The sequence below is a fragment of the Athene noctua genome, chromosome 8 (genome assembly GCF_965140245.1).
Source record: "Athene noctua chromosome 8, bAthNoc1.hap1.1, whole genome shotgun sequence".
NCBI classification, from domain to species: domain Eukaryota; kingdom Metazoa; phylum Chordata; class Aves; order Strigiformes; family Strigidae; genus Athene; species Athene noctua.
In genome coordinates, this window is record NC_134044.1 from 12,542,707 (window position 1) to 12,686,885 (window position 144,179).

The window sequence follows — 144,179 nt, forward strand, 5'->3', positions numbered from 1 at the left end:
TGGATTGTTCTGCTTTGTCAGTGTGGTTTGGGACACAAAGGCTATTGTTTAAAAAACCATGGATGTTAATTTCCATTCCATTGCTGGGTTATTACACAGGGTGTGGAAAGAAAAAGCAAAGTCTGATTAAAAAAAAAATACATTGTTTCCTTTTTCCTTTCTTCTTCCTTGTGTCTGGTTCTCCTTTATTTTAATGTTTCTTCTCCATACTATGCTCTTTGAGATGGTGAGTGTCCTCTAGCACTTTCAGGCAAATGTAGGTACATCCACAGCTGTGTCTGTAGAATAGAATAGGACAAAATAGAATAGAATATTTCAGTTGGAAGGCATCTACAGCAATCATCTAGTCCAGCTGCCTATAGATCATCTAGCAGAGCTATATAAACTAAAAAATGAACTTAACTTACAGAATCAATTCTATAATGATGTCTGTGGGCAGTGACACTTGCAATATACCTGCTCTGAAATTGGAAGGTAATTGCAGTATGAAAATCCATGTCTAAGCTATTACAGAAAATTCTGGGTGTAGTTTCAGAAGTAGCATAGACCCTGCTTAGACCACACTGCCACCACCTCTGCCATCCATTGATTCTCAAGCCCAAGCCTCCATAGCCCTGGTTCTAGTGGTCATACAGCAGTGTGGTTAGATGGCTGAGCTCACTAATATAACCAGAAATAACCTTACCAAAAGATGGTTAGTTTTCAGTTGAACTGATGAGCTGGTCTGACTCAATGTGCAGCCTCACATGCACAAAGGCTCGCATAAGGAGGGTGGGAGGAACTGGCCACAGGAAAGGGGAAAGAGTAGAACTGTCAGGGCCCTGAAGGCACTAATAAGCCTTTTTTGGCCCCACCTGGGGCCTCCTCCCACACTCCCGCCCATGGGCCCAGGGCCTCTATTTCAGTTTGGATGTACCTATTTCTACTACAGCCATGCCCGTGCCTGTCTGTAGGTCCTGTTGATCTGGGTTACTGTGGACTGTCCCAACCTCAGACCTGTAGACTGACTTCTCAGCCTGACCTTGGCTCTCTCCTGTTACTATGGTCCTGCCTGGTGAGGCTGGGTCTCATCCTGACCTGTAGACTGGCTTCTTGGATTCACCTCAGCCCTGCTCTGCTTCCATGGACCTGCTTGGCAATCACAGGGCTGTGTCTGCCCCTGACCTGCAGACTGACTTCTCAGCCTGAGCCTGGACCTGCCTCATTGCCATGAATGTGCCTGATGATCTGGTTTAACCCTGACTACTATCCCTAGCCTGCCCTGCTCCCTTATTTTAGGACAGTAGGACAGTGTCTGGTGATGCCTCTGCTTTACTTGCTGTGATACATCTTGCTGTCCCTTAGGGAGCTGCCAGCCCTCGCTGTTCCCTGGCAAGGACCAGGCACTGGTAGCAGTGTGGTCTCTGACTGGCTCCTACCAGTCTAGGTTAATTAAAAGACTGTGTTAAGAGGTGGCAGTAACAATGAAGATGTTATTACCTCTTCCAGGAGCTGCTTCCCAAAAGAAGCAGTCTTGCCTCTTCCTCAATGGCAGGTACTTGCTCCCATCCCTCTTCCTTGTGCCAGCACAAGCCTTTGTGCAGAAAGGCAGTGAACCAGAACAAATGTAATGAAGTTGGTTCTCGAAGAAAACAAGGTGTGGATTTACGTGGGGCAAGAACAAGCACCTAGTGTTGAGAAGAGTGGCTGACACAGCTTCAGCCTCAAGTGTTTGTGGAAGTCTGGCTGAAAGATCACCAGGGTTAGGGGTGTCGTGGTGATCACACCAGGTCTGTCTGGGATCCCGGGAAAGTGTGAGATTGGCCTAGGCTGAAGTGAGTGATGGCGTGGCTTCCTTTCTGTCACTACCCAAACTAGCTCAGGCATGAAGGTGCTGCTGCAGTTACATCCTGCAACTGGCAGTGTAGATATAGCTGTGGTTGTTTAGGCCTTTCTTGCATAAGTAAACAAAGCAGCAAACATATTCATCTAGACCCAGAGGTGCTGGGCACAGGGTTTACTTTCAGTTCATACTGTGTGAGGAGAAGGTCAAAAACTAAGTGTTCTGTGCTTAACTCTGCCAATGTATTTACGTGAGGATCAGCCCATTTAGTACTGATTGGCTGTTTTGGGTTTTTCTACTGCCTAGTATTTCTGTTCTTTTCAAATGTCATCTTCAGTCAGAATCAGCATGCAAGTAATGTGATGACTGGTATGTGTCTGAACCAGCTGTGTTCAGAAGATGTTAACTTCTAAAATCTTTAACCCACTAAGTGAGATCTCCAAGAAAAAGCTCTCACCATTGACCATAGTTGTAGGGAAGATAGTGATTAGTTGGAAATGGAGACTAAGCTATGCTCTTGATCAATAAGGTGTTCTCTCTGGATCTGGATTTAGGCATGCTGAGGAAGCTTGCACTGCAGTCGATCACTCCGGACCTGCACTATATCTTCGGTCTCCAGCTCTTGTGCTACACTAACTTAATTTTTAGTAAATGAGGAAGGAGGGAAAGTTTTCATAAGAATCGATAAAGCCAGAACTGCCCAGCAAATAAAATAAACTAATGGTTGGATATTCATAAGAGAACATTTGCTTTCTGCCATTAATATTGAGGAATCTAATTAAAATGATTTGCTTTGGGACTAACAAGATACATTTGCATAACGATTATTGTATTCTAGAAAATTCTGAAGTTCCAGAATTTATCAAATATTACAGACATATAAGGAATCATTGAAAAGACAGTCTAAAGGGTAGTAAAACCAATCAGGCATGTGAAACAAGCTGCCAGTATAAGTAAGGAGGAAATGATGAATCGTATCAAGGGTGGAAGAAACACTTAAAGATTATTTTTGTCTGGAATAGAGTCCCTGATGCTTGGTAAAGATTAAACGGTTGTACATCTTGTTGTGAGCTATATTAAATCAGCTTAAGGTTAACAAGTGCCAGATTAAATGTTTTCCAGGATATTCAGTAAGGAAAGGAATCCGAAACGCTGTTAATTTTTTTTTTCAAGAGCTGAAAGTGTTGAAGGAGATTGGAATGGTACTTCCAATGACTCTATGGAGAGTATATAATATATTAATTAATTATTATATTATTTATTAATTTTAATTAGATTATTAATTAATTATAATTCAATTATAATATTAATTAATTTAATTATATTATTAATTCATTAATTAATATATATAATAATATGACTCTATGGAGAGACATATTATTTTAACTGTTTTGCCCTTCTTTCTATATGCAGCTTGATGTTTTAAAGAAAAGTGGCTACAGTCATGCTGTCCTCTCCTTTGAAGTCATAAATAATGTGAATAACACAGATGATTGATTCATGCCTAATGGCCGTTACTAAAAATATCCTCCACTTTTAGATTTGCACCTGAGTAATCAACATAACCAGTAAAAAATTCTTGGTGCTTATGAATGATCCTGCAAAGGTCCAATGAAAATTACAAAATAAAAGGACAAATGAAAGAAATTTACCTGCTGTTAGTCCATAGCAACACTTTCCTTGTCTGGTGAGCACTTCCTCAGAGTAATTATATCATGGTTTTGGAAGCATTTTATAGTGTTCATCTCTGACATCCCACTTCCATTTGTCTGACAACAATTCTTCTTGGTTGGGATAACCCACTTGTGCACGTAGTCCTGGGTTCTGTTCCTGAGTGAATCACTTAACCTCTCTGTCTTTTTCTCTTTCCATCCATAAAATTAGCATAATAATGCTAATTTATTGCAGGCTATAGTTAGGCTCAATTAATGTTTGTAATGATTTCTGAGATTGTTGGATAAAACATGCTGTAAAAGTGTATTATTATTGTTAATAGAGCCTTTTGTACAACTGTGCTCTAACAAAGCACTACCATTGCTCTGTAGCTTTAGTCCTAAAATTTCACTGAAATTCCTAAGGACTTAATGGGATAAAACTTTCTGTTAGTGTTTCCATTTCTCTTCCTGACTCATTCATACCATCAGTAGAACAGTTTCAGTTCTGAAACATGGAAGAGCTGCAGAGTTTGTACGAAGAGAAATGATGTAATTTCATACGTGATTTAGGTCTGAAAGCTTTTCAAACAGGGCCTCGTTTACACAGACCTCGGTTCCAGCTGAACTAATTCAGACTTCAAAGAGCTGCGATGTGCAGAACAGCTTTCTTAAAATGAGGTACCTGTCTAGTTGGGAATATAAATAGTCCTTAACTGTGGAAATGATGGCAGTGTAAGGGAGTGGTAGTAGACAAAACTCAATCTGTACCACTGGAGGAAAAGATCAGTAGTCTGATCATAGTTAAAACCCTTGGGTTTTGCTTACATATACCAGGTTGGAAGACAAAGGCTTAGAACTCCTCTCCCATTTGTCAGGAGCAGATGAAAAACGAAGGAACAAGCCTCACAACTGAACTGGCTGGGAGAAATGGTTTGAGCAGCCCACACTTAGCAGCGTAAGGGATAGCTAAGCTTGAGCAAGGAAACTTGAAATGGAGTTTTTGTTGCTTTGGTTCTACATTTGTTAGACTGTTTGGAGTTGTGAGACAGTCATCTATACCCATGGGTTTTAGGAAGTGAGACTTCTCCATCCTATTATGTGACGTTTGATTTTATCAAATCATAAACAGGTTTTTTGGAACTTCCAAAACATTTTCTTTTCTTCTGACATACTTCAGCTTCCTACCCCTGCTTGTTCTTGTATTACTCAAAATTGATTTCTTACTCTTTTTAATAATGAGAAATGTGTGCTGTTTTCATCCTGTCTGTTCTTCAAAATAGATGAATATCCCTACTGAAACTTTACGGAAAAAACCCCTCCAACAATAATTGAGAAAGACCATGTCCACAAAACTGATCCTGCTTAAATTCATATGTTTCAGAAATAATTCTAATCAGGAGTTTATAAAAGGAAATTTTCTGCTGATTTGAAGATGTAAAATGGCTGAACTTTCTTTTACAAAGAATAGATTTTATGTTGACTGCTCTGATAAACTTCTTTTTTTTTTTTTTTTTTTTTAATCCTAATTCTTACTGCTCTCTTTGTCTACTGTCTGGTATTAATGATTTTGCTAAAATGTCTGTATCTCTCTCCAGGCTGTTATGTGACTAAGTGAAGCCGCTTTCCATATCAAATCTTCGAGTCCATTACTCTAAATGAAAGTCTCTGCCCCTTAAAACTGGAGGAAAAGAAGCAGGTGATGTGAAAATGGAAATGCTGATCAACACAAGGGAAGCACAAGAAAAGTATAGGTGTGGGTATCAAGCAAGTTGTGCCATTTAGTATGGAGAAAAATAAAATTGATAGGAACACATTAAAAATACAATACCTAAATCCACTAATCAGGTAAATTAGCCAGGAGTGGTAGGAGATAGAAATTTGAAACCTTTGGCATCGTGTCTGGCAGCAGTTTAGAAAGCAAATAGGGCCTTAGGAGGTATAATTAGAGGGAGAGACCATGCTCATCAGTAATTAAAGCACTCTTCAGGAAAAAAGCAAGACAAAGCCACTTTTTATTGCTATTTTGAGTGTCACATTACACAGAAAACACAGAAATACAACCTGTAAAGGTAAGTGCAAATATCTAAAAAGGCATTACTTTCTTCATATTCTATGGATGGATTTACAGTTTTAAAAGAAATTCTCTTAGCCATTTGTTTACAGTGAATCCAAGGGGTTCTAATCCTTAAAGATTTTATAGTTTATAGAGTACTAGACTGTAAGTGGCTGTTAGAAGTGTTTCACAAAAAAGCATACAGCACCTCAATATATCTTAATACATGACTTCTCTGTGATTCTTTAGTTTAGGCAGGCCCATGATTTTTCATCATGCAGATTCATAACACATTGATACAATGCAGTATATCAGAATACATTTCATAATATTCATGTATTTGCTATTTTTGTAGAATCTCAGTATTTGCCTTTTATAAGAGGAATTGCCTTTAAATGCTGCTCTGCTTTTAATTCGGTAGCGCTGAAAAACATCCCCATCTAACAGGAATAGCAGGAGTTTGAACTTGTGTCTTAGACCACTTAGATGTTAGTTTTAATGGCTTGTTCATGTGAGTGTGGCAATTAAGAATGAAGGTGTGTAAACCACCTATAGGAATAACTCAGAACAACTGTTTCCTGTCCCAACAAATAATGGAAGAATTTGCTTAGCCATACAGAGACACAGAAGGAATTGCAGGAAAGCCTGGGAAAACAGTCAGCACTCAGCTGATTTAGTCTGTGTCCTTGGGTCAACTTGAGCTAAAAGTGTGCACAAATGGAAGTCCAGGGCATGTTAGCTGGGTCAGGTATAAAAGTGCTTTACTTTGGCTCTAGAAAGCCAAACTCTTGAGGTTCTATCATCCATCCTTTCTTCTCCTTCCCCCCCTGCCTTGTTGTCCAACAACTAGTTGAGGTTTCAGTACTGAAGGAAGTAGTGAGCAGTAGGATTTGCGACAGAAGGCATTTGACCAGTGAGTTCATTGCTAGCCTGAACATCTGGGCATATGGATGCTTTGCTGAACGTGAGTGTTAGGTCAGAGAATTTAGTTCATGATCAAGGGTGTGTTTTGTCTTTTCCAAAATAATTCTAATTTCAAACTGAGTATTCATCAACAGTGTATTTTTTGCAATGGCACTAGTGGAATGAGACAAATATAATTGATGTAGCTAAATTCAGAGGCTGAAACTGTCATTCCCAGAGCAGGTTTGTTGAAAGGCTGTAGCCAGTTTTGGTATGTGCTTTTGGAAACACCCACCCTGGATTCCCAGCTGTCCTTCATGTCCCCTTGTCACTTGCTCTGTGAGGATGGTTTCACAGTACAGTTGACTACAGTTTCTTGAGAGCTGGGATTGAATCTATCCTTCGTTTTCTGTATGTTTCTTGTTTACTTGACAAACAGTTAAAAAAACCCCAAACATAAATACCAAGGTGAGAATGAACCCAAGCATATGTACGTCTGTTCATTCATTTATATATTATTAAGCATAACTTCCATGTCCAGGATGTCTTCTATAGCTAGAGGGACAATTTATTCTGTTGGTCCAGCTTGGGCCCATGTTGAATCAAGACAGAAGTGAGCTCATCCATACAAAATTGAAAGTGTTTGTCACTTTTTTCTCAAAGTCTGCTAGTCTTCTTCCAGATATTTACTGCTACAAGGTTGGTCCTTGGCAGAGTTCCCAGTCTATCAGACTGCCCTCATGTATTTCCTTCTAAGGATGACAAGATGTGGTAGTACTTTCAGACGAAAGAGTTTTAGGGACTTTAAGTGAGTCTTTCTTTCCACAGCCTATCTCCTTTTGCTTCAATTCTCCAAATGATCAACCTGGAGGACTAGGACTTTTCCCCTAAGCAGCCATATACCACAAGGTGGAGGTTGCAGTACAAAGTGACTTTGGGACTTCTCATTCCTCACCAATTTTGATAAGCTATAGTATGTGCGGAGAGATTAGATGTTGCCCTCGAGTGGTGATAAACAGAGGAAGAAGAAGCAGGTTTACAAGTAGGAAGCTTGAAAGTGGGAAAGATTACAGCACCAATGGCCTTTGAGATCCAGTGAGGATACTTGAAATGGCCTCACTTTAAGCTGATTGAATAAAGAACTGACACAAGCTAAAAGCATGGGCTGAGCTAGTCCTGACCCAGCAGAGGCAGGGAATTTTGAAGTCAAGAATCAAGAGAGCCAGTGCCTTGGGATTGTAGCAGTTTGGGCATAAATCAGGTTAGAGCTTAAGTCCCAAATTTCTAACTGAGGAATAACATACAATATTAATGTATCTCTACCTTGAAAATTTGGGCCTAATTTGTGCAACCTGCAAGTGCAATTTTTTGAATATATTTATTTACTGTGCCATGTATCATGCAGCTGTAGAAGGCCCTGGAATCTGATTTCTGAACTGAAATTATGTTGACGCTGAAGCAAAATCACTGCAAATCTAAGCCTGAAAAATTATTACTAAGCACTGAAAACGGTCCATTAAAGCAAGAGGTATGTATAAAGCTCACTCCCCTGTTCACTGAGAACATTCCTCTGCTGCGTTCACTGCCAGCAGGCTTTTAATATTTCCTAAATCACACAACCAAAAACACCTTGCTGTGTGTCTCCCAGATAAGTACTTCTCTGGGAGAATGAGAATGGTGACCTCAAGAATGCAGAATGGATGTATTTGTTGTGACACTCTGCTGAAATCTGTCTTTTGCTGAAAATCATTGTCTTTAAACAAATCTTTCACTTGATTCTGAAATTGTAGTATCATACTTTCTCATAAACCTGAAAGACTGCTGCATAAGGCCCAAATCTTCCCTTCTTGAAATCTATAGGAGCTTTGCCGTGGTTTTAAACAGGGCATGACTAGCTTGACAGTATACATTTGTAGTGCTAGGGCCTGAATAATAGGCCTTGAAACAAAGTTGACCTCTAGATGAACCTCACAACCAAACACTATCTATTATTAATATCTGTCGATTAGTGAAATCTGTATTACCATTAGTGTTTAATATTGGTATCTGATCATTAAAGAAATATGTATGCTCATTAGTGAAAGATGTAGCTTAGACAAAATATAATCAGTTGTAAGGATGAAATATCATGAGAATGTATCCAACGTGCCTTGTATGGCCTTGTTCAAGGCTGAGAAACCAGGTGTCTGCCCTTGTTGGAAACTCCCTTGGTTCTCCTGCCTGAGCCCTGGCCAGGCTTTGGGTAGAATCCAACAGGAGGATGAAACCAGATGTTTCCGCTCAAAGGAAGGTGCCAGTCACTTTGACTTGCTGATTTTTGACATATAAGGCTGGACTTGCTTGTCGCAACTTTGGAAGCCTCACCTATGGATGGACCCACTGTGTAGGATTTCCTACTTGCCGGGACAGGCTCTCCAAATCCTCACTGTAACTGGGGCTCCCCAGCGACTGCGGATCTGGACGATGGTGATGTATGCAAGTGGATGTATCTTTCTTAATCACTACTCTCCCCATCGTGTAGTAGTGATTAGGTGCATTACCTTGCTTATTCTTATTTTCTATAATTAACTGTATGTAGTAATAATTAAGTGTACTATTCTGTATTTTTCTTACTGCTTATTCTCTGTATTACTTGGTTATATCCTTTAATTATTAACAGTAAAATAAGCCTACTCTTTTCACTCTGATGTCTGAGTTTAATTGGCATCCTCAATCAGCAAAACAACAGTTGACTAAGCGATGAACATTAAAAAACCCTCAAAATTAAGCTATATTTAAATTTTTAATTTTAAGTTGATATATGGTGGCATGTGTATAATCAGACAGCTCTTAGTTTAAAAAGCTCAAAACAAACAAAAAAATCCAAATAAAGGGTTGCTAAAATCCTAAGTTATTTTGTAATCATGTATTGGAATAGCAGTTGTTTTTGCTGGTCTGGTCTGCCTTTCTGCTGGCTGGGTTCCCTTTCTGTGTGACAGATGTGCTATTTATGGAAGGGGATTCTGAATATTTTAAAGCACTGACTGCTACGATCATCTCATTCCCAGCCTTTAAAATGAAAGAGAACAAAATGCCAAATAAATTCCCAAAGAAAAACTTCCAAATTAAATAGATACCTATTTAATCATTAAAAAACAAAGAAGAGGAAAAAAGGCACAATTAGATTGTCTATTTTTCACAAGAAGTGAATACGTACATGCAGCCGTCTAGTTGTTGCTGTGCAACATTTTCTGATTTAACACACCACTTGGTGGTAGATTTCACCCTTAAAAACAGGTGCTTTTAGAAAAAAAAAAAAAAGATAGGGTAAATAGGCTCCTAGAGAAAGAATATGTGGCTGAAAATTTGGCTGCTTTCTGTCTCAGCTATATTGGCAGGTCAAATTAAAGATAGCGCTTCTCTGTACAAATCTGGCCTCACAAGGATCTATTTATTTCAGCACTTGCCCAGAAACCATTTATATTCACTTATAGATATGGTAAATAATATTTACCTAACGAAATCTTTCAGTGAAATATTTTCAGAGCTAACATGTTAATTTTCAGAATTCTGTTGATGTGTTGCGTATCAGCTTGCGGTATTTGCAGGTAGAGAGAAAGGAAGCTGGGAGAAGTCACTGAAATAGTGTGGGGGGGATTCTGCTCTCTAAACAGGTAGATCTTACGGTTTATTTTATCTCACCTGATGGTTTAGCCTTCTAGGAAAGTAATTCAGGTTATAGTAGACTGCGGCACGGTTCTCTTATTCTCCCTTTGGAGACACGGTGAAAATAAAATCAGTTTTGCTTAATAGGCATTTAAAAACCCCTCAGATTAGCAGTTTTTAATGCTTTTTTCTCTGTATGTTTTTCATTATATATGCAAAATATTATTGTATTTTGAAGTTTTCCAGAAAATAAGCCTTTTTTAACATTTATAAAAATCTACTTCCCACAATTACTCTTGCAGTCTCTGCAGAGGGTGATACCAATTTAACGTATGCGGCTGAACAATGTGCATGCTATTCATCTGGGAAGGTAACAAAAAGATGTTAAGTAGGTGATGTAAATTTTTTAATTATCATTATCATTTTTACTATTATTATTTTTGCAGCTGTGGTTTAATATTTCAAAATTTTTTTTTTCTTAAAGACGACAGCACTTTAGTATCTGCATTGACCTCCATGATGTCAGAATGTCATTGTGCAACCGTAGCTAAGAAAAGCCTCTGAGAAAAAAAAACAAAGGAGCTTTGCATCTTCCAATAACATGAGATGTGCATATACAGTACGTAGCATTTTGGAATTCATACTGTGGTAGTGAGTTGTTGCTTTCAGTTTGATTAGACAATCATTGTTTCGTTTTCCTTGCTTTGACAGTGAGTATGCTTGCACGCTGCTTAAGTCTTCTTAGTGCTATCTAGGTCAGTATACTTAGGACAGCTTTTACGTTCTGCAAGTCTGACAGATACCGTGCCTGATGGAGATCAGCACCAAATTTTCTTTTATTTATTGTATCTGAGGGTAGAAAAATATTTTATAATTAATCAGAATTGTATACCACATAGCACCTACTGTTTCTGCATTGCAGATATATTTAGCTCTAACACTGCTTGTGGTTAACAGGGTGTAGCGTAGACACAGACAGCTGATCATGCAGTCAGACCCTGTGTTCGTGTGGTTTGTCAATACTGCTCAGGATTTTGATGGACTGTAAAAGAGAGAAAACAGAAAGGAAAGAAAAAGAAATGGTTTATTTTTGTGAACATTAGACCTTAGTTATGCTATTTTTGCTATCATTGTCTTTTTATTTTATTTTTTAATTGTGAGACTTAAAAAATAGGAAAGCACAGCAAATGCATCCAGGATTTAATATGTGCGACGTGAAAGCCTTCTGCATCAAGAGGATGTTACTGTAGTCACTCCAGCGTTTCTCCAATAAGCAAGAAGATTGTTTTGTTTTCCCCGGCAGGCGGACTCAGCCATTGCACAGACAGATTTTGATAAGAGTTTGAAATGCCTACTACTGTATCATTGTAGAATTTGGAGTTTGCTAACAGTGTTAGTGACTGGAGCTCATCTTGCATCACCAGTTGATGACAATTTTCTTTGTTCCCTCCCACCCAGTTGAACCAAGACTCTGTAGCTGATACGCAATGTCACTTACAACATTAATCAGATACTGCATTTAAGGTGAGCTGTCCCTTGCCTCCTCCCTTACCAGAGCTGTGCTGCAGTATGTATCTTACTCCTGCAAGCCTAAAATGGCAGGCAGGATTAACGTTGCTTGTGCTGTGTGCATGCTGTGTATTGAATTCATTATACTGTGCCTAGTATCTCAAATGTGAGTATGTAAATGGTCTGTGTGCCATGTCATGCAGTAGTGAAGACTGGTTTGTGCTTCATTACAGGCTTAGATATTTGAGCATCACCTTAAGAATTCTTTTTTCATTTGCAATGTGGTGAGCTGTTAGCTTGTCATCACGTTCAAACTACATTATTAGCCCTTGGAAAGGGGGAAAAAAAAAAAAGCAAACTGTGCTTCCAGATGGTGTCACCCTTTTTCTTCTTGCGTTTACTGTAGTTTAAATAATGTATATTGTATTGTTAATTAATGTGAATATCGAATTAAAGCACTTGAAACTTACATATTTATTATGCAGGTAGGAGGCACGTCGAATCTATTTTTAACTCTTACGCAGTCCACGTTGTGCAATGGGCTTTGGTTGTCGAGTTTATATTTTCAGCTGTGATATCAATAGGCTGATTTTCAGTAAATGTGACAAGTGGCCTTTGCAGTGGTCAGCTTCAAGCTTTGAACCCTCTGAGGAGGAGAAAAAAAAAAAAACCAACCTTGTGTTGCAGTTTCGGAAAACCTTGGATGAGGACATTTTTTTTTCCCCCACTCCTGCTTTCCCTATTGATAAACTCGGTTCTCCTGATCACGGTCTATTCAAGCTGCTTCCCATCTGATTTTTGACAACTGCTTCTAAAAAATTATCAAGAAGACCAAGAATAGAACTTATCTCCATCGCTTTACATAAAAATGGCTGGGTGCATTGCCATGCTAACACTGCACTAAGTGGTACACGCAGGTAGGTTGAGATTTGCATGTTTTACTGATTTCTCGGTCAGTGTTGCAAGAACATGAAATGGGCTTTGGAATGTAGCTGTCAGTTTAAAAATGTATTAAACTGTTAATGAAAACAACATAATATTAAATTGTTGCCTTCACATACTGGCATGACAATTGCTCTTATCTGTTTTTAAAAAATCTATTGTGAAAGTAGAGCAATCATGTCTGTTAAAATAATCATATGTACTAAGGGCGTGGCAACGCTTATGCAACAAAAGAATTTTTGAAAACCCTATTGATTCAATTACATTTTAAATCTGACTATAAGCATTACTAAGCTTGCAGTTAAAATGCAAAAGTAAAAAAATGAGGTAGATAAGGAAAATGAAAAATATTTAAATTCTGTCGTAAGCGGTTTTGTGTTTTGTGCGAAATCTTAAATAAAGATTAATATGCTTTAATGCTTATATTTTCAGTATTAGCTACAAACATAAATCTGCAGCATTTCTTTTGATTTTAAGGTAGAAGGACTTTAAAGAGAGAGATTGATATAAATGGCCCTGTCAGCTTAAACTGAGTATCAGTTTACTGAAGTGTGTTTTACTTCACACAAAAAAAGGTTATGAAGTAAAAACTTAACAGCCCTAGGTACAAAAACCTGAATTTGAGCATTAAGAATAAAAAGAATTATGAGTATTGCATTACTTACACCAACTTTTGTAATATATTTGTTTCAGATTAATATTGGGCCAGAACCAGTTTCCTTGGCAACCAAATCCTTTTAAAAGGTGCAATAGTATAGATGTAGAAAGATGTGATTCTCTTTAATAGCAATATCACAATGCAAATGGAAATTTTGCAGTTGTTTCCTTTCAGTTCCAAATGAGAATCTGATCTCATTTTATGTTTCCATGCGGCTATCATTTCTTAAACGATGCCATGTTTATAAAGCTGTACACAGGAAAAAACTATTTTATTCCTGTTTTGCATTGGTTGTTTCCAGAAATGTACCCCAGTTTCTTTTTTTAATTTAGCCTAGTCTTGCATGTAGGTCAAGGTTTGCACTGTATGTATATAAAGTGGTAGTTTCATTATCACATGTATAAAAGTATCACTGAAATATTTAGCAGCTGAGAAGTGGAGAGGATCAGAAGTATGTTTAAATCTTCTTTCACTTTTGCTGAATTCAGCCACAGTAATGTTAATAAACCTTTCTTTAAATAGTGGACCCATTCTGAAGTTCTGGTAAAGAACTGTGTTTAAGCATAATGGAAAAGAACTTGCTGTCGGATCTTTAACAAGCCTTCAAAGAATAAGCTCTCTTGTGGTCTGCGGTAATTTGCAGACCTTATAGATTCTGCAAATTTTAAGTATTATAATTCCTTATTTTATTTCTAGCTAATATTTTTAACAGCATCAGTAAAGTTAAATCTTAGGTGTACCACAGGTAACTGCTTATACAGAATCAGATGTTACTAAACATCTGCACTGAGCTTATAACGTAGTGTATCTCCTTATGAATCTCCTTTGTACATGACTTGTGAAATTCTCACTACTGCAGTAAGACTTTTGCAGCAGGGTAGCCATTTTCCTTTCATGTCCTTGACTTTAAAATGACTAAGTATATTTTGTGTGGATGAGGACCCAGCACTCAACATTAATGCAGAAGAGGTATTTAGAAGCACAGCCAATTATCAGTAATAGCCTTGACACTGTCAGTAATATCAAACTATTTCTAATTTATTTCTAAATATATCAGTTCGGTGCATTCCAAATAAACAGAGTATAACTGTTCAGGAATATGACTTATCATCTGTCTCAATAGGCCAATGCTTCATAATGATAATAAAACCATTTGATTCATAATTATGAGATTATTATTGCACTTGACACAGTGCAATATTCCCCTGTTCCACCTAAAGAAGCAGAACTGAAAACGTAATAAACAGCATCTCTCAAGTAACATATTAGAGTTTACATTTCTTTGTAATTTGATTTATCTCCAGTAGCTTGCTTCTGCTGATTATTTTCCTGTCTGAAATGTTAATATGGAATGCGCCATTACATGTAGTTATCAAAATTGCATTTCTTTGTTTATTTCTTCTGTGGTTATTTTTAAAGGAAGTTGCTGAGCAAACGCTATGTAGAAGCAATCTATTTATTGCTGCTGATATTTATCTTTAGAAGAGATGGAGCACTTAGCGATAAACTGTTTTTATTACGTCTTTGTGTTCAAACATACCCACTTGAGACATTTTAAAAAAGTGTAGCTCCGTTACATGAGCATGCTTCGCTATGGTTGTTTTAAATCCAGTTGCAAATTTGCTCTTTTGTTAGGGGGTGCAAGTCCTCTTGTAATTAATATGACTGAACTCAAGTGCTTTCATGATTCTGGAAAAACTCATTGGCAGCCTGTGAAGGGTAATTTCTTCTAGCTAAAGAAACTGATTTATTTATGACAGAGGAGTCTAGTAATTAGCAAGATGTTTCCAGTTTGACTATTATACGTGGGTTGCTGTATGTATTTTAATGGTAGTTTCATCTAGCTAATGCAGACTGTCAGAATGTTATAGCCAGAGGTGCCATAAGAAATCTTGTGTAAACTTCATCCATTTTATTCTCCCTGGCCAAGGGGGCTAACGGGGGCACATAGGAGCAGGTGCAGTTTTTCACACCTCCAGCTCAGCCTGCAAATGTTATTGTTTGGGGGGCTTGTTTGTTTGTTGTTTTTTTTTTTTCCAATTTTATCATAGAAGTCTAATTGTTGATACTAAGTCCTTCCTTTTATAATTGAAATTTGTGTTCTTTGCAAATTCCATTTCTGTGTAACAGAGTTATCTCGCTTTTCAATTACCTTCTGATTAAGGTTACTTTTGCCTCTAAACTTCATTTTGATTTGAAACTGCATGTCTCTCAGTGTGAAACTATCTGTGTTCAGATAATATTTGTCAGACTATTAGGCAAACTCTGGTAGTAATGAACAGGTACCAATTAACCCTTTGGAGGCATCTAGTGTCTGTTGTACTTTATCATGTGAATTGCTTTATTACATCTTTAAAGGGCTTTATTATATATAATATTTGAATTCTAGTATTCTCAAATTTGGGAATTCTTTAGCTTTGATAAGATCTTTTACTGCAGATTCATTCAAATGTGATGCTTAAGCTTCCCATTCACTGTAATATTTCACAGTCATTTGTGAATATGACTTTATTGGTATTTGAAGTAATAATAACAGCTTAATGCAAATTTCCTTCATTCTAGCCTTTGTTACGGGTAAATGTGAGCTATGGAATACTTATTCAAATCAAGATAATAGTAAAAATGTACTCAGCTAAATCAACAAAAAAAAAAGCTCACCTTCTTATCTTTTAAAGCAAAAGTAATGGATCCTGTATTTCCTAATGTTATTTATAAAAGTATACACCATATCTGCAAATGGAAGATGGATCTATGCATTCTTAATTACTGCAATATAAATAAATGCCTATCAGCTGAGTCATAAGGCCTTATCCTTAAGGTTCTGCAGTTGCTTTATGGAACAATTTTATTTTGTTTAGTATTTTTGAACCAAAGCCCCGTTCTGAATAATTTTTACACTATTACATGATAACTTTATTAGGATGTTTGATACAGAACATAAAATCAGGATGTTTGACAACAATGAATAATCATTTAAGTGGAGAGATACAGGAAGTGTATTCCAGAGAACAAGAGTTGCCTAGAAATGTCATTATCACAGATACTGTGATGATATCTGTGACAAAAGAGACCAAAAGAAAAGTGGCAGAATGGAAAGAAGAGAAAGAAAGGGCCTTTTGAAAGACTAAAAAAAAAAAAAAAAAAAAGATTTTAAGATAAAGAATAACTTGTAATTGGTTTCAGCAGTTTATGTGGAGTGAAGGAAGTTGGCTAGTACTGATGACTGTTTCTCCCTGTACCATGATTTGTTTTCTAAACTGGGAAACTGTGAAGCTCATCTTAAAATACACTTGTTTTCCACTGACTTCTGCCTTGTGAAACTCAGGACCAGACTAACTGAGGAAGCTGTGAAGCCTCCATTATTTGATGTCTTACTAGGTAAATATGCGAGCAATAATTTGAATATAGTTGAGATGGGGGAAGGGAAGTAGAGCCAAGGATTAATTTTAGTCTAATTTTTCCATTGAGCACAATGAAAAATCATTTTAAACTTGAAAACATCCTTACATTTCTGTCTAGAACATATTATGAAACATTATGTCCAGTTTGCACTGCACAGATTAAACTGTAATAAAACAGTGCAGACAGAAGCAGTATTTGCAATAGTTTGGTTAACAGTACTGTTTCATTGCTGGTGTGTTGTAAGCCTCCCCGATGTAGATTTGGAGTCCTACAGCGCTCTGGGGAAAATATTGATGAATTCCACAACGTATCTGGAAATTAGTACTTGTCTAATAATTTAGTCATTACATTTGGATTTTCCCCTTTGCAGGCTGAATAACAGTAGCCACAGAATTCACAAAATTACTGAGATGGTTTTGCCGAAAATACCTGTCGATACCACTTTTAAAAGACTCTAACAGAAGAACTTCATTTTAGGTGGGTAAGTTTATGGGGTGATTATAGCAAGCTGAAATCTCTTTAAAACTCATATAGAAAGCGTGCTAAAGTATTTAACACTTTAAACCACTGCATTACATGATTATTTTTTTCAGTTAAAGTTCTACCTTTTTAAACCAATGATTTAAGAGTTGTTCTCACTATAGTACCACATTGCTCTATTCTCATGTCAGTACTGTTGGATTTTTCCAGCTCCCTCTGGATTTTCATTGCCATAGAGGTTGGACAAACAAAATCAGGCAGAACAGATCTTTGAAAAAGGTTGTTACAGCCTCCAGTGATCTGTACAAATCAAACATATTGGCAGGCAAGCAAACCTCCTAAGCTTGCCAGAATGTTAACCCTGGATCCCAGTCACTAGTGTTCATTACAAATCTGTGCCATACAGTAGAACTCCTTTAGTGCCAATGCCCACTTCTGATGTTGTTTTGGTTAAGCTGTATGTAGTTCATCTGATCTGTACCTTTATACGTGACTGTAATCATGGTAGTAAAAACCTCCTGAATCATGAGCTGCAAAGAGCACTTTGTAAATTCAAGTATAATATTGTGATATTTCAAAATAAGAGCTTCACATTTTGCATGGCTTCTTTAAGCATTAGCAATTTCCTTTCTTCTTACTGCGAATGTGTAATAATCATCTTGGTTAAAATAAATTGTCTGGTACCTGTGCTTTATATTTGAGATATGTATGTACCGAAAGAATCATTGAAATCCTGATTAATTCATTAGTTTTGAACATGGTTCTTTGCATCACAGGAGTATGATTTGCGTTAGAGAAAGGGAGTAGTTTCATTGATTTCAGTGGCACGATTTGCACAAATTTCTGCAGGAAATGGTTTGCTGCATCATAGTCATTAATGCTGTGATATCTCTAAGTAGGAATAAGTAATTAAGGCTACCAGGCAGGATGTAAGATAAGGAAGCAAATTTAAAACAAAACAAAAGTTTCTTCAATTCCTAAAGTATCTCAAAATGTTTTCTGTATTTAAGTTTACTTTTAGTACACAATGCTGTGTGATGTAGAAAATGGTAATGGATTTCCAGAGACAATAGGATGGCATTGGTGGTTTAAACTAATCAGAGAAACATTAAAATTAGATAAATTCAGGTTACCTGGACTTAGAGAGCAATGGGCTACAAAATCTAAGTTGTACCTATTTTAAGTAAATTATCATAGAACACTTGCTCAGTATATTTTAGGTAGAATACTGGGCCATAACCTGTTTCCTTGGCAACCACATACGAATAAAAGGTACATTAGCAAAGCTGCAGATGTGTGTCAGTGAATGCTTATTAAGCAGCCCAATGCATTTACATACCATGTGCTCACAATAATGCATGCATCTTGAAAATCACCATATAAAAAGATTTTGGGGCATGGCCCAATGTGGATTCTTAATACTCAGAGGTTTTAACCTAAAAACATCATGTTTTCAATCTCTTCTGATTTTTTCATTGTGCTTTAAATTGGACTTGAAATAACTGGACAAAATTGGCATGGTAGGCTTGGTCTGCAAATGGAAACCTTTCTCCAAGATTCGGAATACTTAGAGCTCTGCTTTAAGACAACAGAAACAAAGGTTTACGGTATCTTTCAGAAATGCTCAGGCATTCTAAATTCGAATCTTGTACCAGGATTCTAAAGTAAGTATAATTATACTGGTGTACACAGTGACAAACTAAAGCCACTTCATAAAAACAAAACTGGTGTTGCTTGTAGCACTCTCATTCTATCCAGCGCTTCCAGGCAGAGATATGACCAAGTGGTGTCTCCTAACACAGAAGGCGGGGTGGGGGTGGGGGTGTAGAAAAAGCTTAGAAAAAGTCAAAATGGCAGTTGTTCAAGGACTTTCAAAATAAGATTTGGATGTAGCATTTAGACAGTAGTCACGCTTTCCATGCAGGTGTTTGTATGGTACTATTTTGGTTTATATTCCTGGATTTAAAAGAAGCTCAGACATATAGGATCAGTTGTGACAAATATGTTTACTGACTTAAACAAATTTACGTACAGGGGTTTTTTGGCTTTTTGTATTCATTTGTACATAAAATGGAAAGCATATATAACCCTTCTGGTTCACTATGTTATCCCAAGATGATAGATCTTTAAGAAATAAGTCTAAAATGCTAATCATTAAAAAGACAGGAAAAATGGGAATCTGCAAATCGTGAGTTTATATTCAGTTGTGTGATCTGAGAAGTTGTTTATGTGACCAGTAGCCTAATTAAACCCCCCTTGAAATCAATGAAAAGATTCCCATTGACTTTTTTTGAAGTGTGCAGCAAGAGAGAAGGCGGCTTCATACATAACAATGAGCTTTAGCAAATAAGGATTATCGTGGCAGTGTTAAACATGTCCATAACTCTCAACGGTCAAGTGTACCAGAATCTAGTATTAATTCCAGATAGTTTGAACACTTTCACATGAATGTTTCATGATCCAGAACCATAAACAATGTTATAATATACCATCATGTGCTACGATACTATTAAGGTTCTTTAACAAATAAGAGTTTAGGAAATGATTAGGGAGATGCAAGTCAGCTGTTTTTTCCTTTTTATTATTTGTTGCTCCCCATCTGAGCTGAGCTCACTGTCAGGCCAGGATTTGTGCCTGGGGCAATTCACATTGGTGGCAGTGCAGGCAGCACAAACCAGAGCTGGAGCCATCAAGATTTTTTTCTTCCTGCCAGCTGCTACCTGCTTCTGCTACAGTCCTCCTCCACTGCACGAGCAGAGGCCCCAAGTACAGCTTTTAGTTTGGAAACATGCAGCAGGATGGAGGAGGAGTTGGAGGGCTTGGGCTGGGCCACTTAAGTCAGCACAAAATGAAGCATAAGAATATTTAAGAGCCAAAGTTCTTGTGTCCAGTAAGTAGTCATAATAAATGGCCATACTAAAGTGATAAATCAGAGTAACTGCTATCACTTGTGCCTTGGTTTTGGCATGCTGAAGTTTACCACTATAACAGCAAAAACATAAAAATATTTTGCAATATTTTAAGGAATATTGGAGATCAGTGGTGGCCAGTTAACAGCTTGAAGACCAGTTCTAGCTTTCAAAATGGCTGTGTCCAGCCATCTGGCAGACCAACTAAATGAGGTGTTTCCAGGGGAAAGGATTCAGCTCTGTTTGCAGTCTAGCATGATTTGCTGCATCAGCTGTAGTGAAGGGCACGAATGGCTGCGTTGGCCTGGCCCCCAGCACACCTGACTGAGAGCGACAGTGGCCCCTGAGCACGCAGCTTGGCTGCTGCTCTTGTGGATGTTGGTTCAGATAGTAAAAGGATGTTTCCTCTGAAAACTGGAAAATTAGAGGCTGGGTTCGACTACTTTTATTTTGTCTTTCTGATAACTGCATGAGCAACAGAATACCACACAGTAATTGTCCAAATTTGCTACTTTTGTTTCAAGCTATTCAAATATATAAATTACTACATTTGACAACAGTCAACAACAGAAAAATGTGTCTTGTTGTTACTCTGTCTGTAAACATAGCTTCATGATTGCAACTGATCTGTGCTAGCTAAGACTGTGATATGTCCCAGAAGTTTAGGAGGCTAGAAAGTGGCTTGTCAGCAGCACATAAAAAATGAAAGACTGTTGTGGTTCAGGCCTAGCCAGCAACTAAGCACCATGCAGCCCAGTGGGATGGGAGAGGAACCAAGAAAAAAAAGTAAGCTTACAGGTTGAGATAAGAATGGCTTAATAACTAAAATTTTAAAAATATTATAATAATAAAAATATAATAATAATTGTAATGAAAAGGGATGTAACAGAGAGAAATAAAACCAAAGGGGGAAAAGGAAAGAAAAAACAACCAACACAAAAACTGAAACCAAGTGATGCACAATGCAATTGCTCACCGCCCACTGACCGATGCCCAAGCAGTGATCTTCCCTCCTGGCCAACTCCCCCCATTTTCTACACTGAGCCTGACGTCCCATGGTGTGGAATAGCCCTTTGGCTACTTCAGGTCAGCAGTTCCAGCCGTGTTCCCTCCAGCTTCTTGTGCACCTGCTTGCTGGCAGAGCACAGGAAACTGAAAAATCCTTGACTTATGATAAGCACTACTGAGCAACTAAAACATCAGTGTGTTATCAGCATTATTCCCATGCTAAATCCAAAACACACTGTACCAGCGACTAAAAGAAAATTAACTCTATCCCAGCTGAAACCAGCACAAAGACTTAAATAGAAAACAATACTGAGATTGTTCAGAGAAAGCAAGATGTGAAGTCAGCTGATTCTTAGCAGCACTACAACATGAGTTTTTGTATTTTGTGCAAAAGAAGAATATGGATTAATGTCAGTTATTGCTGTTGCTTTTCTTTTTTAGACTGGTGGAGAGACAAAGGTATAGTTACACCTTTAAAAATTGCTTGCATGTATTCTGCTTAGTGTTAATGGGACTCAGATTAGGCCATGCCTAAATTTTAACAAGGCAACATACCTTGAAGAAAGGCTCACTTTGGTGCACATCAGAGCTCAGGCAGTTTGAGAGCCAAGCGAGTTCTGCCAGGCTCCTGTCCTCTCAACCAGACTTGGAGGAGCAGGCAGCTGCTGCAGGTCTCCATGACTGCGCTCCTTCTCCCTTCCTCTTCCTCCATTTGATGCTTCAGAAGGGTTACACAAAGCAACTCTTTCCCTTGCTCGTCTAAGAGAACAGGGAGTGAAGCCACTTTGGGCTGCTGGGTCCTTCTTGCACCCCAGTTCTGAGTGAAGTGTTGGCCTGCCCAAGGGGCGGAGAGGAGCTGTGTTCTCCTCCAAAACAGCATCACTGGCTGCTTTGACCTCAGCAGTGAGCAAAATGAAGAGTCCATCCAAGCGCTTTTCTCATGGATAGGCTGGCCTGCTCTGGGCACTGAGAAGGAAATCAGTCAAGCCCTGGCCAAAATCTTGTCACTCATGAGGAATCTGCAAGAGTTGGTATACTATTTATGTTGTTTCCTGCTGTTGTTTAAGAACTGAAACTGCTTGACTAGAGAGGCACATTGGAACATTTTTTTCCTAGGCAGTCTGAAATACTCTTAAGGAAAGAATACCATGTGCCATGAGTTGCAGAAGTGAGATTATCAGACTTCGGCAAAGGATCCAAACACCAGCAATTCAGCAACACTGGAACCGTTTTATACATTTTAGAGAAGTAAAAGTTTGCTGACAATTTTCTCTATACCTTGCAATTTTACCATGTAAGAAGAGCTGCTAAACTACTTGGACTTCTATTTAAAAAGAACATATTTGTGTGATGGTATGTGCAACCATTTATATGTTTAATGTGAATTAGTACACATTAATACACATACACTAGCAAGATAGCTATTTTTAAAGTGTATAATTTGTATTGTGTCTTACACCCTGAAATCAGGACGGCAGATGCAGATAAATCTTGTCTGACTTCTCACAGATATCAGTGTAGTCCATTCACATAGGTCTGACTGCAGCACCAGTTCCTCCATTTTCTCTACATGCAATTGATTTTACATGAAACATTACAATAAGAATGTAAAATCTTGGGTGCAGCCAAGATGATCTTATAATTTTTTTACTCTGAAGAATATTTTTAATACATAAGGAGATGCTGGGACTGTGAATTCCAGATAGCTCAAATTATACATATATGGAAAATAGTAGCTTCAAATACAGTACTAGTCACAGAAAAGGTGATTCTTTTTTTAGTGGATGTGCTGAAATTGCATGAAAAACCCACTCATATCAATTAAAAAAAAAGTTTTCTCCAAATCACACTGTCTATAGATATTAAGACTGTCAGAGCATCAAATAGTCAAGTACAAATAAATTAATCTCTCTAAATTGGGGGTACTTGCTATACAAATGATGGTTATGCATCTGATTTTCAAAAGAATTTAAAATAATTTTAATTAAGATTTAGGGGGAATGCATAACCTAATCTTCCTTAAATTTGTTTCATGTAATCTAAAAAAAATGCTTGTATTTATTGTTGCTCAGTAATGCATTTCTTTCTTTTAAAGGATTACAACAGGTTTAATTTAATCCATATTACTTTATTGTTATTGACAACGCATTTGTCACAAACACTTTTTATAGCACTTGTGTCAGAAATCTTCATTAATACACATTAATATGTATATGTGCACCTAAAATTATAATAAAGAAACAATAGTAAATAAGCAATAGACAAAGTCCAAGATTAAAAGCAACCTATATGTGAGTTATGAAACTTTGCTTCTCACTTATGTAGGTTGGAATAAAAAAAGAAGGTTGTGAAAACTTTGGGACGCACTTTCCTTTTGCAATCAATACTGCTGTGTTCTTCAACTATTTGTTCCATCTCCCATAGCTGTTGGTAAACAGCTACTGATATGAACAGTTCAGCTTGTCAGGAGAGGAAAGAAACCATTTTGTGCTAGCAGACTCCTAAGGTAAAAAGATACTAATTTCTTTAGCAGGTGAACTTACTTACAAAAATTCATTATCCAGAAGCAGTAATTAAGCTCTCCACTGAGATGTTCAGCATTTCTAAGGTGATCTTTTAATGTGGGTTGTGTCAAATAGTGAAAGAAGGGGATTGTATAGATCAGTCTGTGAAATTATGACAATTTCAGGACAAGAACAACTTTCCTTCTGTATCTTTTAAACAACCAGGAAAGCATATGATAACTCCAAGGCAGAATGCTGAGAAAAAGACCTCCCATCCTTACAGTAGATTGTGTATCTTATGTTGATATTAAATAGTTTTCTCAGATAAGCAGTGTTTATCATGAAGGGGCTTTGGGTAAGTTCTTAGGTCCAGGCTCATCAAGGGTGACAATGATAAAACAGTTTATGCTTTTGGATTTTGTTTAAGTGAATCAGTTCCTACTATTCAGTGCTTGTAATGCATAAGCTTAAAATCTTAAAACAAAGTAACTGTCCAGTAAACCTCATACAAAATAGCATGTAAAAATAAACACAGGTTAGTCTTAGGCAAAATTAGTATCTTCAAGCAATCTTTAAGACAGAAGCAAATTGTCCATTTTTCCAACGGTGTTTTCCACCTGTCTCAAATCCGTTTTTCTTTAAGCTTCATGATTCTTAGTACTGGGAAAACAAATTTTGCTGGCTATTTAAAGTGAGAGGCACAGAGAGAATATATAAGACTGCACCAAACATAACAGAGCATCTGGCTAAATAAAATCAAGCTAAGCGTTTGTTAGTGCTTATGATGCACTAAGAGTATTGTGCTTGTTTCCTGAGGCAGTAAATAATCAGAAAAAAACCCAAAATCAAAGAATAAGACTACTACTTTAAAATAAACATTCTCATGAGTTTCTATATACGCTTAAATGATACTATAATCACGTAAGGAAAATAAATGTGGTTGTACTTCAGTAACCAAATGTAATTCATTTCAGATATTTTTTCAAGAAGGATTTCATCTGTCCCTTTTAGTGGGAAGTTGCAGAAGTTATGTGCGAGGCTATGAATCTCTATAAATGCTTTCTCTTTCTCCCTGAGAAAGGCTTTGAAGGAGATAGAGTAAGGCCATCAAAATGCTTTGTGAGGTTTAAGAGGAATTCTAAATTACGTGGGCAAAACTGCATCGACGCCTAGGAAGCAAGGGGTTAGACACCGAAACACTGCATTTCCTCACCTTTCTAAATTCACAGTCCTTGCATATAAACATCTTGTCTGATACGCTCAGTATCCCAGCTGGCTGCGCTAATTACGCGCCGAGCGTTTGCTGTAAAACAGGCACGTGAAAAATAACGCAGCAGTTAGCAGAGGAGGAAGGGGAGCCGGGGCGCTGGAGGCAGCCCGTATTTCACAAGCCACAGGCAAATCTGATTACCGGGATTATCAGAGCAAAATGGCTGCTGCGCCCTGCTGCCGCCGCGCGCGGGCCGCGCGCCCCGGCGGGGCTGGCGGGCGCCGGGGGCCCCGCGCTGCCGCGAAGATGGCACCTGCCGCCGCGCCCCGCGCCCGCGCATCCGGCGCGCCCGCCCGCTGAGCTGCTGCCGCCGCCGCTGCTGCTGCCGCCGCCGCCGTCCTCCCGGCTAGAGAAAGCCCCAAAGACACGGTTTGTAATCGCCAGGTAGCTCAACAACAGTGAGTTCTCTACATTAGAGCGTGAGGTTGCGTAAGCGATTCTGGTGCTGTAGGAGAAACCTGGGTGGGCACTGCCTCCTCGGCTCGAGGCTGGGCCGGCCCGAGCGCAGCGACTGCCCGTAAACAGGAAGTGTCTGCCGGCGAGCGGCCGCTGACGGGCCGCCGAACGTCTGATGTCTCGGGAGGGCCCGCTCTGAGAGACAAACGTCCTGGCGTTACCGTGCCGCGCCGGCAGCTCGCGCGTCTCTGATTCGGGCAGGACTAAGAGGCAGTCGCGCTCGAGCTCCGCAGCGGCAGCAGCTCACGCCGGGTGTACCCGAAAACGCCTTTATTTCGTATCTGGCTGTAACGAGGCGGGGGGACGGGGGCTGGCGCGCGCGGCCGGCTCCCCCGTGTGGGCGAACGGCGCCAGGGAGCTCGCGCCAAGGGCGGCGCCGCCCCCGCCCGCGCGGCCCCGCGGGGGGAAGCTCGGGGGAAGCGCCGCGGCGGAAGGGCGAAGCCTCCCGGTAGCGGCGAGGGCCGGGCGCGCGCGGGGAGCCGCGGGGGGTGCGCAGGTACTTTTGTAGACAGGTCGGTGACGGAGAGGCCGCTTACAGAGACAGGCCGCGCTTGGTTTGCCGAAGTGAGAAACACCCCTAGTAAAAATCGCAAGCCTGCGCCGAGCGCTGGTAAGGTCCTCAGGGGTGTTTTCCATGCGGCCAGAAACGATCGTAGAAACTGTAAAGTAGGAAGTGAGAGATTGAGTTAGGGACGCTGATAATAGGGAAGAATTACAACTCTGAAAGAACGCTTCAGCTGGGGGCCTCAGAGATCTGCTAATACCAGTATCATATTCTTGTGATAAATACCGCCCACCCCCCAGCTGTCTGAATTAGAAGTTAGAGGTAACGGTGCAAGGCTGGAAAAACTTAAGTCTGTCATGCTTATAAGGCTATAACGTAGAAAAGGTATGTTAATAGGGCAAGATGCAAGCAGTGAGAGTCTAAAAGAGAAAATAAAAATGTAGAAATAATTTGTAGCTATGTAGACTGGAGCACTAAGCTATACACCACTGCAGCTATTAAACATAATTAAACATCATTAAAACTTCCCAGCGTGCCTGAGGCCGCAAGGAGACTGAAGGGACCCTGGTCGGGGCAACCCTGTGTAGCTGTACTGCCCAGACAGGACTGGGGAACCATTCCATAAAAAAACCTGAGCTACCATCATAAGAGTGATATTGGACTGTAGGTTTCCAGGGGGGCAATCAGGATAGTAGAGCTGGGGGGCATGTGGTGTGTATGTGCTTGGTTTTGTCTGCGTTTTGTTTTTTTTTTTTTGTGATGCCTAGCCCTATTTCTGCTTTAGAACAAAATGGTGCCCTTTAGGAGAGCTAGACACAGATGAATGTTTGTCTTAGCGGGGGAAACAGGCCGGAAGCAAAGCAGAGAGAGAGCCTTCAGAGTATGGTAATAGAGTGGAATGAAACTGAACATAAGAAAATTGTGGAGTGAACATGTTTCCATAGTGTCATGTTGGTAAGTACCAGAAAATATTAGCTCCTTTAAAATCCAAGTAAAAATGCATGGAATAAGAAAACAGAGGGACAACTGTTACTACACTTTACCAAGTGTTGTGCTGTTTTTATTTTGTCTGGATACTAGCAACTGGCCTTAATGGTTTTTTTGTTGATGACACTAGCTTGTCTTTCAAATTTAGGTGGCCAAAGTGAAATAAAAGACTCTTTTCTCTTACGTAATGGGGCACTCTTGCCTGGCAGTGGGCTGCAGAAGTTAAAAAAACACATTCCTAGATTGCAATAGGTAGTAAAAAATTTTATTTTTGTTATATTTGGTATTCATTGACCAGTAAAACTCATTGTGATATCTTTGTTTAATTCAGAGTACTATCAATGTAAGAATTAACAGTAGTTTCTTTCCTTTGCAACATCTGTGTACAGTTGGCTGCTCTAATATTTATAATTAGCAGGGTCACCTGTGAGGCATAAGTAATGAAATTTGTATTTGGATGCATCAATCTCTGATCTTTCCATTAACTTTTAGTATTATTTATTTTCACTTATGACTATTGTCATGGAGTGGTGTTTTGTTGATGTCGGCAAAGGTAACATTATCGTTTCATCAGCCTATTGACTGTTACACATAAGTTTCAGATGAATAATTAAATCTTGTTTCTCAAAGTGATTTAATAATTGTTAACGATAGGTTAAGTTTGTTACTGTCTTCACAGAAAATCTGCAAGTAGTAAGGTAACCCCCCATCAAAAATTCTGCTGTTCAGAAACTGAAATTACCTATAGGTGCACCAAAGACTATTATAAGGTTATACTACAGTGGTACTGTTTAGATTTCTAAGAAATTATTTATGTCTGAAGTGAGAGTAAAAAGTTTCAAAATAACACACATACTTGTGTTAAAAAAAGATGGCTTAGTAGTCTGATGAGTTTTTGACCTTTAATAGGTCAAATGGTATTTATATATGTTTTGGGCATCACTTACAAATAATAATTTCTTCTATAATAAAAATCATACAGAAGAATAGTAACATTCCAAATGGACTTTCTGTTGTTTTAATTGAAAATATTTAATAATAATAATACATCTGAAAAGTTTGATCTCAGTGTGTTCTTGGTCTCAGTAGACAGAGCTCCCTTGGAAACTGAAGAGTGGGTTTTCCTTTTGCAGTATGAACTGCAAATGGAATGTAAAATATTCCAAAAATATTCAATTTATGTGTGTGCTAGGTAGAGCATTCTGATTTTATAGCATTTCAGACACATTCTCACAAATGCAAGAAGCAAGACAGGTAAAATAAAAGGCAGTAGAGAATTATTACACACATGAATAAAGGAACTATTTGGGGAATGCTTAGGTTGAGACAGAGAGCAAAAAGTGTTGGCTCTGAAAATCAATTTGCTCTGCAGTTTTTCTGTATGACTTTCCAATGAAATACATAGCAGATGGTTTAGCACATAGCAAAAAAAAAAAATTAAACCTCCAAATAGCAAATGATAATTTCTACTGCCCTTACACAAGGAATCTAGTTTGATATTTTACAGAGCATACCAAAATATCCAGGACTACAGAAAATGGCAATCTGTGTACATGCAGGTTGAAGCTGAAAATACTCCCTTTTCTCCTTAGGAGTATAAATTTTGAAATAGCTACTTGAATAAGAAAACTTCTACTAAAGCCACTTGGGTTTGTAGGCCTCGTTTATAAATGCCTCTTAGTATATGTGGTGGTGTAGTCCCCATCCCCCCCCCTCTGCCCCGGGCTGCTTGGTGCTGTTCCCCCCTCCTGGCCACATACCAACCCAAGATGGATTGCGAAAGGCAGCAGACCGGAGCATTTAGGCACCGCCTTAATGTACCTGGCTCCTGCTTCCCCTATCACTTGGGAAGGATAATGGCAGTCAATCACCTCCTGACAGTCCAGTGCCTCTGTACGTGGGTCGTGGCCCAAAGGGGGTGATACCAGAACTTCAAAATCTAGCAAGTTCTAGGCCTGCACAGCTGGTGGGAAGTACCAGAGTATCTCCTCATCCGAGTTGAGCTGAAATGGAAAATTACCTGACAGGAGTCAGTTATCCAGGACCCTATAAATAGCGATTCTAAGTGATTCTAACTAATACCAATGCACTGTGAGTATTTGCTCCAGACTTGAGAAGAGGGGAATGTTAACTATAGGCTAGCCTCTTCCATCTACCTCTGAATCTATCCATGTGTTTAACTACGCACATCTGCCTTCACAGGTGTGGCTATTTATATATACTTCACTGGACAGACAAATATTTTTGTGCTGTTCGTGTGTGTGTATGTCTTCTGTTTTACATATGTATGTACACTTTGGTTCAGAATACCTTGTAGTAAGTTAGTGTGAATCTTGTCATTCTTGAACCTGTAATCACATCGCTGTTTTAATCAACATATTTTACCAGATCACTTTGCTAATCTTTAAATCAATCAACCATTAAGTACTGCTAAAATTTAACCTTTGATCTGCCTCACACCGCTAATCTTAAATTGCTATTAAATCATAACAGTGTGAGATACCTTCATCCGCAACAGTATAGAAGCAGCAGTCTGATATATTTAGCTAACTATATCAGATGATGTGTCTTTGAACTAAAACCATCTGTCTCCAATAAAGAAACAGAAAAAACACAGGCAAGTTCCTATGGGGCAGTTCACTGGGAGGTAGAGTTGACATCATTTATTTCCTATGCTCAGGAAATAACTCTATCAATAGCTCCTGTTGTGAAATGTTTTTGATGTCTGACAGTTGGTTTCTAATACCACATCACATGAGCAAGTCAGATGTAATCTCAGACATTGTCAATGAGAAAAAAGAATCAATTATGGGATAGTGGCTGCTTGCTTGAAGAAAAGTGTTCTTGTCAGTATTCTTTCTGTAGAGGACTCTATACTAGAAACCATCTACAATTATATATGGGTTTTCAGATACCAAACCAAAGCAGATAACCATACCTAACTACTGTGCATGTCAGGTTATCACTCCAAAGGAATAAATATCTCGTATTTTAAGGCAAATATCAACACGTGATAAACTATGATTTTAAGATTTACAGGTGCAAAATAATGCATCTAGTTTTACAGCTGTTGTGAGCAACCAGATAACCAAATAATATATGTCTACATTTCTATCACATTTATACTGATGAATTAATTTCTTGACATCTGTGGCATATGTAAACATCAGAAGTATTTTTTGTGAATCGCAATTTTGATTTTTCTGAATTCTGTGCATTGAAAATTCTCAGCCATTAAACTGTATTAGAAGTTTTGGCCACTTGTATAGACAATACCTTTCTGATGGAAACAGTGGCCATGCTGCAAAGCACAAATTTTAATTCTAAGCTTCATCCACAATGTACCAAATTATGATCTTCGTTGTGTTTGACTTCACAGTAAGGTTGTCACTGTTTTTTGTATAATTTGATTTGCAGTAAAGTAGCTGGTGGATTTGTGATAAAGTGTCCCAAGTGTAACTAGATTAGCTAGAGCAAGGGTGTCTGTCCCATGTTATTTTGTGATAAAGACCCTAATTTCAAGACAGGATTACTTCTGAATAGCTTGAGTAAGAGAGCCAATGCATTCTAAATGGCCATTGCTTAGTGAATATGGGTTAACCCTTTATTTCACCATTTGGATCAAACCCATCTTAACAAATATATTGATATTTTTAATGTAAACTATTGGAGGGTAAGTGTCATAATAAAAATTTTCAAGCTTAATGTTTAAGTTTTGAGCAGTAGATGGAATGTTTAGAAAGTATTCCTAACTTACTAGAGCACTGCAGTATGGTACTATTTTAACATATCTTACAAAATATCTGTAGTTAGTAATTTTCTTTAAGGTGCTTTTCGATTCCATAAGTTGAAAGAAAAAGGTCTTTAATAAATACACTTTTTTTTTTTACTGTAGTAATTGGTAAGTGCCAGTAGGACTACTATCTCTTCATGACTTGAAGTCAGAAATGGGCAGTAGTAGAAAACACTACTCTGAGATGGGAAAAAAGGAACAAAAGTCAGTATATGGTACAGATCTGAATTTAGACAAAACAAAATAATCATCTGTTTAAGTCAGATTTTTCCAGATACCTACTGTCAAATTAATCCATTTTTTCAGTCTATTTTTCATTCCTATTTTGTCTCTTTTATCTCAATTAAATAAACTACTGTATTCATACAGGAACAGCCTGGCTGATCTTTTGTCAGCATTAAACATCATTATTATTATTAATTTGCCATGTTATTAATTAACCATTAATTTTAAATTAATGGTATTTACTATTGCAATTAAATATTATTTGGTAGAATTTAAGAACAGACTATCAAATTACAAAGTGTGAACACTATAAATCTAAACTATAACTGAAGAAAAAACATTATTACTCTCTATTTGTTCACTGAATTTATAAATTCAGTTATTTATAAACTTTCAGTTATTTTAAAGTGTAAACTATTTAGTAAGATGTAATCACTATTAAAAAATACTGTTAGTGTAAATAGTGTTATACATACTCCACTATTGTTTACAAAATTGTGTTGCTTGTGCATCAGTTTGTTTATAAAGCCTTATCCTGTAATTGAAACTTTATTGCATGGGATCTCTGATCCCTGTTTTAAATATCAGCTTAATAAGGGTATTTACAACAGTTGTGTTGTAAAATCATTGTCTGACAAACTGCCCTAGAAAACAAAGTCCCCAGTATCCACAGAACCACAGCAATTCAGCCTTCCCCTTAATGTCTACCAAATACCTCAAGCGCATGCTGGGGGAATTACCTCAAGGGTTCAGTGAGTCGTTCAGTGTGAACCTAAGCAGATGCACCCGCTGGCACAACGGAAAGCTGGCGGCTGTGGTCCCCAATGAAAGGCACGAGGTGGGTGACAGACCCATATGGGGACAGAGAAGATCCTCTGCCTCCTGCTGAGGGGCTACAGATGTTCCTGCATCCTTGAGCTGTACATAGATTACCTTCAGTATTGGCGTGAGTCAACCTCAGATGACTTCAACCTAAAATGCTATGGCAAAATTATTCTTAAAATTTAAAAGTTAATAAATTTTAAAAATATATGAAAGAAATATAGAACTATAAACTTGATCTGTAGCTGAAATGGATGAAAAGCGCCTTCTAAATATATTCTTTTTTTTTTCTTGTAGATGACAGTCATGTCCCATTCAAAGGATCTCAAAGACGACTTCCACAGTGACACTGTTCTTTCCATTTTAAATGAACAGCGCATTCGGGGTATTTTATGTGATGTCACCATAATTGTGGAAGATACCAAATTTAAAGCCCATAGTAATGTGCTGGCAGCTTCAAGCCTTTACTTTAAAAACATTTTTTGGAGTCGTACTATCTGTATTTCAGGTCATGTACTGGAGTTAGATGATCTCAAAGCTGAAGTGTTTACAGAAATTCTGAATTACATCTACAGTTCCACAGTAGTTGTTAAGAGGCAGGAGACTGTAACGGACCTTGCAGCTGCAGGGAAAAAACTGGGAATATCATTTCTAGAAGATCTTACAGATATTAATTTTTCAAGTTCCCCCTGCCCATATGCATACTGTATTAATGAAAAAGGGACTGTCAAAGAGGAAAAGCATGAAAAGAGACACGAAGACTCTGCTGTGACAAATGGACCACGAATTACAAATGCATTCTCAATTTTTGAAACAGAAAACAGTTTGTTTTCTCCACTTGATTTGAGGGCAAGCTTTAAAAAGGTATCTGAGACAGTACAAGCTCCCAACATCGACAGAAGCGAGGTTTGCAAGGATGCTGAGCCAGCCAGTACGCTGGCCGAACACTCTTATGCAGTGTCTTCTGGGGGAGATACTTTTCAAGGAACACCTTTTCTTGAGCAGGATAGCAGCCCTTCATACAAGATGGGTGAAGACCACTATGAAAATCTCCAAGCTACACCTGTCAGTCAGCCAGGAAAACAAGCATGTAGTACTGCTAAGAGTGCTTTTAAGCCCCAGGGAACTGGTTTGGCTATAGCAAAAGTACCGGCCTCTACAGTAACCACTACAGAAGCCCAACATGAAGCAGCTACTGATCAGACAATTATTTCCTTTCCAAAACCTCAAAATAAAGCAGGAGATTTCCATTTAACTAGAGAAGAGGAAAACAATTCTGCTAGTGGCTCTGGATCTGTGGCAACTGTCGTTCCACCTGTTTACAGTTGTAACTGTTGCGCACAGTCGTTCAATGACAGTGCGTTACTCAGTACTCATCTTCAGCTCCATTCAGAGCATCAGGAGACTTTCGTATGCAAATATTGCAGCAAACAATTTGCAAATCTAAATATACTGGAAAGTCATGAAAAAGTCTGCATGAGATCAAGTAGTTTATCGGTTCACAATGGAAATGAACAAAATTTTGCAGATAACTATACAGCTACAGATGGAAGGAATGGAAGTTCATATGCAAATGCAGAGTCTTTGTTGTCTGAAAACAGCATTGCTGATTATTCTAACACAAACTGCACTTTACCAGAGACAGATCACTTGGTTAAAGTCGTTGATGGACAGATATTATATACTTGCGTTGTTTGCAAGCGCAGTTATGTAACGCTGTCTAGCCTTCGAAGACATGCAAACGTGCATTCATGGAGAAGAACATACCCTTGTCACTACTGCAATAAAGTATTTGCATTAGCTGAGTATCGCACCAGGCATGAGATCTGGCATACTGGAGAAAGACGGTATCAGTGCATTTTCTGCCTGGAGACTTTCATGACTTACTATATACTAAAAAATCATCAGAAGTCTTTCCATGCAATTGACCATCGTCTCTCAGTAAATAAAAAGACAGCAAATGGAGGCTTAAAACCAAGTATGTACCCATACAAACTTTATCGACTTTTACCTATGAAATGCAGGCGACTACCTTACAAGTCCTACCGAAATTCTTCATATGAAAATGTTCAAACAAGTAGCCAGGTTAGCGAAACTGCTTCTTCTAACTGCTTCATTCAGAGTTCTCTTAGCTCTGATCTACAACCCCTGAATTTTCAAAGTAATATAATAGCAAACAACAGAACTCTTGCCTTGGATACATCTTCATGTAACGATACAGCATCTTCTACGAATCCTCAGAATTCTTCCTCTTGGGGAGTAGGTATCTTAAATTCTGACTTGCAGAGGGACTTTTTCACAACTGAAAAAAGAGTTTCCACTGCTGCAAATGACTCTGGTTCTCAGGAGTGTGATTCCTCAGTTGTATCTTTAACTAATGTGAATGAAAATTCAACCTCTGTCATCAGTTATGGCAGTTCTGCACCCTCTGTTATAATGCACAGTAGCAGAGTTTCATCAGTAATAATGCACAGTAAAACAGTCACTTCTGTAGAAAACAGTAAGACAGAATCTTCAAATAATGTACCTAGTCAATCTGTAAATGATGATTGTAAATATGGGTCAGATAATTATGGGAAGTGCATTACAAAATCAAAAACTATTAAGGAGAAAAAGAAACCACTGCTGTACAACAGAGCAGAAGCAGCTGAGGATACGCAGCATGTCACAGGATCTGGAGGTTCATCTACCAAAACAACTACTACAGTCCAAGAATCGAGTAAAACTGAAACGTACATTGCAAAGCCTGCCTTACCTGGAACATCTACTGACAGCAATGTTGCACCTCTTTGTCAAATAACAGTAAAAATTGGTAATGAGGCTATTGTAAAAAGACATATATTAGGATCGAAGCTGTTTTGTAAAAGGGGCCGAAAATCTAAACACGAGTCCAAGCAGGACAACCTAATTGAGGAATCAGAAATGGAAATAAAAGAAAGAAGCCCATCTAGGCTATATAGCTCAGAATGCCTGGAGCTGACAGAAATGTGTGATGACGTAAGTGATCAGGACTCCAGTGATAAACCCTGGAGACCCTATTATAATTACAAACCAAAAAAGAAATCCAAACAGTTAAGAAAAATGAAAAAGACCAAATGGAGGAAAAAGCATGGAAGCAAGAACACCATTATGGAAAGCCCCAACACATGCAGTCGAGAGTATGCACTCAGGAATGCTCCTGAGGAAAAGGCGATCAGTCAGGAAGAGAACACGGAAATGCCTAATCTTCATTGTGAGCTCTGTGAAAGAGATCAGTCTTCCACTGCAGAAATTCAAGAACACGTGCACTGGCATGTAGCTCCTTCAAAGCCTTACATTTGTGAGTTATGCCAAAAACAATTTCAGAGTCCATCCACTTTAAAAATGCATATGAGGTGTCACACTGGGGAAAAGCCCTATACTTGTAAAACCTGTGGTAAATGTTTCTCAGTTCCTGGAAATCTACAGAAACATGAACGTATTCACCTGGGTGTAAAAGACTTTGTCTGCCAATACTGTAATAAGGCGTTCACTTTAAATGAAACACTCAAAATACATGAAAGAATCCATACTGGAGAAAAACGCTACCACTGTCAGTTCTGCTTTCAGAGCTTCTTGTATCTTTCTACCAAGAGGAACCATGAGCAAAGGCATGTACGTGAGCATAATGGAAAAGGATACGCTTGCTTTCAATGCCCCAAAATTTGCAAGACAGCAGCTGCTCTGGGAATGCACCAGAAGAAACATTTATTCAAAAGTTCAGGTCCGCAAGATAGAAAAGAACAGTTTTGCAATGAAAGTACTAAACTTTTGGAAAATCCACATTTCCTCAGGTCAGAAGGAAGTGAAGTAAACAGTATACAAAATGTAACTCCAGAAGTTATACTCTGAGTGACAGTTGTGCAAAAGAAGAAAAATCCAAAACTATATATTGGAGAAAACACAGATGCATTAAACGGGGAAACATCTCCACTCAAATTAGTATCATTTACTAAGATCAAATATATTTCATCTAAATGTGTCAATATATGCAAAAGAAGTAAAAATAACACAGAAGAGAAAACCTAGTATTTGCAATAATACAAACTTAATGTGAAAGACCCAAAATACTTTTGCCACAATAGACTTCTAACATATAGAGAGGGAGAAAGAAAAAAACAAAACAAAAACCAACCAAAATCCTTCTACTTAGCATTACAGGAAACTAGTCACTGAACTATTTTACAGTGCTGTTTCTGAGTCAGAATCGTTCTAGGCAAAATAAGTATGTAGGTTCACAGTGTACTCTGTAGAAGGAATTTTTGCTGCAGAAACCATATATTGCATTTTTTTAACAAAAAGTAATGTGTTTATAAACAATTGTAATCTAGTGTATTCTAAAGTGAAGGTGAGAAATGTTTAATGAACTTGGGTATGCTGAAGTACAGTTGAGTTCTGGTGTGCTTTTCTGTAACTCAACATTTACAAAACATATTCAGGACTTTAAACTTCTTTTCCTTTTCATACTCAGTTTTGTAGTTACCATAATAACCATTAAGTCTGAGTGCTTGTGTAGAAAGTATTCCAGGTTTATGATATCTGAGACATTTATTAAGATTCAGTGGAACTCACATTAGTCAGTCTTCCAAACTGCATCGATCCCAATGTCGATGGCCTGGTAGAGCTGTTCAGGTGCATTTGTCTCAAGAAAATTGTTCTCATGAAACAGTCCAGCTTAAAGAAATCCTGTATATAAGTGTCCACCTCCTGGTGGGTCTGCAACTCCTGTCTTTTAGAAATATCATTCTTCTCAGCAGAAGAAGAGGAGATTTAGACAGAGTCTTCCTCCTCATCCTGGAATAATGCCTGGACAACAACCAACAGAGCCACTCCCCATAAATACTTTGATTTTGGGAGGAGTAGGTAAATACTCAGATTCTTGCTTCCGTATATATCCCTGAGGCAATTGCTGTGTATAAACAGGGATAGGGCCAGTTTGTGGGGTTCTCTGTCATCCCCATGCCTTAAATACAACATTTAACCTTTGATTGTCCCTTTTCGGTGATCCCCCTAAGCATGCCAGCATCTGGCCCCAGGCAGGCGGCGGTGTGGTGTCCCTTGGCCCAGTACCTTGGGCCCATAGCAGAGAGGTGTCTGGAACGAGTTGCTGGAGGGAGGAGTGTTGGCTTTTCTGCCTCTGTCGTCCTGCTGCACCAGAGGGTTATGATGACCCTTACGGCTTCACAGTTTGCTAAGAATCAGGAGAACAGGTTTCTGAAAGACATCGCCAAAACATTATAATTAATATTATTTTGTGAAAACATGATTAATTTTAAATGAGGTGAAGAAATTTTAAAAGTCAAGGAGGGTGTATGTCTACAAGTTGCATTTTGTATGATAGGGCTCTGTTTTAACGTATCTGCATTTCCAGTTAGTCATGTCCGTTCATCTCTGTGAAGTGTTAAAAAATTAAGTCAGGACAAAGGTTAGTGATCCTCAACTTCATTCTATGTGCAAATATGGTACACAGGTTGTTTACTTCGTCTTATTGAATATTTTTAGAAGAAACTATAGCTTGGGTACAATAAAACTGCAGTTGAGATGATAATACAGTATTGATTGAAGTAATAATGTAGTCCACTTATTCTATCGTTGGTGAATGCTGTGAACCCCTTGAGAAATTTTGGGTTCATGGCAGCTTTGGTTCCATTTAAATAAGGATAATAGAAGAATAAACACAGGAAATTATTACAATGTTTCAAAGAAAGTACACAAAGATATCTTCTAAGTGGACTTGTATGATGATAATTATAGACCAAAGCAAATAAGGTAGAATATTTATAAATATAAAGATAATTTTACAAATATTTTATATAACTGTATAGTTCATAAGAAAAATACTGATAGCTTGTGTTAGGTTTGGGGGGGGTTTGTATATTTTGATAAAAACACAATGACTTTGTAACTCTGTATATTCTCTACAGTTTATAGCAAAGCAGTTTTAAGATGGCAATGTCATGTTTATAGTTCAATTGTGGCACTTTTACTACAAGTAACACGTTGCAGTAATGAGTCGAGTATTAATGACCAAATTAGAATTAAAGTAAGTGTAAGAGAAGGTAAATACTATACGTTGTCAAAGACTGTAATTTGCTACACAATGGCATCTGTATTTTTGTTCAGCAGAAAATATTAAATGCAGATGTTAAGGATTGATAAAGAGTCTAATTTTATTTTTAGAAAGAGTGATTATAACTCTGTTTTTGCTTAATTAAAATAACATCTTCATATTTTTCTGTAAGTCTCTCCATTTTTTAAATTAGGTCAATACTTATATAATCTATAAGATCCAGAGATGTGTATCTTCTAATTAGAAGATTAAGCAACATCATTACCAAACATTCCCTTCGTTAAGGTCAAAACAGTTAATTGAGAACACGTCAGAGCTCAAGGAAAGTGATGGTATCTCCTGGCATTATACCATTAAGGGTGAACACAATGCTGAGGTGAACAGAGTCTGTCTGCTCAGTATCTTAAAGGACTGGGAAGACAGGTGAACTGTGTTTAATACTTTGCAACATCTTAAACATGTTTTCATGAGGACCCAAAACTTCAAAAATTCTCTTCAATTCTGATAGTAACCTTGCTGTGTAGATTGTGTGTTTTACACAGTACTTCAGATCTTTTGGGACTACTGTCAAAAAATATAGTTCAGAATGCAAATATCTAATTGCATAAGGAAATGTGAATATACATACAAAATAGAAGGTTACACACATTCAAAGTACTTCCCCCTTCAGCTAGGTGTCACTAGTCTGTAACTTGCATTAAAAAACAAGTTTAAGCTGAATTATAGAGTTCATTTTGGGATGGTCCTCAGGAGAGATGTGTACCTAACCAAAAAAAATTTAGAAGTTTGCTACATAAAACAAATTTATTTTTCTCTATTTTAAAAGCTAATTAAAAAGACAAGTGGATCATCTCAAAGCTTGTACATCCAGACAAAATGTTAGTCAATCCTCATTTATGACATCCCAAAATTAGAGCAAATGATATTGGTGTCTTCTGTGAAATGAGATTAAAATGACGCACCTAAACTACAGGCAGAGGCATACAAAGTAAGCCACTAAGTGTCATCATCCCTTTTATTTGTTCAAAACTTCCTTAATATAGCAATTATCACTGACAATTCAGCACCTTGGCTGACATAAAAGGTTATCTCACAAGAGTGAGGATTCCCTTACTTACATCTTAAGTGTTGAAGACATCTTTCCCCTAAGTTTGCAAGTTAGCACAGCAATGTTTTAACTGTGTCCTTAGCTGAGCAGAGCTACCTGTCATACAGATGTTCCTAAAATGTAGCTTTGAGAGAGGCCAAAAATGAATGTATGCAATTGAAACAGTATTCTGACTATAGTATGTCACATTAAAACAAGGCACTTTTAAAATAAAATGGAGTGTCAGTAATTAGATAATGGCAAAACTAAAAGTTGCATTGATAATGTTGATAGGAGGTCCGTGCTTCAAAGGAAGCTGATACTGAGTTAAAACGGTAAACTCCAACTAATAACTTTTGAGAGAGTATGGAAGAACTAGAATCACACAATCTAACTTTTAAAATGTTGCAACCCACAGTTTAAGCATACATCTTCATTCTTGGAGTGCTACCCTGCTACGTTTCTCAGATCAAAGCCCTGACTCTGCTCAGGTTAGCCTCAGTTCACCCGCCACCAGTCAGACAGGGCAGCCAACCTAGATAGCTAACTGTAGATAATCAAATCCTCAATTTGTACTGTAGAGGAACCTCTCATTTCTAACAGGTTAAAATTCAGCTTATGCAAACTCATGTCTTTGTGCAGATTTGGGTTATGCATGCATACAAATACACCCGTTACTGGCGTGATGAAGCAGTTTACTCCCTGCCAACCCCCCACCCACCACCTTTAAACACCCACCTGTCCTCCCCAGCTGCGGTGAGGCGCATGGGGCAGGGGCAGCAGGGGAGATGTTGGATGCAGGAAAAGCCACCAAGGAATGAGGCACAACAGTGCCTGACTGTCAGGTGATGTGGCTCAATGCCATATCATAATGACAAGATTTGTGCGAGGGAAAATAAAAAATGGTCAGAGTACCATGGCAGAGGACTTCAGTTAGACAAATGACAGATGGTGACCTGAAGCTTTCCAGACTTCCCTTTGCTTTCACAGAAGGACAGACTGAAGAGGGCTTTCTAGGTGTAAAATGAAAAATCCTAGTCCTCAAACTGCTTTTTGAAACAGCTTTAGCCCACTGAACTACCTCTGTTTGAGGACATGTCAGTCAGTAAAGGCTTTTACCAGACTCTGCCTACAGAGCCTGGAGGCTGATGTACCCTCAGTGTGGGCCCGCAGAGCGTCACCAAACTGGACACACCACCTACAGCTGGTGGCCGGGAGGATCATGCCCACCACCAGTGTGCGACTGAGGCGAACTCCAGATGGAAGCAAGATCCCAGAGTTTCACATTAGGATCTGTCTCTTCGAGAAACATTGGTATAAAACATGATACAAAGGCCCTTTAATTCCTGATGAAGGTGGGCAGCTGCTGGGCATTATCTGTAGTCTACCAACGCCTTCAGGTGTCTTCGGACTGCGGTGAGCGAAGCCCTGCTCATTGCAGTCTGCAGGCAGCACTACACCTGCTTGCTCAGGCAGCCATGGAAGCTGAACCATTTCCTTCTTGTTTTATGGCATTTCTTACGTGGCTTAACCAACAAACGCGAACAAGCCGCAGCCGAGAAGATTCGGTTAACAGAAGCCATGGGGTGCTTTTCTCAGAGACGGGCACCCAGCATAGCAGAAATGGAAGCAGCCGGCTCCCTCGCGCGTTCCAGCCGTTCAGTGCGATTAATACGGTAACTAGCAGCGCTTAACGTGCCCCGCAGCTGGGGCCCCGCTGCCCCTGGAAGGGCTACACAAGGGGATCGGGCAGTCGGGGCAAGCTGCGGAAGTGGCCGACCCCACCGGGCACCCCGGGAAGCGCAGCGGGAACAGCGAGACCCCCGGCGCCGGGCCCGGGCCGCCGTCGCAAGGGCGGGCCCGCCGCACAAGGGCCTGCTGGGAGGCGGGCCCGGCGCGCATGCGCCCGCTGCCCCCCGCCCCGCTTCCAGCCCTGGTGCCCCCCGAGGGCGGCGGCCGGCGGGGGCGGAGCGGGGCGGCTCGCGGGCGTGTGGCGGGGCCGGGCCGCTCCCTTCCCCCCGCGGCGCGCCGCACTGCGCAGGCGGCGGGTGCTGCTGGCGCGATGGCGGCTGGGGACGGCGGCGACGAGGCGCGGGTGCTGCAGAGCCTCCGGGGGAAGATCTGTAAGTGCGGCGCTGCGGGCGGCGGCCGGGCCTCCGCGCTCGGGCGCCCGCTCCTGTCCCGGCTCCGCCGCTCCCCCTCCTTGCCCGTGCCGAGGCGGGCGCTCGTGCGGCGGGCGCTGAGGCCGTGGCGCGCGGGGCCGGGCGGGGGGTGGCGGCGCGGAACGGGGCGGGGGGGGGGGGAGCAGCCGCTGCTCACGGCGGTGACCTTCGGGCCGGGCGGCCGGGAGAGCCCCGCCGGCTGGGCGCGGGGGCCCGGGCCGCGCTGCGGCGGCGCCGGGAAGGGGCTTTGTGGCGGGCGCGGCCGGCACGTGCTGGCGGGGGCGGGCGGGGCCCGGCCGGGGTCTGCGCGGCCCCGGGGCCCGGCGGGCGGGAGCGAGGGAGGGAGCGAGACATGCGGCGGGGTGGCCGGGGGCCGGGGGGGCTGACGAGCGCCCGTCGCTCTGAGGGCTTCCTTGAGTCAGCGGGCGAGCAGAAATGCCCCCTCCCGTCCAGACCTCGGGCATCGGAGTCTGTTTGTCAAGCAGAAATTGCGAAATTATTGATGTGCAGGAAGTTGGTGGTAGAGGGTGGTTCTGGAAACGGTCATTAATGCTTCTGTTTCTTTGTGTAGCGTGTGCGCGAGTGAGAGGGAGGCAGAGAGAGAGGCTGGTGACTTTATTTTGGTGGTTAGGAAGTGCTGACTAAAAATACCTATACATTCAGTAACGTGGGAAACCAAAGGATGAGCTGGGGAGGAGGCGCCGGGGAGGAAAACAGATAGTGTGGTGCGGCTCGGGAGGACTTCAAAGCAAAATAGGAGAAACAGGATGTGCGGCGGCTTCCTGAAGGGGTATCAAAATACATTCATACAATTCAGATGCAACCCATTTATTTCCTTTCTCACGCAGTCGATCGGCTTTTTGAGAATGAAGCGGAACAAGTTGTATTGGGCATGGCCCTGGGATTGGGAAGGGGTTGTGAAAACCTTCTGAAGGATTAGGTTTGGTGAAGGAACAGAGTCGCGTTTACTTAAGTACTGTCGCACAGTATAGGCTTGAATATGTCTTCAGTAAATAGAAGACTAGGTCATGAAGATAGGAGACTGAAGTGTAGCTGGAGGTACTCTTGCTTGACTGTGTTAGTGATAGGGATTGCCTCTTGAGTAGACAGGGCTGAACACACGCTTGCTGAGATCTTACGTTGTTAGCAATTGTCACAGAAGTAATACATGTCATCTTAGCTTTAAAAACGAATATTGCTAGTTTTGGGGCTGAGACATTAATTACTGAAGCTGACTTATTTATTGACACTGTTCTGCTTCCTAACTTTTATCATAAGGTTGACAACACTGGACAGCAAAACATTCCAGGAGTTTCGTGATACTTGAACCTGATAAAAGTTTTCCATTAAGCATTTCAAGACAAAACCCCAAATGTCTCAAGACTTTTGTAGAAACTAGTTTTATTGTCCCATTTATGTGTTCTGGATTGAGCTTGCAGTTGTATCGTAACTTTGTTCAAATATCTGGCAAAAGTACCGAGGACTATGATCTGCTTCCTGGGGAATACATAAAAAGTTCGTGGAGAAAGATGGACCCATAAGAACCGAAGGAGCCCATTTGGAACATGAGTGGAAGTAATAGCTGCAATAGAAGATGTGTCTTGTAACAGTGTGAAAATCACTTAGTAAAGCTACTTGTTTCTTCTAACAAAACAAAAACACTGTTTAAAAAAAAAAAAGATAAGAGTTAAATATGCTGTGGAAGCTTGCAAGCCTTAGATGCTCTTATGGCTTCTTCGCACAGCAAATACTGTTTTATTTTCACTTCTTACTAGTATTTTACTAATGTGTTTTTTTAGGGGAAAGCTCTCTGAATGAACAATAATAATCAAATGTAATAGTGTAATCTCCCTTGATCTGGAGGGATTATCGGTAGCAGACCTCACTTTGGAAAGTTGATGTTCATAGTCTGTAAGAATTCCTTGTAACATTTTTCTTGGAAGTGGAATACATTTCGGTGCCTAAGCTTTGTTGGCATTTAAACTACTACAAGACTTGACACTGGCTCATTTTAGATGTATTGCATGAGAGAGTGTGGTAGGTTTAACGAGGTAATGCCAGTTGTATGTGATTCTGCATGTATAGAAAACACCATCTGGGTAAGTTCATACTGTTGTTTTACAATACACAAATAGGTGATAAAATTTAAAGTTGGTGACTTCACACAAATCATCACAACAGACTGAATTGAGGCATATACTTACAGGTGGTTTAAATAGCTGTTACATACCTAGCCGTGAAAAAACAGAGCAGGGACACATTTGCAGGCCCTGGCACTTGCTCTGTTTTCTGCGATACCAGTGTTCACAGGAGTCTCCTGCCTCTGGTTTTCAAGAGGCAAGATGAACTGGTCTTACCAGTTTAAGACCCCATAATATTTTTTGAAAATGTGGTATTACACTTTAGCAGGCTTCCACCAGAAATCTACTGAAGGTCTGTCTTCATGGTGACTCTTTTGTATTGTTGGCTCTATTTTATGTGTCACAGTAATGACGAAAGCGCTTTAGAAAGGTATGTATATATCACATAGTTTTAGGCATATCCCAGAGTGTAGTGTTTTAAGCTGTATAACTAGCCTCTGTTTTCATTTTATGATGTACAGTGGTATATTTTTAGGTGGTAAGTGATTTTTCATTACTTTGATTTTTGGTGTGTTTACTGAAACCTGCCTTAGTGGATCACTTGGAAAATGTTATCTCCCAGAGCTCATTTGACAAAATTCAGGGTGCATTCTCTTTCAGACTTCTTGAACTGAGTTGTTAACACTGCGTGGTTATCTCAGATTATGATGCACTCCTGGAGTGGATTTAATTGTTGCTATGTAATATGTTTAGTCCTGTGGAGTTTGTGTGCATAGATGTCTTCTAAATGTCTTTGTTTGAGGTCCCTGTCACAGGATGTATGCTAATTGCACACTTTCACTTGACAGAGGATATTGTGAATAGCATTTATCTATCCCACCTCCTGCTTTTGCTTGGTTTCTGATGCACCTTTAATGGTGAACAGGCTTTAACTTGATGTTTTCATGCAGTGTCTACATTTAACAGATGATGTGTAGGCAAAGGAGTTTGACAGAACTGTTGAATTTGGTAGGTTGCTCCATTATTGTTATTACTAACTCATAATATTAAAGTAACATGAAGAGTTTGAATTTATTACATGATGTACCCCTGAATTCCTATTGCTGTAACACTTGAGTATTTATTAGCATCACAGCTTTTCTCTTTTGTTTAGGTTTGATCTAATCTTATTTTGAAGTGAGATTTTTAACTAGGTATTTATATAGAAAACCTAAACAATATTTTCTAAATATATTAAAATCCAAAGCAATATGCGTAATTGGCCAAAGTGTGGATTTGGGGTTTTTTAATGCTATTATTATGTTTTGTTCTTTTCTCAAAGTATCTGAGTGACAGTAAAGTTAGTTTAAAAGTTAGGTAACTAACTGCAATTATGAACTTCTGCCTTTTCAAAACAGTAAGATTGATGTTTATTATTTTAGCGATGCATTTCATGGTTTGCCTATTGAATTAGTCTACTGAATGTGTCATGTGAAAATAGTTTCTGGATTAATTTAGTCTGGTGACCAAAAATGGTGAATTGATACGATCAATACAAAATAAGTCTGTTACTGCTGGTGTTGCATCACTTGCACGTTTTTGTGATTTGAACTGCAAATTTAACACTTATGTAATTTTAAATGAGAGCCTCTGTAAAGAGTCTTGAAATATAGTTCCATAGTCAGATGAAGAAAATTGGCTTAATTTCTCTCTTCTTCCCAAAACAACTTTACCTGGTGTTTCTGACTAACCATTCTACCTACACTTTCTAAATAAACCCTTGGAAAACACTGGTGTACAGTTCCTCAGTATACTTCTCACACTTCTTACTTTTTTTTTTTCCTTTCAGTCCTTTGAACAGTGAAACGTAGGCAGTCTTCAGAATTACATACTTGATGAATGTACTGAAGATTAAACATCCAAGCAGATACCTGGTGTTGTTCATACTTGATTTTTATGCAACCATTACAACCTTAGGTTTTTGAGGACAAACTAAGACTTAGTGTATCAAAGACCTATGCTGCCCCCCCCCCGAAAATAAGCTTCTTGGAAGAGTTGGATATGATATGACTGAAAAGACTCCCACAATTATAGATATTAAGAGGTGTTTGGAAAGATGTGAAAGCTCATGCTCTGTACTCCACTGGATGAGTGCTCTGAGGTTATTTTTAACTCGGAACTAAGAATCATCCCCCCTGCATCCCAAAAACCTCAATAAATTTGTCTGTGCCTTAAAGCTAAACACTTGGGCTGTGAAATAAAGGTTTTTATCCTACTAGAAAATCAAACCTTCCATTTCTTCTGTTCCTTCGGGTAGAAAGTTTCTTTCAATACTGAAAGACTACAGTATAGTAGACATAAAAATTGTGAATTATGTATAAATATTTAATTTTTACTCTTTTAAGAAAACACAAAACTATAATAATTGCAATTTCCTTTCGAAGTCCACTGTACAGCATCTTTACAGTGCCAGTTAAGTAATGCTTTATCTTAATATTTTATGTAAAAATAGGATGGTGAAGCTACAGAGTATTAACTAAAAAGTAAAGATTCTTACCAGGAACAACAAACACATACAGTTCGTGCTTATTAATTACAAACTACAGTATCAGAGGCTCTCTGGGGATTATTAGCCTCTTTCATGAATTTATGTTTGTATTTTCTTTAATATATTTTATTAAAATAGCTTTTTTTAAGGCAGTGTTCAATTTTTGATGCTTTTCTTGGTTCTTCTGCAATATCACAAGTGTAATTTTGAGTTTAGTCTCTTTTTGGAGTCTAATGACATTAAAAACTGGTTCTCTTTATGTCCCAGTCTGTCAATATTAAGTGTGGTGTTTAAAAATAATACGTATACTTCCTCTTCTCCCACACCCAAGTTGTTGAAAAGCTCATTGATGCTTCAGAGAGCACAAGTTTTAACTGTGGAAGTTACTTAATTGTCTGTTCATACTTTCCATCAATGTACATATCCCCGACTTGGTATCATAAATGAAGTTCAGTTGCTGTTCCTGTGAAGCTGTCACGTCCTGTGCTCAGATACAGTTGTGGTAGCCTTTTCAATGCCAGGCATTACTTACTTCACTTTCAAGACTGTAATAATCTGCTTCACAAAAAAGGGGGGGGAGTGGAGAGAGAGGAAACAAGAGTTCTGATTTTATAACTTAGCAGCATAGTCAGTAAGGCTTACATGCTTCATATCTGCAGTTTTTTTTAAAAAGGAAGATAGGTATGACACTTCAAATCTAGTTTCAAGCTGTGGAGGTGGCATATTACTGAGACATAAGTAATGAAAACTCAACACTTTGGTGTAGTTTTCATCCTGTTACTCTGAATACCTTATATAGAATTTAGATAATATTGTTTCCACATTTCAATGGGAGAGTTATTTCCAGTATCAGGTAAGGATGAATGCTACTGTAAAGGTCCTAGTTAAGAGCTAATGCAGAACACAATCCTGGTTGCCTGTGTTTTAAGATAACAAAGTGAAACGGGGACAGAGAGTCACTACTCACCTATTAGGAGCCTCTTACATGAGAGAGTACTAGAAAAGCTTGTCTTGTTTCTTTTAGTAGAATAAAAAGTGAAAAGGGTTTGTTTGCTGTCTTCAAAGACATTCAGAGGGGAAGGAAACATCGGGGGATAACTATTTAAGATAAAGGGCAGTGTTGCTGTAAATAAATGTAGATGTCTGCGGCATTCAGATTTTGGAAGAGCCTTCCAGTTTGAGCATTGGCAACTGTTTTTAGCTGTAACTACTTAGAAGTAACCATTTCCAAAAAGGGGCTACCTGATGTCCAGCATGTGTTATTGCAGTGGCCTTAGACTCAGTACCTCCTTTGTATTCCTGTGTTGACAGTCATCCTGTCTCATTAGAAACTTCCTTTTCTACTTGTTCTTATCTGTGTTTCCTTTAGTCAGTGGGTGATTTTTCTCTCCTCTACTAGACCAGACAGTTAGGAAAAAATAAACAGTAGTCGTAGCTGAACCTTTGAAAATCTATCAGTCAACTTAAAATCATCTGTTCATTGTGGAAAATGAAATAAAGATTTGATGGGTAAGTTCTTATTAATCAGCTTCCTTTAGCCAAAGTATTTGCAGAGAAAATACCAAGTGAGCAATAGCTCAGCCAGATCATGTCTTGGTCTTATGACCTAATGCCGTATCACCTCAGGCTGCAAGCTTCTCGGATTTAGCAAGCTACCCAGGGTCAAGCCCGGGATGAGACCTCTCAAGGGAAAGTGCAGGTGCTGCAGGAAGTGGTGTTCATGAGTCAGTGTGCCGGCCTCTTCCCGTCGACTCTCATTCCACCTGAAGCTGGATGTAGCAATTTCTGTATGCTGTTGGATCTTATGCATTGAAAAAGTATATGGAAATGCATGCTAACTGAATAGGAAAGTAAATTCTGGACACGCATTAAAGCTGTAAAATTCTTGTGCCTAGTGTTTTGTGGGGTTTTCTCTCTCAATATTTACAGTCACTTTTTTATTTACAGATGACGCCAAACACTTAGTACCCAACAAAATGAGAGATTTTTTCTGTACCATAAACTTGGACCAAGAAGAAGTTTTTCGTACACAGGTAGTTGAAAAGTCTTTAAGGTAAGATTAATTTTTAAATGCAGATAAGACTGTCTCAGTTCAAATAAAACCAAGATATGTATCAATGTGCATGTGCTTTTTATTATACCTCTTTAAAATGAGACCTGACTTGTGGCAACTACTCAGAAATGTTATAGTAATGTGTGAATTGTGAGAGTAGTTGAAAGAAGATAGAATTGAGGCTTGTGAGTAGTAACTTTTAAAATGAAGCATGCTTAACATACTTCACTGTTACTTTATTCTGTTATGTTGGGGAGCATAACATTCTTTTTCTTGCTAAGTTGTTTTCAGGGGAAAGAAAGCTGCTTATTAATTGCTCTCTATGTCATTTCCTACTTAGGACATGCAGTTGGTCTGTATTGGTGAAATTCTGCTTTTAGTATCTGTTTGTAGAATGAAGGAACCAGAACTTTTCCGTGTATAGTTTTGTGTGCTGTGGGATGTACCCCCTGACCACACCTTATTCTCTCCTGAGTTGTTGTTTTGGGAACTATAACTTGTACCCACACAGGGTGGCTTGCTTTGCCTCCCTGAGCAGCACTTAGCTGTTGATTCTGCTACTTAAAGCCTTAAAAGCAATCAGACAAAAAAAGTCATAACATAGCTATAGTAGTATAGGTGCTTTGTCTCAAAACTCTAAAGTTCACTGATGACCCATACTGAAGCATCATTGCAGCTGTGTTGCTCAGAATATCTGAGTGACAGTTTGTTATCTGGAGATGACGTTAAACCTTCCTTGTAAAACCAAGAAAGCCTGTTCAGATCTTGAATTGTTCCCTAATTCTTGTTGTTTACAGTGGTTTTATTGTTAATGTTTATTCTTTGAGCCATCTCTCTAAATGTTTCCTGGTGAGAAACAGCATACTGCTTATATGGCAAACTTAAATTGGGAATTTTACTTCTTCAAAGCATCTTTAAAACGCTTTAAAGCCTCCTTGTGCCTCTACGTGAAAAGCGAACACCACATACATGCAAGCAGAAATAAATATTTTGCTAATCTTCCTGACCTGTAACTGCTGTAGTCAGATCCAGAAAATTTTCAGAATATAACTGGCTGCAATTGAGATGGATTACCAATCCAAACTCAACTGAGTAATCCTTCAGAGAAGAATGTTAAATTGGATTAAAGCAGAAACTTAAAATTTTCCCTTCAAATAATTTGATGGGTAAAAGGGAACCCAATTCACATTTTTAAAATAAAGACTTTGCTGTCTGATTCTTGACATGTTAATAATTGAAACCCTAAAAGTTACTACTGTGCTTAGCAACAAGACTTACTACATTTAATATAATGTCTGTTTATGCAGACAGTCTTACTATATTCTGTTTAAGAATTTTTAAACTTATTTTAATCATCTGATAGTAGAAGTGTTAGCTGCATAGTAAAACATTTGATAAATCACCTGAGAGTCATCAATTTTAAAAAAAATTAAGTACTCGTTTAACTGAAATTTGATTAAATCAAAGAATCCCATTAGCACTTTACAGAAGAAAGGAAGAAGAATCTCACTATAACAAAATACCAACGTGGGGGAGTCTTAAGTGATGCATATGCACCCTTCCCCTCAAATTGAGAATTTTTCAGGTGATACGAAGTTAGTATTTCTAAGTTGAGAACATTTTATTAAGAGTTAGTGTTCTGAATCACTCTTTGCCCATAGGTGCCTTTCTGTCTTCACTGACTGCACAGGGAACTCTTTCATCCTCTGAATTATTGCTGTGTTGTTAGATTGACAGCATGAGTAGGGCTTCCTAAAACTGATGAAACATAATAAAATAAGTCATCCTCTGTTAGCAGCAACCAGAGCTGGATGCTTACACTTGATTACTAGTGTGTATGTAGTTATGAAGGCTGATACTTGTTCCAGAAACTTAATTATACCATCTTGTGCTAGAATACCGTACTAACCTAGAGGTACTGGAAGCGAAGATGAAAGCTCTGATCTCTTATTAGTCCCAAAACTTTATAAATTGCTTTTTAGTAAGGTGTAGTACAGTGTAATTTTAATAATAAATAGAACTCGAAATTTAATTGTTTTGTTTTATTTGCTTGCTTTTTCTTTCACACGCAATTCACAGTCTGATTCTGGCACTGTATTCTGGGTTGCAAATTTATACTAGCTATAATCTAAATTGTATTCAATGAATATCCGCTAGTTAAACGCCTGTGGAAGTAATTATCACTAGCATTAAAATTATCTTGGACTATAGTGATCAAAAACTAATGAAGAAATGTATTTTTAAAACGTGCAAATAGGTTTGGACTTTCGCCAGCACTGGGACTATTGTTAGAGTGCAGATGCGAAGCATATGACTTTTCAAAATTAGAAAAAACATGAATTAACACTGAAGTGAAAGCAGGATATTTTGACTAAAGACTCAAGAAATATTTCCTGGTGTGGTGTGGGATTTCTGTGGATTCTGAAGAAACAAACTCTTTTGCCTTGGAAAGTTTAAAGAACATCTGTTAACGTCCTCAAATATGAGGAATTGGGGAAGGGTTGTGGTATATGTGTGTTGCCTTTTTTTATTTAAACTAAATTCAGTTTCTTTTTTTCAAACTGAACTTTGTGCGAATGCAAGGTTATAGCAAAAATTCTCTTGTTGATATAACTGCAGATTTTTATCAAATGATAGATCTAGGGGCATTCTTCAGTTTCTGCTTAGAACTGCCAGTTTAATATAGCAAGGAAAGGAAGAGCAAATGCATATGTCGCATATTTAAATTTAATCTCTTGTATTACCGTAATCCAGTTCTTCCTGTATGACAGTCTGGTCTTCCTTCGAATTAGCACTGTCTTCTAATTTTGTATCTGTCACAGTCTTTAAAGTTCTTGCATCAAAGTCACAAATGAAAGTACTAAACTGACTGAATCCCTGAGGAACAGGTTGAGTAAGTTTTCCATTTTAATTATTCCTCATTGGTATAACCTACTGTACCCCTTCATCCAGTTCTGTATCCAGCTAATAATTTATTTATTAATCCTTTGTACTGTGCATCTTAGATTTTCTCTCTGTGCCTTATTTGCTAAAGAATAATCAGCAGCTGGTTTATTAGGCAGTGGTGTTAATCTGTGAAAGGAAAAATTTATTAACACGAACAATGCATTATCTTCTATTTATGCTTATAATATTGACCTGCTCTTTATTGCATAATCTGAGACTTCATGTAATGTTGAGATCAAAATAATGATTGTGGGGGGATATAATTGTGATGTTGGCTCTCTTTAGCCATAGTGTATGGCTGCTAAATAGGCTTTTGGAAATCTCTAATAGTCTCTATCTCAGACTAATTATTTGATTATAATTGGATACATAGTGTTATACAGATTCAGCAAGAACCAGGGACTTAACACTTAGTTATATGCAGAAGTTGCTATTGTATGTCGTGGTCTAGCGTTCTCCTTAGGATGTCTGACTGAAGCTGAGTTAATAGCTGTTTCCCTTGATACCAGTGCCAGCTAGTTCACCTACTGTTCACTCTCTCTGCTGTCTTTGTACTGGTGCAAGTAATATTTGTAGCTGTTAAGGGGAACCATATCATGGAATTGACCCAAGTTTAAGATAAGACTTTTTTTCATCTATTTTGGTCTAAGTTATTGTGTCAGTAGAATTAAAATGAGCAACCAAGGTAACAAGGAAATTGAGGCTGCTTAGGGCTGCATTTCTGCTAAAGGTAGTGCTTGTGAATTTGTACCTTTAGTGGTAGTGCTGACAAGAAGAACCTAGTCCTTGAAATCAAAGCTGGATTTGTTGGCTTTGAAAATCAAAAACTGAAAAGCCACAGGCAAACTTTTCAACTGAGAATTCTTAAATTATTTCTCAGTGTAGTGCAGACTTAATACTGATTTATCTGCTTTGAAGCCGAAGATGTAGGGTCCGTGTTTGAACAAAAGGAACATTTTCACTTCTGAATTTCCTCCAATTAAAGCTCTTGTTTCTAAACATCAGTTCTAGGAATTTGGAATGCCAGATTTTTCATCTGTGTTTTTTTACCTACTTTTTAAGTTAGTTATCAGCTCTTCTCTTATTTTTAACATTTAATAAACCATTGGTCCTTTAACATTTGGTGGTTTTTCTAAAATTGTTTTGGAGGGAAGAGAGTAGGGATGATACCCTCTTTTTCCTGGTATCTTTTTGGGTAGGTAATACTGTGAACTCACTGTTCCAAACATAAGTATATTTGTGTTAGTTTAATAAAGTATTGTAGCAGTATAGTGTCAGAAAGGTACTTTACAGGGAAACAAAAAACCCCACTTTGTTTCTGAGTTTGGTATGACTGTCATCTCAGTACTCTTCTGTAGAAAGAAAGCAGAGACTGAAATTAGTTTCATGAAGCTGCACACTTTGCCCTGCTGATGTTAATTGTAGTTAAAAGTATTTTAACTCTTTAAGAATCCAGTAGTTCTGAAATAGCGGGGTTTGTTTTGTGGATGCACTTCATTGTCAGAATTCACAACTTGCAGTGACCCAAATAACTGGTTTTGTTCAGTCTTGAAATACAACATTCTGACTATGGGCTGATTGCATCAATATGTACTCCTTAAGTTTAATGGAAGTATAAATTCCTTAAGTGAAGATACCAACACATTGTGAGGAACTCAGAGTCTTTTTACATAGAGGTCTCTGCAAATGGCAGTTAAGTAGGGCGAACTGTAAACATTGGACTTCCTTAGATGGAGAAATGGCATGACCATTTCAGCATGTGGAGAATGTGTATTTGAGATGAACATTTCTCTTCTTCACTGTTGTGTTTTATACTTGCTAATGCTTATGACTTCTTTTCTCGGGTCTGAATCTCTGAGCATCAAATTTGACACAGAAGTTAGAGCTAAGCAAATGTCAGTTAGTGAAGTAATCCCTGAATTGTGTTTTGATGTAATTTAATCATGTACTGACTGAAAAAGGAGAAACATAAAACTTGTAAGTGTTTCAGGAAGTCATTTGGGCTGGGTAGAGAACCAACTAGAATAATTTCAAGACAGAAAAATAGAATGGAAATCACAGAGGAGACAACACTTTGTGTGCACTTTTTTTTAAAACATATATAAGGCATTCATGAAATTTTATCTTGCAATGTTACTGTATGTTCTTGTAATGAAATGGTTGTGGATAACTTTGATAGATGAGTATAGTTCTAAAGGCCAAGGTTTGGGACTGCAGTAAAAATGTAGCATTTTAGCGTTTGTCTTCTGTATAAATAAAGTGTTTTTCTATTTTAACTTTCAGTCTTTCTTTTCAGCCCTTACTTTGGGGAAGAGTTTTACTTCGAGATTCCAAGGACATTCCAGTGGTTGTCCTTCTACATTTATGATAAAAGTGTTTTACAAAAAGACCTGCGTATAGGTAAGTTCTGGGATACTGTCTATATCTTGTGTAATGTTTGGTTATTTTCAGTATCATCTGTAGTAAGGATACAATTATTAAGGTGATACCTTTTTCAAAACATAATGTATAGTGGACTTAAACAACATATTCCTTTAAAGTTTGAAGAGCAGGATTTTGTTTCCTTACTTTATTTGATTATACTAAAATATATTTTAGGCCAATAGGACATTTCGTAGTCTTATAGACTCAATACATTTTTTAAAATTCTATTTGTTTTTTTTCCACTTCTGTTTCATTGGATTACTTGAATAATTGTCACTGCCTGTAGGTCTTTTAAAGAATGAGTTCTGGAATAATTCCACAGTAATTGCAATTGTGGAATAATTCTTAAAATTATTTATAGATTTATTTTTTTTTTTTCTGTCAGTGCAACCTGTAACTTAGTGACTTAGAAGTTGCTGCAAAATGCTTTATGTAGCTTAGGTGAAAAATTGCAGGAAGTGGATCCCCCCTCCCCAGCATAGCAGCTGGTATTTGGATATAGTTTCTGTAAAGAAGTAATCGAAGAAGGATTCACGTTACTTAAATTGAGGAAGAAAATAATTTGCACCAGGATGCCAGATGATTTGGTGTAATAACAGCTTTCCAAATAGCAATCAGGAGAGTAAAAGGCACCTACCGTCAGTTTCCTATTTAAACATTCTTCAACACCATTACTGTTCTTTCAAATCTTTATTATGTTATTTCCAACCACAAGTGTGTTCTTATCCAAGATAACACATGGTAATTAATTTAATTTGGCTTTATAGAAACTATTTTTCTGCTTTACTTATGGAAACAAGGAACGTGAAGCATAAGCTTTTCATATAGCAGTATAAGTGTAAAAAACCCCTAAAATATTTTAAACAAAAATCAACTTCAAATCTATTTAAATGTTTGTCCTATTCAGATGAATCCTTATGCTTATCTCTCCCTGTCTCCCTCCCCCAGGAAAGGTGTCAATCAAAAAAGAAGATTTATGCAACTACACAGGAAAAGAAAACTGGTTTATGCTTCAACCTGTTGATTCTAATTCAGAGGTTCAGGTAACTATTAAATTGCACATTTACATTTTAAAATTAGTAATAGATTAGTGCATTAATGGTAGAAGTTTATATTGAACTGTAGCAGATAGAGGTTAGCATCTGTCTAATTTTGAGGGACAGTTGTGTCTTTCGGCTTGATTAGAGAATAATGCATATTCTACATTTCTAAACTGGTTGTATTGGTCATGATACTTAAAACTGGCAGAAGACTTGTAACAACTGTTTGGAAAATGTCTCAATGGTACTTTGATGTCTAAAATTGTTGAAAGACAAGCTATGTACATGAGACGGGATAATGATTTAGGAAACTACTGAATCATTTATTTAGTCAGTTTTGGAGTTATCGGAAAGTATGACTAATTATATGACATGAAATAGTCTCCAAAACTGGAGGTACTTGTGCTGTGCTCATTTATCTTATTTTGAAATAGTTACTGCATTCAGTATCAAGTAACTTGCACTTCAGAGTTGTATTTTAGTCTGTGGTTCAAGTTCTTCTGACAGGATTGTTCCAGTAGCGTAAAAATGAGATGGCTCTAGAAGTTGTAGCAATTCCCTTTTTGGCTTGAGGAAAAAAACCGAACAGTATTCTTGAGAATCTCTTAGCCTTGTTGCTGTGATAAACAGTTTATTAGATTTTAATAGTTTTTTCAGATTTGCGTAAGGGAAAAAGTCTTGAACTTGGCAGTGTTTGTATTTTTCTAGTAACTTGGAAGTCCCTCTGAGTAGGGAGAACGCTGTCTACTTTTACAAGAGGTGAATGTGCACAGAATTCTCAAAAAAAACACAGGTTGTTTTCCAGGATTAATCATCTGTGAGTCGTAAGTTATGGATGTATAACAGGACATACAATCGCTTTACTTGGAGACAGATTTTCAAAACATCTGAATGCCACTTTCTCTTATCTGTTGAAAATCAGTCCTTGTTAGGTTAGGATAGAATATAATAGCATAGTTCAGTTGGAAGTGACCTACAGATCATTTAGTCCAACTGCGAATTGTCACATTCTTCTTCAATCCTTCCATCTAATCACTCTGAATATTCTAGAAAGTCTTTTACAGATATAAACTGAAAAGCAGTTTCTGCTTTGACTTAAATATTGTCATGCTTGCTATGCTTTTTCCTCAGTAGTAAAAATGTATTCTGACAAAAAGTAATCTTTCATTCAATACAATATAAGTATGAAAACTTGATTATAATATTCCATTAACAGAATTTAGCGATTTCTTACATAATGGAAATTAAAAGTTATTAATTTTCCATACCTTTGTAGCTCACAGTAGAATGTAAGCTTTTACTAATACTTTTCTATGGCTGAGACACGTGTAGAGCACTCTCCTGCATGACACATCCATTGAAGGATGACCTTTTCTGCTAAGGTATCTGCTCCTCATGTTAGTCTTTCCTTGAGTTAGGGCATTTGGGTAGGTTTCTCCTCTATTCCGCTTCCTCTTTCCAGGAAATTTGTAAGAGCGGAGCTGAGACCAGTTCTAATCTGCTAGATTTGGCTGAAATGTTGTTAGTTTGGATGTGCCATAACATACTAAAATATATTCCTAGGAAATTCCCAAGGTTATTGATGGGATAGGGGTGAAAATAGCAGGCTTTCTTATAGTGTACATGCAGCAACAGTTCACAAATGTTTGTAAAGCTAGATAACAGGTTTTTGGGAAAAAAAATTGTTTTCAGATGTGCTCTTCTCCTTATGGTACCATACATGTAGCTGGCATTTTTTCTTCTAGTTCCCTCCATGTGAGTGTTTTCCAGAATTTATGATGGGTGCAAGGCAGTAGGATGGCTTTAGAGTGTTCCTTGGCCTGTACAGGACACATTGCAGTTTGCCTGGTTGGGCAAGCTTGATTTGTTTCACAAAACCATGTACTTTCTGTGTACCAGTATTCTGTTTTTTCATACAGGCTAACTGCTCTAATGAGCAGCCTGTGTATCAGGTACATTAGTGCTGGAAGTGCATATTGAATATTGTGGTATACAGCTTGTAGATCTACAAAATCCACATGAAGTCGTAAGTTCTTTGGCACTGAGTGTTGTCATATTCACTAATAAGTGTATTTTGGATTTGTTGTTTTCTTATAGTCTCTACAGGAAATTGTCAGCTCTACCTTGGTAGGACAATGAAAGTATCACAGGAAGACATTTGAGTTTGTTTATAACTTAGTTTCTAGAAAGGCTTAAAAGTATGTTAAATGTAACATTTTGTCTTCTGTGGAATTACCAAGAATTAAACTTGCTGATTCATAAAACGATCTTACTTGTAACGAATTCAGGACTTCTTTAGGGTCACAATCCACTCCTAATGCAGAAGCTGTAGACTAGTCTGTTCTGGTTCTACAGTTCTGTACATACAGGCAATCTGAAGTGGAGGTGATAAGTTCATCAGAGTAAAAGCATTATATACTTGAGTGAATATAAGTTTTTGGTGAAATAAGGGTATTGCATATTTCCTTTCAGGTGTGCATGAGAGAAGGGTCGCTTCTGCCCAGCCACTGAAAGTGTGTAAAAATTACTGTGATTTTTAGAAAGAATCTGTTCTGTGTTTTGATCTCAGCTGTTGGTTTTTTGTTTTTTTTTTTTGCTGCTGTTTACAATATTATGAATGGATATTCATCTTGTTTTCTTAAAACATTTTCCTTTGTCCACTATTTCTTGAAAAGTGTGCGTGAATGTGGCAATACTAGACAAGTAAAATAGCATTTGAAAAGCTGAGTGGAACAGACCATATTTCCCTGAAGTTGGTGTAAACTTGTTAATATATATGTATTAAAAATCTTAATGTTTCCTAAAATACAGATAGCTGTAGCATGCTAATAAAGTTCTTAGAATTGCTTGTGGCCCCCCCACATTTAAAAAAAAAAAATCTTCATTTAGCTGGTTTGAAATGAGGTCATATTGTTAAACGTGCCCTTGATCTTTGTTATTCACAGTAAGAAACATTTTGTAGAGACTTGATCTATGCTTGCAAAGAACATTGATAAGGTAAAAATTTTTCACGCACTTCTAAGGTTTTTGAAGATAAGTTTTACTTTCACTGTTCTCTTCTTTAAAATTGATGGGATTTATAATTACTGGAGTAAGGTACTCCAAATAGATTTCCCTGGTGTTCATGTAGAATGTGTAAATTTGGAAAAAATGGAGATGGAGCCTCAAGCCAGCTTGTAGATTCCTGGTGGCTCCGATCTCTAACCCTAGGAAAGAAGAAAGGTCTGGGTGAAGTAAACCGTGTGGGTTATGTGAGTTGAACGAATATTCCTGGTGCTAGGGAACTGTTGCCATTACATAGTGCTAGGAGCTCAGTGTGGTACACCATAAAATGCACAATTCAGGAATGTGGCATATGTTTGCTCTACTCTAGAATGGGAAAGCAGATAGAACCTCTGTCTGCTGTGTAGAGACATTTTTGCAGTAAGCACACAGAGTTAACAATTCAGTACTAAATGAGGGAATATTATGTAATTTGTGGAGTAATCTAGAGCCCCAGTTTTACAGTCCATGAGCCTCAAGGACTTCAGTTTACCAGAGGTGTTTGAGTGGATAATCTGGGTTATTTTAGTGGGGTTTTTTTGGTGTTTTTTTAATTAAAGTTTTCTAACTTCTAGCTTAGAATGGTTTTCTTCTACTTATCTTAACACTGTGTATGGCATAAAGATGATCTTTTTTATTCTTCCAAATTCCCTACTTCAGTTGTGATATTTGTTCCATTGAGTTGGGGGAAGTGGAAGGAAGAAGACAGTTCAAGAGAAATACTGTAATCTAGAGTTTCTGACATTGAGGGAGGAACTGGAAAATAACTGTTAGGCAGTTGTAACTCTGTTCAAACACCACCACTACCCTGAATAACTTTCTCAAATGACAACTACCCTTCAGATAAAAGAGTATACATCTCCTCCAAGGTTTTATGAAGGAAACTAACGCTGTCAAAAGTTACTTTCTGCTACACTTGGAACAGTAGTGTGATTCTGTATATGGAATGTGGGCACAGTGTATGAGTTCCTGTTGGCATAAATATTTGAAATACACTTGCTAGCCCAGTTTTCACTTACGAGCTTTAGAAAACTAGAAAACTTGTATTTATTACAGATACTTGTATTATTTCATAGTGTGGAAATGATAAAAATATTGAAACACTGAGGAGAAAAAAACTCTTAAAGTGTTAAAAGGTAGTAGTAATTCTAAAACCAAAACTGTGTAACTAAATTGATTTTGTAGTTCTGAAGTTTAGGTTGGTGATTTGGGCACTCTGGTTTTGGCTTCTTTGTTACTATGTGAATCTTGGCAGTGTGATCAACAGCTCCATCATCCGCTAGTCAGTATCTGAAAACTGATTGTTAATCCATTTGTAAAGTTAAAATGGTACCTACCTGCCTTTCAGCAACCCTGAGATCTACAGATGAAAAGTGTGTTCACATAAAGTGCGCTGCTTATTTATGGTGTAAGAATAGCTGATTTCTCTTTGTTTTGAACTAAAACCTGGTTGCATATTATGTCAAAAGTTCTGATGCAGATCTGCAGATCAGCTACTTCAGGAAACCATTGTGCGGCTCTCAACAAACAAAACAACAAAATGTACCCGAAACTCCATACATGTCAGGGAAATATTTACTTAGAGTCATATTTCTGTAGCCATCCTGAAACTGAGTTTTGAACAAACTGCATCTATAGATAGTTCTCAGGAGCAGTAAACTCGCTGTTTTACTCCTGATCAGTGTAGAATACAGGGTGGGGATGGGGTGTTAAAGCAAGAAGATGTTTAAGCCATTCACAAGGTCTGCCATACTAAAACTAGTTAAGTCAGCTATCACAACAAATACTAACGTTGTCTTTTCATTTGTCATTCAAAATCTTTGCCTTGTACGGCTGTTGGCCTGCTTCTCAGTATCCTCTTTTTATCCTGTAAATCTATTTTTGTAATTGAGCTTCTCTGCTTGACAAATATTTTTTTTAATATACCTGTGTTCCAATCCGTGTAGAAACAGTTTGCAAAACACTTGGCAGAGATTCCAAAATAGTTACATTTAAAACTTCCTTATAAAAGAAACTTCACTTCTCCTCCCACCTGATGCAGAGAGAAACACAGCCCTTGCCCCGGGGAATTTACAATAAAAACATTTCAGTTTTATGTCAGAACATAAGTACTGTAGAAATGTCTGCAAGGTCAGCTAAGGGTTTTAAGTTTAATTTTAGTGTTGTACAGCAAAACTGTAGTTCAAATTATAGCTTGTTTCCTTTGCCACACTTTAAAGTTACCTTCCAGGTCCCTTCCCTAAGAACCATAATTGCGGACAGACCATTGTCAAAGAGTACTAAGGACAACATGGTTTAGAGGAAAGACTTTGTCAGTGACTGGTTGTCTTAGATGTGGAAACCAGCACAAATAGCCAGACACTGAAAGGGCGGTAGCAGTATTGTTCAGGCAGCAGATGTCTGGAGCAAGGTTATAGTACCAAATTTTGGTCATGTCAAAAAAAGTTGCATATCATGGTTTGGAGATTTTGGAGCCTTTTATTGAGAGGGTAGAGTAGGCTGGCCCTTGCTGAGTTCTGATGTTAATCCGTGCTGTGCTGTCATTTATGGATTCTTTTTTATAATGGATTCAGCCATATCAGAAAAAAGGAAAGGAGAAAGTCAGATTTAGCAATTATTGCTACCTTTTTTTTCTCCTTTGGTTGTGTTTACTGCTCTATGAATACATCAGCAGACTTCATGAGATAGTTGAAAGCTGCACTGGGATGCTTAATGAATTAGAAATGATCTTTAGTCTGGTGGGATGGACAGGGTTTCACAGCTGGATATTAAATGTTGCTGGTTATGGCTACTGCATACTATTCTACTTTTCTAAATATACTTAACTGCCTTCAGAGTTCACAGTCATTTTAGAACTTTCTCCTGAAATGCTCTTAAATTCACTGTGTTTATTCAAGGGTTCATCCCCTGCTTAGGATAAAAAAGCTGAGGGGGGCTTTTGCACTTGGTACTTCCTCATGCGGGAAGAAACATTTTGTGTGTGTGCGTGTTAAATCTATGGAGGCTTGACTGATTCGTGTGCTATCTGCAGTTGAGGATAATGCTGCTCTTTAACATTGTCTCTCCAAGTCTGAATGCATTTTTTACACTCTGCTGGCAGTATACATGCTTGAGAACAGATACTTACTTGAAGTAGGTGTATTGGAATTACCTAAAATGATTCTAGCTGTAAACAATATCATTGTCCTAATTACTACATTTAAAATAAAGTCTTTTAAAATTATTTGTTTCTCTCTTGTTTTTTTCAGGGGAAAGTTCACCTTGAATTAAAACTGAATGAACTGATAACAGACAATGGATCTGTGTGCCAGCAGCTAGTAGTACAGTAAGAAGATACATTAATCCTTGAATGTTTAGTTGTTTGTTAGAACATTATGTGTTTTGGGTCTCATAATACTGAATGTAGTAACACTTTTTACGTGACTTCCCTTGGAGCCTACCTTGGTGAGGGAATGGGTATGTGCTTAGGGAACTTCTGCAGGAGTTTTTCACAACTGCTCATCTCTGCTGCTCCCAAAGCACTCACTTTTATTAGGACTCAGCATGGCTATCTGGTATCATTAGTTCAGTGTCTTGTAATTCCAAATGAATTGGATCTGATGAGAAAGCTAGGATATGCCCACTGCAGCTGACAGCCAGAACTTGCAGTACTGCTCTTACTGCTGGAATTGAGTTGCTGCTGGTGGTGTTGGGAACAATGTGAAGCTTTTTCATTGATCATATTTTGGTTTGCTAGGGGAAAATCTACTTTCAGTTTTGCTTCAGAATTAATTTCATGTGGTTAAGCATGATGAGGAATGTTTATAGAAAAACAAAGTACAGGAGTTGACAATCTGGAGCAGCATAATGTTGCCACATTTCAATAAAATTGCTTAGAAACAACCTCAGGATTTTTCACTACCAAACTTAATTTTTACTCCAAAGTATAAAGACATTACAGCATGTCAAAGAGCCTCATAGAAACTGTAAATTTTTGGCATACGTTATTTCAAAAAAGTCAAATGTGACCAGCATTAAAAAAAAAGCACAGAATGAGACATATTGGAAGATACTAACCAGTCTGTACTCTTGTATTGTTACTCTTGGAGCTGTGTATGATAATGGTGTTATGTGATGGCTTTGGAAGCCTGAATATACAAGTTACAGATGTTAGTCACAGAAGACAGATACCACATGTACTCATCATTCTTTTTATTCATTATTAAGCAGTACATTTAAGGCCAGAAATTGCTAAGAAGCTAATGCAAATACAGCTATACAAAATTGTTTTGACACTCGTAAGAAGTTTTTGCAGTAAGGACATACTAGAAGATACCGGTCTCTCTAGAAACTAATCATATCCTTTATCTTGGAAGAAGTCTGATAGCTTTTTATGTTACTTCTCTCTGGGAGACTGCTTTCATTGAAGAGACCAGTGGGATCTGGAGGCTTGCAGAGACTCAGTGCAATTGACAGTTTTCTCTTGTGACTCTATGTTCTCAGCATGGGTAAAGTTCAGGAGAGTAAGGTGGTCTTAACTGCAGTTTTTAGTTTCTCGTGCTTCAGAAGGAAATAAAGGCATTTTCTGCATTTGTGTCCTGTGGGATAGACCATGTGAAGAAAAGCATACAGACAAAGGGGTTGTAAAGATTTAAGGAAAAATTAAGATAAAACCTCAAAAGTTAGTAAGATTCTTTAATTTTGCTTTCCAACATTGTTCACGAACTTATATTTATTCAGAGATTGAGGGGTTTGGGTTTTGTTTTTTTTAAAATCTTCTCTGAGAACTTAGTATTAAAGAATGTGTTGTATTGCAAAACTGTGAGGGGAGGAAATGGTGTGTGGTCTTCTGTTTGTCTCAGTGGCTTCAGATCAGCTCCAGGGAGCAGGGGAAGACGATTGCACTGTCAATTTTGCTAATGTAATTTTAATGATGAAGTTTAAATTACGTTCGTTCTGTCTTCGTTAGCTATCTAAACCAAGATGAGTAGTTCAGTTGAAGTGAGACGTAGCAAAATAATCTCTTTCCTTTTTTGTTACTTAACATTATATGAAAAGGAAAGCTAGTTCTAAGCCAGTGAAACTGTTAATGTCTTAGTGGCTATTGTAGGCTGGTAATGCAGGCAAGATATGGAAATTTGCTGTATATCAGTGTATATTTATAACTTAAAGGTAATTCTGAATGTGTTTTTACTTGTAAAGTGGGTGGTATCTTGCTTCCTTGGGAGTCTTGCTGCTCTTATTTTTGTATCATACTTGCAGTGCAAGACAAAATTAGAACAGCTTTTCCCCCATGAACTATTCACAACCAAAAGCCTGCTGAAGCTTTATGATTTTGTGTTTTATTCCCAACTTAACTTGCTGATAGATGTCATTTTTTTAAAAAAAAATTATATATCATGCACTTTAAGTTAAATTTTTTTTAATTTTTATTTTTAAAAGATGTTTAGATTTTTCCACATGATGAAGAAAAGTTGCTTTAGACAGTTACTGTTGCAGATTGCAGTTTTGAGTAGGAAGTAGGTTACTCACTGTGCTGTCTCTTACGATCTCTTTATGACGGAGATAAATGATCAAAAGGAAGCCAGGGTTCTCTCGTGGTTGCTGTGCTCACCCACTCACATGTGGGAGAGGATTGTGCGTTAAACTGCAGTATTACATCAGTACTTTTGTCTTCATCTGAGATTATGAAATGCACTGAAGTTCCTTAAACTAAAAATGTTTAGTACTATTTTATCACACATGCTGATAGCATTGAAATAATCAGCTGTGTAAGTAATATTGAATATAAATGTATTTTTGGATGTGTATGATAAGTAAGAAATTGCTCACTGGATATAGTATTACAGAAATGGATGTGAGGGCATTTCTGAGACCTTTGTGATCTTAAAGCATGAGGAACTTACAGAAAATACATGTGAGATTCTTTAATAGAAAATGTAAATTTTTTAAGAGTCTGCTTATTTTGTAAATTTCTGTGGATAATTAGTAAGTGATGCACTTACTGCTATGTTTTGTTAGTCACAGGGCCCTGAGAAGTCATTGTAAATATTAGTAACTCCTGTAACAAAGCTGAAAGATAGGAAGTAGTAGAGCTGTGATTGAGTAAAAGAAGACAGAGTGAGCATATATGTGTGTTTCTCATCCTGCCTCTTCTTGATATGGCCAAAACTAAAAATGTATTGGCCAAAGAAGAAAAAATCTGGAAAAAATAATTCTTAAAATATGGGCTGTACTACTTGTCTTTCAGACCCATCTTTTACTTCATGTTCAAATTAGTGGTCTCTCAATGTAATGAGACAAGGAGGCTTTTAAACCTTCACCAGTTACATTTTTTGTAGGATAAAAGAATTCTAGATACTTGTGCTTACCTGGCTTCTGTGCATAGGTAAGTTTCTAATGGATTTCCACCATGTATTCTGTGAGAGTCCAAAAATTCTACAAAGATGAAAAATAGTAGCTATAGCATTCACAACACATCATAGGATTAAACATCATATTAAGCGCATGGACAATAGCAAGTAATTCAAGGGCTGTGATTCTGAGCATTATCTGGAGTTCCCCATCACTTTTTTTGTTTGTGGCTGAACCAAAGCAATAGGATTAGAGTTGATTAGGAGATGGTTTCATATTATTTCGGTTCTGTAGACATAGTTGTAGAAACTTCTTTTTGCTGGTCTTCTAGATGGATTTTATGATGAGGATTGATTTTTAAAACTGAAGGTAATTCCGTTAGAAAGCAATTTTTAAAAGTTAAGCATTTGGACAACAGAGAGCTGCTGCTGATGTTCGCCTCTTACCGCTAACGTGAAAGGGAAGAAGGCTTCATTTTTCATACCAGTATGTATAGTAAAATCAGCTTTTTCAAACAATAAGTTGTTGGGAAAAGAACATGTGATTTTAGAAAGATAAGTGGTGCTGCATATGATGAAGGGATGGTCAGTTGTGTAATGAAACCAAGAATGTGATTCCTCATGTTTCTTTTTTTTTTTTCCACTCTCCCCCTGCCAGCCCCATTCTGTGTTTGGTGTTACTCTATTCCCCAACTTCATGGAAGTAAGGTTGGGGAAGGATAAATATTGATATATCACAAACTGTGTTTGTATCAGCAAAGCTGTGGATAATGGTCAAAAAAACCCCCTTGCTTCTTAAAAACTGCAAGTTTCCTTTTTTGTTCAAGTTGACAAAAAGTGGTCATGTACAAGATACACCACAACTGACTGATCTGGTCTTACTTGATGTTGGGGGGCAGGAAGCAAAAACCTGCCAATTTTCTTAAGGCGGGACTTTCTGAAGCCAGCTAGGGTATTCAGGTGGTATAAAATGTCTAAAAACATGACACTGAAATACATTTTTCCCTGGAGAAAGTAAAATTAAGGCTTGTAATTGCTGTTCTTGTATCAGTGAAGCCCCTGCCCTTTTTTGAAATACAAGTATAAAGTTAATCTTTTGGTGATGGATCTTAGAGACCATTTAACAGTGGGCTAAGCCCTGATCTTATACATAAGTTTTTGTATTAATTGGAAACTTGCTGTTAAATTTAATGTAGTTACACCCACAGACTACTTCTGAATTAAAATTTTGTTTTGTCTCTGATACTAGTTGTTTCCTTTTCTAATGTGTGAATGAGGAGGGGAAGAAGATAATGCAGTAGATTAACTGCTGACTCAATATGGGCTCTTTTTTTCAAAACCACAATGGCATGTATAGCAGCGTATTTCGAAAATATATGCTTGCAGCTCTCCATTCTGGGGGTCTGTAAAAACAAGTTTGCATGACTGTTTGTTGCATGTTTGCTGCTGCTGAAACAGTTTCTTGCCAAATTAGGCTATTGCATGGTGGTACTTGCTTCTCTGTTTAACATGACTTCAACTCTGAAATAAAAAGTTTCATGTATTTACAATATGAATACTTGAAAGCCTAGAAATGGCTTTCAATTATTATCAATTACAGCTAGATTTTGTCTTTTTTGTGCTCACTTTTCTAAATAAATTATACACTATACTATCTTAAATTCACCTGTTAATTTTTTACTGTCCTCTTTATCTGTTCTCATGAAGTTGTTCTAGGGAACATAACAATTTATGAAGTGTACAAATCCTAGTTGGCTGCAGTTATTTAGTTTCTGCACTTTTGAGGACTTCAGATGATTGTTAGAGGTACAGTCCCTCAGTCACTGAGGGGGTTTATTGTGGACTGTGTCTTCTTAAGGACTTATTTCCATCTTATGAGCTGAATATATGCCAGTTCTATCTGAAAGGCTCATAACTTCCTGTATGAAACTCCTCTTGCAGAACAGAATACTGAGATGTGAAGCAAGAATTAATGTAAACAGAAAGATCTCTTACACTGTACTGTAACTGATCAGTAGTGTGAAAAAAAACAAAAGTTCTTTGATTAGTTATTGCTTAGACTTTACATAAAGACATAGTAGTTTAAAATATAAAATAAAATGCTTTTAAGTTCCTGTCTACTTCTTCAAACTCTATGCATTTATAGCCTTTGAATGAAAATTGCTTGTGCCAGCCTAGATAGATGAAACCATTTGTCAAATCTGAAAGGTTTACCATACAGTGGAAATGTATTTATTATAGTTGTCAGAATAAGAATATATATTTATTTTCTCTTTTGATTGGTCAGAGGGTTTGGAGGCAGGGGGTGTTGGTTTTGGTGAGTTTTTGGGGTTTTTTTTTGTTGTAGAGGATTGCAGTTCTATCACTTTGCCTGATTCTTTGGGGAAGGGCAGTATTCCTTGGAGATTTGCTATCTGGTAAACTTGTTGAGGTGTCACTTCTCTATTTCTGTTAGACTGATCTAATTGATCCCCTTCAGACATCTTCAGAAGGTTTTAAATGGGTTTACTGGAGGCTGCTTGTTTAGGAGCTTAAATCTGCAATAATGCAGTTTTGTGTATTCAGTCTATAGGGAGTAACAACCCAGTTTGATGGTGCTGAGTTGATGTAATGGCTTCCTACCCTTAATGGCTACTTGCCTTGCATTGCCTTTGGAGCTCGTGAGATCTTCTGCATGACTGGGTTAATTCAGGTTGCCAAACTGGCTGAAAACTGACTGGAAACCTGAATAGCTTTCTGTAAGGTTAGGAAACAGAATCACCATATGTGATAGTTGCAAGGCAGGAGTGTAAGAGAAGGAGGATCCACAATTTTGGTGTTTGGTTGAGTTAGCTGTGCTGTCAGATGTGTCTAAAGTAGATTTCAGACAGTAAGTGGAGAGTTCAGGGATGGTTATGGCTGGCTAGGTTAGTGTGAGAGTTGGAGGGGAGGAGGGGGGATAAATTTGGAACAAATTCTTGAGCCTGATGGGTCTGAAAAGGAAAGATTTTGGAATATTAGGAATTGATGGTCAGGGGGACTGGGGTTGGTCTGTTTGGGTTTTTTTGGTTGTTGGGTTTTTTTGTTTTGTTTTGGTGTTGGTTTTTTTTGTTGTTGTTGTTGTTGTTATGTTGGAACAGGGTAGGCTGTCTAAGCTAGGTAGATCTTCCTTGCTGGTAAAGCACTGGGGCAGGAGATAAAAAGGGAATGCTAGAGCTGCCTACACAGGGAGACTGACTGAAGCATGAAATTAGCTTGAAATGACAGATCTGTATGATGAATCTGGAGGTTCTAGTTCTGCTGCAGGCTAGGCAGTTGTTAGTAAAATGTTTTTCAACCTGCAGGAAATAACAAACAAGCCTTCCTTTAGTTTATGTGTGTTGTGGTCAAAGTGTAAGAAGATAGGAGGCTGGAACAAGCTGTTTCTGTAACCAGAAGTAGGACATAGTGATAGTTTTTTGTTGATATGATAATACGTGTTTTCCCACGGGATCATTATGTCAACTATGCAGGTCATTCATACAGTGATTAGGGAAGGAGTGAGAAACCTCATACATAGGGAAAGAAACTGCTTTCTGTAGGACTTAGATCTGTTTGCTAGAGAAATCCAGGAGCTTGGTGAACAGGCTGTAGGAAGAGAAATTGTGGTGTTCTTGTTAAAATAGTTGACTTCTATCCAGATAAGCTTGACTTGATCCATCTGCTATGAATTTCCTGTGAGATTGCAGTTGAGGCTAACTTACAGGTACACTCAGCACTCACAACTGAAACAAAATCTCTGGGACCCTCAGAGACACTATACTTAGTGCTACAAAATGCCTGATAGTCTGAAAGAGTCAAGTCCTAGCAGCCTCGAGTCAGATCCTCCAAATGACTGAAAAGTCTAGACAGTTGAATTTTGTCACCACTCTTCTGTCATGTGTGTTGGAGGAATCAATTAATGCTTATGAAACAACTGGATGTTTCAAGAACCCATTTAAATGGTGGGTTTGAAATCACTGTAGGGTTCATTGTGATTCAAAAATTATTGAAATGCTGAAGGCCGCGTGCTTGAAAACTGGAAGAAAAATAACAAAAGATTGTGCAGTGTTTTAGCACTCGATGTTCCATGAACTGGCTAAGACAAAGGGACTTGGGGGGGTGGAATGCCATCTGGTTTATAGTCGTGCATACTCCAAACAGGGTGGAGTTCTGAGGCAGCACAGGAGTGTTAGTGTCTGTTGTTCCCCACTTGTGTTTGTTTGCAGCTCTAGTTTTTCTTTAAACACTGTTTTTCTACAGTTCAGAAAGCATTTACTTAACAGTGTGTAGCTACTGTTGCTATGGAACTTTAACTTGATGTGCCCAATTTAATATTCCACATTATAGCATTAGAACATTTACTTGATTATTTATATGAACTTAGAGCAGAAAAATCTCTTTTTTCCTTAAGTTACATAGGGTTTGGATTTTATTCAAACTGACTAATTATGGCAACCAAAACTTACTTGCATTTAGTTAACTTCCTGCAATACGTTATTTAAAAATAGGTTATTTTTTTAAAAAGATATATACCATTCAGATCTCACTTGTTTTATTCGTTTATTAAATGTCATCATCTTCTGAACGTTTGTGGACTTAAGAAATATTACAGTGTGCGTGGCTATATTACAGCACACTTTTGCTAGAAAGTCTGGTTTCTGCTGTAAATTTACAAACTGTTTTGCTTTATTTTTCTTGTTCCAGCTGGTTTTATTTAATACTGATATGTGGGCAGCATTGGAAGGTTAGTCAGCTTGCTGACTAAGCTCTGCTTTTAGTAGTGTTGCTGCTGTGGTGTTTCAAGAAGATGGCTAGCCTTCAGAAAAAGTCCAGAAAATGCACCTCTATCCCCATGAGCATTACTTGATAACCATCCCATCGCTTTTTCATCAGGAGTGATGAGCAGTGTGCCTGTGTGCCTGTTAAACACCAGCTTACAAATTTACTGTACGAATTATGGAAGAAAACTTTATAAGGGTCGTTTAGCCCTGATGATGAACTAGTGTGAAAAAATTTGAAAATAAAATTTAAACACTATTTCAAGGGTAACCTGATTTTGTGGCTGAATTGTATGGATGGAACCTGGACATGCTAGGACTATATACTAATAGTTTTGCATGCTTCATTTTAAATAACATTTCAGGGTATGACTTCGTATTTCTCAGCTTACTCAACACAGAATGTAGTTTAGCCAAAACAAAATATTTGAATCCACTTTAATGCCTTCCAAACGTAGTTGCTACCATGTGGATGAGGCCAAATAGCTTTTTTGTGGACCTTGAGAAATCAAATTTTAAAGTTAATGAAGTCTGCAGTTTTCTGTAATATAGCAGTTCATTTTACTTAGGTTTTTGTCATGCATGTGTGATACTGGAATATCTTTTGTTGAAGCAATTCTGAGAATTTTGTTCTCACAGAGCCCCCTAAGTCTGACTGTACACTTGAGTATTACCTTGTATTACCATCCAGACATCTGTAGTTACGATCTACTTCATTGTACATACGTTATGTTGAATCAACGTATGTATCCGTGTGTAATACATCAGGACTTAAAAGAATGTTCTTTAAAAGAAATGATTGTTTGGGTTTTGTTTTTTTAAGCCAAAGACATTGTTTCACTGATTTATTAATTGTCTTTTCCTTGTAGCATAAAGGAGTGCCATGGATTGCCTCTTATAAATGGACAGAATTGTGACCCGTATGCAACAGTTTCTCTTGTGGGGCCTTCCAGGTAACATTTAATATAAAATTAATGCATCTAAAATGCTGTTATCTTAAACTGGAAAAGAAAGTCATAGGTTTTAAGCAAAATCTTTAAGATACAGAAAAAATCTTTATGCTTTCTGCGTACATCTCATTTTCCATTTGTTACTGTACTCACCCCTTCCCTACCATATTCTCAAGACTGAAGGTGCTTGGTCTGTCTGAATTGCCTGCACTAGTCAAGAACCATTTGTCACTCAGTTTGTTTTCTTCTCAGGTTTTGTACTGGACTCTTGATACCTGTCCTGTATTTTTATTAATTTCTGTCAAATTCCTGTATGAGATGATACAGTCAATTGCTAACTCACTTTCCTCTGTTGTTCTTAATAAGTGAGTTTCTTTGCAGTGAATGTTTAGCACTTGGGAGGAAGCAAGAGAGTAGAGGTTTTGATGAGACCTTTCTAATGCCAGCACCCTCAGGATGCTACATTCAAAGTCCCCACAGTTTAAACATCTCCTTTTTTCAGATTGGTAATTGTCAATAATTGTTGGGGTTTTTAACAAAAATCCCATATCCCACACATTCACTATCTGCAAGTCCCTGCCCAGTAACATCTAAAGTAAGCTAGGTTTCAGCTGTTTCTTTTTTGCGACATCAAACCTAAGCCCATCTGCTTTCTCCAGTACTGAAGAATTGCCACTGTGAGCATAGTACCAGAATGTCTTCTAGCAAACTAATGTGTTTTAAAGAATTTGAGTGTTCCTGACTAAGTTTGCAGTGAATGGGGCAATTTTTCTTCCTTGGTAATAAATGATTACTTTTATTTTTTAGCTTTGGGTTGGGTTTTTTTTGGTGGGTTTCTTCTTGTTTTGGTTTGGTTGGTCGGTCTTTTTTTAAGAGGTCTAAGGAGATTTGACTATTACACCTAGGAAGGATGGTGTTGATTGCCAAAGAAGGTAAATTGACATATATTTCCTGTTTGAGTCCTGTGATACAAATGGAACTAGGTGAACACTGGTTCCACAAAATATTTACCCTGTAGGTATGGGAATATATGTGCATATCTGACAGAAGTTCCTGGTTAAGATTTTCCAATCTCATGCATGTGTGACTCATGTACCATGACTGGAATATTTATATGGCCAGCGCCTCAAAACAGTTGATTTATGTCTAGGACCATTTTTCTTCTCCCTTGTGTGTTTTTCCCCCACATTTTATATTTGTTTCTTTTAGAAAGCATTTTTATACTGTCATAGCTCTTTCCTAACTAAATAAGACTGTATTCTTCTATAAAACTTTTTTTAAAATTATCTATATAAAACAGTAGGGAGAGGGAAGCAGTTGTTTTGTTTGACCCTATGCTGTTTAGCATTTAGCATTATCAGTGATTCCTTCCAAAGAAAACATTCAGTGACTTGGTGCAAGCCTCTGTCTGTGAATAAGTAGTGGGTATTTCCCCAGCAAAAGAGGGTGGGAAAAAACAGAATTGGTACTTGAACAAGATGAGGAAAACTGTGCTGGTAGCCTGCAAGCAGTGGTAAAGGAATTGTCTGCAGACTTAAATTTGAAATGCTTTAGAAATTGTTGATATAGTTTATTTTCTATGTATAAGTTATACTCACTTGTGAAATGAAATAGAAACTGTGAGCTGGACAAATGCATGATTAACTAGATACAGCACTTAAAAATTTAACTTGTCAAACTATATTGTGAAGATGCACTCATTTTAAGATTTTCTTCATTGATCAAAGTGACCTCTAAAATAACAAAAATGTTTAACTTAAATGCATGGGTCGTTCTTGACAATAGAATGTCTTTATAATTGTGTGTTGAAGTTGTCTATGGTAAAAATTTTACCACATTGGAACAGGAATGACCAAAAGAAGACCAAAGTAAAGAAGAAAACAAGCAATCCGCAGTTTAACGAAACGTTTTATTTTGAGGTAACTTTTTGTGTGGTATTCTGCCTGTTTATTTTATGCAACCCTTCAATATTTTTAAGCATCCTGCATAGCAGTACCTAATACAGAAAGCTCTCTTAAAGCAGGTTGAAGAGCTTTTACTAGCCTCTCAAATATAAATAAATAATATGATTAAATTCCTGGGGGCTGCCAGACAATAGCATTCCCTTTCAATTGCTGTGTGAAAAATTACTTCCTCACAAGCACATACATGAAGGTAATTAGTTATCTTGATCACTTTATATAGCATTTGTTGCTATCAGGAGTTCTGAGAGAACTTTAACCTGTCCAATGGAATTGGATTTAAATATTTTCAAGAACACTGAGCTAAAAAAAGGCTAATTTTATTATTTTAAAAAATGTGTTAAATTTTTTGCTATTTAGGATTTGATTTAAATTCTACATGAGTTACCCTACAATAACCAAATTATAAGTTTGAATTTTCATTATTTGTTTCTGTAATAAAAACTACATTTGCATGTAAGTGTACTGTTTTGCTCAGCTGAGAGTTGAAAGTACTACAGCTATTAAATATGCCTCAGATGTATTACAGTTTACTGGGTTTATGTAGATTCTGGTCCTGCTGTGGGACTTCAGTGAGAAATTGTTCCGTACTTATGTATAGAGTACCAACATATGGTGTGTGTGTTTCAGTTGACCTGCTCAAGATACTGAGTGTCATTTCTTAGGAAATAAGATACTAGGATAAAAATCTGATCCAAACCACTCCAATAACTTATGTTTGGAGTTAAACTGAGACTGCAATAAGTCAAGAAATGAGGAAAACAAAAATAAGTTATAATTGTGGTATGACTAGAGCAAAAAGAGCGAACTTCTTATTTGTCGTTTTCTTAAACATCTCAGAACTAACTTTAATGCTTTTGTGAGGCTCATGCTGAAATCAAAGAAATCCTTGCCAGTTTCACATTACACTTCTTTCTTGTTTTTTCTAATAGATCTATACTGTAATTCCCTTAGATATCAGCTAGCCCTCATCAGGCTCCACTATGAGCCCTTGACCCATTTTTCACCTGCTTTTTGTCAAAAGGCAGCTTGGTGAACTGAACTTCTTCCTTTCTAAAAGGAACAGTAACTATTTACCAATGTTGAAGAGGCACGATTTTCTTTGTTTTTTTTGACATCCATAACAACAGTAAGAAGAGTGTTAATTTACTTGCAGGTAACCAGGTCCAGCAGTTACACTAAAAAGTCCCAGTTTCAGGTGGAAGAAGAAGATATTGAGAAACTAGAAGTCAGGTAAGTTATGTAGATTAGAAAGTGATTTATTTTATCATTAATAAATCATAATGTTTTATCAAGACAATAAAGAAATGTTTTGTTCTAGTGTAGCTCCAGAGAATTACTGGTCAGACTTGTAGAAAAGATCCTTCTAACATATAAAATTACTCAGTATTTTTAGTGTGTTTCTCACTGAAGAGGAGTTTTTTTGTTTTTAAGTAAATAGTGGTAGAGTGTATCTCGCAGCCTAAATTTGTTTCCCGTGCCTCTGAGTAATGAGGCACGAGGACCTCCTATCAATACATATTAGTTTGGGCAGAATATTGGTAATAGAACTTGTACTGAAGCATAACAGCATACTCGATGCTAGTCTGTGGTTTCAAATGTAGTTGACTGTTTTAAGAGGGGGAAAAGCTTTTATGAGATTCCTGTGATTTTGCATCAGTTCTTAGAGGAACATGTGTTGCATCTTTTCCTTGCAAATGCAAATAATACTTCAAAGTATGTTCCCCTTTTCTGCTCCTTCACCCTTAGAGCAAGTCTGTCTGTATTCATGCTGTGTAGTTAAAACTGTTTAGAGCCCCTGTACTTAGTTTCTTTTCTTTATTGTGCTCATGCACATACATGCACCAAATCTGCTGAATGGCAAAAAGTCTTCAAGGGTAGCATATATTTCCTAACAGGGATCAGAAGAAAAATTCAGTGGTTAGTTTTAATAGCCATTATAGAACTGACTTGGTATGTGCATTTTTAACTATGAGCTTCATTAATATCTTAATTAGAATTGTATATTTCATTATAGATGCAAATATATTTAGAAAAATAGTCATGCCCCAACAAATCTAGTATTAATTTTTTTTGTTCTTCTTAACAACTGCTGTCTGTCAGAAATGTCAGAGAGGTAAGAAGTAATAGAAACAACCCAAGGTGCATGTCTGGAGTCTGTGATTCCTTTCGAGGTTGTAAGCATACGAGCTGCTGTTTGGAAAAACAAGCGCATGTGTTGGTGTGACATTGCAGTGTGCCAAATTCCAGCAATTAGATAGGGACATGTAAATATATTGGTTGAAGAGTTCACTTGGATTATCTGAGAAGAAATATGCACAGTTTTGGGGGTGGAGATTGCTCAGAATACATATATGTTGCCAATATCACTTTTATTTACTGATGCAAGGTCTGCGAGTCTAACTTTCACTGTTTGTTCCTTTATCTGTTGTTTATGGGTTAATAAGCCACTCGATTCCTCTTGATTTAATTAGAGTGGAGTGAGATTTCTAACATTTTCTGCCTGCATGCATGTGGATTAGTGCTGTAAGGCAGTTACTGTTAACTTGAAGATTTTTATTTCTCTCTGGGAGAAAAAAAAATTAAGCAACATTTTTATTTCCAGGGTTGACCTATGGAATAATGGAAATTTGGTACAAGACGTCTTTCTAGGAGAAATTAAAGTTCCTGTGAAGGTGTTAAGAAATGATTCCTTTCAAGCATGGTGAGAAATGGTGGCTCAGAAGTTAATTTGCTTCTATCTTACAGATCTTCCTTTGCAAAAGCTGTTTTACTCTAACTATCCGTTAAAATATGTCTTCCTGTTCTAGTCTAGGTAAAATGTCTTTCTAGAGTGTTGCCTTTCTCAGTAAATTAAACTTGCCAGAGGGTACATCTAGCTCTTCCCCCAGTCTGCCCACTCCCACAAAATAGTTCACATGTTTGAGGGGAAGGTGCAGAGAGTGAAGAAAGGGAAGACTGAGCGTAACTATCTTTCAGTCAGCTTACTGGATTTTAGTGATCCATGTATGCTTTTCAGCCTAACCATCGAACCTGGAACTTCTCAGATTGAACATTTGCGTCAGTATTCTCTGTTTTTGACATGGTGTATTGCAGATACAGGCTTGTTCTGCAAGTGCTCTGAACTGGTAAAAAGCTGTATGTCCGTATTAACATAATGACACGCCTCTGTTAACAACCTGCTAAGAGAAAGGTTATACGAGCATGGACTCATTACCAGTGTATTGTGTTCGTGTAGTTTTTTGAACTGACCTAACTCATGTCCAGTTCACTTGAAGCGTTAGTAGAGGCTTGTCTGCTAATCTACTTTGTAGGCATACCTTGTATTGAACATCCTCACATCCAATTATGATCTGCTGATCAAAAACAGTTCTGTGATTTTAAAATAACCAACTTTTTCTATTATTACTAATTTACATTAAAAAAACTTCGAATACAGCTGAAGTAGCAGATAAAACAATATCACTAGTACTAAACATGGGTAAGATAAACCTGAGTCATGCTGTCAAGTAGAGGTTCTCGACGCTGTCATGGGCAATGCATCTGATTATATTTGTACTTCTACAATCAGGAGATCAGACTTCAAATACTGTTTTACAATCATTTATTTAAGAAAAGATACGATTTTAGTTTGTTGGGCTGAATGTTGAAACTATACTGTGACACAACTTAAGCTGTTAAAATTTTTGTAGTGCTGCACCTCCTGTTGGAATATAGACGAACTACAGCAAAAACCAATGACGAATTGTTTAGTATATTTAGTATTGAGAATAGGGAAAAAAGCATAGTTTTTTTTCCTTTGATTTTTTTTCTCAGGAATACAGTCTGTTAAAATTACGTATTGTTACTGGTTTCAGATTAGACCATTTAAATTTTTGACACTAGCTGTTCCATCTGCAGTGTCCAAGACCCTAAATATAACCTAGATGTAAAATGAGAAGGTCCAATGTAGTTTGTAACTATTCTTGCTATCCTAGTTGAGCTACAAGCATTATATCCTATTTCACTGTTCGGAAAGAGACAAAAAAATAAATATATGTGTCATTATGTGCTAAAGGTGCATCAAAAGCTGCTTTTCAGATTCTATGTATACTGAAATAGTTAAATGTGATACTTTGCTTTATTGTAGAATTAGTCAAATTAATGAAATGTGACTCTGATATTTTAGAATTACCCTGTTGCTTTCAGGTACTTACTTCAACCAAGAGAAAACGGAAACAAGTCTTCTAAAAATGATGATTTGGGATCACTTAGATTAAATATCTGTTACACTGAAGACTGTGTGCTTCCATCTGAGTACTACATTTCTCTAAGAAACTTGCTGCTAAAATCATCAGATGTTCAGGTACTTCTGTTGAAAATCACTTCTAAAATGAAAATTTAAAATGGATTATGCAATCTTTATGAGACAATGTGAATTATGAACTAGAGATTTTTTTTGTTCCTTCACATTAGTTACTTGTAGATGAGCAGCTTATATTTACCTCTGCTCCAAAGTAGTAAGATTTTCTTCTTATTTTAGAAGAAGCAGCAGAAACAGTGAAATAATCTATGCTGTGTGACTGGAAGAGAGAAAATACTTTCTTCTCATTGGTTGCTCTTCTCAACACTCTGTTTTCTCTGGTCATAGTTTTAAAAATCTTATAAAGATATATAGTAAAGCAATTGCTTACTGCCTCCTACTTGGATTTGTGACAAAACCATACTCTAACCCTTTAGGGAGAATGACAAGAGTGAGTAGATACTGAATTTCTTTCTTAAATGTCAAGTACAGAGTAGATAATACCAATTTTCAGTTAAGTATTTCTGTAGAATGGAAACTTTTAGCTTTTTATACAGTAAATGTTGAAACTTTCTGTTAAGAAGCTGTGTCTGTAGTCTTGTTGGATTTGATCAGTTCTTTTACAAATACATGAAGAAATTTAACTACTTCATTATTTCATGTTCTGCTTTCTCACAGCCAATTTCTGCATCTGCTGCCTACATACTGAGTGAAGTGTGTCGAGACAAGTATGATGCTGTTCTGCCTCTTGTACGATTGTTGCTACACCACCATAAGCTAGTTCCATTTATTGCTGCAGTAGCAGAACTAGATCTGAAGGACACCCAGTATGTATTTCATGTTTAGTGGTATCATGCCTTCTTAAATTTTTCTTAGAGTCTCAAAGGGCTTCATGATCTGACATCAATAAGTAAACAAATAGATTTTTTTTTTCTTTCGTTATGTAAAATTGACTGAAGACATTTGTCTTTCAATAGTTTGTAAAAACATTAATTAAAATTACATTGAAACTGAGACTCAGTATGTGCTATTTGGTAAAATTTTCTTGGATCTTGTATACAGCTAAATATAAGCTAGCAATCTGGAGTTGTGTCTAAGAGCACATGGTTTTTATTTTTAAATGTCATAATTTGGCCACTCTTCAAATTTTACTGGTCATTAGACTGGTACTTAACATTTTTTAAATTGCTGAGAATCTTACCCTGTTTCCTTTAGTATGTGATTTAAATGAGGGGTACTTTTTTTCCTGCAAAGATGCCTCGTAAGTATGTGTCCTGAATGCCTTGAAAGTAGCAAGCACAGGAGTTTTTCCACATAGCAGTGTATGGCCTGTGAATTTGCAGCTCTGTGGTTAGGAGAGAAATTAAGTAGTGGCCACTGAGGTGCTGAGTCAGGTCCTATTGAGATGTGGAAGGGATTTTGTCACTGCAGGATGGTTATTTCAAAGCTGAGTTACCCCAGATTTAAATAAGGTGAGACCGTTTAGCTGTGTAGAAGAAAGTGACTCATGGAAAATAATTTTCTCAACTGCATTTTAGTACACACATTCCTTTCAGTTATAATTGAACTGTAACAAAGAAAGATTAAACTAAATCTCTCAGATTAGAAAGACTTTACACAGCTGGCTCTCACTTTTCTTCAACAGCTATAATGAATAAAAAGCATAATCCTAAATTAAATATGTTTTGGTTAAAGTGTTTGGGTTTATCAGGGTAGTGTAGCAGTATGTTATTTATTGTACCTTTAAGATTTTTTTTTTCACTAGGACTACTGGAGGAAGAATTGTATATTGGTGAAGTACAAGCCTTAATTATTTGGGAATTTTCTCCAATTTTCTCTCTCACATTCAGCACTGGATTTTAGTTTCCTTTGTCTAAAATTTCTTAGATTTTTCCTTATGATTTTATTTATGTTCCTGGTTTTGGTAATAGCTGTAATGTTCTTGTTACTCTCTGTTTCAGAGTGCCATTGCAAACTGGGTATCTAGGTTCTGGAGTTTCTGACTGAAATACATGAAAAAATGTTTTCAAAAAATTCATTATTTAATAGCAAGATAAAGTATGCATCAGATTCTGTAACTGAGCTTATTTTTTTTTCTGTTTAAATTATTTTCTTCCAGAGAAGCAAACACAGTCTTCAGAGGCAACTCATTAGCAACTCGGTGTGTAGATGAAATGATGAAAATAGTGGGGAAGCACTACTTAAAGGTTACTTTGAAACCTGTGATTGATGAGGTAGGTTATACTACTGAAACTTTTTTCAGGACACTTAGACCACTGAGATATTCTGTCTCTTTGACAGGCATTCTTACAGCTCCCTGTGTGGTAGTAATCACTTAAGTGGGGGAATTCTAGAAGAAAGTCAAATTGAGCAATAATTGGTTAAGTTTAGTGGGAGGAGATGCTTTTTGTTATTTATGTTCCAGATGCTTGAAAATAAACAGTGACAGTTGCTCCAGCCTCCTAATACATTTTAGAATTTACCCACATGATGCTTTATGTAATTGATCCATTTAAAAAGGCATACACAAAAGCGAGAATGATGATGACATGCTGTTATGGATAGTTAGAACCTATTTAGAGTTTTTCCCCTAAAATCTAAGGACAGAATCTTGTTTTAAATAGGTGCATTTCCATGCTTTTTGTCTGAAAAATTGATCTCCTATTGTTTTCTTTGTTTGTTTCAGATATGTGAGTCTCCTAAACCCTGTGAAATAGATCCCATCAAATTAAGAGAAGGGGATAATGTAGAAATAAATATGGTGAGTTTTTCCTAATTTAAACTTTCTCAGAATCTGAGAGAAAAACATTTTTTAAAAGCAGCTTTGTGTAATGGAAAATGAGTAACTTACAGTAGCAGTAGAATTCTGATTCCACAGTAAACAAAGGAAAAATTGTATGTTCTTATCCCTGTTTATGAAAACTGCAAAGGAAAAGCCCACTGGAAAATGGAATAGGGAGGAGAAACTAAACAAAGGATAACAGTCTTCCTTACCAATTTATTGGCTGTTGAGATTCCTGACTTAGCATCTAGATGATGAAGTACCTAGTTAGGACTCTTTTAATAGTTTTCATTGACTTTTTGCTTGCTTGTTACTAGAGGATGACGTTTAAGGCAATAGTTGCTGCAACACACTTAACATTCACTAGGTGTGCATGGGAAGTGCTCCTTCCTTGTAACGTGGTGTTGTCAAATTACAAAAACCGGTTTTGATAAGTAGTTGTATATTGCCAGACACTGCTTAGATACTTTAATGTAAATGAATATCATTAAACTATCTTTTAACACTAGTAATCCCATATAAATAGTATGAGGCTTTTTAAAATATGTACTGTACTAAAATACATAATTGAACAGTCAGGGTTTTGAAAAAAGGAATTGTAGTGTTATGTTTGTATTCAGGAAAAAAAACAGAAATGAAAATGTTAATGGTCTGAAAAAAAACCCTTTTTTCATAATTGCAGGAAAATCTACGCTATTATGTAGACAAAGTATTCCGTGAAATTGTGCGGTCAAGTATAAGTTGTCCTACCCTAATGTGTGATGTTTTTTATTCTTTGAGGCATCTAGCTGCCAAAAGATTTCCAAGTAAGTGTTCTTTAAAAACTTTTGAAAATGGTGTTCAGAGTGAAATACTTCTGCAGTTACCTTATAGGGATTGTTAAAGTTCTTGCCTTGTCCAAAGCTGTTCCCTGAACTTCTTACCTTGACAGTCAGGCATTTGTTTTTCTGTCAGTCTGTAAATTATAGTAAAGCCTTGTGGTCAGTCAGTAAGAATTTTTGTGTTTTCTGATACAAAAATGTAGCAGGTCAGAAACACTGCAAGACAGCAGCAAATAAGTCACTAAAAGTATGAGATACTAGAAGAAAAACACAAGTAATACAAGAAGTGATTTAGTTGGAAGATACGTAGAATTGGGAAGAGGTGATCTCTTTATAGCTTCTATAGAAGTAAGATGTAAATCTGGAAATAAATTCAATATTTACATCTTAACTAATGTGAACTGCAGCCATGACTGACTAGCACATTTATAACTTCTATGAAGTTAGCTTTACTACTTACGGGTTGTTTTGAGGAGGGTAGGTAATGTAAAATATTTAATGTGTTTGCAATGTGACCAGTATTAGAACAGTTTTATTCTTTCAGAATGGTTTTAATACAGAAATAATGTGGTGGGTCTAAAATACTCTTATACTTCAGTCAATTAGAACCTGAAATTAAGAACCTGATTCTCATAATCTGGAGTCTTTCTCTGGTTCATGTTTGTCACTGGAACTGATGCCATAAAATCACCTAGTTAAGACAGTCAGTATTAAATTCCTCTAGTTAAGACAGCTTTCAGAATAGCTGACTTCCCAGACAGATCAGACTGAAGTAGTCACTAGAGTAAGAATGTGATCCCACTGTATTTCCCAGTATAAAGGTGTAAATATACACAAAATATTAAATGAGAAAATCCTAATTTACAGCATGAAAATTATATAACACTATGGTTTTATGACTCAGAATTGGAGTTAAAGTTGCTCTTATACGTTGACTGCATATGTTTTGGAGTATTAATGTATTTGAGTTGATCAGTGATTAGCTTTACGGATAAATAAACCTGATAGTCCTAGTGTTTAAAGGTAACTGCTACACTATTTTCTCTTTTGGTCCAGTGTGTATACAGCTGTACCTAATGAACACTGTATAAACACTTGCAATAATCTCATTGTTCCTGTTAGAGGAGCTGATGAGCTGGTTTTATGAGAACAAAACTTCTTCTCAGAGACATAAACTCTCCGTTATGAGTAGAACATTTCTTATCATGATCATCTTTCTCATTTCATGCACTTCATTGATTTTTCTATTCTGTTTTAAAATGTAAATGTCTCCTCTGATGTTATATTCTTAGGGATTTTTGTGTTGACTGTCTTCATTATTTCCTGTTAAGTTCAGTGCATGTTACATTTCATGATTTTTCTCTGCAGATGACCCTCATGTACAGTATTCTGCAGTGAGCAGCTTTGTGTTTCTTCGTTTCTTTGCTGTAGCCGTAGTCTCACCTCATACTTTTCATTTACGACCTCATCATCCAGTAAGTTTTGTGAAGCTTTGTTCTGTTTTATTCATAACTGTCAGATGTGTTTATCTGGGAAGGTGTAAGTTACTTTCAGTGGGTCTGTAACTGGGAAATGAGATTACTACATGTCTCTAGGTTGAGTTTTCAATTTCATACCTCAGCAAAGGAACTAATACATTAGCAATTCTTTAAGCATCAAATTCCTCAGTCTTTACAGAGTGTTCTCAAATGATGCAGAAAAACTGTTGATCTTAAAGGCACTGTGCCTTTTTTGGGAACGTGCTGCTTTGTTAGAATGGTAACACGACTGAGGGGTTTTTAAGGCATATGCTTAAACTACATTGGTTCTTTCTCCTGTGCAAGTTAAATATCCAGATGTCACTTACACTTTAAAAAAAATTCTCCGTTTGTGTCTTAAACAGAGGTTGTAGAATTACCCAGTAATTGGTCTGCATATTTATTCTGGGCTCCACTGGTTGCAGTGGGTTGCCATATCTTCCATTTTCAGTTTTTGAATTGTCAAGTAGATCTGCATTAAAAAAACCTTAAAAGACAGGAATATGGAGATAAGAAAAAAGTAGTGTATTATTTTCACATAAAATACAAAATAGGTATGAAATCTTCTGTTCCAGAGGTTATCTTTATTAGCTTATTTTATCTACTTATGTGTTCTGTGCTTTCAAAAGATAAAAGTCTGCTTAAATTCATTCCTTTGACATTATCCATTTTGAGTAAAAAAGATTACAGGATTTTTCCACTTGAGGGTTAAACATTTTAAAGGAAACAGCAAAGCCCCTTTCTGTGTCTGTGTTTCTAAATCTGTACTAAAATGCAAGCAGTGAGGCAGCAAATAAAGCAAATGTGTTAAAGATGAAGTTTTAAGTTCACTTTGTGTTATGACAGTTTCTGCCATTTGTCCAGCAATAGTTAATTATGTTTAGTGTTAAGTTTTTGAATAGTTCAGAAGCATTAGATCTGTAGTGTCAATTATAGGATTTGAGGGGTTTGAGATGTTTTATAGGTAAAATTACATTTCCAAGTAGTAATATTTAATTCTGGTGGTAGCAGCTAAAATATTCAACACTGTATGGTAGCTTATAAAATTTATTCACAAAGCACAAGTACTAACAGAGGATGACACTGCACATGGATTTTGTCTCTTTGGGTGAAGAAGAAAAGGAATGAAGGTGTTGCAGATTTACCACATTATGTAATGATTTTCTGACATTTTCTTTAAAGTTTTACATGGAATTGTGCAAAAATATAACTTCTGAATTTTGTTTCTTTGTTTTAGGATACACAGACTTCTAGAACATTAACTCTTATATCAAAAGCCATCCAGACTTTGGGGAGTTGGGGAAGTTTGACCAAAAGCAAGCTTGTAAGGCTACTAAAATTCTTTCTCATTTCATAGACAACAGTCTTTGAAAGTTTATTTAAGTCAATATACCTTTTCTTTCAGTCAAGTTTCAAGGAGACATTTATGTGTGAGTTTTTCAAAACATTTCAAGAAGAAAAATTTACAGAATCTGTTAAAAAGGTACTTTTCAACTACATTTTTTTAATGGTTAATGTATTTGATCAGTCTTAATTATTAGAAGGCTGTGTTACTGTCCAGTTTTCTACTAGAGAGAAAGATTGTGATCCATTTCAGTCATATTAAAAAACCCCAACAAAATCCACACAGTTGGATACACAAGAGTTATACGTAGTGGAGTAAGCTGATTTAGTTTTTTTAAAAAAATTAAATTTTTTGAAACAGACTTTATTAGATATGTTTTTTAGGAGCTAATTACAGAAATCTTTGTGTGACTTTTGGACATCCCTTGTTATGTTGTTCCAATTCTCTCCAATATATTTTTTCGTTTCATCTGTTGCATGAAGTAATCGTTCTATTCCAGGAGAAAATATACATGTATATTTTCAAAAGAATTTTTGGCTGTTCTGTTTTTGAACAGTATATATTATCTGTGTATTTTTCTTTAAGTTCCTAGATGATGTTTCCTCTACTGAAAGTAGAGAGCCCAGTGGTCTGAGTGAGCCAGTACATCTAAAAGAAGGGTAAATACATCTTAAATCTGTATTGTGCAAAACAGATTTGACTTTACTGTTTTTTTCATTACTACAAGATTAGTGCTTATTAAAATGTTTGATATAATGTAGAAATTATTATACTCGTATTTTGTGATAATTCTTTGTTAGTTTGCAGACCTAGTTTAAACCAACAGCTGTAAACTTTCATAACTGATCTTTTAATACCTTGGAAAACATAACGAAAAGTAGCTTAAAACCTATTAAAGCCTGCTTGCATTTCCGTTACAATTCAGTGTATGTGCTCTGTGATAGTTTATTCAGGATTGTGAAAGTGTATTTAAAAGAACATACTACTTTAAATTGAAGTTACTTTGCATGCTGTTTAACCCCAGACAGCTAATTGTTCTGCCTTTAAAGTAGGAGAAAAAATTACCATATAATTGGAATATTTAACAGTAAATGATAGAATGTCTTTATAAAAATTTATCTTTCTAAGAAATTAACTGTCTTGTTTTTTTAATGTAGATCAGGAATAGCCGATGAATTAATTCAAACAACATTTATGGGGAAAAAATCTGAGAAGCAGTTTCATAGCAAATAAAGATTCTTCTGTGAAACAAGCATACAAATTTCAAACAAGGAAGAAATGTATCTCTTATTAAAATTCTAAATAGAAATGAAGATGACAGTTGTAGTGGATCAACAGTTATAGCAATTTGGAAGCTAATTGATACTATAAATTGATGGCTGTTAAAAAAACAAAGCAAAAAAACCAAACCAAAACCCCCCAGTTGCCAGTGAATATACTCAGTGTACTGCATATGGTTTGCATCTACCCTTGCTATTGAGTCATGTTCAGTGTAGTTTCATTTATATTTAGTTTCTGATCCAAATAAGGCCAAGTACATTCGCATGTGGAAAGTGGCAGGAAAGAGAGAATCTTGTAGTTGGATACACCTTACTCCCTTTTGGGAAAATTTGGAGTTTTGGATCCAAATAAATAAATACCCACTCCAAATTTACTGCTGCAAACAAGAGTCTGGATTGCATATTTTTCAAACTCGTTTCCTGTTTATGGAACCCTGTACATGATCACCATATTGGGAGGTAATTTTAATCTATTTTGAATGACTAATATCTACAATGAAGTAGATTTTTAAGTTGCTGCATGATGAATAATAATAACGTGTTACCTCAATAAATGGTTTTGAAAGCTCTTCTGAAGACTAATGGTTGCATTTCGTGTGATTCTGTCTTTACAGAGAAATGTACAAAAGAGCTCAGGGAAGGACTCGGATTGGTAAAAAGAATTTCAAGAAGCGGTGGTTCTGTCTCACAAGTAGAGAATTCACCTACCACAAACAACAAGGTAAATTGTGGTTATTTTAGAATTATTTTTATTTTCTCTATGTTTTCTATGTGTTTGCATCTGGTTTGTGCTGTCTAAAATGCATAATTCTTCCCTTTTCTTAAAGTACATATGATAACGTTTTTAGTTGCCTTTGTCCTGATTACAAAATGCTTCTGATTCATGTACATTTTCTCAATAATGCACATTTTGAGAACTTAACTTACAGCATTGGTTCACTCAGATTATAAAACTGTTTTTAAAAAACACACTCATTTGTTTACCATTTTTTGCAGATAAAGAGCCAATTTTCACTATTCCAATCAAAAACATACTTGCAGTGGAGAAACTTGATGAGAGCTCCTTCAACAAGAAAAATGTGAGTTAAAATATAGTTTTTATGTAATTCCTGATGTGGTCTTTAAATAAAAGATTGTCATTAGTTTATAGAGTTACTGAAACCCTGTTACTAAACACTTAAGCAAAAAATAATTTTTGGATCAAGAATAAAAAGCTGTATGTAGTATTTCCAAATACTCTGAACCTGGGACTTAACCTGGAGACTTGAATCTCTGCACCAACTTTTCTCACTGATTTTATGATATCTGCCCTTATTTCCAAACTTCTGGAATGAAGGTTAAAACTACTGTGACGTTTTACAAAGCACTTTTATGTAAGGTGTTAGTAATATGAATTACATAGAAATATAATATTACCAAACATATTTATTCTTTTTGATGAAGACTTCCTACAATACCTTCATCAGCTGAGACCAGTTGTTTGTGCTCACAGCCTCATTCTGGACCTGTACCACATCAATATTTCTGTTATTTCAGGACAAAATTCTGAGGCAGTGAAAAAAGTACAGCTGTTACTTAGGCTGAGGATGGTTAATGAATGAAGTATGAGGTCACATTTAAAGATATGTGAATGAAGAGGACAGAAAAGGCATCATGCTCTCATTCTTTAGGGCTTTTTTTTTTTTTTTTCTTTTGGATGAGGAAATGGTGTAGGCAGAACACAGGGAGCTGTTTTGTTCTGGTTTTTCCCCTAAATAGGGCTGTGCAGTAAAATGAAAGAGGTGGAAAGTCTTCCTTTCTCCCTTGTCTCATTTTCTGTCTTAATTTGGCTGCTTTGTATTGCTGGAGTTTTGAAATTTATTTTGATTTACACAAAGTTGCTCAGTAACAAGGCTTTTTACTGACAGAATGATTTTGCGTTCCTTCTACAGATGTTTCAAGTACTACATGGAGAAAAGCCACTCTATATCCAAGCAAATAACTGTGTAGAAGCTAGTGAGTGGATAGAAGCTCTTTGCCGAGTAACGAGATGCAACCAGAAGAGGCTTAGTTTTTACCATCCTTCTGCTTTTCTGAATGGGAACTGGCTTTGCTGCAAGGCTACAATAGAGAACACAGTGGGCTGTGCTCGTTGTACTGCGTAAGTTGTTTCTCAAATGAAAACACATATATTTTGTAGGACAGGTAATGTATGATTCAAGATACAACTTGTAAATCTGAAGGCAAGGCTTTCCCAGTCTACTTTAACAAGTTATGCTACTAAAAAGTTTATTCAGATGCCAAGTTGAATGCAGAAATATGACATGCCTAGGTCATCTGTATAAGCAATAATTGAAATACCTTGCTGCAGAGAGCTCAGCCTGGAAGTCTGTCTGTTTCCCTGATAGCATTGTCTTGTTTAAAACAGTCACTTTTTTATTTTAACCTCACATATTTTAAAACATAGTGTACTAAGAAAATGAGCTAAATAATCTTGGATGTAGATTCTGATGAACCATTTGGTGTTTGTGGGTATGTCAGGAAAAGGAATAATGTCTCATAATGCATTATTGCCTTTCTTCAAGGTGTGGATTTCTGAAAAATTATAAAGTAAATTTATCCTTAGCTGGATGGTTTGCATAAATTACAAACTACTTTAGTGTAAGTCCTACAAGATAACTTTTTGAAAATATTAAAAAATACTTTCTACGTGTTACTCAGTTCACTCTTAGATTAGGTTTCTCAACAGTTCGGAAGATTTCTGTTACTAAACTTTTGGTTGTTTTTGTCTTTCTGGTTTTTTAAACTGTTATGGTTTATCTTGTCCTTCTGTTCTGGTTACCTTTCAAGTATAGTAGATTTTAAAAGAAGTGTTTAATTGTCATTTAATAACAATTAACCTTACTTTGATCTTTTTGGAATATATTTCTCTTGCCATACTGAGCAATAAATTCTATTGGAAAAAGTGATTTTTAGTTTTGCTGTATATGTTGCCCTCAAAACTGTTTCTATAGAACACTTGCAATGAATGTTAAGCTTTCTGTAGCAGTTGTGAAACTGTCTTGAGTTATAGACATACTAAAAAGCTAAGTATCTTCAAACAGAACTTTTTTTTACTTGCTTTCAAACATTTCAAGAATAACTTCTATTGACTATCCATTTCTCTTTTTTCCCTTTTAGAGATGTTCCTGCTGATACTCAAATTGAGATTGATGGAGACAGAGAGACAGAAAGAATTTACTCGCTTTTCACTATCAACATGTCTAAACTACAGAAGTTGGAAGGTACTCAAATAATAATTCAGGAGAATTATACTGATATTCAGCTCTATTTAGGCCTGTAACATGTTTGATATCTTAACAATTTACCTGAAAATATTGGATAGTAGACACACAGATTATATTTTCTGTCTTTTTAGTGCTCTGGTATCAGACATTCTTCATTCATTTCTTTACAGCAAATCAGGCATGCACACTGTTCTAATTTAGTGTGCATATATGAAGTATCTTTAATAGCCTAAACAGAGAGACTGCACTATAGCCGGTTGCTCTTCTGTCTTTGCTCACCGTTTCCTGATTATGGAGTGAATTCTGTTGAACATGGTTGAATTGCAAGAAAGCACTGGTCTTCTGTTAATATGAACAGGAGAGAGCTGGATCCTCCAGATGCTGAACACAACCAGCAGAGAATAAGCCACAGAACTTTAAATACGTCTAGTTGATACTGTTTTCTGCTTTTGTCTTAACCCATTTTGTGTATAAGCTAGAGTAACTTTACATTTCAGAATCACCATTTATGTAAGAGTTAGATCTGTTTGTAAATTATCTAAATTCTAATTGGGATAATTGTGATAATTTTTGTAGAGGCTTGTGGAAGCATAGCGGTCTATCAAGGTCCACGGAAAGAACCAGATGACTATTCTAACTTCACAATTGAAGATTCTGTAGCAACTTTTCATACACTTAAACAGATAATAGATATAGTAGAAAAGCTGAATGAATCCCATGAAAAATACCAAAAGAAGAGATCATCTAGTGCTAAATATGGTAGCGAGTAAGTATCTTAATGTAATTTTGACATACATAAATGTGTATTTTTTTAAAAATAAATTGTAGAACAAAGCCAGGCTTGTTGAGGTATAGATAATTAAGATAAACGTAGATTTAGGCAACACAAAGACACAGAGGAAATAAGGTACATAATTTGCAGTGATGCAGCTTTTTGCCAGTTGTTAGAAGATACAAGAAGTTCCTCTGGTGTGGGATTCATCTGTGTTCCTGCTGAGATTCCTGTAAGCAGGTGCAACAATTCTTCTGTCATTTCCTTGCAGCTTAACATCTGAAGTGCATGCAGAATTTATCCCTGTCTACCTACCTTCTATTTTTTCAAAATTTTAAATATCAGTTAAGAAATAATTGAAATATCATTATCTAAAATTGTAAAAATTACACTATAGAAACATACTTTTCATGCAGGATATTTACTGTTTGTAATTTGCTTGCCATACTCAATGATAAATACTGTTTCTGGTGAAGTTAAAAAAAGATCTGTTCTTTGGAGTACATTGTTGTTCCAGAGTGGATTCTCTCAATTCTCTTCAGTCGTAGCTGATATGTATGGAACGCAGTTTTCTGATTTCTTCTTTGCATTAATAAGGTTTAATTCACTAGAAGGAAAAAAAAAAAATGCTTAAACCCCAGTTTGGTTTGCCTTGTTTAGGATTTGACCCAAGATTTTTTAGAAAAATTGAATTTGATTTAGAGGTCTCACAGGAAAGTATATGAGGTTTTTCACAAATCATGAAACTTCACTAGTGATAGAAATAATGCAGAAAATATGTTTGCTTAATAAATTGAAATTTAGGTGATGAGAACTAGCAAGAAAATGTTAACCTTAAAAATATTTATGCATAATATTTTCTTTTTTTTCCAGAGAAAATCCAATTGTTGGAAAAGTTTCCTAACCAAAACAAACTGTGGCACACTTGGATGAAAAAAGAAACTGGAAATGTTCTTGAGTATTTTGGTGTTTTGGTTTTTTAAATTCATTATATGCATTTTTACAAAGTATTTAAGAATGAATGTAAATGCTAGTTGTGTTGACAATCTATTTAATATTTAATAGAAAAATACCTACTTGGAAATCTGGTCTTAAGGTTTATTCTCATTTTGCTGAAGAACTTGAAGTTCCAGGTTCTTGGAAGTAACAGGTGTGAGTAAATCTAAATGTTGTTTTGCCATTGTTGTCTTATTGGAAAGAACTTTCTAAACAAATAAGCTTTTTAATGGAAGAAAATCCACACGGCATTTGTTGGTTGGATTACATCTCTTGATATATACACTGCAAATTTGCATGAATTTACCATGAGTGCCTGCCCTGCTGATACAGATCTTGAAATAGACATCCCAAGATACCATGACATGGAAAAGAACTGAAGCTTCACACTCAATTAATTTGACTTTTTTCCTCGTATTAAGTGTTGTCAGTACTTGACTGATCTGCAGCTGAAGTCTTAGAAAATCATGGAGTATGCTGCAAATAATCTGGACAGCAGATAGCAGTGTTAGTTATGCTTTTAAGTACTAAAGAAGAAGAAATCAGGGAACTTATGCTGTACCTCTTGTTTACATTTGGGGTGAGTAATATAGAAAGTGACATTAGACCACTATCTATTTTCTTTATGATTTTTTTTAAGGTACATATTTTTTTCTTAATCTAAAAAGAAATGCAGGGTAGCAATGTCCTTTTTAAGTAAGTTTGCTTACAGATAAAGTTTAAATGTGAACAGATTGTGGTTAAGTACTGATCAATTTACATCATCCCATGTATGATTTTATTTCTTTTTTTTTGTAAAGGTAGTAACTAGATCCAGTTCACCTTTTGACTACAAATCTAATAAATAATTAATCTCTATTATAATCACTCAAAGCACTTTAGATATCTGGACTATCCCAGATTATTTTTAGATACTTTGTAGTATCTGCTTGTTATGATCAGTTGAATGATCAACATTGTTTTGTCTTTAAGCAATGCTTTGGTGACTGTTTTTGTATCTTTAGTTATATGGATTCATATTTGCCACTTAACCCAATTTTAAACTGGCATTCTTGACTTTAGTAAGATTAATTTTTGCTCACTTCATCTGAGAAGTTAGGTTTATGCTGAAAGAACATGTGTATATATATAACCAGGAAGAAGCAAAGGTGGTATTGTGGCAACTTTGCTTCGCCAGTATTAAATACAATGGTACTCCTTGGAATATTATTTTTAACAATAACTATATGTGGTACTTTTATTTTTGGAGCGTTTGCTGTGGGGTGTTTTGTTGCTGTTTTGTTGGGTGGTTTTTGGTTTTTCTACAATCATGATTTGGCCAAATTAGGAATGTAATTTACAAATAGAATAGAAATCCACAGTGTTTGAAACTGTAAGCTGTTTATATTACTCTGTGTTTATTATACTGTTGTAGGGAGGCTTTCTGTAATAGAAGCAAGTTGGCAAGACAGGACTGAAATCTCTTTTGGAATGAATGTAACTTGTTAGAATAACTACTTGGTTTAACACCAGACAGGCTATTTTAGAATATCTGTGATTCAGTACTAGCATCTGCAAAATCACAATCATCTAATCCCCTCAACTGTTTTTGCCTTTTCCTTTTTAACATATTTGATGTATTCTAAGGGACTTTTTATTTGCCAACAGTTGAAAATGGAGGGGCTTAGGGGTATGACGAACAAGACAGGATGGGACATAGTAATGCCAAAAATGTTTTGCCAAGGTAAAATGGGTCTGATTAGTTGCCATTAATAAAAAGCTGCCATTAAACAAAGTTGAATGTGGTTGAGTGTTAAAGTTAGGTTTTGCTGTATATGGATTAACCCTGTGGCAAAGTGTCTGTTCCTTGGAGCCATTTTCTGTTGTTTTCAGTCAAATTTATGAAAAATTAATTTGTATACTCCTGCAACATTTTTTCTTAAATATGCACTTTTTCTTTGGTACTGGAATATCTGAAAAAAAACAAAGGCCATTGAAGATTTGATTTCTCGTTTTATGTTTTAAAATGCAGTAGGTGTTCTAGAATTTAATTAGGTACAAATAGGGTGATTAATAATAAAAGTTGCCTTCATTTTTATTAGTCTAGAAAGGTGATGTTATTCAGTAATTAGTTCTGTTAGGATTGTAAATTATCATTAGTTTTAATTTGTGTTATGATGATGTATTGTTGAATGTATTTTTATTTAAATTTTATTTTCTTATCAAGACATTAAAATGTTTTGTAACATTGCTTGAGAATAACTCACAAATAAATTACAACAAACTTGAGATACACTGTGTGTTTATTGTGAGGCCTGGCTTTGTCACATGTTAGCAATTATCTGAATTAATAGGGGTTTACAGACAGGAGTTGGGTATAAAGAGATAAATCTAACTGACAGGAAAAAAAAATCCAAAATTAAGTTGAGGGATCTTGCATGGTCATCTATGGTATTGTTACATTCTAAGACTGATGGTTGGAGAGAGAAGTGATAGTTAAATCATTTAGCATGACAGCTTACATAGAAGCCTTAATAATTTGACAGTTTTTTAAATGTTCTCAATAATGACTCTGGTGTATTGAAGATATCTAGTACTATGTTATTAATGTTATACGACTTTTTCTTGCTTTGATTTGCCTTTTGTTAGCTGTCCTGTGTACCAGTACCAGCTATATAGTTTGTCAGACCTATTTTAACTATATTGCAGATGGAAAAAATAGACTTTTCTCAATCTTCTTTCTTGTATATGTAGTCTGGGCACTTTTTTTTGGCCACCTGTTCTCCCTTCCTATGCTGTAGGCATTTTTTATATTACAATTTTGTACAAGCATGTTTTAATGTCTTGAGATGTTTTGTTTCCTCGAACAGAGAGCTGACCTGTTGCCCTTTATTGCTGGTATGGAAGCTCCTATTAGGAGTGCAAACCTTCCAGCCATTCTGGAATTAATTTTGATTAATTCTGAGGTAAGCTGTATTAAGGCCCAGTCTGAGTAGTCATTTACATTTGCTTCCACAGATCAGAAGGCAGAGGAAGTTAAAGGTGAAATTGGAAGTATGGGAGGAACTTTTTTCACTGGACATTAAAAAAATCTGTAAGGGTTCTCTGGTGATTATAGCAGAGTAATCTTTTCACTGCTAATATGCTATCTTCTCAAACTGTTCAATTAAGCAGAGTTTTCTCTAAACCATGACCTGAAAAGGGCATTCCCATTTAAGATCTGTAGCATGTGTGCTGATCATACTTTCAGGTTCTGGGCTAGGCTAGCAATCATAGATGCATAGGGCCTCTGTAGCTAGAAGGTTCTTTGTAGGACTCCAGATTCCTTGAAAAATCAGTGTGCTGGTTTCACACACAGTTCTATATATCTTTGTCCCACATCATATATGCAGATAACTAGATTGAGAAAATGCATACTTGTAGTCTATATGTCAGTGAGCATATATATTTATCTTCATATAGTCTACCTATAAACAATAATATACAGGAAACTTCTGCTCATTTGTATGTATTTTAAAGTACAAAGTTTGCAAACTTACTCACATAAGGTCCGATTCAGTATTGATTCAGTATTGCTTTTACAAGAGCATGTACATGGAATAAAAATTAGGCCAGTAAGTACAGTAACAAGCAAGGGTATCTTCCAGTAGACTGGACAAATGCATACAGTTCACTTAAGATTCTTACAAATAGTTACAGAAGTATATTTAGCTAAAGTTTCTATAATTTTAAGCAGATTAAATAAATCAGAAATCCTTTAATAGCAGTAAGGAACACAGTATCACTGATACAGTGTCAGCTGTGATGAGACTGCTGCTGGAATACTTTGTCTATTTCTGAGATTCAGCAAACAGGCAGCTGTTTAAAAAAGTCAGTTCAGAGTTTGAGAGTAGAGCTATAAGAACTGGGACTATAGAAGAATTTTGCTAAATTACTTAGTTTTAAATATGTAAGTTTAAAAAGTCACTTCACCTAAATCAAGGACAAAAATTTGATAATCAGTTGCTCTACAATCAGAATAAGGTTTAAAAAGATTCAGTGGCTACAGTGTTTAGGAAGTGCACATGCTTTGTAAGGATGTGTTTGGGCGGTTTTTTTTAAAAAAGCAATTAGACATCCTTGCTGAATTGCTTTTAAAATATTCTTTACATTAGTAAATGTATATGCAAAATAACAAAATTCATATATAAATCTTAATATAATGTTCCATGTAAGTATATGACCAAGCTTTTTAACTGTTTGAGGTTGTAATTATTTTAGCATAATTACTATTGCAAATGCAATAATAAAATCTAATCAATAGTTTCACCAAAAAGAGGTTCTAAATCTCATTTTAGAAACATAAATTGTATGGGGTTTTTAAATACCATCAGACAATTTACTTTGCTTTAAGGGCTTGTGATTTTTCTTCCCCACTTTCATTCTCTGTTTTTGGTCATTCTTCCTGCACAGGGAAGAAAGCTGAGAGAACATAGAACAGCCAAAGTAAATCTACTCTGTGACTTGAATTCAAGACTTAAAGGTAAAAATCTCTTACCTGGTCCCTCTGTAATAGTAGTGCAGACGATTTTGGCTCTGTTTTCCAAAAAAATGCAAGGTATCACCTGCTTTACTCCAGGTTGGTGTTTCAGTGACAGACTCCACTGTGTCAGGGAGCTGAGAGAAGATGGTATTTTCAGGGACCTGTGTGTGTGTATAACAGAAGGTTTCAGAGCCAGCCAGACTCGTGTTCTCCTCCTAGATCAGCATGCAGACACTGTACCTACTGAAGGGTTACTTCAGTAGCTGGCTAAGAAGCTTAGGGGTGGGAGCTCCACAGGGTTTAACACTGCCTGCTCAGCCTTCACTTTCTCTGGACACTGTGACACTGTTGCTAGGTGATACAGAAACAAGCCTCCAGATGGCAAAAAGCAAGTGGCAGAGATAAAATTAGTAAGAGGGGAACTCCTGTAAAAATTAAGTGACGTGCAATAATGTTCAGACCTGACATTTATGTTGCATCTTTCATCCGTAGACCTCTAAAGTACTTAATGAAAGAAGGGTAAGTATATACAATCCAGTCTTGCTGGGGGATGGCAAGGTGCTATGTATTGTGCAGATGTAAAAAGCCCAAGAGGAAGGGGTACTTCCCTGTATTTAAAGGGTGCTAGATGCAGGCAAAATGCTTTGTCAATGCTTGGTCATTTTAGTCATCTCAAGTCATGAACAGACACCCCTGAGGGTGACAGTATAAGCTGAGAGGTATGTACACGCATTTTCTCCATATAATAATGATGCAATATAGCTCATAATTCACCTTGCAAGTTGTATTTACTCCTTTGCCTTTCCATCTCTCACCTTTTCTCCTAATCTTGCTGATTTATAAATTAGACCAAACATGTTACAGATTACCTGATTGACTTTACAAGTATCTCAAAACTGAAAGAGAAATAATTCTAGTCCTAGATACAGGATCTGAAGTAAAACATCAAGCTGTACAACTGAAAAAAATTCAAGGACAAGTTCCAGTACTACTGAAAAATTCCATGAAAGATCTAACTTTTTAAAAACACAAATCATACAATGATTTCTGTAAGAACCAAAATAATTCACCTAGCTTCTTCCTGAGTAGGTGATTCATATTCCTGTCAAGTCTTCCCTGTCACACCATTCTGTCATGGTATGACATTTATATGGTTCTGGGGTTTTTCTGGCTTTTTTTTTTTTTTAATTATTATTTATGTTTATACTTTAATTGTATATGCATATATTCTGGCACTACCTTGGCCAAAATCTTAAGTAGAAAAGTGGGTCAAAGTCAAAAAAATGTGAGTGATGTGGTACATGGCATATAATGTCTGCAAGTGTGAATGATGAGACGATTAACTTCACTTATGCAATACCTTCCAGTAATTTAAACATGTGAATAGGGGGAATTTCCATAAGACAAGTTTCTATGTGGCTTCTTTTGCTGGTGTTCTTGGTTTGAGGTTTTGTAGTGGTGGGTTTTTTTGGAGGGCAGGATTTGCTAACAGTGGCTTTATGGGGTCTATCCTGATACTAGGCAGGATCCAAATATCAGTGGGGCGTTAAAAATAGTAAGATAAATTGCACTACATCTTGAATTTATAGGAAGGTCAATATTTTAAAATGGGGGGGGTGCCCCCTCATAACAGTAAAACAACAGAATCTGCTTTTCAATTTTTAACTCGGAATGCAGTTCCATTCTCAAACAGCAAACCTCAGTTAAAATAGCATCGTTTTGTGTTCGCAGGTTTTGGGGTCTTTTTAATTAATAAATTGAATATGAGACAAACTTCTAACTTGAAAATCCACACTGCCCAGGGGGAATAGTAATAGCTGAGTTTTACTCCAGAGAGCAAAACAATTAGCAAACAAGACCCTAGTGTAGGATTTAATAAAGTAGTCCAGGGTTTTTGTGTCATTGACTTTAAATCTCTGCTTCAGAAGGAGAGGTGGATGAGCTTGGGTGTTATATGAACAATGGAGATGTTTCAAGGGTTTAGACTTAATTAAAGCAGCTCAGCAAAGTTGGGAACTATTTAGCCTCTTCTGAGACAGGGTTTTCCTATTAAAGCACAAAGGTTCCCATGCCAAAGTCATTAACTTTTTTTGTAAAATTTCTTCAAGAATTTCCCTTCCGTATATTAGGTGTTACGGTGTCCATTTGTTTCACTTAATGAGTAATGCACAATGCATTTAAGGATCTGTATTACTGGTACTTCTCTGTTCTCGAACACATTCCTGGACTTCAGTAAAGGTCATGCCAAATCACATTCTTATGTGCCAATATAGGGAAGATGGTGGGGGATATACTTTTTTTAACTCCATTTGCTATGGGTATATACTTTTTTATTAAACTCCATTTGCTACTCTGGGTAGCAATATATTTCTGTGATTTCTTCACTCCAGTCTTCCTTCTAGCAAGATCTGGTGTAAAAGTGGTATGCAGTTTATTTCACAAGCGCAGTATGTTTCCCTAATTTCTGGTTTTGATTTATTGCAGTTTTGTATTTCTGGATGCCCACTTCATGCTTTTCTCTCACAGAAACTGTACATATTAACATTGAAGTCTATTTTCTGTTTTGGCATTTGCATCAGGCAGCTTCAGTGAAACCTTAACTACTACAGGTGCTTTTGTCCAGGTGTGCTGATACAGTACTGTTTCCTTTGCTGTCTTTCTCTATCGCAGCCCCACTGTCTGCCCTTACCAAGGTCTCAGCTATAACCACAACAGTATTATTAGTACTGGCTACTAATAGCCCTGTTTAGCATATTCCTATTGGTAAAAAGGCACCGAGAGGCATAGATGATCTAGAGTTTAAGAAATAAGTTTTGGTACAAAGCTATGCTTAAATTCTTTTCTTTGGCAGATAAGTTGACACAGTACTTAAGTGTTCTGATATATGTTAGTCTATTGACAGAACAAACATTAAGTGTAATAATACAGTCCAGCACGTGCATTAGTTGGCCAAGATACACACATACTTACATAACTGTTCTTTGCATTATCATAAAACTGACATTTCCATAACAGTTTTGTTATTAGTCAAAATAATCTTTGATTCTGTGTTTCAGAGTAAGCAAGCTGTGGAAAAAACAACAAAAATCTCAAGAAGTTGTAAGAGAAAAGCAGACAGAAAGAACAGAAGAGAAGTCGGGTAATTTCCAGACATCATCTTTCTCAGAAGATCTGTGAGAAACTGAGGGGCATTGTATGTGCTTTCACTGTCTCTGCAGTGTTCAGAGGTTAAAAAGGTGCATAGAGAATTAATACATTCTTACAAGGTAAAGGTGAATCTATATTAATTTGAATTGGGATTAGGAATATGAAAAGAAAACTATAATGGCAATTATGTAAATTGGATGTCAGACACTTGGAGCTTTGAGTATTTTTTTGACATGGAGACAATCGGGATCCACAGTCCTTGAATTACACTGCATCCTTACTGTGAAATTATTGCAGAAATTTAGTTGATGATAAATTGTATAATACAATATTCCGAATTTGGACACTACCATTATGTACATCCCCATTCACAGTTGCCAGACAACTTGTTTTTTTCCCATTCTGTAGCACACGATTGGCTGAGCAGCTGTAATTCTAGCTAAACAATCACTTGATGGGCTGAAAGGAACTTAGTTCTAGTTCCTATATTTAGATATTCAATTTGGAATATTTTCAGTGCAGCCTGAGGTAAGCAAATGCAGTCTTCCCCTACCCAATCTGAAATAATGAGTGTTTATTTACAGTTAAATACAGTGACACAGGACATAAGAAAAACTCACCAAAAGAGCTATCATATTTTGTGCCACTCTCCCTTGTGCAGTGTCCTTAATGTCATGTGTGTCTGTAGGGAACAGATGAATTCTAGAGTGCCAGGTCAGTATTTCTCCAAAATGGTGTAAAAATTTTTGTACTGCTCTTTAGGTGATAAAATAGCCAATAAAAGAATTATTAGTTGGGAAACTGTTATTTTAAAGCAATATGGACAGAGTTAAAGCTACCTGTATCATAGTTGCTCTATGACTTTAACTGCTAATGTAAATTCTGGCACTACACAGTAAAAATGCAAGTTTTATTATTCAGAGTAGACAAGACAAAGCAAGCAAGGGTATACCAAATCAGAAGTTACCTCCTTTCTGTTTTGAAAAAACTAGTTTTCAAAACATCTCTTTCAACCTAATACTGAAAAGAGTGTTTCATGTTGGCAATCTCTTTTCTATTAGAGGATATCCCAGTCTTTGGGAATAAATGATCTCATTTGAACTGACATGCTTGGCAAAGGAGCTGGTTATGCCTGATGGCTTCTTGCATGAGGAGGTGAGGAGGAGAGGCTCAAGGAAGGGGATCGTGGTGGTTTTAATGACCATATTTGATACCTTACTGACTTTTTTCGATCCATAGGCGTCCACAGCAGTTCCTATATACTTGAGCCACTCGTTTTGCTACCACCCTCCGCATCGTGCAAGAAAAACTGCTTTATAGCATCATGAAGTAAGTAAGTTCAGGGGATGGTCACAGGTTAAAACTAGCATTGCCAAATTAACTGAAATCAGTGTGGTTTATGTTTACATTTGTGAAGGGTACAGCAAATGTGTAACACTTTAGCAGCACCCAAATAATAATCTCTGTTAGTTTGCTTTTATGAGCTCTTAGAACTGAAGGGGAGAATTGCATCCAGTTTCCTTCTAATCCCTGCTAAGAAAAATTAGAAATGACAAGGCAAATAGTGTAACTTTAAAAAAAAAAAAAAAAAAAAAGTGGCTACAACAGGCTTTCTTTAAATCTCTGTTTAGGGGCAATTGATATTTTACACAGCAGAAATTAAAAATGCTTAATTCTTATAATTTTTTACTTCAGGAACAGATATGTTCAAAATGTAAACATCCATGCTAATGGTATAAAAATATAGTGTATTATCAAAGAAAAATTAGGTATACGTTTTCTTTCCAAGTTTTAAAAAAAGTAGTTTTAATTTTAAACCTTCCTAGATAATGCCTAGTCCCAGCAATTCAGATTAAGAAATGCCACAGTAGTTAAAAGACAGGAGTATGATGAGTTAAAGAATGGAATTATCAAAATTAATGACAAATTTGTGATTAGAGAGCAGTTACTTCAACTTTGTATCATTGATATTTTTGAATTTTCTCTGATAGCTGTTGAGAACTTACTGAGAGAGCCCTATTGGTAAAATACATACACAGTGAGGGAAAACAGAAACCATATAGTCCGTATTACCCTCACACACCGCTGTATTAGCGCAGTGATAGTAGTAACTTGAGTGTCACACCGGCTACATATGGTGGGTCCTCTGAGCTTATAGATCTTCCAGTCTGGCCAAACCAGAGACTCGGTGACATCAAGTTAGCAGTTGTGCCTTCCATGGCTGGCTTCTGCAAGTTTAGGAATTGGACAGTGTGGATTCAGAGAAGCGGGAATCAGCTGACGTAAGAGCGGATCTTGTTCACACATCGTTTGATAGTGTTTTTGAGGAAATGACAGGTCCTTCTGAATTGATAGTTGATTAATGTAGAAACAGAAGATCTTTAACATCAATATAATTGAAGTGAATGAACTATTTTTGGTTTTGACTTTATTACCAAAGGCCAGATTTTTGTGGCCACAGTGCACAACATGCAATCCACCACCAAAGTGTATGGCTTCCTCTGTTAGCAGTTTTAGGAAACCTGTCAAGAGTTGGAATTCCAGGAGGATTTGATCATCCTCTCCCCTTCATGAAAGCTGTCAGTCCATTCAGATGAAGCTATGATTCACAGCTGAAGAAACTTGTGCTACAACTGCTCATAATATTCTCTATATGTAGACAGTATCCTTCATGAGGAATGTCAATTTGGTACTTGCTAGGTGCCCTGTTTAAATGCACTCAATCTTGCACAAAGTCTTCCCTGGCTTTAAAATTGTATGATTATCTATGAAAAGTTTTTATTTCTGTTCACGCTATGTATTACTCTACAGTACTTGCAAAGCTGGATGGGTGCACTGTGTACTGCTTTTCTACACTAGCAATAATTCATTGAGGTTGATACATGGTCCAGAGTGACTTGGAGCTGTTTTCCTTCTCAGCAGTTTTAGCTCTGTTGTTGTCTGCTCTATACCAGGCAAGCAGAAAATGAGTTTTAGAGCATCAAATCACCATGGGTTTTTACATTGATTATATTCAGCGTAATTTAAGGTAGGAACCATTCCAATTTAAAGTTTTAAGAGTTCTACGAGTAAAGATCCTCTAGGGATCAAGTTAACCAAAATTGTTTTTTCTCAAATGAATTTTAAAATTCACGTTAATTTTGCACTTATTATTTTATTGTTGTTACCATCTAAGAACTGAATTACAGAGAGATAAATGATAGTTATTTCTGTTACAAGAAATACATTTCTGGGTGAAATTATATTTTTGAATGGTTAAAGGGTATTAAGAAATGCAATTTCTGTTTCTGCCCTTCCTTTCCTTTAAAATATCTATTTTTTGACTCTACTCTTATTTATACCATATTCTTACACATCATTATTCTTGTGCCTTTATAATCATATGTATATGTTACCCAGCTGTGACAATCAGCAGCAATTGTTATTGAAGGAATGTTGGCAAAACCAAGAAGTTAGTATTTTGAAACCTCCACTTGGCAGCATTTCTGCTGAGCAAAGATATGTTTTTAAAGTGGTAGAGAGATAAACAATTTCTCAAGTTAGTAAACAGTGATCCAGCCTAATTAAAGTTTAGCACCACAATCTGCTGTAGTTTCAGAACTGGACCGGTACTAGTACGGAACAGTGAAGTATTCTTGTTGGTATGACTTTCCTAATAGTAGGTTAATGAATAGAGAATCAACAGATTTTTTTCTACAGTAGAAGTAGGAACTGACTCACATTTAAGATCTTGCCTCAGCCAGCGATGTTAGTGTGATTGGAGTAACTTGGCTTGGCAAACTGATGCTCAAAGTTCAGCCCAACCACCAAAACCAATGTGAACATACTGACATTTCTGCAGTGTGGTCGGAGACTTAATAAATTGCAATGAACTAATGAGAGGAGGGGGAGTGCATGTGTGTTTGTGCACATGCAAGGGTCCAGTCCAGGGCTAGAGGAGACTTTTGCCTTTAGCTTTTTGCTTTGTGGATAAGCTAAGGAGAACCACTGTGGTCCACACACATCTGCAGTGTCTTGTTGATCCTTCCTGTTCAAAGTGTATGATGGGGTATGCTAATGTTTTAGGATATAAATCCATAGAAATGTCCTAGGCTGCATACAAAAATAAGTGCTGCATAAGTATGTAAAGCTGACAAAATTATTTTGTTGGGTGCAATTAGGTGCTCTGAATGTGGTTGGATCTATTTGGCAATGTCCTAGTAGAACTTTCGTGCAGATGACATACTGGTAAGTCTTGAGAAAATGTAAAGAAAGGTGAACTGGTTTTAACTTTAGCTCTTAGACTTCCCGTTAATTTGTCTTAAACTGTAAAGATACAATGTTCTATTTAAAGTTAACATGTTCATGAATAACAACATTATTTAACAAACTTATCTTAAAGTAGGCTTAAAGGGACAGGGCACTATATTGGAAAAGTAAATTTTGTATACTTTTGAGTAAAGACTAGAAAAGAAATGCAAGTTTCTACTACACTTTAAAATAATGATATTGTTTAGCTTTCTTCCTGTCCACACTTTGAAGCTCCACTTTTGAAGATGTGTGTAGTTGAATATGTAAATATTTTATTTTTTAATGTAATCAGCCACTTTGAAATTCCCTTTTAGTTTTTTAGTTATCTGGTGCTTCACAACACTTACCTATTTTCTGCTGATTTATTTTGTCCCTTCACAAGTTCAAGGTGATAAATTAGCAAGTAACATCAGACTGTCCTACTCTGACATTACAAAGTAGCCATATTTAATTGACTATTTCCATGGAGGCTTGCTGTCCTGACAGGACTTTGCTTTCAGTTACTACTGGCTGTAGGCTTTGAGAACTTTGAACACAAGTTATTTGTGATATTTTCACAAGCAAATGCAAGAGGAATTTTCATAGTGTGTATATGATGAAAATAGGAATGATGAAAACAGGAACAATGAAAAATAGAAATAATCCAGAAGTTGAATGTTGAGGAATGTTGCACTTTAATATTGGTGAATGAGCTGATGGGGCTGGGAGAGTATTTAGCAGTTTGGGGAACAGTTTGAGCTAATGGTGTGGGCTACCTCACCTAGTCAGCCTCCTGCTGCTGCTTCATGCCGTGGTTGTACTCCCCAGGGCCACATGAAGAAAACTGCTCCTGTGCACGTCCTGCAAAGGGGCCCACGGCTCCCCGAGGCGATGGCGGGAGCTGCATCCCCCGCTGGGCTCCCTGCACTCTGCCCCGTGTTGGCGACATGTCTGTTTGAATTGTATCGCTTCGCTGAAACCACGAGGCACAAAAACCAGAGCAGCAGGAAGCCGTGCCTGGGCACCTATTGCCCGTTTCTCAGGTGCACCCTGCCCACAGTTGTCCTGAGAGCAGGGGTCTCGCCCCACAGCGAACGCATCAAAATGCCCCCTGGGACCGGATCGCCACCATCAATTAAATTTTTTTCTGCCTCCTTGTTGCCGAGCGTGGCTGGCCGGCGCCGAGAGGCCGCGGCGGCCGCCCGTCCCTCGGCGCGCCCGGTGAGGCCTGCTGCGGGGCACCGGCTGCCCCGGCTGAGGTGACCGTGAGCGCCGGCAGCGCGGGCTTCGCGCAGGGCACGGCCGCCGCTCCGGCCGGGCCGGGGCCGGCTGCCGGCGCGGGGTGGCGCTGGAGCCCCGCGCTGCCGCCCGCCAGGCGCCGGCGCCGCCTCCCCGCCCCTCCGCCATGGCCGATGTGGAGGACGGGGACGAGCCGGGCGCCCCCCACTCGCACCCGGGCTCGGCGGGCTCCAAGGCGGGCGCCCCCGACAAGATGTTCTCGCTGAAGAAGTGGAACGCCGTGGCCATGTGGAGCTGGGACGTGGAGTGCGACACCTGCGCCATTTGCCGGGTGCAGGTCATGGGTAAGCGCCGGCCGGCAGGCCCGGGCCGCCATGGCCGCCGCCAGCCCCAGGGCTGCGCTGCCGCCGTGCCCTCCGCCCCTCGCGCGGCGGGCGGAGGCGGCACGCGGCTTCCGGCGGGGGGGGCGGCCCCCTCCGCCCCGAGAAGCGGCGGCTCCCGCGCTGCCCCCGCCACGGGCGCCCCGAGGGGCCCGCACACGACGCCGGGCCGGGCCGCGCCGGGCGCCGCCGGCTGCCCACGGCGGCCGGGGAGCGTCTCCGCGGGCCTCGCCGGCTGCCCGGCCGCGGGCAGCGCCCCCCCGCCACCTCCCCCGGCGCCGCTGCCCCGCCAGGTCGGGGCGGTGCTCCCGGGCCGGGCTGAGCCTGTGCCAGAGCACGCCCGCCCGCCCGGAGGCGCCTTCGGCCCCGAGGCTCTTCCCTGGTTGCTGTCAGACTCGGCAGGCGCTGAGTTACGGCCGAGCTGAGCGAAGCGCGGTGCCGCTCGTCGAGGGGGTTTGTTTTGAAGAAGCAGTTGTGGATGTAGATACGAACTCGTTTTCCAAATCTGTTAATCCAGAGCCTCCAACGCTTACACCCAAGCCTCCTAGCTACTAGTGCAGTTCAACACGCCTGAATGTACCGAACAATCTGTTGAAAAGTAAGGGGCTACTTTACCTGGCATTGAATACTAGAGAATCTCTTTGAAAGTAGCATCATCGTTGATTGGCATTACTTTTTTTCTGATATCTTCTACAAATACGAAGATCTTGGAAATTGATTATTAAATTATTTAAATTCTTCCTCTACTGTATATCTAGATTCCGTTTTTACTGTTGTGCTGAGTCACCCTAAGTGTAACTGTCCTCTCAGTTGGGCTTGGTACCGTCTGACAGAACAGACCCAGGATTCCCTCCAGAGCACCTTGCTCTTGTAGGTGCAGGAGCCATGATAACGCAAATCCAGTCGGGGTTTGGCTTCACAGAAATGAGACAAAATATGCAATGCTGTCACTTCTCATATATGTTTTTACTGAGAATGTTCTGTGGAACAGAAAAGGCAAAAAAGGTGTACTAGAAGAAAAAAGATGCAGCCAGACTGAAGTGGTGGAAGATTCACCTTCTGCATAAGTGTGTTTCGAAGTTTGTCTGCTTCTGTATGGTGAACAGAGACCACCCTGGAAAGACGAAATTGGCTTTATCTGCTGCATAAGCCATAATTTTAAGAACGTATTTCATTGTTTTACCTAGCCTGTGACAGGGCACTATAAAAAGTCTTTAAGGAACAAAATGTTACCTAGAGCTTTTAAAGACGTTTTTAAAAAAAACACACTTATAATTTTTTGTAACTAGACCAAGGGAGTACTTCTTATATGAAACTAGCAGAAAAAATCTAGTAGCTGTTTTTTGAGAACAAACCACATTGCTAGAATGTGAAACTTGATTATTACTGACTTGAGTTTAGCAATTTCATGTTGACCCCGACAGACCCGGTCTGGCTCCTGTAGAGCCTCTGCGTCTGCAGTAACCGTACATTGGAGGCAGTGCCAGACTTAAGCTGGCACTTGTTGAAAGTTAGTTTGTTTGATTTTTGTCCAAGGGACAAAAGTGCTGGCTGGCTTAATTTTTCTACTGCTTTAACTCCTTGAACCAATGTGGCCTTCAAGGATGACAGAAGCACAGAGGAAAAAAGCAATACAAGTATTAGCTGGAAGGGCAGGATTGCAGCAGTACTAAATTAGATTTGCTTAACCTTTCAGACTGACACCATTAGGATTGTGATGTGGGAGAGGGGACAGACTACCTTGGTATCCTTGCAGTGATTTCTGTCTTCAGCTGTCTGGGCTGCTTCTCTGTCTGAAATGACAGATGAAGGCTAGGATAGGAAAGTTGCTTTTATAGTGACTGCTAGTCTGCCACAGTTTACTGCCCTGCATGTTAAGATGACTCCAGATAGCTTGCTTCAATACCACGATACAAGTTGAAACAGTTTGGCTGAATTTTCGCTGCAGATTGGCCTTTAAATACTGTGGAAATCTAAATTAGAGTAACAAACAACAGGAAACAATTTACTGTCTTGTTATCTTAGTGAGGAAAGGGTAACTGTTGCAGAATTTCTTGCTTCTTTGTTCTTTACTACCTGAGAAAATAAGGAATGTCCGTGCAGATGAATCTAAAATGGAAGTACTGGCCATATCTGGCAGAGAAAGCAAAAATACTCAAATCTAAATTCCTGTAGAACATTGTGTTTCTGTCTTCTAGGAAAACATGGTCCAACTAGTGACATGTAGGTCATGTCCAACCTGTGGGGCGCTTTTGTTTGTTACCTTTTCTTTGGAGGAGATGAAAATGCGTTTGCTCCCGTAATAGTTGTACGCTTTCTATTGTGCGTGGTATGTGCACATGTCTATGGCAGCTCACGTTGGGGCCAAGGAGAAACAGGCATTTTTCCACTCTATGTGTGTGGTACAGTATTAAGTCTGGAAGCTGTCACTTCTGTATCTTACTGAGTCCCAAACCTGCCATGCAGTCCTACAGCCACAGATTAGAGTGTACAAAGATGACAAATATTTTTAATTACATAGTTCCATGTTTATTCATTTATATTATCAAATTGACCAATATGTTTGCATGTTTATTTGGCTTGTGAAAATTACGTGCAGGTATTTGTTAAGGAAAAATACTATATAAAAAGTAGCAGGAGGTACAGGTTGTGGTGAGAGTTGTATAGCCTACAAAAAAAAAAAAAAAATTGTGAATTATTTCCTTAAAAGGACATGCTGACATCTGAAAAACAAAGTCCTGTAATTAGGGTTTGGCTTTGTGCTTGCTCTGGACTTAATATGCCTGAGTGCCTTGGCACAGATCTGCTGGTTGTTATATCTACAAAATGGAGAAGGCTTTTTTTCAGCAGAAGTTATGAAAATACCAAAGCAATGGAAAATAAACAAAACTTGTTGGACAGTTTAGAGTCCTTCTGATCTCTTTCAGATATGTATTTCATTGTCATGTGCACTGTTTTAAAATTTAGGGAGGGTTATTTAATCTTAAAGGGCTGAACCTAGTCATCAAAACTTGGGGATTTTTACCTTTGTAAATTCGTTTTAGAGTTTATATTTTCCTCTGACAAACCTATTCTTAAGATGGAATCCTGAGAATCAAATTGAGTCTTGTTCTTGTTTACTTTTAGATGCCTGTCTTAGATGTCAAGCTGAAAACAAACAAGAAGATTGTGTTGGTATGTAGTGATTTCATTCGCTTGTTTTTCAATTGAAGCTTCTCTCAGTAGGGTGCATTTTAAAGTTTGAAGGGAATACTGATTTTATTAAGCTCAAAAGTAAACTGGTGTTTTGTTCTACATTGTGTCATCTTTTTATATTAGTAATACTTTATGCTTTATTCCTCAGCACTGATAAAATTAGTTTTCACTTTGGACATGGTGTAGAACAGAACAGCTTCAAATTTGCAGTCAAGACATACGCAACTGAGAGGTTTGTTTTTTTCACCCTGAGCATAATTGAGGAGATGATAATGTACACTTTTGAAGTGGGCAGAAAAAGGCTCCTTTTTTTTTTTTTTTCCTGAGATGCATGCCAGAAGACACAATGGTAATACCAATAAAAATTCTCTGTTCTGAAATAAATGTTTGTCTGGGTTAGAAAGCAGTATTTCTCCCAGTCGTAATTCAGACACAGCAGAGGCAATTGCCTGTTTGTTCACTTTTCATTTGAAAAGGTGGAATCACTTGGATTTGCTATAATGCTATTTAAACATACTTTCAATTGCATACCAATGTACACAAAAGCAAACCTTTACTTAATTCTGATAGTTTTCGCTATTTTCAATTTAAATATGTCTCAAACAGTTTGCCTTAAGCTTTTAAGTCATCTTTTAAACCAGTGGTAAACCTTTCCATGCCCTTCTTCTTTCTGTTCTGAAATACATTGTCTCAAAGTTTATCCACTGTTGTTTTTGATGATTGTTTTAATGAGATCTGGAATTTCGTGTTCCAGATGTCTTAATCGGCTTGCTAAATGTCTTATTTAAGGTAGAGAGAAAATATATAATCTACAACACTCCTCTGATTGGTACACTTGTATTCCAGTAAGGAAAACATGAACTAGAAGTAACTAATACTATTCAGGAGTAGATGTACAATACATAACCCTTTTTGTTGTGTTGAAACAACTGTAGCCTGTGAACAAGTTCTGGTCTAAGATCCCATTTTGAGGCTATATACAGTGTCAAATGTGCCTCCTTAATATCATACATTTAAGTTTAAACACTGTGTTTCAGATGAGAATTTGGTGATACTCCCTTGTGCAGTAGTCAGTAGTACATTGGCTATATTTTGGTACTGAGGAAGATAAAGTGAAGAATTTAGCTAGTTGCACTTGTTTCCTAGACAGAACTGATAAATGTGTTTATACATTCACAAAACTGTCACTTTATCCAAGAAAGTGAGAATATTTCTTCTATTGTAACTGGAAGCAAGGAAGAGGATTAATAAAAGAGAACTGATTTATCAGATAATCCAATAATAATCCAATCTCAGTGGATAAATCAGTGATAACCCATTTTATCTCTAAAGCTTGCAGTGGTTATAAACATCTGAGAATGATAGTTTGGACCTTGCTGTAGGTGTTGGTTGAACAGCTGAGCATGACTGGAACATGTTCTTTCTTCTCTTTCAGTGGTTTGGGGAGAATGCAATCATTCCTTCCACAATTGCTGCATGTCCTTGTGGGTGAAACAGAATAATCGCTGTCCCCTCTGCCAGCAGGACTGGGTAGTGCAGAGAATAGGCAAATAAAAACACTGCAAGTTTGGTTTTTTTTTTTTTCTGTTGAATTTGTTGAAATAATGTATGTCTTATACCATATGCTTATACAAAAAAATGGAACATGTCAACCATGGCATGATTTATTTATCTGCTACAAGATTAGTGTGGTTTTGTTGTATGCTCTTTGCTGTATGAGGAGGTAGTGGGTCAGTCTTAGAGATTTCCACAACTGAAAAGAGAGAGACACTACCTTAACAAATGTATCTGTTACCATTTGAGTGTTAACTGTATCAGAGCATAGAAATGCGGTGAAGCAGATTATACCCTAAATACAGTTTATTTAATGGTTTTGCATAGATAAATTCATTAACTTGAAAGAACAACCATACCTGTAAGTCTGATACGCTGCAAAGTTTACTGTCAGGGTAAATAAATTGTTTTCTAAGTAAGATTGTATACAAAGCCACAGTTGGTGAGTTTTTTTAGAAAATATTATGGGTTTTAATCTAAAATTAATAGTGTGTAAAGCATTTGTTATGTGCTTTTCCTGTCACACTGTACTAAGCATTTCTGACTTAGGGTTTCTTTTATGACTTTAGAAAATTCTGTTTTGTAGTATCTCTAAGTCTGTTGCTGTATTGTATGTTTTGTATATGATTTCTAGAACCATAGTATTAAAACTTAACCACATTAATAGTTTTTTAATTTGCATTTCCGTTAAGGGTCATGGAGACATGTATTTTTAATCCAGAGACTTTTGGTACAAATACACATATTTGATGTCAGTTAACTAGGGGTGTAAACAGTCTCGCTGGTCAGCTGACTAACATAGAAAGCAAAAATATCTGATAATTTAAATATCCCAAGGAAACCAGGTACTAAGTAAATCTAGGGAAAAATGTTAAATTGTGGTTTTGTGGAAATTCAGTTAATAGAAATTTCTTCTTCATTTTATTGGTTACAATGTTTTGGAAGTAAGAGAAAGCATTATTTCATTTTTGTGGAAATCCTCAATGTATAATCTTTTTTATATGAATTATGATTTTTTTTCTTAGAAATATTTAAGTGCTTGCCTCTGACTTTCTCATTTCCCTAAATATCCAAAGTAATTACTATTAATCTGAACATATGCTGTGGGGTTTTTTTAATATATGTAATAGATTGAATTACTGCTTTAAGTCTGTAACAAATTCAATCTTAATAAAATGGCTAATAAGCAGGGGTGAAATTGAAGCAATATTATGTGCATATAATTGCTTACTTGAAAATTATCTTAAAGGTTTAAGATTAATGCATTTCTTAGGAGATGTATTTCTATCTAGTTCTGTTTACTCATATTTAAAGAGTTTTATCTTCACTGTATAAAGAAGTTCAAATGGCAACCTTTGTGTCATCAAGCATACATGCAGAGTTTACTGTGTTTTCATTTAATACTTGTAATCTCGTTTTTAAAATGCTTTGAATTTTTTAAATATAGCTTTTGTCTCATTACACACTGAGATCAAAAAACTCCTGTGTCACTGTTAGTGTATCACATCGGTTGTTATTATCCCAGATGATATCTGTCTTAAAATAGAAAGCAAATATAAAATAGGTGAACAGTAGTGATGAAGTGCCTATAGCATCTATGTTGTTGTAGAGTATTTCTGTTTGTGTACAAGGATTCTTCCTAAAATTATTGCAAAAGAAATTCTGATTGGGTGTGGAAATCATATTTAGCAATGTTAAAACTATATCTCCTCTACCAAAGTTAAGCTATATCTTAACTACTGCCTGTTTGCCAGAATTTGGTCCCAGGCTCCATCCTCTAACTGCTGTTACTTTGATCTAGTCCCAGCAGAGGCCTTCTTTCTTCATTTTGCCTTGGTTTATAGGTGAATATGGAAAATACCAAAGTAACTTTCACCCTGCTTTCAGTTCATGCCACTTGCATGACAAGAATAGCTGAGAATGATAATTGTAGAAAAGGTAGAAAGGCTCAAACAGCTGTTAAGACAAATGAGGTATTATGAAAGAGAATGTTAAAATTAAAGCAACTGATATTTGTATGTATCGTGTGTTGCAAGTATCTTGTTGACCAGTAATTAGAGCTTCATCTAGAATACAAGGTAATGAACTTTAAGTCCTGCATATTTTCTTTGTGATTTAGAGAAGATTAGTTTAAATCCCAGTCTTTCTATGAGCTTTGCACCAGATAAATTTTCTTCTGTTCCAAATCATACCCTGATATTCCATTAGCATTGTTCTTAAGTACCCATTTTTAGTTTTGAATTTCTTCTCCTCTTGTACATGCAAAATAAATCAGTTTTGCTTCTCATGCAAACACTGTTTTATGAGTAGGTAACACTAACTTAAATAGCCGTTATTGACTAATAGATTAATGCTGATCTACTTTTCTCCACTGATTAATAAATGGTGGGCAGATTTGGATAATTCAGCAAATCTAGCTGGACTCCTCTCTCAAAAGTGACTGGAGTAATGAGTATGTGTCCAAAGATCATATTGTTTCACTTTTTGTGAAGTTCTGTTCTTTTAGAGAAAGCTTATGTTCTGTAGAAATCGAGAAAGATTCTAATTAAGAGCAGGATGATTTTTGGACCTCTGAATGTGTCTGTCTTATGCAGATACTTGTAAACATAGGTATTTTCTTGGTTTGCTTAGACATAAGTACATCAATAGCTGGTGTAAGCTTGAGTTCACCCATAGGTCTCCAGCTGCCAGCCATTCGTACTGCTACTGTTTGAGCTGTGGTGGCATTCTTGCTAAAAGTTTAACAAGACCCTACGGAATTTTAGGACCTGAAACTATGATTACCTCTTTCTTTGCCTTTTGTACCCAGGATATTATAGGACTATGTTGCTGTAGGCATCATTTTCAGGAAAAAGCTGCCAGCGGAATTCTGCATTTCTTCCCTGGACTTTTTTCAGTTTTGCTTACTCTACTGGCTGCATTATTTAGGCCTTGTCCTACCCCCTTCTTGCATTCACCTGGCAGAATTAGCAATCGGTGTACAAGCAAGCTTTCAAATACTTTACATGTTCTTGTGCACACATAACAGTTTGCAAGGGGTGGCCCTTGCAGTCCACAGCTAGAAAAACACTCCTGTAATGTAATTTTGTAGAGTATAAGCATGAATTATATGTCTGATGGATTCAATGCAGACAGGATTAAGCATGTAAAAACAATACTAGATCATAATAGAGTGACAAAAGGCAGCCAAGAAGGGCTTAGCACTTACTGTAGGGAGTCTGAGGTGCTTGTTGTTAGTCCTAATGTTTACCGTTTGTGATTCAGCTCTTCAGCTTGCTCCAAGAGAAAAGGAAACTTGGGTTTGACCTCAAGAGTACAGCTCGACCCCATGCTACTGGAAGAATCATGGAACTGCTTTTCCTCTTCCCATAATACCTTCCTTAAATTTAAAGAGTTTTTGCAGCCAAATCACATGACCCCACAACAGAAGGGGGCTTAGCCTAGTAAGTGCCACACAGGGTTTTTATTCTTCTGGGGAAAAAAATGGAGCACAGGCTTCCTGGTAGGCAGCCAGTGAGTGAAGTCAGGTGGAATTTGCTTTCACACGATTATAATCAGCTTTGTCCCTTCGCTGATGCCACCTCAGCCATACACTGTTGTCACCTTCTCATCCTGCCAGCTACTGTCATAAAACTCAGCAGGGAACATAAACTGAGGCTACAATAACGTATGGAAGTGTCTTGACAAGATCTGGCTGGTCATTTGAAGTGTATGTCCCTTTTCTGTGGGTAGGAGGTGAAGTCAGAGCTATATGTTGTTTCATATCTAGGGATTATTATTTTTAGACCGGCAGCAGGTCTTAGCCTCCGCATGTAATGCGCTCAGACACATAAGACATCAGGGTTTGCACGAAGTGTCTGTGGAGCTCAGTCATTGATGTTGAGTATAACTTGAGTTTTGGAAGCATGGATGCTCAAACCACTGAATTGTGGGATAATTTAAAGCTCAATGACTCATGTCAGTCTATGTCAACTTCTGTTTCAGGCATGGCAGATTTGTGATAAAAGCTTTTAATAAAACCAGATCCCAACTTATGTAATTCTTAGTCCGTTGGTGTTCCGTGTGTCAAGGGGGGGAGATATAAGGCTGTCCTATTAACTGTGGCCAGAGTGCCACTGAGTTTGGAGTGTGCATGTATTGCAGACAGGAATCTTTGCATGTTCTTTGGGGACAGTGTATATAGATGAAATCTTGATACACTTAAAGGTTATCATGGTCCATTCTGAAAACCATCAGCTGAACTATGTGTATTTGGTGCTGCCAGTGAGAAGGTTTGCCTAGGATGTCATCGCTCAGCTATACATAGCAACCTCAAAGCTCCTTATAGAGAAACCTCTTACCAGTCACTTTCCACAAATGGTGCATATACCTAAAGGTACTTAGTGAAAATCCTTCAGAGGTATTTAATGCAAAAGCAGTTAGTCTCCCTGGTCTTTTTCAGAAGCCCACACACACCACTAGCAGGCAGAAGTGCAGAGCGGCTATAGCACAGCACTTGGGAGAGTTACTCATTTTGTCTCAACCAGGCTCTGCCACCCCAAGAGCTTGCCAACATGTGTGACATGGGGGGGCTTGACAACCTGATTGCCAACACAGCCTATTTGCAGGCAAGGAAGAGTGCAGATGGAGACACCAAGGAGATGCAAAGGAGACGTAAGAGCCTCTCACTGCCCAGGGTTGATCAGTGCAGAGAGGTTAGGCAGTCCATTGATGCTGATTATGACAGCATCTGTGAGCAGCAGCCCATCGGCAAGAAATTATTCAGAGAGTTCTTGAAGACAGTGCCAGAACACTTGGTAGCTAGGGACTTCTTGGATGAAGTGTCACAGTGGGAGTTGGCAGAGGACAATGTCAGGAGCAGTACCATGGAAAATATGATCACCAGTTTTCTTAAGGCAGGCTCCAAAAACTATCTGGCTTTCATGAGCTCTGACTTGGCCAGCAAATGTGAGGCAGCTACTGCAGAAGACTATGAGAAGGTCGTGCAGCTGGCCAAGGAGGAAACCAAACTCTTCCTTAAAGGCAAGCCATTTCAGGACTTCCAGACCAGCTCCTTCTATGACAAATTCCTCCAATGGAAAGTTTTTGAGAAGCAGCCGATAACTGAAAAGTACTTTTATGAGTACCGAGTGCTGGGTAAAGGTGGCTTTGGAGAGGTAAGTGCTGTTATTTTTAAGGATGTGGGTTATCCCTCCCCTTTCAAGACCAGCAGGTAGGCTTGCAGAGGAACTTGTCAATGAATTAAGAAGTTGTGTAAGGTTTTGCGAAACTTCATCCTTCAGATTGTCCATTTCCCAGAAATTAGACTGCATTTGTTATCTATACTGTGATAGAGGCTCCAGATGCCTGTTAGTGAAGAGCTACTCTAATGTTTTTATGTTCTGTATCTATGCTAGCAAAAAAAGGTCGTCTTCACAAAAGCTTGCATGGCTGTCCATATAGTTAATTATTAGTCTGCTCCTTGGTCCCATTTTTAGCCTGTGTTATCTCTCACACTCTCACATAATTCCTAGGTGCAGTTTAGGGAATAGCACAGATCAGGTTCTGTTCCCAAAACACAGTATGAACGAGGCTCCCTTTTTCTGAGATGGAAGGGAGATTAGCTATGCAGATGCAAGTTATAGATGCCATGTATTATCATGGGTCCTTGTTTATTTTATTTGCTAATACATGTCTACTAATAGTGTCCTCAAGAACTTTGCATTAGGTCCACCGTATACTGGTCCAGAACAGAACAGACTGTACTCTTGTTTTTTCCTTATTTTTTCTGCTAATATACTCCGTCACGGAAGTTAGCATCACCAGCTACCAATAGGCATCAGTGACTCCCCAGTTCCTGGCTATTACTGCCCTTGATATTCCAGTCTGTATGTGTAAAATTCCTTCGTTACCTTTCCTCATGCATGTTGCTTGCCTAGGTTTGTGCCATCCAAGTGAAAAATACTGGCAAGATGTATGCCTGCAAGAAACTGGATAAGAAAAGGTTGAAAAAGAAAGGTGGAGAGAAGATGGCACTACTGGAGAAAGAGATTCTGGAGAAGACCACCAGTCCTTTCATAGTCACACTAGCTTATGCCTATGAAAGCAAAAGCCATCTGTGTCTTGTCATGACTCTCATGAATGGAGGGGATCTGAAGTATCACATCTACAATGTGGGAGAAAGGGGTTTGGAAATGGACAGGGTCATCTATTACTCAGCTCAGATCACCTGTGGGATTCTGCATCTCCATTCCATCAAGATTGTGTACCGGGACATGAAACCAGAGAATGTCCTCCTGGATGATAATGGTAACTGCCGTCTGTCTGATCTTGGATTGGCTGTGAAAGTCAAAGAGGGAAGAACCATCACTCAGAGGGTGAGTACAAATTCATTGAACATGGGCAGTGGGAAGGAAAGATGTTCTATTTCTAACACATTATGAGTCCAAGACTTAATTCCCCTGGATTTGTTCTTTGCTAAAGACCTTATGTGGTCATTTCATTCCAAGAGGCAGGTGGTAAGAAGATTTGGTTAATTAACTCTCTAGGTGCTATATGTAGTAAAATAACTTATCTTATATAGAAGTAGGAGAATCAGCTTGACCTGTTGTTTCTTTTAAGATAAACTCTTGAACCAGTTATTTTATAGAGGGCTAACACAAAGTCTTTGTGCCTTGAGTAATAGTGCATAGTTGTTGATTGAACCAATTACTTGTTTGTTTAATGAGCAGCAAAGATGCGACTCCTTCTGTATTCAGTTTCTTCCAGATGTGCAGTAGTGCTACTGTTTGCAGGTGTTTATGGTGCTACACAATAAATCATTGCAACCTTCCTCCCCCAACAAATTCATTCCTGAAAAAGCTACCGGGCTTGATGACAGTTTGCAAATGTACGTGCCTGTGCACATGTGCAGGAAGAAAGAGTTGGATGACCAGTTGGTTTTTGCTATGTGAATTAGACAGTGCAGCACTTCAGTTGTGCCTGTGGTCCTTCCAAACTAACCCACATTGGTAATAATGTCAAGAGGTTTACTCAGGAAAGATGTGAACAAAAAGATGAGCAAATTATGAACTGCCCTGTCTTATGTTAAACTCTCCAAATCTTTCAAGTTACTCTGTAAAAATCAGTAGAAGAGGGGACCTGCTTGAGGCACACATGCTTGAAGTACACACATCTTTTGACATTGTTACTTAATACAGTAATTTGTACTTTGAAGGAATATATTTTGTTTCCTGGCAATTTAAAAGGGTTGTATTATGAATAGTTTTAGTTCTCAATGAAAGAAAATATGGAAATTGATGTATCTTTAGATAGGAAATAATTTTAAAATGAGACTACACTGTGTTTTAGATATGAAAATACAGTTTCTGTGAAAGCTAAGGCAGGTTTTTAAATAGAACTTACGTGAAATGGGAATGTTATTTTGTTTGTGAAGATGGCATTTTGATCAGTGACCCCAAAGCTACAAACCTTACTGTACTTTGCAAGTTATAGATGCATGCAGATCAGAAAAAATAATTTTGTCCAAGGGCAGTTTTTCCTACTTGTAAATACGTAAGATTTGACAGAAGAAAAAAAAAGTGTATTTAGAAATGTCTAATCACTTCTGTTGGTGTTAGGGTAAAATCTCAAAGCAGTAGTGTACAAGGCTGTTGTTCCTCCTTGCTTTCTATGATGGTCATCAAGTTATTATAATGATTTTCCTTCTGTTTTTCACTGTTTTTAGAAGCACTGTTCACCATTATATGGGTGCTCTTATTAGAACAAAACCTGCAATGAACAATGTATTACACAACTGTAGTGTGTTATAAGGAATTCCTGTTAAAGGCAGTTTTATTCATATAGGAAATAGAAATAGGAGAAGGAAGAAAAATATTTTTTTTTCTCACTTGCTGTATCATAACTATGAGGGAGTTAGATGAATAATAATTCCCAGTATTTTTTTGCATTTCTATAAACTAACCCTATTTGAGTCATTTGGAAGCTAAAAAACATTATATAAGAGCTAGATACTGCTTTTATTTATAATAATGTTTTACACAGGAAGACCTAGAAACACCTTCACAAATTTGTTGCATTAAGCTTCACCATATACCCCTGTAAAAAAAAAAAAAAAAAAAAAAAATCAATTTAACAGCACCATTTAAAGTTTACTAATCACAGTTACAGTGTGACTTAAAACTGGCAGAAAGCTTATATGATAACATGCTTTTTGAATATGACTGCCAAATCGTTATCACTTTTAAAGAGTCTCGAGAGAAGGTATTTGTATAGGTTTGGAGTTTTTTCCCCAGAAAAGATATATGGCTCCAAGACGGATGTATTAAGTTAAATTTAATCAGTTGCACCATTTTGTGGACACAGTTTTATAAGGGCAATTTTATAAGCTAAGGCAGAAAATATGTTCCTCCAGGCCAAATTTGTAGTGTACTATATATCTGAGTGAAGTGCCTAACATCATAAATCAGTTTCTAGATTTTGGATGATGGTCTGAACTGACAATTTAAAGGCTTATAATTTTCAGTCATTCATTATAGGGAAAATACTACTGATCTATAACATAAAACCTTTTCATTTCAATTTATCCATTTGCAAAGAATTCTTCTATTTTGATGGATGTTGTAATACATTGAACTTCATTCATTTCTCCAGCAGTTCTGACTTTATATCCCTTGTAACCTTGTAACCCTCTTTTATGACCTGGTTCTTCAATATCATATTTAAAATACTGTTCTATTGCACTGTGATAATAATGCCTAACTTTGCTTTAATCATATTCACAAGTAATTCTACTGCCTGAAACTAATTAACTAATATCCCTACTACCAAATGAAACCATGGTTTTAACTGTCTGGTACAGTTAATGGTCATTTATATCATCTGTTATGATAAATTTTACTTAGCCAGCCTTACAGATATTATGAAGAATGAAAATAGTTTATTTATTAAATGTAAGGTAGAAATATTTTTTTTAAAATTGTCTCTCTTGTGGCCTTTCTGTAAGGTGATAAATTTAAAAAAAAAACATTTGGATTTTTTTTTTCTTTTTTCTGTTGTCTAATGAAATTGGAAGCTTGAGCAAGCTTGAGTTGTTTGATCTTTCATTTTATTTCTTGTTTTTCATCTTAGAAATATCAGTAACAGCAACTGTTGAATTCCTTGTTTTGCTGAAGTACCATTTCGGAGGAAGAAAAGGAATATGCTTTTCTGGGTCATATTTTAACAATTTACTCACACAGAACAGATTTCTACAATGCAAGCTACCCTGGTGTTGAGTAAAACTACTTTTATTATGAGACTGTATTCATTCTAAGTATGGAGATACTGTTTTGGTTTCATACACTGAAATGAAGAAGCAGAATGGTCCCTTCTTTAAAATAGAGTTGTTTTCATCGGGTGTGAACTAAATAGATGCTAGAAATAAAGTAAAATAATTTAAGATTTTTCAACAACTGTCTAAAAATCTCTCTCGGTGATTTAGGTTTTTCTTCCTGAGTGCTAATCTTTTCATGATGTCTCTAGTTCTTCAGGTGTTAAGTGGATCTTCCTTCTGAATAAACAAAATAAAATAGAAGACTCTTCCATACCTTTCATAGATCAGGAGGAGCCAAGTAAATAAATGTGGAGTAGACATCTGATCTTAGGCACCTGCTTAAAAAATGTTCATCTCCATGTGTTTGACTGTAACTATGCTAGTATGAAAGTGGCTCTTAATACATCATAGATAGTGAAACAAAGTATCGGTTTTCTGCCTTTTTTTTTCTATGTATTTTTTTGTTATATATTATGAAGTAGAAATAACGATGACTTTCATCATTCCTTATGCAGGGTGGAATAGTATATAATATATGGATTTATCTGTGTATTTATTTCACTGGAGACAGCAAAAGACAGTATTTTTATACATTCTAAAAGTTTTGTACACCTCTCGAGTGTACAAGCAATTAAATTTGTTCCACTTAAAAAGCATAAAAAAATTCCTAGTTCCTCATGTATGAATAAATGCATATCACCCATACATCAACCGGAGGATCCATAAATCCCTTTTGTAAATCTTGTTTAGGTGATTAGGTTATCACATGGCACAAGTGATAAGCTAGTTAACAAGTTCCTGTTTTAGACATTTTCCAAGTTTTTGGTCAAGACTTCTATGAAACAATAATGTTTGTTTTGTTTACCAGACAAAGATTACTTTATTTATGGGTGGAAAGGTTTTTTGAATTTTAGATGGGTGACTTTAATGTGGCCTTATAAAGTAATGTGTCTTTATGCTACAGAAAAGTCATTGTGCAGCTGATGATTAATACTTATGTAACTGAAGGAGTAGCTTTGGTATCCTTTAAGTACTGTCATTACATATACTCCCTTTGAGAAATATTTGTGTGCTCTATACCAATTTGCCTGTAGCTATTAAAATAAAAATACCCTACTTTCAGAAACAGTGCTCTTTCTAGACGGAGTTGGATACCGAGCCTTACTTTTCTTCCTTTCTTTTCAATTGCTAAAGCAGCAAGTAGAAATATCTGGCTTTCCATCTGAATCTTATTTTGAACATATATAGATGGTTGTAATTGGTACAGTAATAATTACAGAAAATTATAGAAATGATATTTATACAGAAATGATAGAAATTACAATTACAGAAAACTTCACTAAGTAAGGTGTGCTGATTTGTACTTGTGAAGTCTTAGCTGGCTTTAGAACGGAGAAGTCACCAAAACAAAAAAGAAAATACACCATTTTGAACAATAACAGTCGGGGGAAAAAAAAAAGTAGAATGTAGTTGAGAACTGCTTACAATGTATGTTTTTCTTCATGAAACAAACATGGATTATATGTGATCTTCTTGTGATACTTGCATGTACCTGTGCAATCTATCTAGAAATATGTATATGCACACTTATTCAGAATTCTTACATCACTGGAAACAAATTCTTTGCCACTGATAATAATATTATTCAGGAATTTAGGAAATATCATTACGACTTTTAATTCAAATATGCCTGTAGCATCTGTTCTGATGTGTTGATCATACTGTCCATAAACTAGATTGTATCTTAAAAGTACCCCTTTTTAAATGTTGATACTCTTCCTTATATAATCATAATAGGCAACAAGGAGAAACTGAGAGCCTGCAAATACAGCTTTTGCACAGGCAAAATGTTTTGTCTAGTTATGAACTCACTTGATTGATTCTGGAGCTAGTTCCTTTGGCATATGACAGAAGTGAGGAGTCTCCATCCCAAGTTTCTCCACTTGAACAGGTTGACGTAGCAATCCTTTTTCTTGAAGTCTCTACAACTTTTTCTCATACAAGTGAATTTTCAGTTGTATATGAATCAAATGTTCCTGCCCTTAATCAAAAGAGTAATACTACTTAATTTCCTGAGAATGGTTGTGAGAAAAGTGAGCATGTTCTTCTGTTTAGTACTTTCATATGCTCCGCACTTCAAAATATAGAGGACTTAATTCTGTTTTTCTAGAAGTCAGTGCATATTTGCTGCTTATTTCAGGAAGAACTTTCTGCCCTTACTGGTGCAAAGCAACTGTTGCACATAAATTGTGAAGTATTTTTGTGCAGATGCATGTGAGCCAGAGAGCTTAAATATTGACATAATAACTGTGAAAAATAAGGCAAACATTTCTATGTAGTATTTATAAATGTGTATTCATATCTTCTGAGGTTTCAGGCTTCTTCACAGTTTTCCTGTGCTATGTTTTATATATTTGAAGGACATCATAATATTTTTATAGGAAAAACATGTTTTGGTTAAAATCTTACTCAAAATGTCCTTTTGCCCTCCTGTATGTTTGTTTATTATAAGATTCTATTTCTTAAGAAAACAGAAGGAAATCTATTTAGATGTTCCTGAAACTTGCAGTTTAATTTCAAGGCAGTTGAGAAGCAGGAGTAGAGTTTAGACTTGTGAAATAAAAAATATCTCCGCAAGCTATTCTACAGTTGACCTTTGGTCATTATCACATGGCATAATGGATAAGATTTTTGTAAAAATTTATTCTTCCTCTGCACTTTGAAAAATTACAGCCCTTCATTTGCTCGGGTTTAGAGTGACTTGCCTGCTCTCTTACAGTTTCAAAACCACCTTTTTACCTATGCTTATTTAAGTATGACATGTAAAATGGATTGTTTTACTAGCAGAACTTTGTTCTTAAAAATTTTGATAATCCTGGCTGTTATGAAGGGCGTCATCATGACAGGTATTTCAGATTTTTTTTTAGTCTCTGAAACACAGTTTACAGTATGCAACCTTATCCACTATGAATGCCATGATCATGAGAGTGAAGAGAGCAAAACCGATTTTGTGGGACCATTCTGCCTCCTGCAGTTTTGGAGATGGCAGAAAGGATACTGTAGTCATCTAAAATTATGAGAATGCAATGTGTCCCATTAAATGCTTTTCCTACACAGGGTGTGCCACCCATGAGACACATTTGTCTCTCTGAGGAAAGACATTAGAGCCCTTTAAGACATAGCATCAAGTCTCTTTGCATGACTTTCAAACTTGTTCTTCATTCAGTTTAATCTGACAGTTAATAAATGCTATAGCACGCTCTATAAAAAAGCAAGGGATAAGACTTACATAGAATTTTTCATGTTGAAATAGCTGAAGTGCTAAACACTACTGGTTAGTCCCTTTGTCTCTTGAGGTTCATTATTTATTACAGAAAATAATATACATTCTGGAGTGATCTCTTTGGTAAGTCATCTTGTAGGCCACTTGTTGTTTCAACACTGTCAAAGATGTTTTTATTTTATTGAGTAAGAAATGGAACACTTGACTGACAACGTAATTCTTTGAACTGTTGATTTGACAGCTTTGACCAGAAGCAGTATTGCAGGAACTGTAAGCTAGGGGATGGTGAGGAATGTAGTACTTCTGTTCTTAGTGGACCATGTGACATTCCGCTTACTGTGAATAGTTTCAGTTAACAAACATATAATGACTTTTTCATGAAGACAAAATAAAATCCTGAAATTAAAGACATAAGCGAGGGAAAATTGTGGGTTTGGTTTTGCTCATTGTTCAAGTTCAAAATCTGCTAGTGGAAGGTAGCATGTTCAAAAATACATGGAGTTGGTTCTTAACACAATGTATAGTTAAGCTGTAGGACTCTTGTAAAATATCTTGTAGGGTCTAAGATTTTATCTAGATTCAGGGGGAGAGTGGACAATTCATGGAAAACAACTTTGTTGAGAGAAACCATTTCTGTCTCTGGAAGCCCTTGAACTGAAAACAGTTGGAGTCTAGGAAACAATAGAGAAGTATCAATGTACACACCAGGTTCTTATAGTCTTCCTTGTGCATCCATTTTTTGGCCAATTCACAGACAGTAAACTGGCCATATGGGCCTTTGGACTGATGCAGCCAGTACCATCTTCCTGGATTTACATGTAAAAGAATTGTACCTCCAGTGTGTGTCGTAATCCTGAAAGATTTTAGTGATAAGACAGTAACCATCCAGGCCTCACTGTCATTCGCACTGCTTGACCCACAGGAGCTGTACCTACATTGAAGGGCCAGTACCCTTCTTAGGGCATCTTGCAGTCCTGTTCCCTCCATCACACAGGCACTGAACACAAAATTTCTCTTTGATGTCCCCTTTTTGAGAAAGCCACCTGTGCACTGTATAAAATACATACAGGTCTAAGTAGATGGAGAATTTTCTCCCATATTAATGATGTTTAAGGAATATTCTATGGTCATTAAAAAACCCATAAGCACCTCTGAAGTATTATTATTCACACAATATAGATGGGAAATGATCAGGAGAAATTTAAAGGGAGATTAATGGGAAAATTGTTACACGAAGACTAGAAAACTAAGTTCTTGAATTCTGTGTGGTTATGAGTCTGTACCAAGTGTTCTGCTTGTCCTGTATGCTCCACCTCTATAATGTCTGATTGCTTCACCATCTAGCAGTGCATATTTCTTCTGATGACACTTCAAGGTGCGGATGTTAGGGGGTTCTATCTCCAGTAGGGATCTGAGGCAAAGAGTGATTTACACATGATCACACAGGAGGAGAGTACGGAGATGCTCTGGAGTCCAAAGTTAAAATTTGTGTCCAATTACTAGACTGTCCTTCCTCGAGCTGTCCCTTTGATTTTCATATAGCATGAATCTAAACTGAAAAACATGCTGTAACTGTGTCTATTTCTTTTCCCAAGTGTGAGCACACAGGCAGCCTGCCCTTACTGTCACAGAAGTGGCTTTCTCTTTCATTTGTGCAACTTCCTTGATTTCAAAGACTACCGATGTCCAAACTTAAGAGTAAAAACCAATGGTGGATTATTTTTTTTTACTACTCCAGTTAGTGACATTGAACCCGCAATTTTGTTTCCTTTTTCTATTATATAGACATTTGTTTTGTCCCTTTTGTGCTTTTATCTGTGTGGGGTTTTTTAAGGCAGATAACTTTCTCTGTTAAAATTATGTGCCTGTGTGAAAATGAAAAAAATTTTGGTCTTGAATTTTGCGTAAGCATGTGGGATTCAGTAGCTCCTAAACTTCTATGCAGTCTTTCTCATTATCTTTTACTGTGAACAGTCGTCCTTGTGTTCTTCTGAATCAGCAGCCCATCAGTTTATGATGGGCCATCCCATTGTAAGGTCCTTCCCTTTGCTAAGCATTAACAATATGGCAAATTTTTTTTTCTGTGAGACTTTTCAAGGGTGCCTTTTGTTCTAATTAGATTTGATTTTATCTTCTTTTAAAAGATAGTTGCCTTTGATCGACTGGCTTCTTATTGCTGTATGAACATGTGGTGAGAAAGTGTGGAGGAACTGCAATTGTGTGTGACGTTTAAATTACGCTCCATTCCTCCTCACAGTGGCTCTTGGGAGAAAAATGAAGAATGTAAAGTGAGTGACAGAGGCAGATCAGTTGTTCTTCTCTATGTGTAGGGCCTATTAGCTTGTGTGGAGAGAAGAGTTTTCTGTGGTCTGTTCCTGCATTCCTGCAGGGTCTATTAAGGCCATTGCTGAAGGAGTGGAGGAACAGCTGGACAAGAGAACAAAGCAGGCAGTGGCACCCCTTGGAGGAAGGAAGGACTGAGCCCCAGGAAACAGCTGATAGAGCTAAACTCAGCTTGTTTTTTTTCCTCTGTTCAACAGTTCTTTTGCCATGGCAAACAAAAGATAGACATTCTGATTTGCTTTACTGTTTGGTTTGTGATATCAATTGAGTTTGTTTTGCAGAGATCTGTGGGAAAAGGTAGAGAGATCTAAATCCCATTTCTCCTCATTTGCCTGTTGCTGTGCTCATGAAAGCTCTAGAGAGTTTTGTTTCTTCCCTGCATCTGCTAGAAGCTGGGATAATGGCAGCGTTCAAGGGACTTTCCCTTCTCAGGACAGCAATCGGAATAGGATGTATGAGTGTGCTTACACTGTGGGCCTCACTCTGCTCAGAGTTGTGGTGTGCCAAGTACCGTTGACTGTACTGGGAACTGAGTGCACTTAGTGCTTCTCAGGATCACATCTTGTATTATTAAAAGATTATAATTATGTGACCTTTTAAAAATTTATGCAGGATCACATTTCACAAAAGAAACATTTGTATACTTTCAGATGAGTCATTTCTACTATGCCCTGTCAAACCACACTCAAAGCAACAATTCCACTTAACAGAACTTCTTCACTAATGTATCCAAGGACAACATTGGGTCATCACATTTTAGAAGATTATTGAAAAATTGTATTTTGGGTTGTTCTCAAGATGGAGAAATAAAGGGAGAAGTAGATCTGTTAACCCTTTTCAAAAGAAAGCCAATTAAAATTTAATTGACTGAAATTTAAGAACTATTTTTATATTTCAAACAGCATATGCAAGTAAGGCATCCTGCTCATCATCACAAACGACAGTATTGATGGAGAGCAAGCAAAAATTAGCTACTGTTGCACTGACTACACTTCAAAAAGTTGTGTGTCTGTGCAATGGCATATGATTTCTGCCTTCTGTAAAAAAGTTGGGAAAATATAACATTCTTTGGCTCCTTTGTGATATTTTTAAAATTTGTGTCCCATTAGACGCTTCGAGATCAGTGAAGAGTAAGTCCATGTGTTTGTGTGTCTCTATGAAATCACTTGAGCAGTCAGCACTTACATACAAATGTTTCCTGGTCTTATCAGGAATCCTACAGGAAAGAAGAAAATAAATGCGCTTGGCCTTAGTCTCATTCAAAACCCAATGCAAGCCCAAGTAGTGTAGAGCTGACAAAAAAGGAATTTACCTTTCTGAGTGTGGGTTTTTTTATTTTCCCTGTTTCCATTAAAAGTTACATGTATCCATGTAAAATAATATCTAGTAAGAAAGTGTTTTTCAATTAATACACAACTTCTGAATTTACTTACAAATTGTATTGAGTGAAAACAGCTACAAAATCATGAAAACATAATGACTCTTTTGTGCTATAGACATACCAGTAACCCATACTTAGAGGTATGCATTCTGAGGCATGGTCAATAATTCTAACTGAATGAAATACTCTGTACCAGCCCATGGAAAATAAAGACCTTCTCAAAAATAATGCATTTATCTTTTTTGTGATATCTTTTAATTTGCTTTCTGTCCATTTTTTTACCTTTTTATGTTTGAGTATAATTTACAGTATATTTATTTTCTTCTTGGCCTGCTAAGAGTCATTTAACTCATTACTTTGATTCACTTTTGCTTTGAGAATCAGTGAATACATTTTCCACCTAATACACTATTTTTTGGCTGCTCAAATCTCACTACTGTTACTGACAGCTGTACAGTTTAAAAACTCCCTTCGCTAAGCTTCTGTTTTACCTGCTTAAATAAACTTCTTCTGAGTCCTCAAGGCTGCTTTTCATGTTGCCACAGGATCTGTTTTCCTTGAAAGATGATCTGATTTTTGACATTGTGTTCTTCATAATGATTAGTGCAGGAATGTTAGGTTTTAGCTTTCCTTTAATGCTATCTACTCCCCAAAGATAGAATTAAGTCTTCATTTGAAAGACGTATGTTGTTCCAGTTCTGGGGGATTAATAATTCCTTTTTTTTTTTTTTTTGCATTCCCTAATATAACAAATGCTTATGGCTTTATCATCTTTCTTCCTAAATGATTTTGCCAAAGCTCCACATATGTAGAAATAGGTGGAAAAGACTAAAATTTAAGCTCCTTTCTTCAAATTCCTGTTTTGCTAAAGATTGCAGAGATTTATTTATTTCTTCCTCCTGATTGTTTATGTGTTTCTTCCCCCTTAAACATCACTGCTGACTGCTTGTGAAATGTGTTTGTTTCTGTTATAAAATGGTAATGTTTAAGTGGGTTTTGAGTCTCAGGGGTTATGAGATTAGGTTTAGATTCCTGCTTCTCAGCCTGTTCCTTCATTATGAATCATAGGAAAGCTTCAGGATTGGAGGAGATTTGTTTTAAGGTTATGTTCAAGTTTTTGATGGAATTTCATGAGAAAAACAGCTCTCATAAAAATCTGATTATATCAGAGGAACAATATATGTTTCTAGACTTCTCTCAGATTGAGCTGAATCAGCTCAAAACCAGCTCAAAAGATTTAATTGCTACTAATTTAGAATTTTTGAGGTTAATTCTTGTTCACAGTAACCCCATCCACAGTCTTTCACTTCAGTCTGAAGGGAAGCTGCTGTTGGTCCATCCCTATTTTCTGTTAAGTTGTGGTCGTGCAGTCTTTTTGGTCTGTGGTTGTGATCTTGCTTTCTCTGTTCTTGAAACATGAGCACCAAGTCGAAGCACTGTGTTCTGTATGGTGTGACAGGGTGAAGGTTATGTGTAAAATGGACATGGAAGAGACTGAAGTTAACTTGGCAACTATATATTTGGAAAAAAGAGCTATGGGAGAAAAGACAAGTGGAAGGAAAGAGAGACAGTCTGAAAGGAGCTGCCTTGAGACAGTCATGATCACAGAATTCAGACTTGTCCATGTCAGATTTATCCAGTTCCCATATGATGATGTGAAGTTGCAGCAAAGTAATGTCTTATCAGAAAGACCATCCTGTGCTGTCAGGGTACATTTTGATGATATGACTCATCAGTTCTTCCAGGCATTAGTGCCCCAGCTTCATATCAGTAAAAATGTTTATTGCTTCCCAGAAGGAAGAAAAAAAAAAAAAGACAAAAATAGTCCAGAAGCCTATTTAGTGTCTGTGTTCACTAACCTGCAATGAGCTCTGTGTGAATCCTTTTGTACCAGACTTTCTCAACTGCTTTCAACCCCTCCTTTGCTTCCAGATTTCATGATCTTCTGAGGCCAGATGAATCTGGGTTCTGTGGTCTGTATTTGAGCACTTGTCCCCCTTTTTGAATGGAGTAGTAATCACACATTATAATGTAATACTGTATCTCAGTATTAACTTTTACTTAGAGATATTCACTGCCAACAGTACAGATTGCCTGTGGAATGATGTCAGCTGCTGCAGTGCCCATACTGATCCTCTGTACTTTTGTGGGTGAGGGAGACAACAGTTTGCTTTTAACCTTTTCTTTTGCTTTCAACCTGGCTGATATTTTTGTTGTTCTTATCTCATTTCTGTTTTTCAACGAAATGGAAGATTTTGCTCTATATCCCTAAAATTAAAAAAACACAGAGAAGAAAAACAAACTGGATTTAATTTTCTGTCTGTTAGGCTTATGTTGTAATTGATGCTAAAATGTTCCCTCTTGCACACATTATTTACAGTAGAGTATATGCCATAATGTGTAGTGGCATGAGCTAAAGCTTATAGGTAGAACTGACTCAGAAATACTGTGGCTAAAGTTGAGAAAATTAGAGGGATTACCCAGACCTCATAAAATGTAATTCGTTTGTTGAACTGTGCTTTTTACAAATATAATTTGCCCAAATGAGCTCTAGTTTTAGTTACCTTTTTCTAACTGTTTTGGTTTGGAGTCATTCTCTGTCATTATTTTATTTGTGTTCTGATTGCAATAATAATGACCATCTTGAATAACCTTTAGTGGGATTTTGCACAATGATAATTTTCACCTCAAATTGTAATACTACTAATACATCAGTGCCAGAATTTCAAAAAGATAAAAAAGAGGTTCAAACAACTTCTGACATAGTTACCACTGTTAGCTGAATCTGGTAAATATATAAAATAAGATATAGTATCAGGTGTGACAGGAAGTGTTGGGTGAGTTGAGAGGATGCTGTTTCAGCTGAAATCTCACATCCTCAGTCGTGTAACAGTGCAGCAGAAAGCGTATAGAGAGATTGACCTCCTCTCTTTCCTCCCAGGTGAATCAGCTCCCTGGAGAGAGAGGCAGCAGGAGCTCCCTTGACCACTGTGCAGTCTGTCCCCAGGGGGAATTGTGCCAGGCCTGGTCTGGGAAGGGAGCAGGCAGATTCTTCTCTCAGAGCAGCCACTTCTCTTGGAGAAGGGTCCATTAGTCCTGTATATAGTAATAGTCTTTATTCAGAGACCTTTTATCAGTTAGGAAATATAAACTTGTTCTTTCATCTGAATGTATCTAATTTACTAATTATAATTTCCATAGGTTTACTTTCTTACAATGGTTTTCAGAGTTTTTCTTGGCCCTTGGTGGTAGTACCTCCTTCCTGAAACCAACAGGGATCCCTGCGCGAGTGAGAACCTCCTCATGCAGCTCAGCTACTGCCTTTGATGAGAAGTTCCTCATTGGCAGCACAGCCCTGTGTTGGACCAGTTATAACCACTGAAGAGAGAGGGAATCAATGATTGTTTGTCTCATTCTTGTCTTTTTTTAATCTTTTCAAATTGATTGCTAGTTGTGTTTACAGAACAAAGCTAGCAACCCTATCTTTAACAGGAAAACAATTAATATGGAAGAAGAAAGCAAACTAAATATTATTTTTATAAAGAAAACACTTTTAGGTAGAAATTGCACAGTCATTTCACCTTTGAAGAGTATATTTGAGACAGTTTTCCTGTATGCCAAAATGTTTAAAGACAGATATAGTCCCTGTGCTAAAACAAGTTATACCTTAGAGTTTCTAGATGAAAAAAATATTAATTTATACAGTTTCTAGATACAAAATATATCAATTGTATTACTAATATTTTGGAAGAATTACAGGCTAGTCTGTCTAATTTTATGCATTTAATTATTGACATTGTATAGTAAATCTCTCTATATGTTTGCAATAGGCTGGGACAAATGGTTATATGGCTCCGGAAATCCTGAAGGAAGAAGAATACAGCTATCCTGTGGACTGGTTTGCTATGGGATGTAGTATTTATGAGATGATTGCTGGGCGAACACCATTCAAGGATTTCAAAGAAAAGGTCAGTAAGGATGAGGTTAAAAGAAGAACTCTGGAAGATGAGGTGAAATTTGAACATGCCAACTTTACAAAGGAAGCAAAAGATATTTGCGAACTGTTCTTGGCCAAGACAGCAGAGAAACGTTTAGGAAGCAGGTATGCCTTACTTCTCAAACTCAGTAAAAGCCGGATTAAAGCTGCAAACAGTATTATTATGATATTTTACGTATTGCACAAAATGAGGTTAGATCTTGACTTTCTACAGAGTATTGCATTTTCCTTTTCACTTCTAGGAGAGAGGTGGAAAGTTTTGAAGATAATATGCAAATAAGGAATTTTGTTGCAATATTGTGATTGTCCATCCTCGCCCCAGGCTACTGATAGGAGGTCCCTTCTTGGTATTTTGTGTGGTTAGACTAGTTCTGAGAGAAGGGAGAGCAGCCCATTTCTCTTGCATTTTCTTTCCTAAAAGTAAAGAATATTCAAGTAGATACCTGTATCTATGCTAATGCAGAATGAATGCAAAATCTTAGGCTGTATCACTTACTGGAATGATGTGGGCAAAAATCCAAATCTGCAGTGTGGATTCTCTTCCTTGCAGATATTTAACTGGCAAGGCTGCGTCATTGGCTTCTTACTGAAGAGACCTTAACCCTTCTGCTTTACTCAAGTGCTTTAAAAAAAACTCTTGTAGATGTTCTGGTTTCCTGACTCATCCCAGGAGGAAAAGAATATTGTGCACAAATTCTTATAAAGCAAAACATTTTTGGGGATTTAAGAGGTGGCTTTGGGTTGATGAAGATTAATGGATGTGTCCTTGACTTAGCAATTTCAAGTAGCTGCTCAATAGCAAGAAAATTGGAAAGCTAAGCATTGTAATATTTAACTTGTAATATCTCTGATCCCGCCAATATATGTGTGTGTGTATATATAAAAAATTATTTAGTTCTGAGACAGATTGGGGATTTACATTTACAAGATAGACAAAAATAAAAGAAATATAATAAAAATGTAAAAAACTAATAGCAACTGATAGTACTTGTCTTTAGAATACACCATGATTTGAATATTCTATAAATGCAAATATATGTATCAGGTGCTTTTCCAGTCTAAAGGTGGAATAAACACAGGGACTTAATGAAAACGTACAGATAGTCTTCTAAATTTATATTTCATAACAATGTGGAGCAGATTTTCAAAATGTTAGTCACACATTTGCCTGAAAGTATTAACTTTAATGAAAGATAATATATCATTAATATACACGTTCTTATTATTCCAGTGCTAAATGAAGACAACTATTCTTTGTGCCTGATGAGTTTTCCCAACAACTCTGCAAGGCTGCAGAAAAAAAAAAAAAATTTGAACAGCACATAGAGTATGCTTGATACAAAATCCATATTATTTTTAATATGTTTAGAGAGCTTATTTAAAAAATAAATTTAATACAAAAGCATTTAGAACAATCCTCCGTACAAGCCAGCATGCTTTGCAGACATTTACTGCCTTTTGTGAAGTAAACAAATTTCAGAGTAGGGGAAAATGAAACTTAGAGATTCTGAGCAACTTGGTCAAGTTTATTAAGCAAGTCTGAAGCAAAACCAGCAACAGACTATTCACTTACTGTAACCACATTCCCTTTGCCAGGGGAATAATTTGCAATTGTCTGTCTGCTTACATTATTTCTCAGTAATGGAAGAAATGTGCACAGAAAGGTAATTGCAGAGATTATTTTTAGTTTTCTGCTATTTAAGATATTCTTACTCTTATGTGCTGTACTTAGAGAAGGAAAACGAAAGGATGTATACCATGGCTGGTCATGATACAGAATAAAACCCCACATTTACCTTTTGAACAGGGTGATAGTATTCAGGACAGCTCATCCTTATGTAAAGATTAGCACTGTAATTCTACTAAGGACGACAAGACCTTGGGTTATCTACATAAGTGCCTGTTGCATAAGTTAAAGCTGCTCAAGGACAGCTTTACTTTGTACACCTGACCTTTTAAAATACTCCACTTGATACTTGAAATACTTGAAAACTCGATGTCACTGGCTAACTCAGGAAAGATGTAACCCTTTTTCTCCACTCAAGCCCTTTGGGATCGACACCTCAAATCCCAAATCTGTAAAGTTATTTATTTATTTATTTCAGTGGAGGAATACAAAACTGACAGTTTAGATGAGTTCATTTGCTCTTCCTATTTAAGTTACATAAACATGCAGTTCACAGAGGAAGACCTAGCTGGAAGATGCCTCAGCTGGTTCCAGTAGATGGCGTTCCTGTAGCTTTATGTTTTTAAACTTTTAATGGTTTTGGTAGTGTCAGAAAATACATCAAAATACATCAGGATGAGGAGCACTGCAGCAATTTATTCTGGAGCCTTCACCAGCTTCTAGTGCTTTTTGGTTTATGTTACAGAAAGGAAAAGCAAAAGGAAGTGAAATTTTTGTGAGTACATCTGCCCAGTAGGATTGTCGGCGCTACTAGCTCACTAGTGTCCCTAGGCAGTAGTTAATTTAAACAGCAAATCTAATGCACTTAAAGCTAACAGTGAATGTAAATAAATCACATCAGGCTCCAGAGCTGCTTGAGTACTTGGTTGTCACTAGCTACTTAAGTTAGGAGATGATTTTGCAGGACTATATATATGCAGAGGTTATGATCCCTGTTGACTTATTGTATACGTTCATAATTGTGTTCATATGGCTCTTTTGGGCTGCAAACTTCATGATTTCATTGCCCAGGCTGCCCAGATGGCAGCATCTATTGTTATTCAGGCTGTGATTTAGCATCCTGGTCACAGGTGGAGTGGTTAGTGGCTGGTGGTGACCTGCTCAGGATAACCAGGCAGCAGAGGTGCAAAATGACAATTTTCTAATCAGGGTGCTGAAAAGGGCAGCTGGTAGTTTAATCTTAGCTGTGCCTGATAGCACCAAGGCAGGCTAGAAGCATGGCAGGACAGTGTATGAGGAACTGGCACTGGTGGCAAGCTAGAGGAGCTGTTCTGTACACATGGTATAAGGTCTTGAAAAATAAAGATTTTCTGTAGTCACACAAATCTACTACTTCTATATAGTGCTTCTACACATCTGCGAAAATAAAAAGACTTTGCAGAGGTTTGCGCTACATTTTGTTCGTAGAACATTGTCTAGAAATATATGAGGGCTTACGCCTTGCTAAGTATATGATCTTGTAAGGAAGTGGGAAGATAAAAAAGCAGCATGTTAGCCTCAGAAAATGGTAGTTGCTAAAAACCAGACAAATTTGGTTTTCCTACATTACCATTTTCAAGACCAGTGCGTCCATAAATACATTTAAAAAAGTGCATAGGTGTAGAAAATGCAGTGGTCCTCTCTGCTCTTCCTCTCACTAGAATTCAAAACTCAAACTTGGCATGCCTTGATGCTGGAGGCACAGTTCAAAAGCTATGGTCCTTGGTCATGCTTTGACAACCATGACGGTTCTCATCATCAGAATATCCTACAAGCCTCTCTATGGGTATACAATGAAACAGTTCACTGTTTCTTTTACAGCAAAAATTCTCGCTGAGGTCTGCAGTTGTTTTTCATAAGATGTACTTAAAATATGTATTTACAATTATTTTAGTCCTTGGAATTTATTATTGGGTTTTAATAATATAAATAAAGGATTGTGGTTGTGACGCTGGCACATATAGTTTTGCTAATGTCATAATTTGTGAGTCTCGCTTAAAATCTTTGCTGATTTACGAGTAGTTAATTTTAATGAACAGACTCATTAAACTGGGAGGGTTTATTAGAGTGGCATCACTGGGTTTTATGATGTAAATGCAAAGCTGCTTTGAATTAAGATAAAACCAAAAATGTCATTTGCAACCATTTTCCTACTCACTGTTGTTCCTTGGAGTCAGTCCCTAGTTATATTAAGCCAATGTACCCCAGTCTAGAGTTTAATAGATATTCTTATCCTAGTTAATCTAGAGCCAACCACTGGACTTTCATTGCCCATTCAGTAAATCTGATACTCCCCCTCCCCACCTTGCTGTATCTTCAGTTCTGGTTAAAGTCTGTCTTTGGATATGAGTGTCTCGGTGCACTGCCAGAAGCAGCACTGCAACTCTTGCATGGCACCTTGCCCAGACTGATTTACCCTGAGAGGTAATGAATAATGGTATCGAGATGTTTTCTGCTTCTCAGCTTTGCTTATATTGTGCAATGCAGCATTCTCTGGTTATGAAAAGAAGGAATTGCATTGTATGATCTCTCTCTTCCCCTCCACCCCTTTAAAATACTCTTATGTATACAACACAAAGACACACCTGTATATATCTGAGAGCAAAACATTGTACTGATTTACAAACCTTCGCTTTATTGCAGAAATGAAGATGATGACCCAAGGAAACATAGTTTCTTCAAAACAGTAAATTTCCACAGGCTAGAGGCAAACCTTGTTGACCCTCCATTTGTGCCAGATCCATCAGTTGTCTATGCCAGAGATATTACAGACATTGCTGACTTCTCTGAAGTACGAGGCATTGAGTTTGATGACAAAGATAAGAAGTTCTTCAAAAAGTTTGCAACAGGTGCTAGCCCTATAGCCTGGCAGGAAGAAATTATAGAAACGGGACTGTTTGAAGAACTGAATGATCCTAGCAGAGATTCCGGAGGTTACACAAACGGAAGTGAAGCTAAGTCAGGAGTTTGTTTGTTGTTGTAAATATCACATCATTATCAAAAAGAGTAGAAACCACCTCAGAACTTTCTCTATTCTGACAGTGTTTCAGAAATTCAGTGCATCTGTTTAAGAACCAACAATCAGTGTAATATGACATTGACAGGCTGTGTAGGACCACAAGCTGTATAGACTATTATTTTCCTTTTTTCTAACAAAGGAGATAATATTTTTGTTCTATTGGAAATTTATCAAGATGCAGAACTGTATTTCTCTAAGAAACTTAGAATGATAGAAATTCTGAAATACACCAAGCAATAATAGAGTGAAGAGGCAACACCTTACAATGATTTGTTGGTTTTCTTTCTATTTTCTTGTTATTTCTACTAACACTTCCTATTTGTTCTACAGTTTTCAGGAAAGACTTTAATTTTCAAGTAATATTCTCAGTTAGACAGTGGAGCTCATATACTATGTCAAACTTGGAATCTTATTGATTAGCCAGTCTCTCTGTTGTTTTCTTAATTTCTGTTAGTTTTTGGGTGGTTTAATTGTAATATGTTCAAATTGTCATAAAATGTAAAAGAAGGCTCTACATATCACTAGGAAATAGGACCAACAGGATCAAACTCTTTTCAAAGATTATTTTAACAAAGTGAAGCTAGGATTGCGCCAATTTCATTGAATAAAGCATTTATTTATTATTATTAAGTGTATTCTTTTAAGTGATACTGCCACATACAAGGAAAATGTATTTATCAGTAAATACACATTCTTTTTGACAATCAATTTTAAACTTTTATCAGGATTCCTGATATTTTTTCTGTATTTTGGTGATAAACTAAGCTACAGATAGACCAAAGGAATTTGTAAGTAGCTTTTTGTAAGACATTTATTTCGGTGCGATATAGATTTTAATTCAGTAGTTGCAAAATGCATTATACTGTTAAGTGCTGTGATGGTGCAAAGGTTACATGTGCAAGTTGACACTATCTTCAGATGCTCATTGATTCTCATGCAAATTTTGATGTGTTTTATTTTTCAATTTTATGACAACTTGAATTAATTGGAAACATTTCTGCAAATACTTGCTACTGCTGAAGTGTATTACTCATGAGATGCATCCTGCTGATTCTCTATGGTAAGAAAACAGGTGGAAGTTATTTGCAACAACTTTTAAAACTGATTCTGCGTGCTGTTTATGGTCATCTATTTAGCCATAATTTCCTTTGGCTAGAGTGGAAGTTGAAACTGCTCCCTTCCTTGGAGTCCTGGAGGCTGCTAATACTCTGTTTCCCATTTTTCATAGAGCAAACCTTCTACTGAACTCAAGACTTCTTTTATATAGACACTGGGCTTGAACTCGTATGTTGTTTTTAAAAAGGAAAAACTATATATAATGGCTTCTACAGTCAGGTCTACAGTGTGCAACACATGGCTTTAGTATTTATTTATAATCTAATAGCTCATCCCAAACATTGCAGTAATCAAAAACTCTTTAGTTTTAAATACTTTAAGTGATTTAGTCACAGCTAAGTAATACATTGATAGTACATTGTGGTGTTCTAAGTAGAAAAATAATTGTTCTTTTTTTTCCTTTTAAATTTGCTTTTCCAGTGCTTTATATACTTAATTTTCAAGTAAAAATCATGAAGAACAGTGTTACTTAGGATTAGTGGATAATTCTGTTCATGAATTGTGAGCATATAATTGTCTGCCTTTTGAGGGGAGACTTTCTGTCAAATAGTTCAAACAAATATAAGCTGACTTCTGACTTGGGCTTTTAATTGAGAAGGATGATCCTGAAACATTGTGAAAAGCGAAGGAGGTTGAGAGCAAAGATAGGCATGTGGTTCTGTCCATGGATTTAGGAGAGTACTTCCACTGCTGACATCCAGTGATTTTATTTCTTATTGCTTCCACCTGTAGGAAGCTCTCAGAGTGGTATTAGGCTAATATATTTAAGAAACCCAGAGAGAAAACTTTATATACATTATAAAAAAGCAAAAAAACAAAACAAAAAACCTACAAACACCTCCCCACCACCACCTTATTACAGCTAGAAGAGACCTGTTAGTGCTAGTGGCAACAAACTTCTGTCCTGAGTTGGTACACCTCAGATCCATAGTAATGCCATTTCACACATCCTCCAGAGCCATAAAACAGTACTCTGAAATGGCTGCACATTTTCTAGTGCACAACTAATTTTTCAGTACATACATGTTGCCCTGTAGAAAGAGGTTATGTATAGACAGAACCAGAATTTAATATCATGTTAGAATCATATATCCCCTATGATACCAGGTGTTGCAAGTCTGGGTTTTTCAAAATGTATGGCAGTGCTGAGATCTGTGAATTCAGGACATTGTATGTGCATAACATTAGGTTATTTAGTTTTAGAAGTGTTATAGTGTCAATAAATCCCATCAGGAATTATATCAGTGAGATACTGTAAAGTGTTCCATGAATCATTCAAAGAAGCACATCAGAAGTCTGATAATGCACAGTCTGGCACAGTGTGTGACAGAGAAGAATGTGTTAGTTTGAAATTATTCATTTTAATTTTCTAAAATTCTCTATTTCATAACGTGGACAACTTCTGTTTGCACTGCGAAAATATTGAGCAGGGCAGAGATTATTTTTGTATTTCTGTTAGCATTTTCAGTGCATGTTTTAAAAATTAATTTCAACTTCTTTTAAAGAATCTGCAGAATGCTTGGTTCTTTTCTTGTTCCTGCCGCTGTAAAGTTCCTTGTTAAACTGTCAGGACCAAAGTTATTTTAACATCCTGTTTCACCCTAACAAAACAAAGGCAGCAATCCTGAAAGGTTTACGTGTTTGATGAATTGTGTTATTCCAGCCAATGATACTACTCATGTGAGTAAATCTAAATATATATGCAAGTGGGCAAGATCAAGGCCCAAGTCATTGGATGTTTATGATAGAAAATGAGGGATGAAGTTGTGGGAGGAAAATAACCTTGTGGTTCTGGGATACTTAAGTTCTTGTGGCAAAAGAAAATTATGTAATTTGAAACTGCTATTTTTGTCTTCTAGCTGTGTCTTTTTCCTCCTTTGCCAGCTTTGTGGTGTCTCACTTGCCTCTTTTTCAGGCAGATAAGATGCATTCAAGTGTTAATCTAATCTAAAAAACTAAATTGTGAATTTTTTGCATTAAATGCCACCTGTGAAAGGTTACTGAGTGTCCTGACCACTCTGCAGTGATTGTACCAACAGCGCTGTCTTTCCTGCCCAGTTTTACTTAGTACTGCTATTAGAACTACTTGATAATTTTAACTGAAGTAGGCTGAAATGTGAGATTCATAATGGCTTGAAATCTGTTCTTATAAGAACATCATTTAAAGTACCCTGGACAACACTGGAGAAGGGCTGCTGGCACTGAGAAGGTTTAAAAAGAGAAGCTTTCTACTGTATCTCAAGTCCCAATTTTCTTTGGTACCATCCCCGTTACCCTTACCATTACCTCATCAGTTTCACTGAGCACAGAGAGAAAACAAGGCTTAGTATTAACCTAAAAAAATCATTGTTCACAGAGATTATTTAGCGGTAGCAATTATGCTCTAGCTGTGTACCTTCAGTTGTGTCATGGCAAAGGCTCATTTATTCAATAAACACCTAGTGTTGCAGCAAGTAGTTCACTTTTCTATTCCAGTATGAAACAGATTTAGTAACTGGAACCTATGTGCAATTTCCAGGCTATTGAGTAGCATCCGTATTAGGGAAGGCAACTTTACGTTAAGAGCCTCTTAGCAAACATAATACTTGAGATAGTTATTTCTTCAAGCATAAACAAGTGTCAGTACAGATACCTGTATTGTTCAGTGTGGCTATCATCATCGTTTTTTAGAAATACAATGCTCATAATACTGTACTTAAAATAATGTTGCTTTTACAGCTTAATAATGTATATGTAACAATTTTCTGATCTGAATATCCACATCTATGATTAAGTATGCTCATGTCATTTACCTTAAAAAATATAAGTTGCTTATGTTATGATAATAATTTGTATCTTTTTATTATTAGATTTTTAATACCAAAATATTTAAATTCTTTGAATCTATTTATGCAGTAAGGAATTGTAAAAAAATTCTTCTAATTACGTGCAGTGTTTTTTCTCTATAATAGGGTGTAAATTGAGAATTATGATCTTAGCAACTATGGCTTATAGCACCACAGAAGCACTAAAAATTCTACTAGTTCTGGGAATTCTGCTAAAAGCAAAGCACGCTTTTTTCCCAAGTGATAAACACATCAATTTTGAAATCTAGGGATAGCAGAAATTACTGGCTTTTTATAGTATGAGACCTATCACTTGTTACGGGTAAAGAGCACCTATGACCATTGTGGCTCAGGGCGCACATTGAAACACTGCATTATGACAGCCTTAGGGAGCTTTACGGGCACATTAAGGAATGCATGGACAGAAACTGGAAACAAATTCAATTAAGCATAATACTTTTTCTGGTTAGGCATTGCATTATTACAGCAAGTGAGTCTAAATCTAGTATTTAATTGTAAAAATAGACCAAAAGATTAATGTTTCTTAGGAAATAATTGTTTATTATTTCTGACTTTGATTGATATGACTGTCTGAACCTGAGCAGTGCTAGTGTAAAATCCTTACCAGTTAGCCCTCTGCCTTTGCAAAAGTATGAACACTTAGTGGTTGTAAGGGAGTGGAAATCTTTTAGCTATCTCTCGCCTGGAAATGAGGAACAGCAAGAACATGGAGGGGTGTCACTGTGTCTCTTACAATGCATGGGAATCTACAGCTAGTGACATGTGTAGGTAGCACCATTCACACCATGCTCTTGAGTTCATTTCATTTATACAACATAGTATATTGTTCTTACGTTTATCCCGCATCTGTACCCTCTTCTGTCACCTCCAGAAGGCTGGCACAATTCTGAACAGAGCTACTTGAACTTTCAGGGAAACTTAATGTTAGTTCTGTACCTTGGACAGACAAAAGGTGCCATAAAGAACAATGGTGTCAACACCATTTCAGTCAAGTGTTACTCCAAGTGGTGAAAGGCTTTGGGGGGGAACATGGGAAAAAAACATGAGTCTCTTTGAAAGGGCTTATGGTTCTAGTTATATTCCTTCTCCTCTGGCAACTCTGGGACAGCTGCAGTGGTTAATTCCTCTCTTTCCTTTTGACCAAGTGCAAGCACAATCTGGTTTAGATGTTATTTTATCCTGTTTATACTCTTTATCCATGCTTTTCAATGTCTGAGCTTTGATAGTAGACCAGTTTCTCATAAGTGTTTTGTTTCCTGATTAATGTACACCGACATGGTGCTATTGCAATGTTTGGTAGAACGACTTATAAAGAATGAAAATTTTCATTTTTCTTCTGTACAGAAGCATTAGTTGAAGCTAAACATAACTAATTAATTTTGACATGTGTTTTATCAGATGAGTTCTTTACCAAGCCTACATGTTGGCCTATATGATTCATGCAAGTTGTTCTGACAGTTACATTTTACAGAGTGGAAAGATACAGCAAGCTGAATGACACACTGTAGACATGTCCTTCTGATGGCAGTTCCTCATGATGAATGTTTCTGTGACTCATGTTTTTATAAAGAATGCCAAAGGGATGACTATGGATATATCAGTTGTCATAACTTGTAGTTCAGTTAACAATAGTAGAGTAACTGTTTAAAAAAACCAGCTATTGTACAGGAATGTTCAGTTATGTTTGCTTCACAGGACTTCATGCAAGCATGACATCGGATGTGCTAGACATGTCTCGTGACTTTTGAATCTCTGGGGTAGAAGGTCTACTGCAAGTAAGAACATATTTGTTGTTAATCAGTCCTGTCTGCAAGTATTCTTATAGTAATATATACTATTCTGACTGAACACCTTTTGAACAGCAGTTCTTTTAAGTACATTGCTAGTCTACAGTGCTTAGTTACATGTCAGTCTATGGAAATACATTGATGGAACTACAAAGAGATAAATTGTTCCAATATCCTGGGCTTCTCAGGAGGGTGTAAAGTGGAGCATGTAGCTGTAGTGGTTGCTTCTTATGGCTTGAGCCTGCTTCTGACATCATCAGCATGTAAGTCAGAAGTGGCTTTAGTCATATGAAAGAGGAGAAAAAGAAGTCGTGTCACATGATGCATTGAGTCAGTTCAGTCAAACTGTTAGGAACTGCTTCTCTAGATCAAATAAATGACAGTAGAGCTATTTCTTCATAGGAAGGGATGGCCAGAGTGGAACTGGAGAAGATCGTGTCTGCTGCAGGCCCAAAGAGGGAGGCCACTAAAGCATTCTTGTTTGTGCACTTCCTTGTATGAAGGAATTAAATTTATAGTATGAAGTACAGATAATTTTTGTCACTCTCAGTAATAAGATCATGATCATAAAGAAGAACCACTAGTACCAATTACCAATTTAGCATGTTCCTCTGTAATAAACTGGCGAAAGATGCCTGATATACAAACATGCCCAAAAGAATTTTGCTTCTATTCCTAAAACATAATACCAACAGGATATCACGAACAACAGCAGGAAACTCTCTGTTGAACTCGTACAGGACAGTTGACAGAATGGTAATCTCAAATATGGTATCTGTCTTGTAAATCTGTTTTATTCTGTCCTAATTATGCAAGAACTATGAAGCTGATTTGAAAACAGTCATTAGGCAAATAAGTATTTTCTGATGAATACAGGAAATTTTTCCTTTTGTTCTTTTCAAGGTGTCCATTTCCTTCCTTCCTCCAGACTGACTTCTCTCCTATCCCCGTTAGGACTTGATATATTAATGCATTTCTGTGAACAGATAAGAGATTATTTTTGGCCACAAATTGATGATGGAGTGGATAAAACCAGAGCTACCTTGAAAATGTAATGAGAGATCAGCAATTAATGGGTGTCCAAAAAGATGAAAAATATGAAATCAGCATATATTGAAAATTAGGCTATAGTTTAGGAATATTTTCTTAAGCAAAAAGTGACTGATTTTAACTCATATCTGTTCCTTAGTACAATTACTGTACATGTCTGTAAGTACAGTGTATCACTGGTGCAGGCTATTTTAATCAGCATCCACATAGAAATAAATATTCATCCTTCTATTAAGTAAAGTTTGGGGAGACCAATTTAAATATCTTGCTGCCCAGAGTGAAGCAAAAACTTAATTCTGGATATTTGATTAAGACAGCTAAGCTGTGCTACCAACACTGTGTACAAGTATATAAACTTTTGGTTTCCCATGCCAACATAATGAAAGTGAGAAAAGATAGTGCTGAAATCTGGAACCTAGCATCAAACTAATGAGCTGTCAGAGCACACTTGCATGAAAAAATTAAGATGTTGCATTAAAATATATGAACTCTCTGGGAGGCTGTGAAAAGGTTGCGTAATGGTTTGATATTTGTGCATCTATTGATACTCGGATCTGGTTTTATTTAATAAGTAGTAAAAGCAGCAATATTCTCAGAACTTTAAGAAACATGGGCATCTGTTTTCTATAGCTGTATTGCACAACTGCGTCTTTTCATCCTATACATAGGAAGAAATCAGAAAACGTTCTCTGTACTAAATGTTAAGGATACTTTATGTGCTGCTTAAAATAATCTGATAATGATACATTGTCTGATAGAACCTAAGAATCAGTAGTTTCTCACGCTTTCATCTTAGTATAAAACATCCCATAATGAGAATCCTCTGTTAGATCAACCAATGGATAAATGTTCAAATACTGGTTTTCCTGAATTCCCCCCCACAGTGATTTTTCCAATTTCTGCAGCTCACATTTCTGCTTCTCTCCCCATCTTTCTGTGTCAATACTAAATCAAAATGTTATATTCTTTTTGATGTGAATGAAAATGTGGTGACAGATGCTAGATGAAAAGTCCTGTAATTCATGAATTCATAATCCTAACCCAGGATCTGCTACCCGTGAGAACTAAAACTGAGTGTGTACTATTCTATTCGGTCCTTCTAAAGGACCGTTCTTACGTTACACTAGTTCCAGGCAGGGAAAAGAATAAAGAAATGGATAATCTCTTCAGAATTTTCCATATGCCTTGTACAGAGAATAGTGGATCAAGTGTTTTAAACAAAGGAAGGAAGGAAACTTTGATTTCTTGCCAAGAGATTGAAACCTCCTGATCTCTTACCAAGCTAGCTTATTTTGCTGCCAACAAAACAGTTTCCTCACCTTAAACAGCTCCTTCTCATCTGTGGAACTAACAGCAGTGAGGGAAATGGGCTCTGCAGAATGGCAACGCTGCAAGAATCTGCTCTAGTTAATGCAGGGACTGATTCACAATCAAATTTAGATACGGACCAGAAAACACACACAGCTCCAGGTGTGGGGTGTCCTCAGATGGTTCTAACCAAATTTTCTCTTTTTTTTTTTTTTAAATACATGAAAGTTGCTGGCTTTGCAAATGTTGATCTCCTACTGCACAAAATTATTTAACTGCCTTTGCTATTGAATAAAATATGACCCTGGTTTTTCAGGATTCCATACATTTTTTTTAAAACTGTTGAGATTTACCAAATTTAAGAAACTGAACCCCTTTGAAGTCAGCTGGATGCATCAGATCTGAAACTTGGCCTTCCTTAAAACTGATGAGTTAGTTACAGTTTACACGTATCCTCAGTGTTACACTATTGATTTCAGAGACTTCTCTAAGCTGCTGTGAAGCCCAAGTTCTTTGATATTTTGTGTATCTTTTTACAATGAGAAGGAGAAGATGAAGATGTTTGATAAAGTCTGAAGTCAAAGGCTGGCCATGGGTCCCACATGACAAGGTTTTTAGTTTTATTATGCTAATAAACTCAAGAACAGATGTGTGATGAAATTATCTTCTGTGTAGCAACAGAGCATAAATCCTGCATGCCCCTTCAGCCTTTTGTTCCAATGGTAGTTCTGCAAGGCTGAGGGATTAATCAGCTACAAGTATCTGTTTCATTCTTAGTTCAGAACTAAAATAGAGGGAAAGTTTTTTTTATTTTATAGTTCTAAATTAAAACAATAATGTAAATTATTGCTTTTGAAGCAAGGAAGCTGTAATTAATAAGCTGTATTAGCAAACATCTTCCAGTTTTTGTCTGATGAATACAGGGATAATTTGTTATTCTGAGATCCATGGAACAGCCACTGCTCCAGACTGTAAACCGTTGTTCTGAAATGACCATGATCTTGACATTATCTGAAAAATCAACATTTAAAAATCAGTTTAAGACAGGATATACAGGGCTTTAAATCTTCATTTTAAGCAGGAACGGCAGCAAATGCATTAATTGTGTTTTGTTCCTGCAATCTTCCGGTAAGGAAAAAAAAATAGACTCATTCTGTAAAAGCTATTATTTAAATGAACAATGATTTTAAAAAAAATTTTTTTTTACAATAGCAGGACAGGAAATGCTGTCTGAATTTTTTTTTTTTACTTGCAAATACATTCTAATTTATAGTAAATCAAGTGAACAATCCTCTATTAATTTGTTTTTTCCTTTATATAACTAGCAGACTGCAATCAGTGCTTTTACCAGCAGAACTGATAAATAAGAGAATGAAGAAACTATGTTTCAGACTTTGACATGTATCTTTGGGTCACCTAGTTGATATGAAAATGTTTGGACTGTTTAGAAGAAATTAATTTATTTTCCAACATTAAGCAAAAACCACGTAGCCTACAACCCTCAAGCTAGAACTACATCTAATTTAACCACGCATACTGAACTAACTGGAACAAAGCTTTGTATATTTATCTCTAGAGGGATGGTTTACCTACCAATTTCTCAGTTGCTCAGTGTATGATTTACAGATCACTGCATAGCCCTTTGTGCAGTTTACTGTTTCTAGTGAGAACATAAATGGTTTTGTCAACTTAAAGGGCTTTTATTTCATTAAAGAAGAAAGCAATGGGGAAAGAGACAGAAGGAGATGGCCTGAACAGCTTGAGAGCACACTGTATGTGCTCAGTGGAACTCAAAAAATCTTTTTATTGTAAGAGTCTCTGTGGTCACAGACGCTTATTCTTACCACTTATTCTAAATGATACCCTAAGGATTTTTTTTAATGCTATTCTGCTGCTTCAAGTTCAAACAACAGTGTTTTTATTTACTTTGTGCTTAATGTCAACCATTTTTGGAGTTGGGAAAAGTCTTATGAAGGAGCAAGTTAGAAAAAAAATATTTTTTACTGTATGGAGGTAATGTCTTTAGGATTGTGCATATCCTTATGAAAAAACATAGTCCCTCTTTTCTTATTTGAGCAAGAGCCATGAGGTCTAGTGAAAGAATACTTCAGATTTCCAGATTCCAAAAGGATTTATTCTGAAATAAGATGTTTAAAAACAAACAAGAAGTGTACTGAACCCAGCACTACTTGACTTAAACCACACACAAACTTAGAAGAGTAATATGAAAGAAGGATCTTTTTTAATTAATAGGAATCTTAATCAGCTAATTGTTTCTAGAAATTTATTTATTATGTATGATTTGACCCAAAAAAAGTGGAAATCTTATGTCTAGTAAACAGCAGAGTATGTATGTCACAACATGATTTTATCTTTGTTGGTATTACAAAGGGTTTGGGGTTTTTTTTCAAAGTTTACAGTTTTAGCATTAAAACCAGGGAAAATTTCTGTATGATTAACAATGGAGATCATGTTTGACTATTCAAACATCTGCCATTGGGAATTTATTTCCTGGGTTTAGATTTTAAATTGGCCTTGCTGCATTATTCCTGCTACTGAACTGCTGTTAAGAACAACTCAAATAACAAGAGAACATACTAAAATAGAAAAGAAAAAACTGTAGCTGAAGAATCATGGCTAAAATAATCACAGGAATTAAATTTACTTGTCAGGAATATATATCATAATACAGTTCATGTATAATTTTTAGCTGATTGTTGTATTTACATATTCATATATATCACTTTTAGCTGACAGACCCCTGAGTCACCAAAGGCTTTAAAGTAAGACCTACTCAGTCTTTTTTTAAAGTGAACGTGCTGAAAGAAACCAGAGGCTTCCTGTCTCTAAACTAAATGATATTAGCACACAAAATAGCAAACAAGAGCAAGAGAGTTCTTTACAGAGAAAGCTGAGGCTACCAATGAAGTCTGATTAAAAAGTTTAAATAACCTCCTGCCCAGTGTGCCTTACAGGATGAATTCCTCTACTCAATTTTGCCTTCCACACGAGCAACTTTGAGCAGCCTCCTCATCTATGTGTAATCCACACAGCTCCCTGTTAGGTTCCTATAGAAACACCCTTATTTCTAGGTCTGGGCCTGAGTCTTTTCTGTGCTGGAAGCAAACCCTCCTGTTGGCTTCCACTCCCCTGCCTGCTGTGCCTCTGCCTGCCCTCCCACCCTCTGCTCCAGAGTTGCTGCTCCAGAAAGGTCAGTGCTTCTCCAGGCAGCCCCCCCTCTCCTCAGAAGGCTGCAACCAGAAAAAGAGAAAGGGTGGTCTACCACTCTGTGCTCTATACCATTTAGATAATATATACACATAGAATCTATGCATAAGCCAGAAACAAATCAGTAAAAGAAATACAATCTTAGTCCCATTGTTAACCCCTCAGTCTTATTTTTTATCTTATCACAGGATATCCATCCCAAATGTAATTAAAATGAAGAGCCAGCGATTTTATAATAGTAGAACACTCACAGCCTTGTAAATAAATGCAATGCAGGAAATTCAAATTAAATAGTGATTTTTTGCACAAAGATACAGGCTTTTTCAAAGTTAATGGCTGAGGATTGCAAATGAGGTTTTGTGTCTTTCCACCATAGAAATGCCACTAATGGCAAAACCTGAACCTCCAGTGGCTTCCCCTAAATCCAGAATTTCTTAGGTCTGTGTTCAAGGACACTGTTTAACAAGAATTACTGACTGTTCATTATGCCACACAAACAATTCCTCCTCCCATCTAAATGCAGTTTCCAATCTGTGGCTTACTTGTCTCCTGGTTTACTTAAGGGTATGTATATGTAGATCTGTGTATGTAGATAAGATGAACTGCGTTTGTATCTTGGTTTCTTAAATATTAAGTGGAGGCCTAATTTAATATAAAAATTTGACATTAAGTGTCCTTATGTTTTAAAATACACAATGCATCTTTACAAGACATTATAGCAGCCCTACCCAGACTTCACTGCGAGTGTTGATGTAATGACTCTGGATACTAACAAAAAAAATCTGCTCTCACTGAGATCTTCACAACCGTTTGACAATTACCAAAGGGGAGGGAACAGGTATAATTGTATTTCATGGTCAAACTTAAGACAGATGTTTAGTATTTCCTGGTGTAGTATTTATCTGAATGCTGTTTTGGGCAATATATAATGGATTTGAGAAATCTGCTGTATAGCATACATTGTGCTAAGAATATGAATTCATTGCCTGCTGTCCTCTGAAAGAGCCTATGCAAATAACCATTTCCTTTTCACTGACTTCAGTGTTTTAAATGTGATTAACTCGGTATATTTCTGCTATAGTTATACAGGGCAACAGCGGTCATTCTTCTCAAGTATTGGTTGATAACCTTTAATAATCTTCCTAATAACCTTTTCCTATGTGCCAAATTTCAGTAGTCCAACTTGACATGAAGTGCAAGGATAGTAGCTTAATGCTATAGGTGTCATCAATGCAGTGACTAATTATGCTCAGTGTGTGCTTAAATACTAACACAGCACTACTCTTCATAGCACATACGAAGTGTAGTTCCTTCATCAGCTGCATAAATCATCTTCCTCACAAGGAAACTGCACTGTGATTTCTGCCACAGGTCACAACCAGATTTGTTCCTTAGGATGACTGTAAGTACTGTTTTATTCGTAATTATTAAAAAAGAATCAATTTCTGTGGCCCAAAATTTGTTAACAAAGAGATCTCTTAGATATAATCAATATGTC

The 144,179-nt window shown here is 37.1% G+C and overlaps 4 protein-coding genes and 1 long non-coding RNA gene across 24 annotated transcripts; 4 read left to right on the top strand and 1 right to left on the bottom strand.

The window, feature by feature from the left end:
• The first annotated feature begins 10,550 nt into the window (after positions 1-10,550).
• Positions 10,551-37,877, top strand: ZBTB38 (zinc finger and BTB domain containing 38). 14 transcript variants are annotated; one of them, XM_074911588.1, is made up of 4 exons: positions 10,551-10,697; positions 11,537-11,602; positions 16,960-17,066; positions 31,846-37,877. In XM_074911588.1, the coding sequence occupies exon 4, from the start codon at positions 31,846-31,848 to the stop codon at positions 35,416-35,418; it is 3,573 nt and encodes a 1,190-aa protein (XP_074767689.1). In that variant the 5' UTR covers positions 10,551-10,697; positions 11,537-11,602; positions 16,960-17,066; the 3' UTR covers positions 35,419-37,877. The 14 variants fall into 14 exon arrangements, 12 of the variants coding, with proteins under 12 accessions (XP_074767689.1, XP_074767688.1, XP_074767692.1 ...); XM_074911587.1 differs by lacking the exon at positions 10,551-10,697 and adding an exon at positions 16,513-16,565 and having other exon boundaries at positions 11,114-11,602; XM_074911584.1 differs by lacking the exons at positions 10,551-10,697; positions 11,537-11,602 and adding exons at positions 12,229-12,504; positions 16,513-16,565.
• On the bottom strand, positions 10,897-24,963 carry LOC141962913 (uncharacterized). Its single transcript, XR_012634010.1, has 3 exons — positions 24,704-24,963; positions 12,058-12,233; positions 10,897-11,120 (listed from the first exon to the last, which is right to left on the bottom strand). It is a non-coding gene; the product is annotated as an uncharacterized LOC141962913 (long non-coding RNA).
• Positions 37,878-40,729: 2,852 nt separating the features above from the next.
• RASA2 (RAS p21 protein activator 2) lies at positions 40,730-90,348 on the top strand. 4 transcript variants are annotated; one of them, XM_074912106.1, is made up of 24 exons: positions 40,730-40,846; positions 47,441-47,546; positions 52,789-52,892; positions 53,865-53,959; positions 60,247-60,323; positions 68,978-69,061; positions 70,905-70,977; positions 72,176-72,252; positions 73,625-73,723; positions 75,208-75,364; positions 75,980-76,128; positions 77,421-77,535; positions 77,988-78,062; positions 78,766-78,889; positions 80,273-80,379; positions 81,659-81,745; positions 81,827-81,904; positions 82,352-82,425; positions 83,661-83,767; positions 84,043-84,125; positions 84,978-85,186; positions 86,206-86,309; positions 86,889-87,078; positions 87,958-90,348. In XM_074912106.1, exons 1-24 carry the CDS (start codon positions 40,786-40,788, stop codon positions 87,986-87,988), a joined length of 2,466 nt encoding a protein of 821 aa, XP_074768207.1. In that variant the 5' UTR covers positions 40,730-40,785; the 3' UTR covers positions 87,989-90,348. The 4 variants fall into 4 exon arrangements, with proteins under 4 accessions (XP_074768207.1, XP_074768208.1, XP_074768209.1 ...); XM_074912107.1 differs by lacking the exon at positions 40,730-40,846 and adding an exon at positions 47,203-47,310; XM_074912108.1 differs by lacking the exons at positions 40,730-40,846; positions 47,441-47,546; positions 52,789-52,892; positions 53,865-53,959; positions 60,247-60,323 and having other exon boundaries at positions 70,870-70,977.
• An 11,037-nt stretch (positions 90,349-101,385) lies between these two features.
• RNF7 (ring finger protein 7) lies at positions 101,386-110,572 on the top strand. 3 transcript variants are annotated; one of them, XM_074912549.1, is made up of 3 exons: positions 101,386-101,573; positions 104,743-104,790; positions 106,247-110,429. In XM_074912549.1, the coding sequence occupies exons 1-3, from the start codon at positions 101,403-101,405 to the stop codon at positions 106,301-106,303; spliced, it is 276 nt and encodes a 91-aa protein (XP_074768650.1). In that variant the 5' UTR covers positions 101,386-101,402; the 3' UTR covers positions 106,304-110,429. The 3 variants fall into 3 exon arrangements, with proteins under 3 accessions (XP_074768650.1, XP_074768648.1, XP_074768649.1); XM_074912547.1 differs by having other exon boundaries at positions 101,386-101,580; positions 106,247-107,857; XM_074912548.1 differs by lacking the exon at positions 104,743-104,790 and having other exon boundaries at positions 101,386-101,580; positions 106,247-110,572.
• Positions 110,573-110,800: 228 nt separating this feature from the next.
• GRK7 (G protein-coupled receptor kinase 7) lies at positions 110,801-131,972 on the top strand. Of its 2 annotated transcripts, XM_074912545.1 has the most exons (5): positions 110,801-111,521; positions 112,284-112,721; positions 126,495-126,766; positions 127,390-127,401; positions 130,971-131,972. In XM_074912545.1, the coding sequence occupies exons 1-5, from the start codon at positions 110,919-110,921 to the stop codon at positions 131,308-131,310; spliced, it is 1,665 nt and encodes a 554-aa protein (XP_074768646.1). In that variant the 5' UTR covers positions 110,801-110,918; the 3' UTR covers positions 131,311-131,972. The 2 variants fall into 2 exon arrangements, with proteins under 2 accessions (XP_074768646.1, XP_074768645.1); XM_074912544.1 differs by lacking the exon at positions 127,390-127,401.
• The last annotated feature ends 12,207 nt before the right edge of the window (positions 131,973-144,179 follow it).

Coding starts and splice junctions, on each gene's coding strand:
- RASA2 (XM_074912106.1), top strand. CDS start 40,786: ATGGCGGCTGGGGACGGCGGCGACGAGGCGCGGGTGCTGCAGAGCCTC. Junction 53,960..60,246: donor ATTCTAATTCAGAGGTTCAG/GTAACTATTAAA, acceptor TGTTTTTTTCAG/GGGAAAGTTCACCTTGAATT. Junction 81,746..81,826: donor GTTTGACCAAAAGCAAGCTT/GTAAGGCTACTA, acceptor CTTTTCTTTCAG/TCAAGTTTCAAGGAGACATT.
- RNF7 (XM_074912547.1), top strand. CDS start 101,403: ATGGCCGATGTGGAGGACGGGGACGAGCCGGGCGCCCCCCACTCGCAC. Junction 101,581..104,742: donor TTGCCGGGTGCAGGTCATGG/GTAAGCGCCGGC, acceptor GTTTACTTTTAG/ATGCCTGTCTTAGATGTCAA. Junction 104,791..106,246: donor CAAACAAGAAGATTGTGTTG/GTATGTAGTGAT, acceptor CTTCTCTTTCAG/TGGTTTGGGGAGAATGCAAT.
- GRK7 (XM_074912545.1), top strand. CDS start 110,919: ATGTGTGACATGGGGGGGCTTGACAACCTGATTGCCAACACAGCCTAT. Junction 111,522..112,283: donor GTAAAGGTGGCTTTGGAGAG/GTAAGTGCTGTT, acceptor TTGCTTGCCTAG/GTTTGTGCCATCCAAGTGAA. Junction 112,722..126,494: donor GAAGAACCATCACTCAGAGG/GTGAGTACAAAT, acceptor TGTTTGCAATAG/GCTGGGACAAATGGTTATAT.